The 144179-nt window shown below is 39.8% G+C and overlaps 3 protein-coding genes and 1 pseudogene across 3 annotated transcripts; 2 read left to right on the top strand and 2 right to left on the bottom strand.

Moving 5' to 3' along the window:
• Positions 1-3925: 3925 nt before the first annotated feature.
• On the top strand, positions 3926-5806 carry LOC139463494 (uncharacterized; annotated as a pseudogene).
• A 9905-nt stretch (positions 5807-15711) lies between these two features.
• Positions 15712-21444, bottom strand: LOC139463493 (EGF-like domain-containing protein 2). Its single transcript, XM_071244764.1, has 10 exons — positions 21378-21444; positions 20674-20778; positions 20011-20130; positions 18435-18637; positions 18110-18252; positions 16999-17150; positions 16722-16797; positions 16467-16617; positions 15990-16119; positions 15712-15875 (listed from the first exon to the last, which is right to left on the bottom strand). The coding sequence occupies exons 1-10, from the start codon at positions 21442-21444 to the stop codon at positions 15712-15714; spliced, it is 1311 nt and encodes a 436-aa protein (XP_071100865.1).
• A 22162-nt stretch (positions 21445-43606) lies between these two features.
• On the top strand, positions 43607-86651 carry LOC139463630 (cadherin-23-like). The gene is made up of 23 exons (XM_071244902.1): positions 43607-43625; positions 43967-44149; positions 48218-48283; positions 48524-49782; positions 50769-50876; positions 52794-52916; positions 53299-54765; positions 55158-55347; positions 55672-55760; positions 56966-57106; positions 57797-57917; positions 59429-59767; positions 60273-60418; positions 60851-61022; positions 61363-61592; positions 61893-62072; positions 62923-63061; positions 63261-63385; positions 63870-63994; positions 67059-67235; positions 68069-68225; positions 83146-83213; positions 85323-86651. Exons 1-23 carry the CDS (start codon positions 43607-43609, stop codon positions 85441-85443), a joined length of 5745 nt encoding a protein of 1914 aa, XP_071101003.1. The 3' UTR covers positions 85444-86651.
• A 14671-nt stretch (positions 86652-101322) lies between these two features.
• On the bottom strand, positions 101323-139171 carry LOC139463629 (protocadherin Fat 4-like). The gene is given in 43 exon segments (XM_071244901.1): positions 101323-102162; positions 102436-102479; positions 103779-103935; positions 104082-104258; positions 104536-104660; positions 105095-105219; positions 105530-105656; positions 106378-106539; positions 106864-107087; positions 107343-107508; positions 108112-108257; positions 108653-108958; positions 109331-109442; positions 110909-111046; positions 111196-111284; positions 111610-111796; positions 112170-113618; positions 113877-113999; positions 114220-114327; positions 114517-115766; positions 115861-115929; positions 116171-116239; positions 116354-116591; positions 126023-126179; positions 126461-126507; positions 129236-129397; positions 130081-130304; positions 130574-130739; positions 130936-131081; positions 131465-131770; positions 132211-132331; positions 133701-133838; positions 133986-134074; positions 134446-134632; positions 135024-136466; positions 136677-136799; positions 137082-137183; positions 137380-137421; positions 137423-138537; positions 138540-138577; positions 138579-138621; positions 138735-138800; positions 138919-139171. Coding segments are annotated over 43 exon segments (10626 nt in total). The 3' UTR covers positions 101323-102095.
• Positions 139172-144179: the final 5008 nt, after the last annotated feature.

Raw genomic sequence — 144179 nt, 5'->3', positions numbered from 1 at the left:
TAATATACGTATCTTGTTAACCCAATAGTCTTTTTTAAGTAAGAGCAACATGTATATCGAGAGTATATGTTTGGTGCGTGACTTATCACACAGTACTTTCAGAAAGTGTGCATATTCTGTTTATCGGCAATAAATAACATAGACGATTCATACGGGCAAATACTAGTATAGATTACTTAAGGTTAGGGGGAAATGTATGTAATTAACAGAACTTTGGCCGGGTTTAAAGGATTTGGGTCCTGGCTTGGGCTTTGCGTTGGACGTGTAGACGGCATTTCCAGGTTTGACGTATCAATGACCAAAATGATGTCTAATGCAATTCTCTGCCTTTTCGGGTGAACAATTGGCTTGCCTTTGCATGTGTGTGTGGCGGGTGCCACTAGTGGATCGGAATGAGCTCGCGTTTTTGCGAGCACCAAGTGTCATCATTTATTATGATGAATCATGAAACATGCTCCTGATGTTGTCGTAATCGTGCAGTTGGCGCTACTGTTGGCAAGGGTTTCTCATGATAATGGAAATGCTAATGTCGCTTTTGTTGACTGATAAACATGAAAAGATATAATGTTAGTGTATATGGTCAGGTAATTAAGAAACAAACGACGAGTGAGAGTTGTTTATTGTACGATAAACAACGACCACGACTCGTTTATGTCTATGTGAGATATCAATATTACTTACAGCCTCTTTGACGGTATTAAATTAGGAAAAAATATACGCTTAAAAATATTTACCCGTACTTAAATAATGATGACTCCTTGAATAGAATCCGACAGCGGCCATGCTAGATAAATCCATTTTAGGATTTGAGTTTGGTCTTTCCCGCATATTCTCACAATTTTCTCGTCGATTATCTGTACCTTTTCTCCCAAAACCGATTGTCATATCACTCTCACTTTTGGATTCGATTGTTCGGGCACTGCGTTTATCTACCTTCTCCAGCAACATTTATTGGGAACAGCTCACTAGACACATACCTCTCAACAATAAGGTCACATTTACGACGTTTTCAAGTTGCGAATGCATGTTCGAATCTCCATAAATGACGTCATGATAAAACAATGTTTTTTATCGTGAAATAAATATCGCTTCCTTCTTTGTTCTTTGAGATTTATCGCGTAGCTATCTTGTATCATCAAATGTCAATTGCTTTATCATGACGTATCCGTGTCATAACCAATCATGTAGCAATAACATACACAAATATCGATGACTTCGACGTAGAATAGTGTCATGAAATATGATTATCCTTTGGTATGCAATATTTGTGGTTGAATAAATCTAACATATTCTTACTTTTAAGAATAGCGACTATACATTATTATATTCCTTATCAGGTCTCTGTAACATTTGCAAAATGATACAAATTTTAAAATACAACTGAACCTAAATGTATGTATGTTGTAATATCCTTACTCTGCTGAGTGCGGCATTAAACAACAAGCAAACAAAACATAACATCTTTAAGAATTATGTTAACAATTCCGATGCTAAGAATAATCTCACAATCTCCATACCTCCTCTTATCCTCAAGTGAAGTAGTCCTCCACACTATACATTCAGTGAAGACGCCCATGAACATATTAACTGTGTAACATACATTAATGGAAATTAGATGAACAGTTGAAGTTAGCAAATGATATTATTCGGTCGAACGTCTATCAGCCATCTATTCTATTCATGAAGGGACCAACAGAGGGAATTATGACTATCGACTTGCTAATTATTTTTTTATATTCATGCTGGCTCAAACAATCTATTGGTTTGATTTATTGTTATGGTATCCACAAAATAAGTAGGATCCGATTTTTTCTGTTTTTGTATTTCCAACATATTGTGCTAGGCACAGTATAACTGGACTGAGGGAGTGCGGTATTCCTCCTTGTGGGTCACCTGCTTGGCAATCAGTGTGCAAACTCAGCCTATGTTACCGCTTATAGATGAAAACCAAGCCTCGCTTTCACAGAGGTTGTAAATAGATTCAATGCTAAAGGCCCCATAGTGACGTCACAACCCCCGTCACAGGAAGTTAAAAATCCTGGGCTTTACACCTACCTCATATATACCTTTTATTACAAATCCTATATGAACATGTAATGTTTTCATATATTTCCCATTTCCACATATATCTATTTAACAATATAATACCTAAATATAACCCATCCATGCACTGTAGAGGCTGTGAGAACATGTTTATTGAAGTCACATGATCTCAAAATATTCTCTCACAGGGTAGAAGTCATTCACAAAACTATGGGTTCCATCTATCTTAAAGGGAGGAGGGGCCAATTCCTATGTTTCCTGCAATCACTGATCACTAAGCTTACTATATCCAACTTAAAATAGGAGGAGCTACAACTGTGAACATGTTTTTAATTGGATAAAAGACAGTCCCCAGTTTCCCCCTCGAAAAAGTCCCACACAGAGCGGCCAGAAACATAATAGCATTTAGTGATTAGAACTAAATGCCTTTATGTTAGGCTTGGCACAGTTGCTAATATTATTACAGCGAAATACCTTCATTCCGCGCGGCTACGTGCCGTTTTGCGTGGTGCCATCGTCTCTGGCCTAGATCCGCTCTTGGCACGTCCGGGAAAGGAGCGTTTGTTTATATTTTCTATGACCTGTTGTAGCGTGACATCAGCTCATGCAGCACTTGCTCTCCAGCTTTCAGCCGTACAACACATAGTTATATTCGCGCATTCATCTATAGTTTGTTGCAATTACCATTAAGAATGCCACCCAAAAGACGGGCCGCCTTAAATCACCGCCTCGTAAGGAGCGGGAAAATAGCCAGGAGGGAACCAAGTGTCCGGCAAGCGACATCGGCTACTGGTAAGTCACGGAGATCAGCTAGATCTCCATTGCACGGACCCCCCTTGCCAAGTGTACAAATAGCTGCTAACTTGCTAGTTGAAGCAGATGATTCGGACAATTCAAACGTTCTCCCGCGAGTCGATCACGGAGACATCGAAGAGCCCCAACAAGTGGTGTCGCCCGTTCCGTCGATGCTAGCTATATCGAGCCAACTCAACAGCATACTGGATATGCTAGGCAAACGGATGGCCCAAGATACTTCTCGGAGCTTTACTGGCATGCGAGGGGTAAGTACAAATGATCTGGGGGTAACGGGGTCGGTGGTGTCAAGAAATCCCGATGTGTTGTCACTTAGCAGTGCACACTCGGGCGAGCCGGGAGTTTCCCGTGACGTCACACCACGTGCAGTGTCAGGAGCGGGGTCAACCAATCAGGGAACAGGGGATTCCCTGACCTTCCAGGCGGATGCTATCAGCGCTCACGTCCGTCAAGTTGTACGGGAGAGAGTATGGAGAGGGGAGTTTGTGGAGTTGACTACATTGTTGCCACGCGCACAGTCGCATGACGATGACGATGCATATAAGATGCAGATGGATTCGTCGGGTAATCTGCGATTCTCGCCGGCTAACGCCAGGGCATTAAGCATAGGCCAATGGACGTCAGCTTTCCACATATATATGAGCATTTACGTGGTGAAACATTTTTGTCAGTCCACCATACAGGGCATGTTGGCATACATGGAAACAATCCGTAATGCCGCAGTCCGCTCCGGGGGTTTTGGCTGGTCAAACTACGACCAGCAATTCCGACACCGTATGGCGCGAGACCCAATTCGGGAGTGGGGCAAGATAGACGGTGAATTGTGGTTGAAGCACATGACACCGACTATGTCCCGTGTTCAAGAAAATAAGACTGAACGCTTTACAGTGCCTTTCAGCAGGGGCCGTGACTTTACAGTCAACGCATGCTGGGACTACAACAGGTCAAGGTGCGCCAGGCCAGAATGCAAGTTTATTCATAAATGCTCCAATTGTGGCGAGCAACATCCCGCCTATTCTTGCTTTCGCGCAAAGGGGGGTCGTAGACCCTCCAAACACCTTAACTCCACACAGGCAACCCATGCTAAAGGCACTGGCCCCAACTCCACTCATACTCACTAGATTAAAGCGACATTTGCAACTGTACAAGCATTCTAACCATGCCCATGCCATTTATTTATTACAAGGTTTGGAATCAGGTTTTCAACTGGAATATAGTGGGGCACGCCTAAGTCGTTGGTCTGAGAATCTACGCTCAGCCAGGGATCCCATTTTACAAGAGATAGTAGCTGCCAAATTGAAAAAGGAAGTAAAATTAGGTAGGGTGGCAGGTCCTTTTGAAACGCCGCCCCTGCTGAACCTACAAGTTTCACCCATCGGTCTCGTACCCAAACAGCAAACGGGTAAGAGTCAGTCCTTGCTGGGGACAGACGATTTTCGTTTAATACACCACCTTTCTTATCCTCAAGGCAGATCAATCAACGACAACATAGACAGCGAAGCATGCTCCGTGTCATATGCACGGTTCGACGAGGCTGTCAGTATGGTACAGCAACTTGGTCCAAATGCTCTACTTGCAAAATTTGATGTGAAATCGGCTTTCAGGATTATGCCGGTACACCCTCAGGACTTTGAGTTGCTAGGCTTGTGCTTTCAAGGTAAATACTACTTTGATAAATGCTTGCCGTTTGGCTGTTCCACATCATGCTCAGTGTTTGAAAAATTCAGCACCTTTTTGCAATGGTGTGTCCAGCAAAAGTTGCCTAACGGCCAACTCATGCATTACCTTGATGATTTTCTCACAGGCGGAACTGCAGGAACGAAAGACTGTGGTGACAACCTTGATACATGTCTCAGTACTTTCCAGGAGCTGGGCGTACCCGTAGCACATGAGAAGACAGTAGGTCCTGCATCCTGCTTAACATTCCTAGGTCTTGAAATCGACACAGTCAGGATGCAGGTTAGAATACCACAGGAAAAGATTGTAAATATCAACGCCATTATACACGATATGCTGGCCTCAGGTAAGCACAAAGTGACCCGTAAAGCTTTGCAGTCTCTGGTGGGTAAGCTAAATTTCATGTGCTGGGCAATACCCATGGGTAGACCGTTTTGCCGCAGACTGATTGACGCCTATACAAAGGTAAGTCATCAAGCACACCGTGTTCGCATCACGCGGGGAGTTCGGGAGGACCTAGAGGTTTGGATCGGGTTCTTGGGGGAATTTAACGGTGTGTCGGTTTTTCAGAATAAAGAGTGGGCTGACAATACATGTCTGCAGCTGTTTACTGACGCAGCCAGCACTGTGGGGTTCGGCGCATACTATAACGGGAACTGGGCAAACGGGCTCTGGCCCCGTTAGTGGGTGGAGGACGGTTCGACTCGTGACATGACACTGCTGGAGTTGTTTCCGATTGTGCTGTCAGTTTGTCTGTGGGGGACAGCCTTTTCTAACAGGAAAGTACTTTTCTTTTGTGATAACCAAGCTGTAGTGTCAATAATAAATAAACAGTCTTCAAAGGCACCCAGAATCATGTCACTGATTAGGCAGCTAGTGCTGCAGTGCCTCAAACACAACATTTTGTTCAAGGCCAGATATATAACAACACACGACAATATTATCGCAGATGCACTGTCGAGATTTCAGTGGGAACGATTCCGCAATGCAGCTCCATCAGCCAATCTGCATCCCACACCACTTCCAGACAATCTCTGGCAGGGCTAACAATCGAGGCAGAGAGGCTCCTTCAGCGATCATTGGCGGCAAACACGTGGGCAACTTACCAGGCAGGAACCCAAGCATTGCAAGCATTCAGGGCATCACAAAACCTGGGAGATGTCTGGCCGGTTCCAATAACTCATCTGGTACATTTCATTGCTCACCTGTCAGTGTCAGGACATGCACCGAGTACGGTAAGAACGAATATGGCCGGTATCTCAACGTACCATAGGCTACACAGCATGGAAGACCGCACCGGCCACTTTGTTATTACTAAATTGATTACGGGGATGCAAAAGTGTCAGGGGAGGCAGGATCACAGAAAACCAATAACAATAGACCTGCTCAAAGTAATTGTAAACAACCTGCAATTTGTCTGCTCTTCTACCTATGAAGTAAGATTGTTCAAAGCAGTATATTGCTTGGCCTTCTTTGGTTTCTTTCGGGTGAGTGAACTCGTGCAAACCAAACTTTCTCAGCCAGGGTGCGCTTTCTTGGACCTAGTCCAAGACACGACTAAGACAGTAACAGTCGCTCTAAGGCATTCAAAAACGGACAGGCACTCACATGGCATAGTTGTTTCCATTTCCGCCATACCTGGCCACAATCTGTGTCCACTGGCTGCAGTTAAAGCATACCTAACAGTTCGATCACAGGGTCAGACTCAAGCTTTCGTACACTTTGATAAATCTCCCCTGACCAGGTATCAATTTCAGGTCGTGCTAAAAAGAGCACTGGCGCATAGCGGCATCTGCACAGCAGCATACTCTTCGCATTCCTTCAGGATTGGCGCAGCAACGACAGCAGCCGGTAACGGAGTGAGTTCAGATTTGATACAGCACTTTGGTAGGTGGGGGTCAGAATGTTATAAAAGCTATATACGCATACCTGCAAACATTTAAATCGCCAACCATACAAGAACAGTTTTCTTCCTATTGATTCATGTTTTCAGTATGGTTGATTGGGTCCAGCTTCCTGACCCGGGCGAGAGAGCACCTACAGGACAGTGACTTCGGTATTCCAGGGGGATGTCTCTGGTTGGCAAGGGGCGGCATGAGGTGGGAGGAGCTGACCGAGCTGATAGATGCCCAGGTCAAAGCAATGCAGACACCACCAAAGGCTGTGGTGATTCACCTTGGTTCGAACGACCTTGGTAAGGTAACCACGTGTCAGCTATATCATGAGATCAAGCTGGCACTCCTGAGGATACACCTCCTCCTACCTGGTGCGGTCATTCTGTGGTCAGACATGCTGCCACGGAGGTACTGGCATGTAGCCAGCCGTGCCCGGGACCTGGACGGGGCCAGGCAGAAGCTGAACAGACGAGTGGGGAACAGGGCCCGTGAGCTTGGGGGGATACGGGTTCCCCACACAGTGTTCAACCGGCAGGAGCAGCAACTGTACCTGCGTGACGGGGTTCATTTGTCACCGGCCGGACTTGATCTTTTCACACAAAACATTGGCAGCTCCCTTTCCGCAGTATGCTTGTAGGAAACATTTTCAGTATAGGATAACACGGTGGGTGTACATGAGCGCGAATGGTCGTGGTTGTGGGGAAGCACCTTGGTGCTTGTGGCGGGGTGCTGGTGGACTGCATTACAAGTTACATTTGGCGTCTTGGGATACATCCCAAATTATAAATTATTTAGGATAGGGTTACCCGCTTTACAGCAGGAACCAATTTATCCATTCTGCTTTACAGCAGATGGCTTAGTGTCCGCTTTACAGCGGATGGTCAGCTTGGCAACAATAGTTGCCCTCGCTCATGGTTTGGCAATGGTACTTGCCTGGCAGCGATAGCTGCATAGCAACATGGGTTGCTTGGCAACGGTAGTTGCAGGGCAGCGGGCGCTGCATTGGTAAGCAACATGGGTTGCTTGGCAACGGTAGTTGCAGGGCAGCAGGCGCTGCATTGGTAAGCAACATGGGTTGCTTGGCAACGGTAGTTGCGGGGCAGCGGATGCTGCATCGGTAAGCAACATGGGTTGCTTGGCAACGGTTGTTGCAGGGCAGCGGTTGCTGCAGTTGGGGTTGCTTAACAGGGGTTAAGCTCATTGCCGTAGTCCACCAGTACCTCCACATCCGCGACCATTTCATCCAATAATATCTCTTGTCTTAATTTGAAGCTCCACTATCATGCATGATGGCGGACCCTGTCATAATGGAGCCATGTCCTTATATAATAGCATTTAGTGATTAGAACTAAATGCCTTTATGTTAGGCTTGGCACAGTTGCTAATATTATTACAGCGAAATACCTCCACACTATACATTCAGTGAAGACGCCCATGAACATATTAACTGTGTAACATACATTAATGGAAATTAGATGAACAGTTGAAGTTAGCAAATGATATTATTCGGTCGAACGTCTATCAGCCATCTATTCTATTCATGAAGGGACCAACAGAGGGAATTATGACTATCGACTTGCTAATTATTTTTTTATATTCATGCTGGCTCAAACAATCTATTGGTTTGATTTATTGTTATGGTATCCACAAAATAAGTAGGATCCGATTTTTTCTGTTTTTGTATTTCCAACATATTGTGCTAGGCACAGTATAACTGGACTGAGGGAGTGCGGTATTCCTCCTTGTGGGTCACCTGCTTGGCAATCAGTGTGCAAACTCAGCCTATGTTACCGCTTATAGATGAAAACCAAGCCTCGCTTTCACAGAGGTTGTAAATAGATTCAATGCTAAAGGCCCCATAGTGACGTCACAACCCCCGTCACAGGAAGTTAAAAATCCTGGGCTTTACACCTACCTCATATATACCTTTTATTACAAATCCTATATGAACATGTAATGTTTTCATATATTTCCCATTTCCACATATGTCTATTTAACAATATAATACCTAAATATAACCCATCCATGCACTGTAGAGGCTGTGAGAACATGTTTATTGAAGTCACATGATCTCAAAATATTCTCTCACAGGGTAGAAGTCATTCACAAAACTATGGGTTCCATCTATCTTAAAGGGAGGAGGGGCCAATTCCTATGTTTCCTGCAATCACTGATCACTAAGCTTACTATATCCAACTTAAAATAGGAGGAGCTACAACTGTGAACATGTTTTTAATTGGATAAAAGACAGTCCCCAGTTTCCCCCTCGAAAAAGTCCCACACAGAGCGGCCAGAAACATAATAGCATTTAGTGATTAGAACTAAATGCCTTTATGTTAGGCTTGGCACAGTTGCTAATATTATTACAGCGAAATACCTTCATTCCGCGCGGCTACGTGCCGTTTTGCGTGGTGCCATCGTCTCTGGCCTAGATCCGCTCTTGGCACGTCCGGTAAAGGAGCGTTTGTTTATATTTTCTATGACCTGTTGTAGCGTGACATCAGCTCATGCAGCACTTGCTCTCCAGCTTTCAGCCGTACAACACATAGTTATATTCGCGCATTCATCTATAGTTCGTTGCACCCACCCAGCGGGCGCTGCATTGGTAAGCAACATGGGTTGCTTGGCAACGGTAGTTGCAGGGCAGCAGGCGCTGCATTGGTAAGCAACATGGGTTGCTTGGCAACGGTAGTTGCAGGGCAGCGGATGCTGCATCGGTAAGCAACATGGGTTGCTTGGCAACGGTAGTTGCAGGGCAGCGGATGCTGCATGGGTAAGCAACTTGGGTTGCTTGGCAACGGTTGTTGCAGGGCAGCGGTTGCTGCAGATGGGGTTGCTTAACAGGGGTTAAGCTCATTGCCCCGTCCACCAGTACCTCCACATCCGCGACCATTTCATCCAATAATATCTCTTGTCTTAATTTGAAGCTCCGCTATCATGCATGATGGCGGAGCCTGTCATAATGGAGCCATGTCCTTATATAAATACATCTGGCACCTTACTGATAGCATCACATTCTATATATACTACTGTTACTGTTGTGGTGGACGATTACTTTTGGATTATACCTTGGTTATTGCATTTTTATGCTCAGTCATGGCTAAATCATGTGTTTCAACTGTTATTTTCTTGGAACTCACTTGGGATACTAGTCTCTTACTAACTATTTATCATGTTGCAACTTCCAAGTGAGACCACTGGAGATTTGTCAAGAAAGGTATGAACATATTGGAATTCTAGCGCCTCTAAAACTAATGAATTTTCAAGTGGAAAATATCAAGAGTACATTTGTACCAATAAGGTTTGTGTATGCATTACTATTATATAGAATTTTGCATCTCGTGAATGTATGTGCATTTATGCCATCCAAAAAGTCAGAAAAAATAGAAACAAAAGAAGTAATGGTATTCCTCCTGAGAAGAAATGTAAGACATCATATCATAATGGTAGCCCATGTCGTCCCTGTCAGTTATACATACAGTTGGGACAATTTTAAAAAAGATGATCCTCATAATGAAATGAATAAACCTTATCATCCAGGGGAAAAGCATTAATATCCAGTGAATATATTTCTTAAAACTAATATGGAAACTAATAAAAGTACAAAAAAATTGTTTTAGTAGAAACATCTGTTTAAAAACTCCAGTTGACAGAGACTATAGAGTGAATATGTCATCTGCTAGCAAATTGTATTTACTGTTTGTAGGTCGCACTTGAAAACGAGGCTTGGTTTTTACGGGGAAAAGATATCAATTACAAAATTGAGGCTAAGCTCGCACACTGAATATGGGACGGGAAAACTGCAGGGGGTGAGGGCAGTTAAGTTGATGGTATGGACAGATAAGAGAGATCGTGTTACAAATTTGAAATCTCATTCCACAAAGGAAGAGGCGAAAGCTGAAACTGGGTGAGGTTTACAGAACAAAGGCAGTTATTTCTAGTTTCATACTGACTCTCGAGGATACATTTAATGGGGTATTCGCAGGACGACGACCCCTCGAATTTTTCCATTCGAAGGACGACGACCCCTCGAATTTTTCCATTCGAAGGACGACGACCCGCCGGTACACCTTTGATTGTTTTAGGAGGGGATTAACTCCTTGGTTAGTGTCAAAAACTGAAATATGTACACGAAAACTGAAATGTGTTCACTGAATTGGTGAACTCTGATTTTGATAATCTAGTGAGTACCATTTACTCAACTGATTGACTCAACAGTTACTCTGTTATAAATCTCCGAAACATGGTAGTCTAACACATCGAACCGCATTACAAACCACCCTCAATCTTAACAAGGCTGTCATTGTAGAAGCAATACTAAACCCACAAAATAAACTAGAAAACTTCAAGGCCTTAGGCGTATTCTTAATCAAAACGGAACTAATAAAACGCATCTAAAAACACAATAACCTACAAATCAACACTACACCTACACTATAAGTGAGTCAGACCTCAGTACAGGCACACCCAGTCCCCCAACCCAAAGTCTGCATGTATCAATACTCATATCTGCCACATCCTCAACCACTTAACTTACTCACAACCCTCGTATCAAAACGCATGCACGCATGCACGCACGCACACACACATCACATTCTTCTTTCCCCACCATTATGTCTACGTCAGCCATCATGGATCCATGCGCATGCTTTCATACATAATCCATCCTCCCACCATTCCCCAACATCCATCGAACTGTAACTATATCCGCCCTCATGTATCGGTATTCGTGCTTACACACATACACCCTCCTACCATTCCCCTACATCCATCGCACTTTAACTATGACTATACCCGCCTTCGTGCATCCGCACTTTTGTTCACATTGCATTGCATATGCATCGAATTACACGTTTAAAATTTCGTAAATATTTTACAACATGTACATATTAAATATCAGCAAACAGAAATTATTATAACGCAATAGATTTCATCTGTCAAAACATCACAGAAAGAGGGGCAGCCTGGAATTTTACAATGGCATCAGAATGCACTAAGAAGGTCAACTGGTCAGGAGGTGAGAGTTGCGGAAGATTACGATAAACTTCACTTACAGATCTCCATTACGAATGTCTAAAGTATGAATAAAGACCACAGCTTGCTATGGCGTGTACTGCATTCCTGCAGAATTAGCAATGTCCTTAGCTCAAAATTTTATGTCTAAATGCTCTTGTAGACAAAGACCCAAATGTATATAGGCATGACCATATTATATTCTACGCAAATATCACCACATTTAAAAACAAAGCTAGATTTGAGGTCTTGAAGGGCATTCTGATACACATAAGGAAAAATATTTATGGATGTCAACGGAGGAACACAGCGTTTCGGAGTATATACTTACTCCTTCATCAGGTGAATATTATTAAATGCTATGAGGCAGAGAACGTATATATGTACCTGTAAGAACAACAAAAGTAAAAAGATAGCAAAGAAGGAAACGTAACAAGGGAAGCCAACAGATAACTGGCGCTGATTACCACGCCTCCCGTTTGCCCATTGTCGATTTCCCATTACCAATCATTCATAATTTAAGTTTTGGCTTTAATTTGTCCATCGATAATCAACCATCAACGTCTATTATCTCAACCCTTAAAAGTACGAGAATATGTAGTTTACTGAGAAAGTGTTATGCAAATATAATATGTGTTACTGTTGACCACTTTCTTAATGGCATTGTGGCTTTCAAAGCTTTCGGCCATAGAAGCTGTGCCATTTTTCACTTGCCAGAGGAGTACACAAAGTATGTCATCTGGACTAACATTTTTGGTTCGTTGGCTGGGTTAGATCGCTGACTTTGTGTGCTGGCGATTGGGTGCCTCACTCACAGTGTGGGTTCAAATCCCGGACGGGACTCAACCCAAAAAAGTACGAGAATCTGTACTTTACTCAGAAAGTGTTATCCCAATTATAACATTTGTTGTCAAGAAAGCACAATAAATGTATATTCGGCTTTGGATGGGTAATAATATCACAGACATTTACGGATATTGTTGATGACTTGGAGGAGTTTCGTAACGCATGTCTTCTCAATTCAGGGATTGGTAAATCTAAATGTGTGTGTGTGTGTGTGTGTGTGTGTGTGTGTGTGTGTGTGTGTGTGTGTGTGTGTGTGTGTGTGTGTGTGTGTGTCGGCCTGTTGGGTTTTACATAAAACATTCATCTTGAGCGGGATGGTAGTTCGAGTTGGATTAGCATGTTAACTATATGATCTTCTTGAGGTAGAGAATTCCGCGCATGAATGTATTAATGAGATTCCTAGGTACATGGGTCCTTATCGTTACCAGGAATACCCACAGTGGAGACTTCAATGGGGTTAGGGTGCACACAATGTGCTACCTGGTAGATTGTGTGTCATCAGACCGGACAATGTTGGTTTTTGACTGATTGTGGCGTAAAACACACTTATTCATTTACTTGTATCGGAAATTGAATGTTCATCTTAATTGTCATTGATGAACACGTAATGTATTTTTAAAGAAATAAAACAGTGACATAATAACTACAACTTTATATGAACACGAGTAGCTCCATTGGAATGAGAGGAATAAGTGTTATAAAGTTGTAAGCTTCTTCACAACCGTGTAACTATGAATTGACTTTATTGGGTAATCAAAAAAGAGACAGCGACCTAAAATAGCCAAATTTCATACGACTTCACTTGTCCACCATCTTGGATGCAAGGCGAAAACATTTCAGCGCGTTTCAAGCCACTGAGAATGCCCCATGCAGAGTTGGACGAACACTCATGCGGTAGCGCGGCTGAGTTGACCAGAGGCTATCAGCAATATTTCCTGTCCAGGTTATTTAGGTCCGTTGTTTGTGTGCGTGCGTGCGTGCGTGCGTGCTTGCGTGCGTGCGTGCGTGCGTGTGTAAATGTGGGCCTGTTGGATTTTACATAAAACATTCATCTTGAGCGGGATGGTTGTTCGAGTTGGATTAGCATGTTAACTATATGATCTTGAGGTAGAGAATTCCGCGCATGAATGTATTAATGAGATTCCTAGGTACATGGGTCCTTATCGTTACCAGGAATACCCACAGTGGAGACTTCAATGGGGTTAGGGTGCACACAATGTCCTACCTGGTAGATTGTGTGTCATCAGACCGGACAATGTTGGTTTTTGACTGATTGTGGCGTAAAACACACTTATTCATTTACTTGTATCGGAAATTGAATGTTCATAATAATTGTTATTGATGAACACGTAATATATTTTTAAAGATATAAACAGTGACATAATAACTACAACTTTATGTGAGCACGAGTAGCTCCATTGGAATGAGAGGAATAAGTGTTATAAAGTTGTAAGCTTCTTCACAACCGTGTAACTATGACTTGACTTTATTGGGTAATCAAATAAGGAGATAGCGACCTAAAATAGCCAAATTTCATACGATTTCACTTGTCCACCATCTTGGATGCAAGGCGAAAACATTTCAGCGCGTTTCAAACCACTGAGAATGCCCCCTGCAGAGTTGGACGAACACTCATGCGGTAGCGCGGCTGAGTTGACCAGAGGCTATCAGCAGTATTTCCTGTCCAGGTTATTTAGGTCCGTTGTTTGTGTGTGTGTGTGTGTGTGTGTGTGTGTGTGTGTGTGTGTGTGTGTGTGTGTGTGTGTGTGTGTGTGCGTGTGCGTGTGCGTGTGTGTGTACGTGTGCGTGTGTGTGCGTGTGGGGTGGGGCTGGGGGTCGTTGGGGGGGTCGTGGGGGTGAGAGTGGGGGGATAGATGATAGATTTAGCAACAAGTAAGGTCATCTTGAGTGGGACGGTATTCGCAGATGGTATAGCATATGAACTATGATTCTCTTTAGGTAGGAAATGCGAAATTGAAAACTGCCCCATTATTATGTAAGACATGCTTGTCGGGTATTGCAACATGTATATGTGAAAACAAAGTTATTAAAATGAAGAGCAAAACTAATGAAAGTTACCAATAAACGTATATACATGTAAGTGTTATATCGTCACTGCAAAAATAATGAGTGTTTGTCTTTAGTATTAACATTCAAATACGTCATATATGTAGTAGCGATAGTGTCTACGTTCCACCGGTGAGTAAGCGTTAGCTGTACTATCTCGTAGTATATATTATTGTATTTCTGAAGACATCACGATACTGTTTTTACGATGCATTACGTCTGCACTAGCGCTTGATAACAGCCTTGTGTTTGGGTGTTTCAGTAGTTTAAATCGCTGCTCTTGATATTGTTGATTAAACTTTGATACTATGAACAATATAATGTTATATGAGAGGATGACTCTAGAACGGTAACATACTATATATATAATTAAAATAATTAAATTCAGCAGCTCCCTTTTTAAGTCATTTTTCCTGACTTATAAGTAAATGCAAGAACACAATCGGCCGGAATACAATGTATAATTCTTGTCCACTTCCATACGATTATATAACATACAATAAGCTGGTCTCGTTTAGATAGGTTTGGGTGGCAGTCTAGATACCCACAGAATAGTTTCATCTCGGAATCTCCCATATCACAGGGGCTTCTCTTCAATTTAAATGGAGTTACTTGTTACGATTCCGAACCTTCACGAGACTGTGTTTATGAATCATTGTCAAATAGTGGTGACATTAAATCTAGGAAACAATACGCGAAATCGCGCATGCACAGAACGGTTGATTTCAGTACTTCCGCTAAGCGCTTCGAGTGCAGCGTCAAACGTGGGCCTGTAATCTAACACGCGAGGACTGACCAATGAAATCAGAGTAGGTAGAAATACCGGTAGACGCTGTTGCTTGATTGGCAATGTCAATCAAGAAAGGGAGGAGCTTTACGGTATCGTTCTCTCCCAGTAAATTCCGATGTCAAACGATCTTATTTGGACGGAAAAACGATGGTTTGAAAACGTCCAAATAACGTCGTTTTTGCGTCCAATGACCATATACGGGGAAAAACGACGTTTGCAGTGTTACATTTTCATACATTTATTAAATTCTTCGGCTGATATACATTCCATGTACATCCACAGAACCAAAACGCTAGTCACAAGAGAGTAACTTACATTACGTAACAAAGATAAATGATATAGATGTTAATCACATGTGCTTAGTAAGCGAACGAATGATTAAAATATATGAAAAAGTTCAGCTTTAAAATAATGCACTTAGCTCGGGGTCGTTTTAGCAATTTACGCAAAAGCGAAAATGAAAATATAAGAACTGCAATAATAGTTATCCTACAACATAAGGACATCATGGTAATTAATCATTTTTTTATTTGTATTTAACTGGCAAGAGAAACACAGGCCATCATTTTATCCTTTGGTGTCTGTAACAGGTGCCCGCCTGCTGATAAGACAAACGCCAAGGACAAGACAGGCTCCAAGGAGGACGAGGACAACGACAGCCAGGCCAATCACTGCGGCTGTTAGATTGATTGTACCAGTCCGCGCAACAGCGTCTTGAACAGCACTCTTTACTGGAAGGAGACAATTTCACAACAATAAAATGTATACATAAAAAAACGGTTTTTTTCTATTCACCTCAAAACAAAACACTGTAAATCCGCTCGTTTTGATCGATTATAATGTACCTTCGGATGCTGCAAATGGGTCGTTGACTCTGATAAATGTGACAAGCGTTTTTTGTTCAGTGGAGTTAGACGAGGGAACTATTTCTCTCTTCTTACGCCCGAAACCGTCAGATCCATCAGTACACGTTACCTACAAACAAGAATAAAAAAAATGTTATCCGTGAATCTGCAGTTACTCCGATACACTAGTCCTATATTTTTGTATTTGTCTGGGAGAATGTTAACGAATGTTAAGCTACCGATTTCTGCATAATGGTAAGAACTTCATTTTCGTTTAGTTGTATGTTTAGTTTAATTAAACTATCACATAACCGCCCTTTAATCACAAGTCTGTTCTGCTACGTTGCCCTAGAATCCCAAATGTTGAATTAACTGTATTGTTAAACTGCTAAACCTTTTATTATTCAGTTAAACAACAAACATTTATTGTAATTAGACAATAAAGCTCAATGAGAATTAAATATTATATACACTCACCGCTGCGCATTCGGCCATTTGTCTGCAGACAAGAACTTCACACTGGTAAGTGACGGTGTCATCTCCTGTGAACTTGATAGCTGTTGTTTCAATTGTTACAGGACTGCCATCTGTACTCGTGGTGCCTCTAACAAATGTCTTTGCGGGACAACTGCAGTTAAAGAATTCAAGTTTTAGTTCAGTTTCGAGTTATGGAAACTGTCGACAGTAAAGATTAATACAAAAATATTTTTACACTGACGATTAAAACCATACCTGTTCGTAATAAATTCAACTTTACTGCTATATCTATCTAGGGCTTCGCACGAAAGGACGCGTACTGCAGCAAAATCTGTTGAAGAAAATTTTAGAATCATGGAGTTATGTCAGATTCCTCAGATGACAATGTCATAAAAATTACTTTAAACGTAAAAGCTAATGACACATAAACATGTCCTCAAAGACTAAGCAGACAAAGTGAATATAAGATAGTGTCGCGATGATGCATGGAAAGGTATCTACTAAAACTTGAATGTAATAAAAAAATATATACCAGATTCAGAATCAAGTGTGAATTCCAGCTTAACCGTCGAACCGATATCAACTGCAGACCCACTGGTTATCATGGCGTCAGAATCGTCCTTCATCACCACCGTCACAATATCCCCTGGAGCGTCTGCATCAACGTCTGCTGGAATCAGTCCACTGAAATCAGTACATTTTAGCAACTACTAAATAATACTCAAACTGTTATTAAGATATTGATAATTAAATTTTCGTTGTCTTCATTGTAATTCCTGAATTTTGATTACCTGAATTTGTCATGTGTTATTGCATTCATTTCCAATATCTTCCCCTAGTTCTTCTCACCTCTTGCCTTGATTGACAGGTTCTTTGAATTTTGTTTTGATCCCACTCTCCGTTGATTGGCTACTGTCTTTGTGGGCGTGTCAAGTTATGTACATATATTAAACAATCATCAGATTCATGTCACAACACAGTATGTATTCCTACACCTGTAATGTTTATCAATCGCGTCATACAACTCTTTGGTTAAACAATTGTACATGTTTTCGTTGTCCAATTTAACTCATACAGTTTGCACATCGGTTTTTCTATTCCTATCTCAATGGAAAAAAAATCCATAGTCAATCCATGAGTGATTTGAAGCATATAAACTGGAGTATTATTATTAGAGTTCAACAAATGTTATGGCAGAAATAGTGACGAGTGAACACTGTAACAAAGCTATTTAGAGAATAGAGCACGGGACCATGGAGCAGTATGTCCAATGTTAATATGTGTCTATCAAGATAATGAGAACACATATAGCTGAAAGTGTCTTCTACATTATATCACGTTATTTATGACAAAGTAAAACCCTTAATTAGGCTTTTAATTTTATTATCGTGTAACCATTATCATACTTGATAGAATCGTCGCGAAAAGGTGTAAGATTGCTGATGCGGTGTTAAAAAATAATCACTCACTTACTCGCTCATATTTGTAAGAAAAAAGAAGATGTAGCCATTGCTTCGAGTTTGTCCGGTACTTTTTTTTCTAAAATCTTGACAAGCATGTTGCCATCACAATCTCGTAAACTTGTCAGGAGGGTTTTACCTTTCAAGTATGTTAATGAGACGAGGACACGGAAATATACTTACTTTTCTGACAAGGAGAAGGCATCGAAGGTAACCGTCTCCTGCGTATCACCGCAGCAGAAGGTGGCCTCAAAATCGAGCCCTGTGAGATACGAGGCTTCATACTGGCAAATCACTGTAAAGCACTTAGTTATTCCATCCCCGACCTGTAATTTAACATTACATACAATAAATCCTTTTGTTTATTGAGAAACACAATAATAATTTATTCACATGTCATGTGGATAGTACCGTGTATGCAGTTGCATTACTTCATGACCTTGTCATTCATTTATATGAATCTTACTTCTTTTATGTCAGCTTAATTGCTACAACAGTTGTTCCAAACCGTAGATTCTGTCGGCGATCCACAGTTTGTAGGATCTGTCAGGGATGCTTCCAGAAAGTTTCCCATCCAGCCCGTCGGTGTTCCGGTGGGTTGAGTTGTGGTAAAGCTGCAGCTGCTCTCAAAGCCCTTCACATAACACGTTGGGGTACCGGGTACGTTGACGTTCAGAATGTGCTTCCCAGGAACCGAACAACTCACATCCACTGCAATTCCACAGGAAAGGATTGCGTTAGCGTATTAGTGGTGGGTGTGACATGTCGTTAGTCATTATATCACTTTAACACAACGACCTGCGTCTTTCCTACCATATTAAGCTGTCACGTCTTTGTATGAATAAAATACTGATCAAAGCGTCAATAAAACTCAAAGACACTCGAGTATAGTGTAAATGAACAAACATTTGTGGCCTCTCATGTAATCATCAGACAAGCGTCTTCGCGGTTGGAACACAGAAGACTGTCTCCCAAGGCGGTAACCTGGTTAAATTCTTGTGAGTGAGTGAGTTAAACATTTAAGTCACATCGGCAATATTTAAGCCATATCGTGACTATTAAATCTGTTTTACCTCAGTGACCACATAATAGCTAATCTAGAATTATTTTCGCCTGGTTATGCTGTTGTATTCTACCTTGGAATCTCCATGGTATCAAGCGTGTCGTCGTTAATTTATCGTGCGTGTAATTTTAGGACTCAAATATTATCTTAACTCCTTAAGATGAAATAATGAATGTGAACACCTTCCACACCCTATTAAATGTAAAATATTAACGCCAGAAAATAACCAGTCTCGATTATTCACCGAAACAGTTTCAATCGGATCTTTGGAAATCGCATTCCTAAGCAGAAGGTGCACTTGTTTAACTTAATAAATAGGTAATGATGAACTTTTATGTGACCTTAACACATGCATGTTAAGACTTAGAAAGCCGTTTTATTATTTTAGTTAGCCCTTCCATACATACATATTTCCGTTATTTGAAAGAAGGAGAACCACAACACATTTTGTTTCCGAACATCCGTGTTCAATTTACGCATCTCTTATGCTAAATCCGAGGACAAATATTTATTTCCAGCATTTTCGGGACCCCCTGCAACCCAACCCTCTACACAGCTAGCGATTAATCAAATATTTCATATTAATGATAAAATTGTAATGTAATACAATGTTATTGTAACTTTATTTAATCTTGTACATCGGAAGTCTAAGGACTAATTTATTTCAATAATCAAAACAATGACTTACCAAGAAGCAAATTGATGAAATTGCCTGACGAGGATATATGGATAAATATGGATATAAGCAGAAGGTGCACTTGTATAACTTAATATAAAAGTAAAGATGAACTATCATTTGACATTAACACATTCATGTTAAGACTTGTAACAGTGACCTTTTTGAAAAAAACTGATATGTTAAAGGTTGTTCTTGTTCTGTTGTGGAAAAGGGCACATTGGGATGTAAACATACTGTGACAACATCGATATGATCATCGATATGAACACCATACAGTAGAGGTTAACTAGTAAAGATGTTTCCTTCTCAAATGTGAAATACAAAAGCGGAAGATGTACTTACATGTTTTGTACTGGCATTTGGGTCCGTAGAATTTCTCTGAGCAAACACATGTGGTATCATCTGATAGGCATATAGACCCGGTGTTTTCACAAGCACAAGCAGTGCCAACGGATGTAGTATCTGAAAGAAATCGGTTAAAGCGAAAACTTCATGTTTAAATGTACATCTTTCATGGTAAACATATTTCTGAAAAGTTCAAAAACACACATTTCTTGAATTACGTTTCAGTGATGAGAATTGAGAAGAACAAATTAAGATTTGCGCACAACTTTACCTCGTACACGAACGCCTAGATCACAATCTCACAAACCATCCTACATAAGATCAGAGCAATTAGAGTGTGGCATACAGTTGTTTGTTTGTATGTTGTTGTTTGTTTGTTTGTACAATGTGACTGAGTTGGGCATCCAGGTTAAACTGCGTTATGGTATCTCAGTGGCCTAGCAGTCTATAATTATAAGTCAGGAGCACAAGCACACCCAAAGACAGACAGACAGACAGACAGACAGACAGACACACACACACAAGCACGCATAGGAATGCACATCACTACACACTTGCCTATAATCTTGAACACGATGTTAAACCCCATTTCACCTCACCCCAACCAGTGTATGACCTATTTTTGCGGAGGACTTTCACAGGACTTTTATGACCACCTACCTGTTCCACAGTCATAGTTGGAATTAGGAGATACACACGCACAGTCTCCGTTGCTATCGCATGTGTCAGCTGCACAAGTGTCACTCGTCCTTAAGCAATTGAATTCTGAAATTATCAGCATCATGCAACGATTATTGATAAATAACATTCACCCAAATAGCGCCGTTCACATTAATGGTAGGGGAAATTACAATGTAACTCATCCTCTGCTTGTGAACAACATGGCCAGAAACTGGCATATATAACCTACATGACGGCGTCATAAAAGTAATTTTGGTGGACATACATATCGTGTCTTCAGAATTGCTTAAATGTCATGTTTCAGTGCAGATATATTTGAAACGAACTTTCTACGTCATTCTATCATTCATAGTCAAATTTACATTATAAGCCCAATTAAGATATGCTTTTCATGATAAATATCAATCTTCTGGATCTATTTAACAGACATCTCATTTAATGCTCGACTGAAGATAATATAGGCATGAAGCTCAGGAAAAGAATCAAACATGTTTGTCATTCCAATAACGTCTGAAGATATAGATGTATGTGAACTTCAAATCCATGTATACAATGGACATCGTACAAGTAATTAACATGGTGTAAGAAACAACCTCTTTACAGATGTTTCGCTAGCTAGTACTGATTGCTACAGTATTTGCTTAGACTGTAGTATATATACAAAGCACTGCTGAAAGACCTACCTGCCGAGGATTGTACTTGCACAAAAGCAATTCCAATGATTCCTAAAAGTTGCAGCAGTCTTTGCATCGTGTTATGATGGTGTCTACATAAATAGAATGGAATAGAACTGACAGTTTGACATAAATACTGCTGACAACGATATCATGCAGGTTTAAAACAATGCAGTTGTTATGTTGCAAATGAAAGGCCAACGGTTCGGCAATTCGGAGGGGGGAACATAGGAAATGTATCTCAACTGTTAGCATCTTCCCGTGACAAAGGAGTTAACTTACTATTAAAGTCCAGTTTCCATCCTTGCCGAATTCATGGGTTATATTTTGGCTGGACTAATGAGTTTATGCATAGTCCAATCAAAATTGCGTAACGAAATGGACTTCCTGTTTGTAAACAACATTTCGGTCGATTGCAGGATTTGCAAAGCAAGTGTACCTTCAACTAGGCGTTAACAGATATTGTCCAAACCATTCATGTTTTTAATCTACCTGTTTTGGTGTTGTGCGACAATCCACACGCACTGGACTTCTGTAGGACAGGGAATGTGAAACGTCTCTTCGAGTAATTTAATCAGATCGTCTTGAGTGGGCGACGCCAATTTGAATGAAGCAAATGCAAGTGATATGAGAGGTGGAATCTGAGTACTGAATAGGAGGGACATAGAAGGGACACAACTCGTAATAGACACCGGCGCTGGTACGATGGAGCCTTGACATTCCAGACTAGTTCGACAAGGGTGGAAACTTGACTTTTATAGTCAGTTCCCTTGCCTCGGGAAAATGGTTGGCGGGATACATTGGACATAATAGAATGGGTCACAGCCAATCAAGAGCGGTCGGGTAGCCTAGTGGTTAAATCGTTCGCACGTCACGCCGATGACCCGGGTTCGAATCCCGACATGGGTACAATTAGTGAAGCCCATTTCTGGTGTCCCCCGTCGTGATATTGCTGGAATATTGCTAAAGGCGTCGTAAAATCAAAATCACTCACTCATAATCACAGCCAATCAAAATCCGACATTCATGCGTAAGGTAATCCATTTATGGAATATTTCTCCTCATGTACTGGGTATGAATCGACTCATCTCAGAAGTGGTTATTCGGTGGTCCATATTAATGAGGATGTCCGATGATGCTTAAAGAGGGATATATAACAGTTTTTCCTGAGGTATATTTTTATTCTTGAGCAATATAGTACCACCTAACATTACCAATATCTTTTGTATATACCATGTCGATAAACATTATATATGGTTCAGTGCCTTGAGAACTAGTGTGGCCGCCTCGGTGGTCTAGTGGTAGAGTGTCCACCCGGAGAGCGGAAATTCGGGGGATCGATCCCCTGCCGCGTCATACGAAAAGACGTGAAAAGATAGTACTTGTTGTTACCTGTCTGGCGCTCGGCAATATGGGGTCGGCTCGGAGACAGTATTTTGTATCTGAGTGGGGTATTCATGCTAAACTGCGGCATGGTATCCCGGTTGGCTTGCACTAAAAATTGGCATTAGTCTGGACTAGTGCAAACAGCCACAATCACACACGTGCGTGCACGTCGCTATATAAGTGCAATAATCTTGAAAGCGACGTTAAAGCCTATTTCACCTCATCTCACCTGAGACCAAGTGTGCCAACGCTAATGTATTTTCACCCATTGATACTTGGATTTTTGTTTGAAATCTATGACGTTTCTTGTCATTTGCTAACCCAGCATAGCATATTACTGACCAAACATGAAATTTTATATTAACCCGAATAAATCACAACTACCAACACGACCGTTGAATGCCTCCCTTATCACATAAGTAGTTCCCTTTAAACCGTTTCAGCCCCATTGGGATTCCGGAGACGGATACATTTCCAGAACTCCATGTATATTGTGAGAGCCGACGAAAGAAGATTGGATAATCAGACACGGAAACTGGTTTGTCTGGTCTAGGATTCGATCATTTACAGGCCACTGTGAAATTAACTGGCATTTTGCTGAATCCTGCCATCACCATTCACTCATACATTCTATTTTTACTATTTGTAGTAAAAAGCGAAGTTCAGTAGCAATTGCTTTTAGCTGAACATTTTGAATGAAGGTTATCATGCATGTGTACGGCAAATCACTCGTCAGTGCGAACCTTATCCGTACAAGTGAAGACTTCATTGGTTCCCCGTTAAATGTTTATAGTGAAGCGTCACATGGTCGTATTCAGCTAGAATGTGGTTGAATGTCCAAGTGCAAATAAGCATAAAACGGGCAACTAACTATCGCAATGAAAAAACAGAATACGCCGTTTTTAAACACCTATCCTATAGTATCCTCCTTTAATAAATTTATGTAGACTTCAACGCGAAGCTACATCACCCCATTGACATGTCTAACATGGGTATTTGTATGTTCGACATTAATTATTCAACGGATGGAACCGAACAAGCATGGACATAAGATCAGGTGAGATGTAAATATACAGTTCAATGATGAAAAGCCAACATGTTTAAAAAGTGCGTTACAGTGCGTTTGAATATCGCCGACAGAGGCGTAAAACAAGAAAGAAAAAATATAGATGGAGAGGATCGGCAGGTACAGGCGCATAAAGAAACATATCATGGAACCCATGAACCAAAACACTAAGTGAATGACATAAATACTGATTCATATAATGATAAGAGATTATGGTTCAGTAGCCACACGAATGTGAATTCCCCAACACAACCGTGAATATGGACCAGCACATCAACCGTTAAATTCACGGTTGCTCATAAACTATATGCTTTAAAACGGAAAGAAGTGGTTCGATGTGTATACAGCATGATCGTGTCTATCTGTAGAGCAATATAAATAAATCTATATGATTACAGTAACATTTTGCATTCGAATGCATTTTCTTTTCTCGTCTTTCTATGTGATATATACTCGAGGTACTTTAAGCAAACCGTGCATGTATGTTGAAAGTTGCATTTCATTTTTTTCTGCCTCAAACTGAATTAACTGATCGCGTTATCTTATTGCAATCAGTGGAAGAAAACAATGCTTAAATAAAGTACGGGTTGGCAGCTCATTCTTTCAAAATATGTTCTTAAACAATGTATCGTTCTAAGACTGACACAGCGATGGAAAGACCATATATTTTGTGGTAAAAAAAGAAAGCAATGTTACGCTGTGTCCTTCATCGAACTTCATGCGTATCTTCAACTTGTGTTGGGTTAGTGTTGTAGGGCACTATTATTCCATGCGCGCATCAGAGTGTATGTTGTGAATAATGGGGAGAGAATATTATAAACTGGCGGGCAAAACATGAACAAAACATTACAAACGTCATCAAAACGTTATAAGACTGAAAACAATCGCCAAGACACTGAAAACTTCTTGTCCAAAACACAACTTTGACACCGTTTGAAATACATCACCATCGAATAACCATTTTTTGTTTGTATAATTTATTTTTTAGGGATGTATACTTAGACGTTATTACCATTACATGTGTCTTATACATAATGATTTCCTCATTCAAACCGTATAAAGTGGGTCTGATTAATGATTTCTCTGTCCGCTTGGATACAGCAACGCAAAACGAGAACTGATCTTCCTAAAGGGGAGGTAGCTCGTCATTCATCTAGTTTACGGAGCCGTCCATAAAATCAAACACTTCACCTTAACTCACCAACAAAAACACACATGACGAAGTAAAGTATGCTTATTTCAGAATTATTGGACATGGAGGAAACGTCCAGTAAGAAACAATTGTATCAGTTGTTACTGCGCCTTCCACCAGCATGACATAACCTTTATCTGGTAAAAACATGAAGAAGGAAACCTGTTTAATTATTTCATTGCAGTAGGATAGGATAAGTTTTATTCCATACTGAAAGGCCTCAGGCCCATAGTACAATTCTGTTTTCGGGAGTGGTTACAGATCCGTTTAACAGGTCATATTCTAATTAACATAGCATGATAAATGAACATTGATAGATTTTTTTAGAGTATCTTTATCAGTCGTTGACATGATCGTTGTAAATCTTTGTATAGTGGGATGTACATAACCAGGCAGATCAATATATTTTCTTCTAAGGTGGTCGTATTTTGGAAAAACTAATAGAAAATGAAACTCATCTTCAATCACATTTAAATCACATTGCTCACATATTCTCAATTCTCTGTCTGTTTCTATGCCTGCCTACTTCGATCCTAAGTCTATGAGAGCTGCATCTAAATTGTGCTTAACTTATTCTAAACCTTTTAAAGTTGATGTCAAACAAATAGTATTCTGGGGAAATTGTTGTCTTGAAAAGCTTGTAATAATTGCATTTTTCTGAACTTAAAACATGTGATGCCCATTTTTGCAAGTATGTATCCTTAAGTCTTTGGCGTAAAGATACTAAAAATGAATCTGGATTGTTTGGTACACATTGATTACGCCAAACACACCCATAGCCGCAATCATTTAATAACGACTTTACATCATATACCCAATTGCGGCGTCCATGTTTTTCATACAATAACATCATATTGTAACATTTTCTAGGTAATCTATCAATAGGCATTTTAAGAATCTTGAACCAATACTTGAGAATTCTAATATGTTAAAATATGTAAAGTGGTACACGTCCACATTCACCATATACCATAACACTCGATGTAGAGTTTTTTACGCCAAGGAATCGTTTACAAGCATATAGATGGACCAGTTCAATAGTTCTGTATTCAGTATGCCCCCAGACCTCTGCTCTATATAAAAGAATTGGAGTAATTTTTGTATCAAATATTTTAAAAAAGGTTTGATATGAGAGATCAGTGAAGGTTTTCAAACTATGTAAGATTCCCATTAGTATCTTTTTTGCCTGCATTGCTACATTACTGGTGTGGTAATTCCACGTTAATCTGCCTGTGAAGGTTACTCCCAGATGTTTATAAGAAGTGACAATTTTAACGGTTGTGAGTTGAAGAACCATTTTTCCCTACTTGATAGTTTATTTCCCTTTTTGAAAACTAACACTTTCGTTTTCTCAGTGTTCACTTTGAGTTTACAATTAGAACAGTACAGCTCCAGTTGATCTATCAAATTCTGTAAACCTTTTATCGTTCTAGAGAACAGGACTATATCATCAGCAAAAAGCAACAGAAATATCTTCACAATATCTGGATGCAGCTGTATACCTGTATGCAGTACTCTACATTTATGTTTTAAAATAACCTTCATATATGATATCCACATGTTGTTTTAATGTATGTAAATACGTGTAGATACGTGAAAACATACGTGACATATTTTCGAATTCTACTTATACATGTACACTACTGCCTAAAAGTTCATTCCCCTAACACGCGTTGAGAACGCGTGTAACACGCATGTGACACGGGTGCTCAACGGGTTGCACACGGGGTGAGCACCCGTTGGACACGGGTGTGCAACGGGTGTGCGTCGCGTGTGCAACCCGTTGCACACGCGTGTGCCACGCGTGTAACACGGGACCGGGTTCCAGTTGAAGTTGACAAATTTATCAAATGAATAGTGAGATAAAACAAAACAGTGAGATGTGAAATTTGAGTTAATGAGCGGCCATTGAGCTGTGCTCACCAGACCGTAAATACAAGGTCGGCCCATCTTAATTAGTGTTCGGTTGCTAGACTTTTATGGCATGAACCATTCCACTAGGGTCCAGTCTAGCCATTGTGGCTAGCCTACAGTAGAACAGTAGTGAATTTAGATGCGAGTTTATTGCTAGGGGAACCCCCGTGTTGACACGATTTTCGCGGGTTGGTAAATGTTCGCCATTAATAAAATTATTGTTTGTGGATTGCGAACATATTCATTTGCCCACACGAGTCATTCCATTTGATTGCAAATATAACGTTTTTCGTTCGCCAAATTTATGCTTTAGACAGTACAATTATGATATAGCCGTCACCACTACTAATGTCTCATTATTTCACGTAGGAACATGTCCCATTTCCCCACACCCCACTTTCTGTGTTGTATTTTGAAAGAATAAATAAAAGAAGGTTTTGTGTGGGACACTTTTATACTAATTATAAGAGGATGTTGTAAATGAATATGAACAGCCATGCTGTCTGACAGTTGATAGAATTTGAGATCTTCACAATCACCGGGTGTGACCATGTTGACAGAATCTCGTTAGGGTTTGTGATTTTTACATTTGCCCAATGACCATGGTGAGTATTGCTGGGGATACCAAACGTAACAGTTTATTATTAGAGGTTGTGAGTACCTATACCACGTAGATAGGATATCTTTAGGATTTTAATCCTTCTTTGAGAGGCATTTAGAAGTTGGAGTACTACGTTAGGAGAAGATTTATGGGTGATTTCAATCCTTTCTTTCTCTGTGGGTAATCCTTTCATGTTGATTGGAGGAAGTCACTCAACCAGGTCATGACAGGTCGTGAGTTTACTCACTAACTACTGTGAGCGTTTTTGGCATGACATCTTTTCTTGTATAAACATAGAAACGATGCTCACTCACTCACTGTTAATCTTCTGCAGTTTGCTGGCAAAGTGGGGATAAACCTCAGTGTCAAAGACGATCAAATTTAGTTCGAATCCTTGTTTATATGTGACATCTCCCAAATGGGGACATTTTCATAAACTTGGCAAGTGATGATGAATTTTAATATTAATATTATTATAGTTTATGAAATTGTTAATAAAACTTTAATAAAATTGTGCTTCACTCTCACGAAAAATATATTGTCTGTGAGTAAATTTATATGTCACGTTACATCGGCATTTTTCAGTGATATTGGGACTAAATGAAACATGGCTGGTTTTACATTTCTGATACAGGTGCTTGACTGACTGAGTAGTTCATGATCAATAAGATATGTTTAAATCAGTCAAGTTTGCAACAATAGATGAATAAGTTGATACATTTGGACCGCAGTTACCGATTAACAACTTAAGACATAGAGACAGGGAGGAGATATATAACCAAACCTATGATCCTGTTGAGACAGTTGACAGTTAGAACGTTGGATTAAATGACAGTAACTAATTTGAACATTCCCCAGTTATATCATAAAATACATCATAACTCATAACAGTCCGAGAGACAGCTTCCAGACTTATACTAGTATTGAAGGGACAATAGCTTTTGACAGTTTAAAAGTAAACTCACCTTAAGGTGCTTGGCAAGTCAAAACTTACCTCCCTGTATATGTTTTTTAGGTTTGACAGCAACTATGCTTGTAGATTTCATAGATAGACATGATTGGTTAGCTAGATGTTATTACAATAAGCGAAAATGTCTTAAAAGTCCACAGTTTGTTTAAAAGTACAAAAAGTGTGTTATAGATCTATCAACGTTTTCTTTTATTGAACATAATATTTGCACTATATTGCTGTAAGCTGTAAATAATCTAGCCTCCCCATGTACGTAACTTACATATATTTATGTATGACCAGAACAGCAAATAAAGTTCTGGTAGATAGGTACCTCGGAGATTTAACGTGCGCTTTCCGACTTTAGCCTATCTCGCACACGGGGAAGCACTTATACTATTAGGGTAAAAAAGCGTAATGATTAAATAAAGAAGTGCAAACATCCTGATCGTCGTTTACTACTATAAGGTGTATGGTTGGAGGCAAGATCAAAGGCGCCGCACAGCATTTATTAGATAACAGACGGGGTCGTCCGTTTCGCTTTGAACAACCACCCCACCTGTCTGTAGGAGTTATATAATCAGTGCGCAAATAACTGTGTCAAGTCCACTGCCGGGCTGATGCGGTGTCAGTGTCAGCGATGAACATGAATGCCCAAATCATAGACCTGTAGCACTCACAAGTTGCTTAGCCAAAATATTTGAAAAGTGTATATTCAATTCTCTGATAACAGCAAATATAACCTTAGAAAAAGATTCAACATACAAACAATCAAATGTAGAACACAGACCTATGCTTATTATCATTTCTTCTGGATATGATCAACCTGCGGAACCCTCTATCCGATGAAGTAACTAATGCTTGCTCATTAAAAGAAATCAATCCTTAATTAATCGTTCTGATGCAATTATTAATAATTTTGACTTCAAATATTTTCATAGATCATGCCAAATTGTCCACTGTCGCCTTAGGCTCGGCTGCAGTGACTTAAACGCTGATAAGTTTAGACGACATGTATCAGACATACCAGACTGCACTTGTGGATATCACCTTGAAGATGCAATTCACTTTTTCTATAACTGTTAAAAAATACGATAATATCAGAAACACTGTGTATTTCTACACACATGGGTATGGTCTAAACATGATATTACATGGCAGTAGTGAAGCAGTTCTACAAACATGACTCTTCTTAAATCAGTTCATGACATCATTGTCAAAAGCAAAAGGTTTGAGTAGCTTAATTTTATGGATGTAGTAAAGGAAAACTGCATTACCTTATTTCACAGACACCACTTGCTTCAGTGTACTGGCTTCGTGTATTTCATTTGTGCATTTTGTATGTTTATATTCATCACTCTCTTATATATATATATCCAGCTGTTGTTAAGTTGTTACCTGGAGAGGTATTACATAAGCAAGTTTGCTTGTTTACCGATCCAGATTTCTTTTGAAATAAAAATACGTTTAAGCCAACACAGCTAACCCTAAAACACATGATTGTAAACTATTCAAAAAGGAGCTCTAATCTCTGGCTTCTTCTCGGGTGTCGAACTCAAACTCAAACTCATTTATTCTTAGAATAACATGACATACAATTATCTACAATTTTTATTATGTACAATTTAACAAAAATAATAAAAATAGGATACGTGGATACTAATACAATTTACCAATTGTATTGTACACATTGTTAAGGGATTTAGATAGGCCTTTTAGATTTCTTACACTGTTAGTGGTCATAATTTTCTTAAATGTTTGGAAACTAAAGATATTGCTTATTTAAGAATTCATATCGCCGTTGGTGTAAAGCTTCACATCGGAATGAATAATGCAATTCATTTCCCACAGCGATAGAATCACAGAGTGGACACTGGCTGTCTTCCCTGGGAATGTTCAGCGATCGACCAGTTTCAACTGGTAATCCTTGGTTAGAAAGTTCTGAATTTTAGTATTGGGAGAAATATTGATTTTAAGAGCAGTAGATATTTCGTAAATGAAGGTTGATTCTTCAGGTAATACGACCTTTGGATTTCCGCTTGGGCTTACTAGCTGCCGTGAGTCAATTTGCTCGTTAACGCAACCGAGCGTGACAAGAGACTGGGCTACCAGTCTGCAAGGACAGCTAAATAAACTTACGCATTTTTGAAAACTGATTGGTTACCCGTGATCTATGAAGATTTCAACAAAGGGCGCATGGTAATTAATTTCTTCAGCCTAAACAAACAGACAAATAACGGCGAAAGCTCATCGGATGTCGTTATTTGGAAATACCCCTGATTGTTACAGTTTGATAATAAAAAAAGTATCCCTGAGTGAAAGCATTTGCGGATTTCGGATTGCGTGGATGATACAATTACTACTCCCTTGTTGTCATCCACATTTTCTGGTATAACCCTACACTTCTGTATTTGTCGTAATTCACATGCTGCTAAGTTAATGAATTTATATTATGTATACTCAGTTGTAGCACCACTCAGATTACCGGATAAAGGTTCAAATTTGGTCTTTCTTGTACCTGGGGTAATTATTTAATTTAAATCCAGGTTTGAAGTGAGGTGGAATGTGAATTATGCACGTGGCAGCCCAGCAAGAGATGTATGATCAGTTTATTTACTTTTTTTGTAAATCAACTGATCATTCCCAGACATCAAAGGATCAACAGGAAATACGTTGATTGATTAATTACTGTTATCTTGCACAGTGGATATGTCAAAAGTAAGTGTTTACATGTGAAGGTAGGGTTACTAAACCTAGGGAATACACTCATATCATGGCGTGAAGTACAGATGTAAAAACAACATACTTTGTTCAAAGGGTAACCGATAATACACTGACTGGTTGTTCATTGTTATCTAACTCAATGTATGTTTTTAAGAACCGTGGACATTATAAAAATAGTTGTCACGTGGGCTTTCTCAGCTAACTTGGCACCTATGTGAAACAATTGAAACAAACTAAGTGATCAGTTAAGAAACAGACACGGGTTATAATATTCGATACATTTAAATAACGTTTAAAAACGATATATTTAAATATTTTAATATATTTCATATATATTCCAAATATTGTTTCCAAATAATTATTATTAAAGTATTTGATTCTCACATAGACATTTGACATCGAATAAGTATTTTTGTACAGCTGCAGACGCAATGGATATTGTTCCTTTAAGTTGATATTCCCGGATACATTATAACTTTGGTAGGTTGTAATAATGATATTTGCATTTTGTTTTCATTCATTCGCTGCAGCTTTGAACAGAATCATTCTTGTTCCTTTCCGTTTGGTTGGGAAGTTTTTCGATGCGCGATAGACGTTGTTTTCACAAGTATTTTCTTTTGTAAGCGTGTATATGTTACAGTCAATGTGTAAAATATGATTCACTCAGGCAATTTATTAAATATCTAAATATTTCAGTCATTTTACAAATTGACTGAATAATCCATTCATTTATTTAACCGACTGACTAAAAATGATAAAGACGACCAAAAGAGCTTAAACACATCACAATATATTAATTATGCTAAGAAAAGAAGCCAAACAATACAGAACTGTACTTGGTGATGATATTAAACATAAACAAATATTTGGAATTCGTTATCATATTAATAAAGATGGACATATTTTTCAGTTAATTTGTAAAATAAACTGAATATTTAGGCGTTTAATACATTTCCTTAGTGAAATCTGTTTACAGTTTGAATGTAAACATATACACACGGTAAAATGAGCAATGTGCAGATGAAATATTTACTTTGTGTTGCAAGTCAAAATAGTGTACACGAAGATCGCACAATTACCAAGCAAGTGACTTATCAAAACTGCATCACCATTACCGATGCTCCCCACAAATATACCTACATTTCAAAAACTGTATTTCATTTTTGTTGATCAGTGTGACCATATGTCCTTCTACTTTCAATAAAAATGCGCTTACGAATGGCGAGCACAGGTCGCGAACAAGTCTAGATTTCTGCTATATCATCCGGGTACTCACTGAGAAAATACAGTAATGCACAGGTAACAACTACTCCCGCGGAATTGCTTTAGATCAGTGCTCTTTTGTACGTTGAAATACTATATATTGTGAATGCCAAAATGATGTATCAAGGATCAAGTAGAAGATACATTGACCTTTGCACTGGGAGTTTATTCAACAGACCGTGAAAATAACACTGCTGTATCTTATTATTTATTTTAGATGACGCAGTCAAAGCTCACTTCTCCTGGCGGCCATTATCGAACGGCCAGCTAAAACACAACCCCGCGCTTACGTCTACAGGTCTCTTCCTGTAGTACGGTAATTAGTATTCTCTCCCTCAAGTGTATCCTCAATGATATAACCCACCCTCATTAATTACATGCTGCTCTTTTCCAGCCTCACTATGGAGCTGTGATAAAGAGTCCAAGTCATCATAAAGTAATTAGGGTCCAATAAAAACAATGCGCCGCCAAACCTCATACATATTATCACTGAAAGTCGTACTACAGACGGTTAATGTCAAATCACAATAAAAGCATTTCAATTGCAATAACATGTTCCAGGACCATGTATTCTCTTAACACCATCGGATTTAGAAGCAATGGTCGTATAAAACAAAACACATCTATTTGATCACAACAGTATTCATGTTATTCCCACAAAATCACATAAAGAAAGGAGACATTAGGAAATACATGTGCATTATCATTTTTCGTCAAGATAACAAAATTTTCTCTCCTTGTTACCACCTCCAGGTTCAGCTTAAGACGGGTCCTCCTTTGGTCAAAAGTTTGTTCCCCCTCTAATGAGTGTGTCACGCGTTGCACACGAGTGGCGGACGGGGTGCACACCCGTGTGCAACGCGTTGCACACGGGTGTCACACGCGTGACCAACCCGATGCACACTGGTTGCGTAACGCGTTGCCCATGCGTGTAAGGGGAATGAACTTCTAGGCAGTAGTGTATATCGATGTTCAATTTGTTACAAATTCTGAAGGCAACTCGTTCAAGCCCAAAATAACATGAAGCGATGGATAAACACACACCAAAAGTTTGGATAGGTTATTTATGACACCAGATGTCCATGAAACGGGTGAGTTTGTCCTGTCCTACATCTAGTCATAGCATGCGTTGGCCACGGGTATGCAAGGGACTACATTAATATATTTGACCCAAAGAATTATACGCAGTAAATAACATATTTTGTTTGCATCAATACATCGAACACACAATAGTAGAAATGGTTATTGTCAGAGAACACAGCGCTACTTAAATCCCCTATGATTTCTTTAAATAAGATTTTCAAGTGGTATATCTCAGTACATCAATGAGAACACGCCTGCACAACCATAATCGTAAAAACAAACTGCATATTAAGTAAGTGAATGCACATCAAGATGCACTAGTGCCACTTTTCTACAACCATGTGTCTCTAACCTACCCTGCTGAAACATAACCAGCACTACGCTAGACTTTCACATTACCGTGCAACCTGTTATTCTGTACAAAAGATTACTTAAACAAAGATTTACAGTTTGTGTACAAGTCGTTTATAGAGCACGAATAGGGGCAAAGCCAACATTTACGTATTTGCAGCATTGTATTTAAAAACAAAACACATTGGCAGTGATAGATGGAACATATATCTCATAGCAACACATATATCTTACATGTTATGTTTTGTTATTGGTTATACTTTAAAAATACTTAATATATTAGAAATAAGTATTGCCATTCAAAAGGATTTTGTTTATTGAGAAGAATAAAATGCAAACACGAATAACAGTAAAGTGTATAGAAAAATGTACGTAGAAACTAATACCTACCTGAAACTTCCAACTTAGATGTAATTTATATCGTCTTCAACTTTACCCTGGACCGAGGAACTCTGACCGTCAACCAAACCCCTACCCATTTATAAAAAACCAACAAGAATAAACACGCCCCCAGGTTCGTTAAAAACAACCCATGCTGTTCTTCTTGTCTGCCTGTCATGAATGCCCCTCAAGACTATTGGTGCATCCAATGGCGGAGACGTATCTCTTTAGTATAATGTATTATCCTTGCATCAACCAATTGTGTACTCCACTGGAACAAAGAGTTATATTTGGAATCCTATAAAAAGAAAAACACGATACCATTTAGATTCAGAAAGTTATGTTGATTTCTACAGAAAGTGTACTGCTATGTTTGATGGTGGTTTTACTAAAACAAACAAGAAATGTGTGTTCGATGGTGATGTATGTGATACGGGTATTATAGTTGTGGTGTGGACCCTAAGTTTGCAGTGTTTGCCCACTGTTTTCAGGGTTCTCAGCCTTGTTGCGTTTGATAACGTTTGTAATCGTTTGATCAAATCCAAGATTGGCGTGTACACTTTCTTATGCCCGACATTTTAGATGCATTGCTAAGAACGAATCATTCATTAATTCAGATTTTTATTAGTCCTGGCTATTGCATGGAGACTGATACTGTCAGGTTGAATAAATGCTCATTGTAAAGGTTTCACTGCGTTTTTATCAAGGCATCCCTTAGGGTTACTGTTACGTTACCCTATTGTTCAGGTACGAAACTCTCACACACTACCCTAGCGTTCAGGTACTAAACTCTCACACACTACCCTAGCGTTCAGGTACCAAACTCTCACTCACTACCCTAGTGTACAGTGACTAATATCTCAACCACTGCCCTTGTGTACAGGTACTATACTCTCACCCACTACCCTAGCGTACGGTGGTTTAACTCTCACCTACTGCCCTAGTCTTCAGGTACTAAACTCTCACCCACTGACCTAGTATACAGTGACGAAACTCTCACCCACTGACCTAGTGTACATGTACTAAACTAAAGTGTATACGTAATGAACTCTCACCCACATTTCGAGATTGTTCAGGTACTAAGTCCTCACCCGCTACGCCAGTGTTCAGGTACTAAACTCTCACCCACTACCCTAGTGTACAGGTACTAAAGTGTCACCCACTAACCTAGTGTTCAGGAACTAAACTCTTACCCACTAACCTAGTGTTCAGGAACTAAACTCTTACCCACTGCCCATGTGTACATGTACTAAACTCTCATACACTACCCTAGTGTATAGGTAATGAACTCTCACCCACTACCCTAGTGTACAGGTACTAAACCCTCACCCACTACGCCAGTATTCAGGTGCTAAACTCTCACCCACTACCCTAATGTCCAGGTACTAAACTCTCACCCACTGCCCTAGTGTTCAGGTACTCATCTCTCACCCACTACCCTATGGTTCAGGTGCTAAACTCTCACACACTACCCTAGTGTTCAGGTACTAAACTCTCACTCACTACCCTAGTGTACAGGTACTAAACTCTCACCCACTACCCTAGTCTTCAGGTATTAAACTCTCACCCACTAACCTAGTGTTCAGGTACTAAACTCTCACCCACTGCCCTAATGTTCAGGTACTAAACTCTCACACACTACCCTATTGTTCAGGTACTAAACTCTCACTCACTACCCTAATGTCCAGGTACTAAACTCTCACCCACTGCCCTAGTGTTCAGGTACTCATCTCTCACCCACTACCCTATGGTTCAGGTGCTAAACTCTCACACACTACCCTAGTGTTCAGGTACCAAACTCTCACTCACTACCCTAGTGTACAGGTACTAAACTCTCACCCACTACCCTAGTCTTCAGGTATTAAACTCTCACCCACTAACCTAGTGTTCAGGTACTAAACTCTCACCCACTGCCCTAATGTTCAGGTACTAAACTCTCACACACTACCCTATTGTTCAGGTACCAAACTCTCACTCACTACCCTAGTGTTAAGGTACTAAACTCTCACCCACTGCCATATTGCTCAGGTACCAAACTCTCACACACTACCCTAGTGTACAGGTACTAAACTCTCACCCACTAACCTAGTGTTCAGGTACTAAACTCTCATCCACTGCCCTTATGTACCGGTACTAAACCCTCACCCACTGTCCTAGTGTACAGGTGCTATACTCTCACCCACTACCCTAGTGTATGGGTAATGAACTCTCAACCACTACCCTATTGTACAGGTACTAAACACTCACCCACTACCCATGTGTTCAGGTACTAAACACTCACCCCTAGTGTACATGTACTCAACTCTCACCCAATGCCCCATTTTTTAGGTACCAAACTCTCACACACTACCCTAGCGTTCAGGTACTAAACTCTGAGTGAGTGAGTGAGTGAGTGAGTTGGGTTTAACGCCGCTTTTAACAGTATTCCAGTCATATCACTTCGTGTCAGCTTGATGTGGGAGGAAACCCCGAAGTGATGCAGGTCTCGGACGTTTACCACTTCGGTGAAACCTACGAGCACGGATATGGTGCTGACACACCTAGAAACATAATCTGACTTACTAACCTAGAGTTAAGGTATTAAACATTCACCCACTACCCGAGGATACAGTACTATACTCTCACCCACTGCCCCTGTGTGCATGTACTCAACTCTCACTCACTGCCTTATTGTTCAGGTACTAAACTCTCACACACTACCCTAGTGTTCAGGTACTAAACTGTCACTTACTAACCTAGTGTTAAGGTATTAAACACTCACCCACTACCCTAGTGTACAGTGACTAATATCGCAACCACTACCCGAGCGTACAGGTACTAAACTCTCACACACTACCCTAGTGTTCAGGTACTAAACTCTCACTTACTAACCTAGTGTTAAGGTATTAAACACTCACCCACTATCCGATGGTACAGTGACTAATATCTCAACCACTATCCGAGCTTACAGGTACTAAACTCTCACCCACTGTCCTTGTGTTCAGATATTAAACTCTCACCCACTACCCTGGCGTACGGTGACTAAACTTTCACCCACTGCCCATGTCTCCAGGTACTAAACCCTCATCCACTGCCCATGTGTTCAGGTATTAAACTCTCACCCACTGCCCTAGTGTTCAAGTACTTAAACCACACCCACTAACCTAGCGTCCCGGTACTAAACTCTCACCCACTGACCTAGTGTTCAGGTACTAAACTGTCACCCACTGCCTATCTGTTCAGGTACTTAACCCACACCCATTGACCTAGTGTTTCGGTACTTAACCCACACCCACTGACCTAGTGTTCCAGTACTTAACCCTCACACACTACCCTAGTGTTTCGGTACTTAACCCTCACCCACTGCCCTTGTGTTCAGGTACTAAACTCTAACCCACTGCCCTTGTGTTCAGGTACTAAACTCTAACCCACTGCCCTAGTGTACAGGTACTAAACTCTAACCCACTGCCCTAGTGTACAGGTACTAAACTCTCACCCACTGCCCTTGTGTTCAGGTACTAAACTCTCACCCACTGCCCTAGTGCACAGGTACTATACTCTCACCCACTGCCCTAGTGTACAGGTACTAAACTCTCACCTACTGCCCTAGTGTTCAGGTACTAAACTCTCACCCACTGCCTAGTGCACAGGTACTATACTCCTACCCACTACCCTAGTGTACAGGTACTAAACTATCACCCACTGCCCTAGTGTTCAGGTACTAAACTTTCACCAACTACCCTAGTGTACAGGTACTCAACTCTCACTCACTACCCTAGTGTTCAGGTACTAAACTCTCACCCACTGACCTTGTGTACAGGTACTCAACTCTCACCTAATGCCCTTGTGTACAGTTACTAAACTCTCACCCACTGCCCTTGTCTACATATACTAAACCCTCACCATCTACCCTAGTGTACATGTATTAAACTCTCACACACTACCCTAGTGTTCAGGTACTAAACTCTCGTCCACTGCCCCAGTGTACATGTACTCAACTTTCCCCCACTGCCCTAGTGTTCAAGTACTAAACACTCACACACTACCCTAGTGTTCAGGTACTAAACACTCACACACTACCCTTGTGTACAGGTACTCAACTCTCACCTAATGCCCTTGCGTACAGGTGCTCAACCCTCACCCACTACCCTAGAGTACATGTACTAAACTCTCACACACTACCGTAGTGTTCAGGTAGTCAACCCTCACCCACTACCCTTGTGTACATGTACTAAACTCTCACACACTACCCTAGTGTTCAGGTAGTCAACTCTCGTCCACTGCCCTAGTGTTCAGGTACCAAACTCTCACTCACTACCCTAGTGTTCAGGTACTAAACCCTCACCCACTACACTAGTGTAGATGTACTAAACTCTCACACACTACCCTTGTGTTCAGGTACTAAACCCTCAGCCAATGCCCTTGTGTACAGGTACTAAACTCTCACCCACTACCCTAGTGTACAGGTACTAAACTCTCACCCACTGACCTAGTGTTCAGGTACTAAACACTCACACACTACCCTAGTGTTCAGGTACTAAACTCTCACTTACTAACCTAGTGTTAAGGTACTTAACCTGTCTGATGATGGTGTAGTTTTATTACCTTCTTTGCCATGCTTGTGGTTTTGACACAAAGGTATATCCCTGGTACGACCCAGAATATGTAGAGGGCGTCATGGAAAATGATCAATTCAAAATTCTTTGGAATCGGCCCATTTACTTACTCAGGCCAACAAACCTGATCTTGTCCTTTTTGATAAATAAAATGAAATCATTTATATTGAATTTTCTGTCCCTTCTGACACCAATGTCATTGACAAAACATGGCAAATATGCGGTCCTCGCTATCGAAATGTCACGTTTGCATCCCAAGTAGCAAGTTGTCCGACGCCCCATTGTTGTCTCGGTGCCGCAAGTGTGTGTGTAGGCCCTATACTTGCTTCATCATGCCTGCTATGTAGGTCCTATGCTTGCTTTATGAGCCCGAGTGTGTAGGCACCATACTTGCTTCATTACCCCGAGTGGGTAGGCCATATACTTGCTTCATTACCCCGAGTGGGTAGGCCATATACTTGCTCCATTACCCCGAGTGGGTAGGCCATATACTTGCTCCATTACCCCGAGTGGGTAGGTCCTATTCTTCATTGATGACCCCTACTGTGTAGGTCCTATACTTGCTTGATAACCATAGTGTGTAGGTCCCATGCTTGCTTAATGACCCATAGTGTGTAGGTCCTATATTTGCTTGATGAGCCCAAGTGTGTAGGTCCTATACATGCTTCATTATCCCGAGTGTGAAGGTCCTATACTTGCTTTAAGACCAATAGTGTGTAGGGCATATACTTGCATGATGACCCCTACTGTGTAGGTCCTATACTTGCTTGATAACCATAGTGTGTAGGTCCCATGCTTGCTTAATGACCCATAGTGTGTAGGTCCTATATTTGCTTGATGAGCCCAAGTGTGTAGGTCCTATACATGCTTCATTATCCCGAGTGTGAAGGTCCTATACTTGCTTTAAGACCAATAGTGTGTAGGGCATATACTTGCATGATGACCCCGAGTGTGTAGGCTCTACACTTGCTTGATGACTACATGTGTGTAGGTCCTATACTTACCCATTATTCCTAGCCTGTAAGTCCTATACTCTCGTCATTACCCGAAGCATGTAAGCCATATACTCGCTTCGCTTTTTCGGGTATGTAAGTCCTATATTTACTTTCTATGCTCCTAGTGTGTACGTCATATAATTGCTGAATTACCCCAAGTGAGTAGGTCCAATACTCGCTGCCCTTCCCCTACTGTGTAGCTTCTGTACTCGCTTTTAAGCCCCTAATATGTATAAGTCCTGAACTTTAGCCGCAGTATTACCCGTAGTGTGTAGGCCCTATATTTGCGGATAGGTTCTATACTTGCTTCAATACCCGAAGTGTGTTGGTACTATACTGGCTTCGCTTCCCATAAGATGCATGTCCAATCCTCACTTCATTACCCCTAGTGTTGAGGTCCTGTATTGGCTTCGCTTTCCCTGATGTGTAAGTCCTATACTACTTAAATACCACTCGTGTGTGAGTCCAGTACTGGCTTCGTTTACCATAATGTGTAGGTCCTCCACTTGCTTCATAAACTCTATCCTGTCAGTCACATTCGCATGTTAGCGTGTGGGCCCTGTAGTCGATTTGCTTGCCCTTGTGTGGAGGTGCTCCACTCGCGTCACGTCCCACTGCATGTAGTTACTATTCGTGTACCCGTTTAGTAATATCAATTACTGTCTCTTGACAAGATTCAAAGTGAAGGATTTACCTGAACGAATTGACGACAGCATCTTAGATATTGACGATTGTAGTATTTCTTCTAAAGGCTTTACCTGTAGCTGGTGACTTTTACTTTTGCCATTGTGACAGATCTACCACAGCGGTCTGTACAAGACTGTGTACTGGCAAGGGAAACCAAGGTTTGATAGTATGAACTACGACCCACACCGAAAAGCGATGTGCGAAAATAATACAACAAAATCAAACAAATCTTCAATTCTAAGTTTTAAAGTAAACGATGTGTACACAAAAAGACGTATTGTGGTTTTACTCCGCTTTTAGCCATTTTCCAGCAATATCGAGAGGGGGGGCCAAAAACGGGTTTGGCAAGCGACGAGTGAACGATTTAACCACTAGGATATCCTACCTCACTGTTTGTAATGTGCACATGTAGTTTAAGCACTTTGAGTGAGTAATAAGGTTGTGTTTAACACCGCTTTAAACAATAAATTGGTATATAACACGGCGTAAAATCAATACGATATGTCCTCTCCACATAAAGATAAATGTATGCATGCTATCTTTATCATAAACATTACCGTGCTGTTATGACTCATATTAATCAGTTTTCCTCCCTCCTTAGTCAATAGCGGGCATGAAACTGTCATGCAGAGTTTATCAGAACCTTGATCCTGCAGACCGACCCCACGCGGTCTGGCATATAGTCAAATACAGCACGATCATTTGCAAAGGTGTGTAGCGACACACCACGTGATGAGTGGCGTCATATTTTTTCCTGGTTTAAACAATGTTATACCACACGCTTCTCTGCAGAAACAGCAACTAGAATCAGCTGCATTCACTGAGGTAAGATACTTTCATTACAGCTGCTAAATGAAAGAAAGTGACATGATTCAAATACACATGAAATTTTGATTAGGGTAGAGTATCTATATATTCCTTGCTTAGAGTAATAAATCTATGTGTTAAATATGTAGAATGACTGTTGGTTGTACGTGTTGACCAACATACTGTGGGCTAGAATATGTCAAACATTAACGATACATATACACATGTACCCCCATGCTATATCTGACACTTAAGTTTAATACCCTTCTGTAAATACAAATAGTGTTAAATATATGCTCCCACAAGTGATTTCTCAATATAATGTTTTAGACAGATATTTAACAGATAATGAGAGACGACATTTACAGAAATACTGGTGAACATTATACATTTGATCATGTAAGATGCAGTGGCAGACCAATGCTCCCCGCCTTGTTCCCCCACCACACACAATGCAAATAATGTACGAACAGAAAAATAATATCTTAGTATTAGTGAAATAATGAAGAATTTATCAGAGCCAACAGCCATCCTTGTCTGATTTCAACTCTATCACTTACAAGAACACATACACACACGCACACACGCACACACGGAGAACAGTGGGACCCCTTTGCGTCCCGTACCTTTTAAATTGTAAGGGTTGAAACTCGGATCGACATATCGAATGCAAATCCCTCACAACTGCCAATCAATGTTTACCCAGACTGTCAACTTCGTTTGCTTTTGTTGATTTAAAGCCTTAGCGTCTAAGATATGTCTCGTATAATGCTAACCGAGAAGCCTATGTCAGCATGTCCTTCCTTGTCTTGTGATAAGACAGATTACGATCAGAATTTGTAAGCCATATGAAACGAAAAGATGACATATTGAGTGGTGGTGGTGGTGGTGTGTGTGTGTTGTGTGTGCTGTGTATGTGTGTGTGTGTGGGGGGGGGGGGGGGACTGGTGGGGGTGGGGGTGGGGGTATTGTGTTATTATGTGTGTATATGTGTGTGGGGTGGGGTGGGGTGGTGGGGGGGGCATGATTGTGTGTTCGCCCCGATTATGTTTCTAGGTTTGTCAGCACCCTACCCGTGCTCGTGGTAAACGTCTGAGGCCTGCATCACTTCGGACTTTCCTCCCACATTAAGCTGACACGCCGTGATATCACTGGACTAATGTTCAACGCGGCGTTAAACCAAACCTTCTTAACGAAAGGTATCTTCCATTGTGTCTGCCATCTCTCAACGACAGTAAGGCATTCGTACAGAGATGCCTATACATGACACAGTGACTATCTGGCTTCCAACTAAAATATAATTAAACTATTGTATCCAACAAAACCATACACCACTAAAATATTTTCTGCTCTTCAACTTGTGTAAATTCCGTTTCAACATTTAGATTACAATTAGTTATCAACACAATGCGAGATTACAGTAATCGCAATGGTTAGCTCAATAATATCCATATCATCCTTATCTAATTAGTCTATTGATAAGCTATTTTCAACCTTTTAATAATGTTCAGTTAATTGGTCAAATGGACAGAGTTTCAATGAAATTGTAAAATGACTGAAATGTGTAGGCATTCTGTAACCTGGAATACTTGAATCAGGCAGTTAACAATCAGTCCGAAAAATTCAGGCAATTTACAAACTGACTGACACATTGACAGCAACACATCAATATCATCTGTGCGTATCAATTTTGGTACCGAGTCTGGTCCAGGCGCACGCACGCACGCACGCACGCTTGCACGCTCGCACGCACGCACGCACGCACGCACGCTCGCACGCTCGCACGCACGCACGCACGCACGCACGCTCGCACACACGCACACTCACACACACTCACTATGATTTAACACAAATCTCAAGTATGTTTCATTTAAAAATATGTTTTAAATAGCATTGCATTTCAAACAATTATCTTCTTTGCAGATAGCTCCTGTGCCTCCCGATGTGGCGATCCATCAGCACAAGTTCCTTAATGTCGGTATCGTTTGTTTGTAGCTCGCTTTGCGTCTAATTAATGTTTACACAACGTGCATAGCACCAAATGTCTTGGCGGGCCCACCCGCAACGCGCCGTGGTCGGACGAGAGGGGAGCGAGCATCGGTTCGCGGTTTTGCGTCGTCGCAGAAGGCGCATCGCGTTCGTGGCCCACGTGGTATAAGTCAGTGAGCTCCTTCTCACAGGAGGAAGCTCTAACCTGTAAGCAACATGTAAGCATAGTCTTTACCAGTTTTGATTCCTGTAAAAATGGTCAGTCAAGCTGAAGGTAAGTGAACGAGATCTGAGTCTTGGCATCTATCAGTTGAATACAGGTAAGAAAGAATGAATGGCAAAGTGCGAAGTATGAATGCAAGAATGGTAAATGGTCTGCAAAGCATTTTGGTGAACTTTGGTTGCAACGATAACCCCAAGGAGGGGGGTTGATCTCACCCAAGCGATATCTCTCGTTGTAGATAACTTTAAACTATAAATTACAGATGTGATAAGAAAGAGGCATTCTGTTTGTTTACACACCTGAATTACTTTTTATGAATACTTTATTTAGCGGTGTTACAAACAGTTGTCTCTTCTAGTTGTATGAAGAATAAAGCAAGGTCCATATTCCAGCAACCACGACCCCTGCGCCCACACCTCCTTCCGGTCCTCTCCCGGAAGTGAACCTAGGACAAAGCTGCAATTACGCCCACTGCGCTCAGGTCAACAGCGCATGCCTTACGAAGGCGGACGGCATCAGAACCTGCGAGTGTGTGAATAAATATCTACAAACGAATTCGACTTTCTGCAAAAGAGGTACACATTATTATTATCATTATTTACAGATTAAAATTAAAAATGCAGCAAAGAGGGTTTGGGTGATCCTGGCACAGTCAGGCTGATTAGGCTCATCATAAGCTCAGGGCACTTGGCCCCTCTACACAATGCTCAGACAGAGAATGGGACTTCTCCCAGGAAGCATTGCCTAGTCAATCCCACGTAGAACTTTTCGAAGAATGTGAAGACTCCCCAACACTGCAGCCTTCTGCATTACCCAGATTGTCAGAAGGGCTGTATTCCTAGTCGCAAACCCGGGTACTCTCCCAATGTCAGTCAACAGATTGGGAGATACCAAACCTAAGGCACCGAGAAAAATGGGCAGTCGGACAACTTGGTACTTGGGATTCAAGTGTGACATTTCGAAAGCGAGGTCTGCATATTTGCCATGCTTTTCCTCAATCTTGTCAATCACATTACTGTCAAAAGGGACAGAAAATTCAATGATATAAATGATTTCATTGAATTTATCAAAAAGGACAAGATCAGGTTTGTCTGAGGATATGTCTCAGGCTGTACATGGGCCTATTCCAAAGGATTTTGTATTTATCATTTTCCATGACGTCCTCTATATATTCAGGGTCGTACCATGGATGGACCTCTGTGTCAAAACCACAAGCATGGCGAAGACGGTAATAAAATGATCGAACCACTCCATCATGTCGCTTAAGATACTGTGTTTTTTGCCAAAGCGGGGCATCCACTGACAATGTTTTTGACAGTCTCATCAAAATCATTACATAATCTACATTTCATATTTACATTTTGATGCAAAATCACACATTGACGGACGGTTTCGAGAGGGGAGTGACTGGTCCTGAGCAGCAAAGGAAAGCCTTCTGTTTCACTTTTCAGGCCAGCCGACTTCATCCAAGCGAAGGACTCTGTAGGGTTGCTGACCCTCTCAACGCTGTGCACATAAAGCCTCTACTTGAGTCTGAGTCCAGCAGTACATAACCATCAACAAAATCGACATTGACATTGAGATTGTGTCCCACATCCTTGGCTCTTTCAATATTATACATTAGCGTTTCGTATAAATTACGGGTAATAATTGGGGACAACACTTTCATCATTTATATTACACTATACTCTGCAATAAAAAGAAACGCAAAAGTAGTAAAATCGTAAATATCTGACAAAGAGTTGCCGAAATTGATACCGAAAATGAACTGTCATTCCTGCATGGATTGGGATTGATTTGTGTGGAAGGAATGAGGTACTGCCGAAATTTGGCTGAAAGATAGAAAAATATCAAAAACACAACCACGTGAGAACCTGATGTCAAAACACACCAACATGACATGTACGTGCACCATCATTTGTTGGGCTATGAAAGCGCTGGGTTTTCATTTGCATACCATCACAATCTTACAGCAAGTGAACAGCGAAAACATGCCACGACTGACAAACCCAACTCAACAGTACCATCGGCCGACTGGATACAGGAGAATAATCTTCATCTGTTGCCAGGTTTTCCATGTAGTACAAAGCATCATTTCAAGACTGGAACCGTTATCAGACACACGGGACAACACGTGATCTTCCAAGATCCAACCGGCCATGTATGACTACTAGAGTTCAGGACAGCTTCATACTTACATGAAAGAACCAGCAGAGCTCCTCCACAACTGCGACAATACCAGGAATACGTCTAGGATATCACCCGAGACAGTGAAGATTGTATTCGCGCTACACAACTGAATGCGAAGCGTCATTTTGACCAATCTCATTAAGTCTTGCTATCACTAAACAAAGGACATCCCATTCCGGGTCACGTCAGAACGACCTTTTATCCGACCAATCAAAGCGTCGCTTACCAAATAATAAAAGTGACTGTCGGAATGTGTTTTCTAATCATTCAACCTCGAAAACGTTAACACGGTGTATTCAGAACGACAGTTACGGCCCGTACGACTGATTCCGTCAACATTATCGTCTACCTCTCGCTTCTGTGGTATAAGCACTTGAACGGAGGAGGTGTTGTACAGTACGCGGGAAGCGCTGCCATACAATCTCAACCATATATTAGACATTCCGGAATGTTCGTTTGTTCAGTTTTAAAAATTTTAATCGAGAACTGCGTCAAAATATTTTTCAAGCGTAGTCGCCAGGTTGAAAAGTTCGAGAAAGCTGCTTTCTAATTGGCTGATATCGACCTAGTCATTTCAATGGTCGGTCAAAGTTCGCGAAAGGTCGTTCTGACGTGACCCGTAATGGGATGTCCCCAGATCTTTGTTTAGCGGCAGCGAGAACTTAGATCTGATTTTAATGAGATTGCATTTTGACGGAGCTGCATCGTCGGCTGCGACGTCAATGGTCTCAAGGTCACTGGATATGACCACAACTCGTTTGGTTTAGTCACGTTTTATGTTTCGCCGTGCGGATGGTAGACGTCGTGTTTACAGGCGTCGCTTGGAACGTTATGCATGAAACTACATACAGTAGGCCACAATTTAGGATCTGATTGCTTCCATGGGACGACGATGCCAGTCAGTTCTGGTCTCTAATGCTGGCCATATAGGATATTGAGAACAGATGACCAACACCTTGAAAATCTACTGTTCAATGTGTGGCCATATGGCACCTGGGCCAATGGCAATGATGTATTCCAATTTCTAACAATCGATTACCATCTGTAATGATACATAAAATATCCATCTTTAATTACTTTTGCGTTTACTTTTTGGCAGGGTATATTATTGTTTTATTCGCGGAATTTCAGACCTCCCAAGAAATACTTCTTATTACCGACAACCTAACGATAGACCCGCCAATTGAACTGACAGAAATCCCCTTATCATACATACAAGAAGACTAATACATGGATGATTGTAGACTTATCTCGACCTTCGCCTCACGGCGGATGTTATCGATAGGGCCGGTCATGCCCAGCCGTTTCGAGAACCCCTGCTGTTAGCATTGTCATTTTTACTATGACGCGATAGTTGCCTTCATTTCGCGTTAACACTGTGAGTGTGATTGGTTTAACGCAGATTTGAACAACACTTCGGTTATGTATGGCTGTGTCGGTTCAATGTTGGAGCTCAGCGAGGATCCAACTTAGAGTAAATCCCCAGCACTCTATTAGGGTAAACTGATTACGTGTCATCACTCCCTCTCATATATGAAGTATATAACTGCATGCCATAGCATCTATAGTTCATGTACATGGTCATGAGTTATGATTCAATAGTAATTAAATAGCTGACAAGCTTGCATTAGCCTTGAAGTTCATTGCTACTTTCCTGTTATTGATGAAGGACTTAATATTCACAGAAAGTATTTGAGACAAGTGGAATTGCTATCTCCGAAAAGTTCAATTGCGTTTAAAAAGACTTTTTAAATTTACAATTTGTAACACCCAAAATTGATTTTTTAACTTTGTAGCCACGTCCCCACGCGAGCTTTATTTCTTTATCCAGAAGGTATTTGTCAGTAAATGTGGTGATCATTCATATACTTACATCGCCCTCTTTAATGGTTGAGGACCGTTTGTCACAAATGAAAGTATATGTAAATATCGTTTTGCCTTTGCTTGGAAAGCATTTTGTGAAATCCTGGAGACATCTGTGTGGGGTTTGGGGATGGGACGTTTGGGTAGGAGGTACCCATTGACACCAAGTGTGCTCCCCTCCTTAACAATGGTTCTTTGCATACGGGTCTGTTTGGATTGGCAAAATCAAAGCAAGGTAATTTGGCCAAGAAGTGTAACTTCCGCTTCAGGTGACCCGGCAAAGCTAAGGGACGCAACCCTTTACATGGAATTACCGCGTTTTAAATGGACATTCCATTTCCTTTTTCCTAACAAAGTATTAATGTCCAAAGCATATGCACCTCATTCACTTATATCGCGTTGCGACCTAAAGAACAAAAGCAAGAGCATCTTGAACTTCAAGCTGTGTTTGCAACTTAAGCTTGTTGCACCCAGATAAGTTGTGGATTGTTCTGTGCATCATGACCATTTCATAATACATACGTTACGCATGGGTAAGTACGACGTCAGTATCACCTTAAATACTATCAGTATAAACTTTTTTTCTTCAGCTCCTGACCTAGTAACCAAGACATCGTCATTCAACTTTAATGTGTCCACAGACTTCACTGGCAAAGGTACCTACTTATTAAAAAAACTGGTGAAACGGGTTAAAACGTGTTCGGATGTTAACGGTCCACATATTTCTTTGTTTCTCATAAATATCTACCTTATTTTGTGTCCAGACAGTGTATAGATTATAAAGATTCTGTTACTAGACTGAAAACGTGGACCTTAATGTTACTTCGTTAAAGAAGGCCTGTGGTTTTCTACCGAGCTGATATACTGAAATAAATTTCACACTTTTTTCTATCTAGTGGGAAGTATACCTTTCGATGGCCTCCTGGAATTCGAACAGAACTTCTTCACCCTGAAGGTTGATATAATACCAAGAGACGTACATCTTAAACTGACTACATCATCTGATAATGTAACACTTGAAATCACAGTTCCCTTGGTAAAGTCAACACTATATGCTCTGACTATGGCTGCTTCCACTCCGAGGCATACCGTGACGGATACAGACACAGTCAGCATAATGGTAAACAAAGCACTAATACCAAATGTACGAAACATTTCGACGTTCGTGGTCCAGGGCACCAGAAGAAACACGTTGGTCGCTGATGTCAGGGAGCAGGGCTTCGAGTTTGAAAAGGGACAATATACTTTCTCTATTGAATCTACCGATAGCGCAAAACTGCTTTTCAGTGTGGAGGAACACACTGGCAGAGTCGTATGCCGACAAGATATCATTATACAATCAGAACAGGTAGTTGCACGGGAGTACATATTTAAGGTTATAGCTACATCCGAAAGTTCATCCATGGCCCTCATCAGGGCAAATATATTGGTGCTCAAACCTCAGTTTGAGATAGCTGTCAGCGAGAATGAGGAAGCAATTTTCATGCAGTATGAACTCCGAAGTGATAGTTTTACGATAACCCCACATGGTTTGCCATCTGACATCAGCAATACCAATGGCTTATTTCAACTGATGACATCTAGAGACTATGAAGGAGAATTTAAAAGCAGTACCTTTTCACTTGTTGTCCAGACAAGCCAAACTATAGTCAGGCAAACATATATTTCTGTTACTTTGAACATCAATGATTTGAACGATGAAGCACCTCAGTTTCATCAACTTACCTATGTGTTCGATATCTTTGCTGGGTCATACAATGCCACTGTTATCGGCATAATAAGCAGCACTGACCCTGACACTGTAGGCCAGACGTATTATACCATAGAAGGCATGTACAAAGATTGGTTTAGTGTTGATCCATCGGGTACCATAAAATCGAGGGTGGATCTGAAAAAGGAACAATTTGGAGAAGGGTTCAGTATGAGCATTACAGCGAGCGATGGACAGCAACCCTCGCGCTCTAAAGCTGTTGTCAATGTCAACCTGATCACTATTTATCCGGACTCTGAAAATCTGCATAACAACTTTACGGTTAAAATTCCGGAAGAGGAACCAGCTGGACATTGGGTAACCGATATTAAAATTGCCAATTACAGCAACTATCGTTTCAACAGTATGCATGCTGAGCAACTATTCAACCTTAATTCAACAACGGTGAGCCATTTACATGTTAATATGAGGTTAGGTGAAATAGGGTTTAACGTCACGTTTAAGATAATTGCAATTATATAGCCACGTGCATTCACGTGTGTGTGTGTGGCTGCTTGTACTAGTCCGGACTAGTCGATTTTATAGTGCTAGCCCACTGAGAAATCATGCCACAGTTTAGCATGAATACGCCAGTATATTGACTCCAAGGCGACCAGTCCTTGTTTTAGCCCTTTAATACTTAGCGCCAGGCAGGTAATGTTAATGTGTCATAGCTATGTTATTCTTTGCATTAATAATGGAGGCTGTTGTGCCTGCGCTTTTCAGGACATTCATTGTGCAAACGGTATAAACCCTTCCACATTCCAATGTTAGGTTAGACGTGAAAAAACAATCTTTGTAGGTAAACCGTCCCTTTACCATTGTGTAGTTGGTAGTCACATAACGCATTAATTGAAGAGAGACTCCCCTCGCCCACATTTGGAGTCCATGTAAGTTTGAATCAGTCACTCCATCATTGCTATGCGTGTCTGTTTATTCAACTTGTATCAAGTATATGGAATCAGGTATTGATTACGCTAATTAGGCATTGTCTAATTTATACTCAGTGTGTATCTAATGTCATCTAAGTTGCTGCATTTCGATGCCTGTGATTTTAAGTTGGAATCCCAGATTCGGCCTGATTATGTTTCTAGGTTTGTGAACTCCATACGGGTGCTCTTTAGTTTGACGAAAGCAGCAAACGTCTAAGACAGTCTTAGCATCACTTCGAGCTTTTCTCGCACATCAAGCAATGATCTGTATAACTGCTATACTGGTCAAAACGGCGTTAACTCTAAATCACTCATTCACTTAACCAATCTTCGCACTAATTACAATTCCTAGACATATACGGGGATTGGGCTGGAGACCATATGAGCGTGTAGTCCTCCTTTAATGACAGAGTACTTTTATTCCACTTATAAATTAGAACATGTCTTCATTTTGCACAGGGACAGATAACAACAAAAAGACCTCTCGACAGGGAGAGCCTTGATGCTACGTTTACCTTCTTTGATGTCCAGGCTAGAAAGAACAACGAGGATCAGTGTACTACCGTGGTAAGGACACACCTTTGCTTCCATGGCTAGTTAAATGGACAGTTATGGCTGTCCCAGGCAAGTTAAGACGCACTTCTGATCATTATATACCTTAAACGGTTAATGATGCCCCTACATACACAGATACAATGTCTCAGTTTCACACATGACACTATTTATTTGCCAGCGATTATAATTTAAGCTAGTTTTGTTAACTAAACAAGAGCAAATTTGAATTGTTTCTCAGTTACCTGTTTTTGGAATTTTTAAAGGAACACACAAATGGGTTAATTGTAGTTTCAGAAGAGCATCCATAACTTTCTGTTGTTAAACCTCAATTAAGAATCTTGCAGTTCCATTTGTTTATCCGTACCACGTGATGACGAAACAATACATGTCAATGAGGACCCCCCAAATCATGTGACCCTTGTTTTCGTATATTGACCTCGCTAAGAGTAATTCATCGTTTTGTAATTCCGATATACACAGGTTTATGGAGTCTTTTAACCGTCCCATGTTTCATTACAGTAACTTAGCTGTGAATATTCATCACATGACAGGTCAATACTGATCATGTGACGAGTCAATATTCGAGGTACGTGTCAGTCACATGATTACGGGGTCTACATTGAAATGCATTGTTTCGTTGCGTGGTACGGATTATCCAATGAAAATGCAAGATTCGTAACAGAGGTATAACAACATGTTTTATTGACCCAGGAATCTGGCACTGACCGAGGCCAGCGGCCGATGTTAATATCAATTTCTTGGGTCAATAAAACATGATACTGCCCGAATTTTGGTCAATAATTGTTTCATATCATGATAATAAAAAAAACAAGAATAATATAAATTGAATCAGATGTCACAGAATTGATACACAACAAGCCTTGGGTTTTGCGCTCTCTGATTGGTCGAAAATATTTCTCTCCTATGAATCCAGTGGTTTAATCACGCAGAGCAATACCACATATGATTGCTGCACGACAGGGTGGGCCTCAGGGCAAATACCGCGCTTTAAGGAAGGTCATTTGACATTTTCTCAATCATTCAAAATATAGATTAATATGTAAATGTACTAAGAAGTTTAAGATGAAAGCCACACAAAAAATTTCATCAATTAGAGATTTCCAAAATGGCTAGATGACCAGGCTTTTGTTTGTTTTCAACCAATTTTTGGGAACATGATCTCGTTTTTTAACAGCTAATGAAAGAAGACAAGCAGATATACACTGTAGGAGTGTATATTTTATGCTAACAAATACCGATAATTCTACTTTAAACTAAAATCTAAAACGCGGAAAACTTGGGATGGGTGAATTCGGAACCGGTAAAGGTATAAAATGACCTGCACGAGGTCATGCAACCTGAAACACACTGAGGTATTTGAACATAAAATAATCCATTATAAAAGTGAAACATCACAAAACATATTCTTATTAAGTGTCCCTACCATACACTAAACTCAGTGGATAGTTATATTGATAAAAGCTACAAAAACATTCCAAATCTCAACCAAAAGCAGAATCCATTGTACGATTCCGTGTGTTAATGAATCACTATCAAATAGTGCTGATACCAGGTGTTCGCCAAAAGGTGCGCGTATACTTCACACCTTTGGCAGCCGTCACAAAGACATGCAAGGCAAGTCAATTATTCACACAAAAAACACGGGAACATAAGGTACACGTCAAAATATAGAATTGCATCGAGTGCGTCTTATCACTGATGCGTCAAATTTGAAAATGTCCTCCATATTTTTGAAATCTTTACCGAGGCCTTGAATGTTGTAATCCTGATCAAACAACAATTGAACAACATTCGTATGACGCTTTATTAAGTATGTCCTTTACAATGTCATACTCATGCCTCTCATATTACTGCCAGTGACTTTTAAGTATGCATTTATGCAGCAGACTGCTACTTCTCTCGTTGCAGACACTTGGACGACTAATCTACGAACTGCAAGATATCAACGACAATTATCCTATCTTCAGTCGCACGATATACCATGGTCAAGTTCCAGAAAACTCGCCACCTAACACCGATGTTTCCGGTTTGGTAAGGAGATGGCTTGTGAGACACAAAAATAAATTTGATTGGGTTATTTGTTTATTGTAAAAATTAAATACTGCAGCCATAATCGAGTCTGGATCAGACAATTCAGTGGTTAACATTATGAGAATAGATCTATTAACGCAACATGCATCAACCAAGTCAGCGAGTCTGACCACCCGATCCCGTTAGTCGCCTCTTGCGACAATTATAGTCGACATTTACGGCAAGCATGGGTTGCTGAAGACCTATAATTCTACGCCAGAACTTCAGGGGTCGTTTAAATATATGAGTGTTAACTTGCGTGTATTCTTGTATCCGTGTATGCGTAATTTTGAACATATGAATAAATATAATGAAGAAACACACGGTTCAATTTTCTTTTCAGATAAACATCCACGCATCTGACGCTGATATCGGTGAAAACGCAATACTCTCTTTTACACTTACGGGCAACGGAAGCGATAATTTCGAAGTTGTTAAGTATTCGGATAATAATGTAAAAGTCAAAGTGAAAAGAGCTCGTCTAGATAGAGAGTTATTTTCCTCTTATCTACTTAATCTTACTGCAACTGACAATCCAGTCGATCCGAAAGCCAGGAACAGTAATTCTACTCTCCTTAACATTACAATTTTGGATGAAAACGACAATGATCCCGTTTGTAATGACTGGCCTTCAACATTCTACGTTCTTGAAAACGTTGGTTCCGAGTTACTTACGAAGCTAACTGCCACAGACATTGACGAAGGACCTAACGCAGAAATTATGTATAGTGTACATGGGGGAGGGTGGTTTTTTTCGGTTGATCGACAAGACGGCAAAGTCTACATAAACCACCCAATTGATCGAGAAACTTACGATGTAATAGAATTAACTTTTGAGGCAAGGGACAAGGGCTCCCCCTCCAGAGCCTGTGAAAAGAACGCTACAATATACATTAATGATACCAATGACAACTCACCGATGTTTGAAAATGGCATCACTTATATGGTATTCAACAGAGCCGAGGATCAGGACTGTTCGAAGTTAAGTATTGCGGTTACAGCAACAGACCCTGACAAAGGAATAAATGGAACGGTTGAATATTCGCTCAAGAGCAGCAACTTTTCTATTGACAAAGTTAGTGGATATGTCACATGTAATTCTCCCCTTGACTATGAGCTCGAGAACATCCACGAGTTTGCAGTTATAGCTAGGGATAAAGGTGATGAGCCAATGAGCGCTTCTCTGACCGTTAAGATTCAGGTTTTGGATATCAATGATAATGCCCCTGCTTTCTCCAAACAGTTCTACAATACCAGCGTCCTACGCGGCGAATGGGTTGATGGCAAACCGATTCTTGTTCTGAAGGTATCGGATGAGGATTCTGGATCAAACGCGGACATTGCTTTGAGCCTTAACAATTACAGCCATGTCTTTGACATAACGTCTGGCACCACCACTGGCGTACTAAGAATTAAGGGTAGTGCACCAGCTGCGGGAACAGTGTACATCTTTAACATAACTGCGACCGATAAGGGTCACCCCCCAAATTCCAATAAGACTCTCGTACAGGTTCGCGTGGGACAAAAGGAAGGCGATAACCCCATACTGTTCAATACTACAGATTTCCAATTTGATATTGTTGAGGAAACAAATTATACAGGTGCCATTATTGGACAAGTACAAGCTGAAGTAACTGTAGGAGTTGCAAAATACTCATTTATAGAAGGATATGAAGAGCTGTTTTGGATCAATTCTAGCACTGGAGAAATATTTTGCAACGTCATTTTGGATAGAGAGGAAATCAATCGATACAAGCTGGTGGTACGGGCATTACCACAGTCAGATGCCGATGGTGGCGACGTGGCAGTTGTAAGAAGTAGCTTTACTCATCTATTAGATGACAATATGTACTGAAGAATTCCCTTTCTTTTGTGAGGAAATTGAGTGAGTGTATGTAGCTTCAGTCAGCAAAAGTCCAGCCGAATTATAGATTGCCCATGGCCGGGCGAGCCAAGGCCAGTGATAGGTATCATGAGCCACGATCCACTCAATAGGCAATGGATGACACACGTACATCATGTCAAAGTAGAATCACACATTATAACCACAGTATCATTGTTAATCTTACAGGTGTGGGAAGTATCATATGAAATGTTGAGGTTTAAAACGGTCTATATCCCCTGAGTAATCAATATCTAAAACTGACTCAGAAATGGCTCTTATTCATAAATTTAATTGGAATTCCTTTTTATTCTTTTGAGGTTACTGTAAATGTCCGTGACATCAACGACCACAATCCAGTGTTTGAGGCTCGGTCAGAACAATTGTTGTTCTCGCTATCTGAAGACGCCGGCATCGGCAGTGACATATCCTCCATAGCAGCCAGTGACCCTGACAAAGGCATCAATGGAACGATAACATACAGTATCTTGAACAAGAACGAACAGACCCGTAAGTTATCTCCAAACTTTAATGCGTAAGTACAATCGATGTCATGGACGAAAGCCTTATTGATCTTCTGCAAGCGTCAATATAAAGGATCTTACTGTTTGAATTATAACAGAGATGAGTATACAATTTGGCTTCAGGTTCTGAACTCTTAGTTCATTGATAAATATGGACCAAAGAATTGTTTTAAAGTTCAGATAAAATACTGTTGTTTTTTTTCGAAGTACATCTATGTCTCGCGTACGCTTGACAGTGATAAACTCCTGATTGTCATCAAATTCGAACATTCCCTAAAGTGAATATTTCATCGTTCATTTTACATTGCAGCATTCGAAATTGATGAACAGTCTGGTCAATTGAAGACGAGTGGCAACTTAAACAGAGAAAGGACACCGAGTTACACTTTAACTATTCAAGTACGTTCCACGGGATGGCATAGACATTACGTCTGTAATCATTCTTCTTGCATTCATTCGGAATGTCTCATGTATAGATGTACTACGTGAAGAGGACTATATACACAGTTATAACTTGTATGTACATTATAGCTAACACACTGTATTGAAGGGGGCCCAGGAGAGCTGTGTACCTGCACCGTGTCAGTATCCTCTGGTGGTGAGTTCAATTCCAGATTCTTGGTTGTCAGAACCATACCAGAGCTCTTGGTGTTTCACCAAAGTGATAGATAGACGTCTGACCTACGTCACGTCAGGCTTTCGCTCCATATAAGCGGAATAGGTCAAATCTGACAGAAGTAATTTTCATAGTCTTCAAATATAAGCGACAAACCTTTTCCATATTCATAAGAAATCGCTTCTAAAAGCAGTCCATTGTACCTTTCCGACTATGTCATAAGCATGTGTAATGAATCACTATCAAATTGTGATACCATGTGTCCGCGAAACGGTGGGCGTATCCTGCCACCACTATGACATCTGTCACAAACACATGCAAAGGCAGGTCAAAGGTATTTGCATTTTTGTTACTGACGCGTCCAATTTGAAATTTCCTCCACATTTCTACCATACAACGTTTTGAAAGTTTTCCCGAGACATTGAATGCCGTTGTTGAAATCTTTGTAGAAAAAACATGTTCACTTGTACCTCAAAATTTGTGAAATGTAAACACCAAAGGCTCGATCTGCTGGAATATTGCTTGACGTAAATGGAAAGTTTTTATACAGTCTTGTGGAGATGCAAAGCTCTAAATATGATACAGATGAGGCAGTGTCAATGGTCTCGTTTATGTCTAGTTCATGTGGGGAAATCAGTGGAAGGGAATTGGCAATTTGACCGTTATTGAACAATATCCGATCATCGATATATTTGAAACTCAAGTTAAACTTCTTGACCAAATTCACTTTTTTTTATCTGTCAATCTGATCAGAAATTCCCATTCATGTGCATAAACAAACAGATCAGCAAGAAACTCAATTCACTTCCACTCTCTACTGTAACGTAAACTGCGTGGGAGAAGAAAGTATACACTTGAAAGTTATAAACGTTATCCAAACGTTACTAGGCCATTAAATTACAATTTCTTGTTTGTTTTATCTACCATCAAACATGGGAATATACATACTTTTGCCAGGCAGTTTAGTTACTCTCATCTCATACTTCAGGCAAAGGACGGCGGAAATCCGTCCCGGTCTGCTGTTACCAATGTCACAATCCTCGTACTGGACGTTAACGACAACGCTCCAATATTCAGCCCAGAATCGTACACCAAAACCATAAAGGAAAACGCTCTTCACAGTACTTTGGTAAGGCACCCTATAGTATTAGTATTAGTTTAATGGGAAAGGGGTGTAGCCCAGAGGACCGGCTTCGATTCAACACATGGGTACAATGTGTGTAGCACATTTCTGATGCCAATTGCTATAATATTGCTCAAGTATTGAAACCTAATTCCTCATTGACACGTTAATGGTCGACGTCCATGTACAGCTTTTACCCACAGTAACACAGGGTAATTGTTTTTATGTGTCTTGGAATTTGAACTTTAAGGGGCAAACTTCAGCATAAAATGTTTCTAACACGAGAAATGGAAATTGGGAGCTGTAGATGAAGTAGTGACATTTATGCAGGTATTCTGGCGGCGATCAAACATCGCTCCTTTCAAAGGGCGATAATTTGTCATGAGCTGAATCTGAAACATAACTATGGAACAATGAATCAAACTTTCACAATTATTCAATATAATTTGTCACATCCGCTAAAGAAAACGAAATTTCGGAACTATATTTTCTTCTGATTTTTTTTTCTACATTGTTTGATTGGCATTGTTTAAGTCAACTATTTCCAATAAGATGCAATGTTAATTACCTTTAAATCTCAGTTGTTAGAAACAAGCCTTAATGGCATTATCCTTCAAAATGAAAAATGTGGCTATCCCATGGTATTTGAACATTTCGTGAAGTTTTGTTTTGACGGGAATCATCATGATGTTGCAGCTTAACCTAACTGTGTTCGCAACTGATCTCGATGACTCCGACAACGGCACAGTTACATACGTCAGAGAAACTACAAATGCCAGTGACCCAACGAACAGCTGTCCTTTCAGTCTAACAGATAGTAGGTGTAATAATACTACTTATAATAATCATGTCAGACAATACATCCCACCACCCTCGCTCTTTCCTCAATCGCTTACATTCACCAGTTATAGTGGGAGGACGTGGTTTGATTAACGTGGAGGTTCATCATGATAGAATTCTATTGTGCATTTTTGCACACATTTATTTGTCTAATGAACTCTTGTGAAGCATGTCAAGATTCGTGATGAAAACCAGGCATTTAACAGTTTTCATCTCAATGTCAATGTTGATTTTGTTGATGGTTCTGTATGGTACAGAAATGAGTGTCAACCAAGCGAAATGCCATATCAAATCGGACCAGACTCAAGGAGAGGCTTTCTGAATGGCCACTGTATCGAGTTTATGTGCAGTGTGTTGAGAAGTTCAGCAACCCTGCAGTGTCCTTCGCTTGGATGACGTCGGCTGGCCAGAAAGCTTTCTGTTTGCTGCTCAGCACCTGTCACTTCCCACTCGAAACCGCCAATGTGTGATTTTGCATCAAAATGTAAATATGAAATGTAGATTATGCAAAGAATTTAATGAGACAATTTGTCAGTGGATGCCCAGCACAAATGCGGTATCTTAAGCGACATGATGGAGTGACTCGATCCTTTTATTACCGTCATCGCCATACTTTTGGTTTCAACTCAGAGATCCACCCTTGTACGAATGTAGAGGGCGTCATGGAAAATGATAAATATAAAAATCTTTGGAATAGACCTGTTTGAAGCCTCAATCCAGGCCAACAAACCCTTCCTTTTCGATACATCTAATGAAATCATTTATATCTCTGTCCCTTTTGACACTAATGTGATTGACATAACATGGCAAATATGCGGACCTCGCTTACGAAATGTCACGCTTGCATCCCAAGTTCAAAGTTGTCCGACTCTCCATTGTTCTTCGTGCCTTTTGGTTTGTCACCTCCCAATTTGCTGTCTGACATTGGGAGAGTATCCGGATTTGCTGGCAGGAATACAGCCCTTCTGACAATCTGGGTAATGCAGAAGACTCCAGCGATGCGGAGTCTTCACATTCTCCGAAAAGTTCTGGGTGGGTTCGACTAAACAGTGCTTCCTAGGAGAAGTCCTAGTCGCTGCCTGTGTTGCATGTAAAGGGGGCAAGGGCCCTGAGATGTCGATGAGCCTAACCAGCCTGACAGTGCAGGGGAACCCCAACCCTCTTTGCTGCATTTCTTTATTTTAATCTGTAACATATAATAACAATAATGCCTATGTTGATTTGTAGCAATACATCCACACCACCCAGGCTTATAACTGGGGCTATTATTACCCCTGGAAACGGATCAGTTTACATTCAGTTACCATTTACAGTTTAGAGAGCGTTACGGCTCACGTTGACAGGACGCCTTCTGAAAAGATAGATGCCAAATTGTTACTGAACATATTTATTAATAGCGTGTGTGATGTTGTATGCTTTACAGTACTAACTCTTTGAAAAAATGTATTTTATGATATTTCTGTGTAAACGAACATGTTTGTTTCAAAGAATTTAACCAAACAACGATGGAAGTAGTGGGTGTGATGTCTGTTGGCGGCTCCATTGACTACGAGACGACGCATGTGTATGAGTGTTACGTTACCGCGGTGGACATGAGTCGCTGCTCTGGTGATAAGTGCAAGGGTCGCTTGACGGGAACTGCAACCGTTAGAATCAACGTCCAAGATGTAAACGACAACGCACCCGTTTTCCAAGCAGCGCCCTACAACACCAACGTCACACGGGACAGCCCAGTCCCAACTCTTATTACTGACGTCATCAAAGCTACAGATGCAGATTCAGAGGACGGCAATGGCATCATCACCTACAACATCACAGATGGTATTGGTGAGTAGAGACTATGAGCATAGGAGATCATCGGGATAGTGTACACAATGTATTGTGTAATAATTACATAGCATGTGTTATATATTCTAATTAATCGTCAAAGAAGTCAATGATGGAGCATGAAGACAAATATAAAATTAAAATTGGTGAGTCGAATGATTGATAATGAAATGGTTGGTTGGTTGGTTGGTTGTTTAACGCTGCACTCAGCTGCACAAGACACCTTTACAGTGGTATATGCAGGGGCGGTCGGGTAGCCTAGTGGTTAAAGCGTTCGCTCGTCACGCCGAAGACCCGGATTCGATTCCCGACATGGATACAATGTGTGAAGCCCATTTCTGGTGTCCCCCGCCGTAATATTGCTAAAAGCGGCGTAAAACCAAACTCACTCACTGGTATATGCAAATATTTATCTCGGTTGACCTATCTAAGATGACCTTGGGCGATCACATGTACGATGGCAATTTATTTCAGTCACCTCTTCGCTTATAACAATTTCTTGCAGGGTCCAATTTCTTCAGGATAGATGACACAAGCGGTAATATCTCTATCTGGTCTAAATTGTCTGGACTTGACCACGACAAAGTCACTCTTACAATTGAAGCTAGCGACAATCCTAGTCATGACGAACAACTCCAGACAACAACAACGGTACTGCAGTTTGAGAAGTATCTGTTCAGTGTGTCGTACCTATTACAGATACATGTATATATAAAGCGACAAAACCCTTTCCATATTAAATAGATATCTGCATAAAGCAGAGTCGATTGTACGATTCCGACTATATCATGCGCATTTGCTTTTGAATCACTATCAAATAATGATGATACCAGGTGTTCGCGAAAAGTAACTCACTAGTCTCCTTAATTTCTAGTTCCGGTGGGTAAATCAGTGGAAGGGAATTGGCGATTTAATTGTCATTGAGCGATATCAGATCATCAATATACCTGAAGCAAAGTTAAACCTTTTTGGCCAAATTACAGATCTACATATTTGACAGAATGGAGCTTAGTTTATAGAAATAATGAAATATACCGTAATAAAATCTTAGACTTAGGGATAATGCATAATTATTTTCCATAGATAACAATAGAAATACTAGACGACAATCCTAGACCGTGGTTTCCGAAGACCCAGACCATGCAGATCCTGGAAGAGGAGGACCCTGACGGAACCAGCCTCAACATGACGGCTCTAGATCGAAAAGACGGGATGGTTACTATTTGCAACTGCACATACGAGCTTAAGACATCAGGTACCATTTCTAAATCTCTTACAGAGCCTGTAATTGCTTTTTTCTGAGACAAAGTAAGTGAGTCGAAGTTATCCCTGCAATTATCAGTGTACCAGTTATATCACAGCAACCGTTTCTGGGTTAGTCAACCATTGGTTGACAGAACTATCAACGATCCACGCCGAGTACGAGAGGAAACAATCAGGTGGCACATTGGTAAAATCCGATCCTCATACGCTGGCTCTTAAGACACGCATGGGTTACCATGGACCTATCTAGTCCATGGAATCCCCACGATTTCGACCGAATTAAACCTTTCATCGTGGTGTAATATTTTCTCTTCATAACCTGTACTTTTCAGAATTCTCCAGCATGTTTACTATCAACAAGAGAACCGGAGATTTTAGGCAGACACAAAAAATAAACAGAGAATCTACCGGAAACACATTGAAAATAGAGATCGAAGCTTCTGATGATGGTGATCCAGCCAAGAGCGAGACTGTATTCGTTACCATCAACGTAACTGACATCAACGATAACAGGCCATATTTTAACACATCATTACAAAAGCAGACGTTTTCTACTGTCCAGGTAATTTACACAAAACAAACTAGTACTTGTTTTTTCACTACTGCTAACAACCTTTTGAGAATATTTCTGAACAAACTCCTACTATTCATTCTTAGTTTCACACAAGTCATTGTTCAGTGTGTCTAAATTTTATTCTGTCACTAATGTCACAAAAAACTCTGGACAAGGACAGGTTAGAACGTCCACCGAAACGTTGCATCAATTGTAATAAAGTTTGTTATCCAAAAGGACATGTCTTTGTTCAATACACCAACGTCTACATGTCATCCAGTTGGTTAAAACAAAAGACACTGTTTTCAGACTGCTCCAGTGGGTAGCGTGATTGGCCACGTCGTGAGTATTGATGACGACGAAGATCACTACTCCCACACCTCCTATAACGTCGTCCAAATTGATGAAAGGTTATTGATTCATGTAAATGGTACCATTGTCATCAACAAACCCCTCATCGATCTCGAGAAAGAGTTTTATAAGATCGAGGTAGGTACACATGCTTATATGACATGGGTTGGTCAAGCCCAATATTTATTATCTTAGTCATGAGGAATAATTACCCCTGCCATGGATGAATGGTATTGGAAAACGGCATTGTCCATCCATCAACCAGTCAATCCATCTTTCCGTCATGTCAACCACCATAGTCATAGAGGTAAAAATGCGTATTTACCTCGTATGTTTTTGCATCAAAACAAATCACGTTGTTTGACTCTGAGTCATGTTATCTACAAATATAGATCTACCATCTACAGGCCATGACATGGCATCTTGATGCCCATGTTTGTGTGAAACCAACCGAGCACAGCCTCATTCCCAGGTTCTCGGAATAATATGACAGAAACAAGTAGTTTAGAGTGTCAAATTGTATGCGAGTGAGTGAGAGAGTTGGGTTTAACTCCGCTTTTAACAGTATTTCACTTATATCACGGCGTGTGAGGATATTGTGGAAAGAAAACCCGAAGTGATGCAGGTCTCAGACGTTTACCACTTCGGTGAAACCCATGAGCACTGGTATGGTACTGACAAACCTAGAAACATAATCGGGGCGAACCGGGATTCGAAACCATTATCATAGGTTTCTGGCGTGCCCAAGGGACGCAACTCTGCACAGCGAATCGCGGCGCCTTAGACGACTGGGCCACCCGTGCCCCCCAAATTGTACGATAAAATGATAGGGCAAGAGTATTGTTTTCTTTACTTTCCCTCGTTGTATCATCAACATTTATTGGTATTCGTCTTCGAAAAATAGGGATTGAAACATCCATGTTAAAAACACCATTGCCAGATCAATACATAATATATAATGTTGAACTTAAACCCTTTAATTGTGCAGTTTGGAGTTAGCGTGAAGGACAACCTTCCTCTGCATTGGTCATCAGTTACAGAAAAAGAGAACACATCTGCCAATGCACTGGTATCGATATCCGTTCACTACAGTGAGCCGAATGAATTCCCTCCTAAATTTACCAAAGGTATTCTTCTTTATAATTAACCATGGCAACCATTTGTCTTATACATTTAATTAACATTCGTTTTGAACATTATAATGATGTAATGTACCATCAAAAGAAATGTGTTAAGTGATGTTTGTGTAACGTTCCAATGCATATTAATATGATATGATAACTTATTGATATGAATTATATAATCATGAATATAATCTTTTGCCAGCTCAATACAGTACACAATTGGACTTTACAAGTCGTAAAGGCACCGAAATAAAACCACCTGACTTCAAAGCTATTGATAAAGATGGGGACAACATAACCTATGTAATAATACACGGAAACGTAAGGGTAAGTTGTTTATGCAAATTGTGAGTGGCAGGTGCTACCGGTAGATTTGCAGTGATCTATTCAAATATTGAATCTTCATAAGATATCCATAAGAAGTATCTATTGTACAATTCTGTCAATATATGCATGCAATTATTACCCATTTTCAAATAGTGAAGATTCCCGGTGTTCGCGAAAAGGTGAGCCTATTCTGCCCCAAGGGTGGCAGCTGTCAGAAACGGGGAAATAAACCCGGGAGCACAAGTTAAAATAAGGACTTACAACGGATATCATTTCTGTCACTGATGCTTCAAATTTGGAAATATGGGTCCTCCTAAGAATCAGATTTGCAGAACACCGTATACTCATTGCATTCATGGAGGCATTGTGAATTGTTCCATCTTTGATTCATAAACTACACCAATACTCGCAAAACTAGAGTAAAAAGGGAAAGCAATGTATCCAATAGTATATCATTACTATATCTATTTCAATACGGTTTCAGGATATCCTCGTGATGTCCGCGGATTCCGGATTGATGACACTCCACTATGATCTGGACAGCACTATCGATGCCCTCATTAATTTGACTATTACAGCAACAGACGATGCCCTTTATCCGAAAACAGGGTAGTTATTTTTGCCCATTGCTGTGTCTACTCTTTTACCTGTCAGTGCTAATTACCCCCCGGCCTCACGTTTGCCAATTGTCCATTGACTATTACTAATCTATGGCTTCCATACTATCAGCGCTATAACTGTAAAGTGTTGGCTTCCATTGTCGATTGATAATCACCTATCAGCGCCAATCATCTGTTCGCTTCCCTTGTTAGTTTTCTACCTTTTGTTATCTTCCACCTTTTGTTATCTTATTAATATTGTTGTCCTTACATGTACATATACATGCTCTCTGCCTCATGGCATTGGGGGTTCCAAATAAACACTAAAATAACAATAGGAATTCTCTTCAAAAAATTACACATGCAAAATTATTCACCCAAACTCTATCTCAACAATGAAGAAATTACTTTCCAAAAACAAGCAAAATTCTTAAGTATTACATTTGACCAACACCTAACATGGGGTCCCCATATTTCAAATTTGGTCGCCTCTTGCGAAAAAGATTTAAATCTCATGAGATCAATTAAAGGTAATGGCTGGGGATCGGACAAGCAAACCCTCCTCAACATATACAAAACACTAATCCAACCAAAACTAGATTATGCCGCTCCGGTCCTTAGCGGCATCTCATCCCACAATTTCAATAAGTTAAAATCAATCCAATATAAAGCCCTTAAAATAGCCACGGGCACCAGGACTGGTACCCCTCACAATACACTCCTACTTATGACCAACACTCTCTCCATCACCCACAGAATACACCAAACTATCCTTAGCTACTGGGCTGGGGCCCAACACAACCCCATTCATCTCATCCACCATCTCTCTACACAAAACAAACAAATACATCTACTATGGTCCCCGGGACACTCAAACATTCCAGGAAACCAACTAGCACACACACTAGCAAACACAGCCACTACAAACCCGTCCCTAGAAATCCACTTTCACACATCGAAATCAGAAATTAAAACCCTCTTAAAAAAATCCATCAGTTCCCTTAACCACAGTCAACTGCTCCAAAACTCCCAATGGATAAAAACACTTTACACCATGCCAAATATTAAAAGTCGCAACTACAGCATTCATCCTCAAATGGACAAAATATTAACCAGAATCACTAGCGGGACTTATAACCTAAATTACAACCTTTTCAGACAAAACAGGCATGCAAACGGGAACTGTAACCACTGCAACACACCCGAGGACCTTACCCATATCTTCAGCAACTGCCCTAAATACACCACACAGCGCACTCAACTCTATACCATTACACCCCCCCCCCCCCCCCCCCCCCCTCCCCTCTCTCTTCAAACAAACATAGCTAAACTCTTTTCCCCGGATAACCCACAAACCATATTCAATGCCATTGCCACATTCATCACTAGCACCGACTTTACAAATCGCTTCTAATATAACCCCATCCGTTAGCAACTAAGGCAACTTCCAAATCCTAACATCCATACTATATCAACAGGATTGAGATCCAAATCTACCAACTAAATTTACCTCTCCGACGACCGCGCCCTCAGCCCGTTTAACCACCCCAAGCCCACCATCCACGTTACAACACACGAGTAACCAAGATCACCTCTCACCCCCCCCCCCCCCCCCCCCCCCCCCCCCAGCCAATAGCCCTACAACTTAAACAGCCTTTTAACCCTTTTTTCTTTCTGTACCAATATGGTCCCGCTTCAATAGCAGCTTAACTGCTACACTACTTTACCCCCTTATCACCCCCCACACCACCTTTGAGTAGGTTATTCCCACCCCACCCCCACTTACAGTTTTTTGGGTACGGTGCTTATTTATTCATATCTTATTTATCTTCATCTAACACCACCTACCCCGTCCGCGAAATGCAGTAAATGCGAAGCGGACGCTAAACCACTAAAAATCCATCCATCCATGGCATTTATTCACCGGATGAAGGAGTAAGCATATACTCCGAAAGGTTGTGTTCCTCGTAATAAAGAAGGTGACATTCATAGATTCTCTTCCTGAGGGTAATTATAAATGGTGGTGGCACGGACAATACACTTTGAATGCGTGTGAGTGCTATTAAAGTAATGGCATAATGTGTATATATATGTTTGAATGATATTGAGACTAAAATATCCAACTACCTAACTATCAATTGAATATAATTAGGAACTGATAATGGTGAAATATACATTAATCAATCAATTGAAGGGAGAGTTCAGAAAAGTCGGCTAATTCCATTGGTGGTGTAATTTGGTAATGGGACAATGATTAAAGCGTCCGATTGTCGCGGAAAAGAGTGGAGTGCTTCCTACAAGTGTACGGTGTGGGAAGCCAATTACAAGCCGACGTATGGTTAGAATCATGTTATAAAACGGTTTCAAACCATACGCACCTACCGGAACTATGTAAAGTTCTGTGCAGTTGACGTCTTCAGACTTCTGTTCCACAGGCGTGCCAGATATGATGATCGTGGGTTCGAATCCAATATACGCTCTGATTATGTTTCTTAATTTGTCAGCTTGTGGGTTTCAAGTGGAAAAGACCTGCACCACTTTGAGCTTTCCTCCCACATCCAGACATATAATATGTGAGTGAGTGAGTTTGGTTTAGCGGCACTTTGGACATTATCCCAGGTATATCACGGCGTGTCAGCATATTGTAGGAGGTGATGCAAGTCTCAGACGTGATGTGTTCCAGACCTTCCTGAAGCCAACGAGAACGGGTATGATACAGACAAACCTCATAATCGGGGCGAACCGGGATTCGAAACCACAATCATAGATTTCTGGCATGCCCAAGTGACGCAACTCTTCACAGCGATTGCGTCGCCTTAGACGACTGGGACATAATATGACGTGATATATGTAACTGAAATCAGTGTTTCATCCCCTTAATGCAAAGTGCCAGACAGGGTAACAGCAAGTACCATCTTTTCGCGTATTTTGGTATGAGGCGGCCGGGGATCGAACCCCCGACCTTTCGCTCTCCGGGGGGACGCTCTACCACGATACCACGGAGTCGGACCAATGTGTCATGAACTATTACCATTGCTATAATAACTATTTCACGCATTAACTGTTTGTTTCAGTACATGTCAAGTGTTGATCACACTGAAAGACATGGAAGACACACAGTGTATCCCACAGAGGGAATACAGTCGTTTGGGGGAGGACAGTGAGCAGAAAGCAACGTTCATGACTCTGTTTGGCGTCATCACTGCACTTCTGGTCCTTGCTGTAATTGCAGTCCTGGTCAGCTGTTACAAGTACGTCATCCTGTGTATTCAACGACGGTATATCTTCCTATAGCCCTTATTAGTGGCGAATGAGTACATGAGATTATATTTAATGTTGCATCCGCATTATTTCTGCAAGGCATTCTTCCCTTGATTCTATTCCTCTTCAAGCATCTCCATTTCTACAGAAGACATTTCTTTTCGACAAATGTAAAAGTCCAGAACGGTCCATCCTTACACACTAAGGTATCGATTGAATCTAGGTCATCAGTATCAGTTTCTTCTTTGCGAACACATTTTGAGAGAATTTATCGAGATGTGCTTTGTGCTTTGCGTCCACCAGCACTTTGAGAATGTCGTCGTTCTTCAGCGATCTGTATGTTACCTTGATTGTTATTCACGACAGGTACAAGAGATGTTTAGGGCACTCACAAGCGTTTCGGGAACATCTGGTATCATTGTCATATCACTGTTGGGATTAGTTTCCAGTTTTTCATTTTATTTTGTCTGAGTGTGAGGCAGGCTAATACACTGTTGTTTTATTACGCCGTTGTTTTGTTACACGCACTGACGTTTCATGCTGACTTGGTGCAAAGCAATTACCCCGAGTTTTCGTTGTACGCACTGCTGTTCTGTTACACACACTGCTGTGTTGTTACTTGCTTTGCTGTTTTATTACGCGAACAACAGGTTTGTGACACGTACTTATGTTTTGATACAGGCATTGACGTGTTCTTGCATGCACTACTGTGCCAACATTACGCACTGACTTCTACTTCTGATACATGTGTAATTACATGCATTAAAACGTTTTAGGACACATGCACAGGAATGTGTTAACGCACAATATCCGTCCTCACTAGGTGGCGTGTTTCAAGAAAGGAAGTGGAACTGCACAGGAAGAACTACAGTTTAGGCGACAAAGATAGACAAACAAAACGTGGAGAAGAATACGATGGATTGCGAGCATATGTCCAAGAACCAGAACACGCTTACCAACGCCATGAAACGAGAGACTTTGTAAGTTCGAAACTGTATCACAAGCACTTTATTTCACCCTTCCCGTTTGCATTTTCAATCGTTTGTTTGGTATTCAGTTCAATTTGTTTAAAACGGACTTATTTTCTGTCTAATACGTACGTACCAGTATACCTAATATGTTCTAGCAAATGTTATGCTCGTGGTAACACACACGATATGGATACAGGAGATCGACGATACATGTTTACCATTTAATCAAAACTGTTCCAAGCGTGACCGTTCGTGAAATACTGTTAGTAAGAAACGGTGTTATGTCAAACTCCCCACTCAAAAGTAAGAATATCGTTATTGATATCAAAATAAACACTTCAGCAATAACACAAATACGATACTCGTATAAAATTTATCACTATCGAATAACGATTTCATATCAGCCACCATCAAAAATGGATATATACTTTCTATTGTACGGCTGTTTAGGTAATCAGAATGACTCGTTTTATCACCACTTCTGAGTAGTGTTCGAAAAAGTCGCTTGCCCGCTAGCCCGTGGCTGGCAAAATATCGGTCGAGCTAAATATTATGAAATGCACCAGGCCGACCGACTACTGAAAATCAAACTGTGAATCAAAGTCGAAACGGTCCTCTCGCTTCTAAAAAATCAATACGACCATCATAGACCAAATTAATACCCGTAACGAATCGAGGTTGCTAGATCAGACTTACCCCTTCATAACATTTGACTCATGTAAGGATAAGAATTTATGGATGAATAACTTCTTTATTACAATTGAGAGCGACGTTCAGTGCAGGTTCTAACACCGTTATCAAGCAAGTGATTTACAGACTGAGTGACTGATATAGAAGATTTAACGTGCGCTTTCCGACTACAGCGTATTTCGCACACGGGCCTGGCCGGACCATTTAGTGTATTCCGAAAAGGGTGAAAGTTGTGTGTGCAACCCAAGAGGGGGCTTTTAGGGGTTGCTTAATTATATTGAATTTTTGGAATTTAAAATTTGGAATAAATGCCGAGGTGGGTGGAGGAGGGAACTAAGGGAGCCGGGTGAGGTGGGTGTTTGTATGTTTATTGGGTTTTGGATTGGTAGATTAATTAGTTTTTAGATGCGCTTAATTAGGTCTGTTTTGATTAGGAATACGCCTAGGGCCTTGAAGTTTTCTAGTTTATTTTGAGGGTTTAGTATTTCATCTAGAGTAGGAACCTTATTTAGATTGAGGGTGGTTTGTAGTGTGGTTCTGTGTGTTTGATAGTGGGTGCAGTGGATGAGTGCGTGTTCTGTGGTTTCGGGTTGTTTGCAGTGGGGGCAGTTGCCTGTGGTGTGCCTTTTAAGTTTTTTTAGGTGGTTATTTAGGTTAGTGTGTCCTGTTTGGAGTTTTGTAATTGATCTGTCAATTTTTTTTGAGGGGTGTAGGATTTTAGGTTTGGCTGGTGGTTTTCTGAGCACTTTTTTTATTTGGCTATTTGTGTTTTGATATTGATTATGCCACTTTTGGGTTATTTTTTGTTTGTTAACACTTTTAATTTCTGATTTTGAGATGGGTAGGTTTAGGCTTATTTCTGGTATTTTGAGAGATAATTTAGCTGCTTTATCGGCGCTTTCGTTGCCGTAAATTCCTACGTGGGCGGGGATCCACAAGAAGGTTATTTGTTTGCCTGCTTTTGTTAGGTCGTTGGAGCTTTTAAGTATTTGGTTTATTAATTTAGGTCGTTTTTTGGTGTTTTTGTTTTGGAGGGCTTGTAGTCCAGTAAGGGAGTCGGTGAGAATTAGGATTTTATTGTTGTTTTTAGATTGTTGGTTATGCAGGGCTGAGGCCATGCCCATACGTTCGGCCGTGAATATAGATTGGTTGTTAGGGAGTCGGTAAGATTGTGTGGATATAACTGGTTGTGTGGTATGGACTCCGAAGCCTGTGTGGTTGGAGATCGGGTCTGAAGATCCGTCAGTGTATATGTGACACCAATTTGGCCAATTTTCGTGTATGTATGCGAGTGTGGTGGTTTTAGCTATGTTTGGGTCGTTTTGTTTATTTATTTGGTTTGCTAGCGTTGTGTCTATTTTGGGTATTTTGAGTTGAGGGGTGAAGATATTTGATTTTTTGCAGTTTTGTTTAAGATTTTGAATTTGGTGTTCATTGAGGTAGTTAGTTATTCTTTGGGATATTGGGGTGAGTAAGGGGTGTTTGCGAGCTAGAGCTTGGTTTCTTGGGCTAATGTTTTGGTTAATTAAGTTTTGGATGAGAGGGTTTGTTTGGGACGCGGCCCAGAAATTAAGGCTTAGATGTTCCCTGCGTAGATTTAGTGGCATTTCCCCTGTAAGTGCCTGAAGTGAGGTGTAGGAGGTGCCATGTTGGGTGCCTGTAATTAGTTTAAGGGCTTGGTATTGTATTGAGTCAAGTTTTTTAGATAGAGAGTTGTTTAGGGTGTTGTATATGGCGCAGCCGTAGTCTAGTTTTGATCTAATTAGTGCGGTATAGAGTGAGAGGAGGGTATCTTTGGAGGCTCCCCAGTTAGAGCCGGTGAGACATCTTAGTGTGTTAAGGTCTTTGCTGCATTTAGTTTTTAGGTTTTGGACATGAGCCTCCCAGGTGAGGTGTTGATCGAAAATGAGTCCTAAGAATTTGGTTTGTTTTTGGAATTTGATTGTTTGGTTGTTTAGCTGAAGGATTGGGAAGGCAGGTTTCATGTTTTTATGTTTGAATACTACTCCTGTTGTTTTATCTGAGTTAAGGGAGAAGCCCCATTTGTCTGCCCATTGTTGTATTTTATTTAGAGATTTTTGGATTAAGTTTTCTGCCATTTTAATGCTTTTAGTGCGGATCCATAGGGCTCCGTCATCCGCGAATTTTGAAGTGTTTAGTTTAGGGGATAATCCCTCGAATAGATCGTTTCTCATTATATTGAAGTGGGTTGGGCTGAGGATGCTGCACTGGGGAGTGCCATTTTCTAGGGGACACTCGTCCGATAGCGTGTGGTCTATACCCACGGTTATTTTGCGATTGTTTAGGAAATCTTGGATGAAGTTTATTATTTGGCCTTTTAGTCCTATTTTTTTAAGTTTTTGTATTAGCCCGTGGTGCCATACCATATCGAAAGCTTTAGAGAAGTCGAGGAATATGCCTATGGTGTATTGCTTGTTTAGCTGTCCTGTTTTTATATCCTGTTCTAGTCGGGCGAGGTTATAGAGAGTTGATCGGCCAGGAGTGAAGCCGCTTTGGTCGGGGTTTAGGATGTTGTTTTGGTCTAGGTAGTGCTGTAGCTTATTTTTAATCATAAGTTCCATTATTTTGCAGAGATTTGAGGTTAGAGAGATGGGCCTATAGGAGTTAGCCTGATCTGCTGGTTTATTTGGTTTAGGTATTGGGATTACTAGAGCTTCCTTCCATGAGGATGGGACCTGTCCGTTTAGGTAGACTAGGTTGTATAGTTTAAGTAAAGTTTGGAGTAGTTTGGTAGGTAAGTGTTTGATTATTTGGTAAGAGGTGAGGTTTAGGCCAGGGGCTGTTCCTTTTTTCTATTGTTTAGTACGTGATTTAGTTCTTCTAGGGTGTAAGGCTGGTTTATTTCTAGGTTGTCTTGTCTGTTTTCTTTGGAGAATTTGGTTTCTTTTTTTAGTTTATCTTGGAATTTCTTGCTGAAGTTACTGTTGCTACTAACTTTAGAGAAGTGTTTGGCTAGGTTGTTGGCCTTTTGGGTGGGGTTAGTTGAATTGTTTATATTGGGGCTTTTTTGTGCCGTTTGATGCCTCTGATGGCGTGAATTTTGCGCCACACCTTCCTAGCGTCAGTGTGGTGGTTTAGCTCCTCACAGAAGTTTTTCCAGTTTTTGGTTTTAGCAGTTTTAACTAGGTTTTTGACTTGGTGGTTAAGTTCATGGGCTGTTTTGAGATGAGCGGTGTCTCGTTTAGCTCTGTTGAAGGCCGATTTGCGTTTTAGTCTAGTTAGCTCTATTTCCTCATTCCACCAAGGGACAGTGGGTTTTCCTGGGTTGGATGATTTGAAGGGGATTGCGGATTTGACTGCGTTGATTATGAAGTTAGTTAGGTTTTAACAGAATATTTCGGGGTCTTTTGTTTCTAAATCGTTTAGATTAGCTTGGTTGCATAATTCTTGGAATTTGTCCAAGTTGGCGTTTTTGTACTGAAATTTGGGTTCCTGTTTAGGATTTCTTAGGGTTATATTTATGGGAAAGTGGTCGCTGCCTAGAGGTACTGGGTGGACGTCCCACATCAGACTTTGTGCTAAGTCTGGCGTACATATTGTTAAGTCGATAGCCGACATGGTGTGGTGGATTTTGTCGTATCTAGTTGGTTGTTTATTGATTTACAGAGTGTGGTTGGCAAGTATATACACACGTAGGAGGCAATGTTTATACAGTAGAGTAGAATTGTTATACTGGAGTAGAGAAGCCTGTTTCTTTAAGAATCTCTGGATTTTGTGGATAACTGTTCCAAAGTAGGGGAGGCTGATCACAAAAGGTGCAGACTGTTGACGTGAGGATTTCTGAGATTTCTTGGTGATGTTCTTTATCGTCTGTTGTACTAGTTGCTCAGGATAGAGGTTATACTGTGTAAATACTTGTTTGTGGTGGCTTAGTTCAGTAGTTAAATGTTGCTTCGTGGAACAGATGTTGTGAGCTCGTCTTGCTAGGGTTGAGACAATTCCTTTCTTGAACAGTTAGCCACAAAATCCAGAGACTCCTAGGTCCCTCAAACCCGCATAAAAGAACATCAAAGCTCTGTCTCCAAAGATGACTCTAAATCAGCTCTATCAGACCACATCCGTGACAACCCTAGCCACAGCATTCAGTGGGAGAGAGTCACAACCCTCGCCACCAACCTCAAAGACTTCAAGATCAGGAAACTACAAGAAGCCATTAACATCAAAAGACTCCAGTCGTCAATCAACCGTGACCAAGGCTATTACATACCCCCGGCGTACCATCAACTCATCAAAGACCCCAATCAACCATAATCCCGTTGTTTATATTACTGGATTCATCCTTTGTTTATGTCACTGACTTCACCGATGATTGTCATCACAACCCTTGTGTGTACATAACAGGCTTCTCTACTCCAGTATAACAATTCTACTCTACTGTATAAACATTGCCTCCTACTACTTGTATATATACTTGCCAACTACACTCTGTAAATCACCCCAATATCCCAAAGAATAACTAACTACCTCAATGAACACCAAACTCAAAATCTTAAACAAAACTGCAAAAAATCAAATATCTTCACCCCTAAACTCAAAATACCCCAAATAGACACAACGCTAGCTAACCAAATAAATAAACAAACCGACCCAAACATAGCTAAAACCACCACACTTGCATACATACACGAAAATTGGCCAAATTGGTGTCACATATACACTGACGGATCTTCAGACCCGATCTCCAACCACACAGGCTTCGGAGTCTGACTGACTGATATAAAAGATTTAACGTGCGCTTTCCGACTACAGCGTATTTCGCACACGGGCCTGGTCGGACCATTTAGTGTATTCCGAGAAGGGTGAAAGTGGTGTGGGCAACCCAAGAGGGGGCTTTTAGGGGTTGCTTATATTGATTTTTTGAAATTTTTAAATTTGGAATAAATGCCGAGGTGGGTGGAGGAGGGAACTAAGGGAGCCGGGTGAGGTGGGTGTTTGTATGTTTATTGGATTTTGAATTGGTAGATTAATTAATTTTTAGATGCGCTTAATTAGGTCTGTTTTGATTAGGAATACGCCTAGGGCCTTGAAATTTTCTAGTTTATTTTGAGGGTTTAGTATTTCATCTAGAGTAGGAACTTTATTTAGATTGAGGGCGGTTTGTAGTGTGGTTCTGTGTGTTTGATAGTGGGTGCAGTGAATGAGTGCGTGTTCTGTGGTTTCGGGCTGTTTGCAGTGTGGGCAGTTGCCTGTGGTGTGTCTTTTAAGTTGTTTTAGGTGGTTATTTAGGTTGGTGTGTCCTGTTTGGAGTTTTGTAATTAATCTGTCAATTTTTTTAGAGGGGTGTAGGATTTTAGGTTTGGCTAGTGGTTTTCTGAGCACTTTTTTGATTTGGCTATTTGAGTTTTGATATTGATTATGCCATTTTTTGGTTATTTTTTGTTTGTTTACACTTTTAATTTCTGATTTTGAGATGGGTAGGTTTAGGCTTATTTCTGGTATTTTGAGAGATAATTTAGCTGCTTTATCGGCGCTTTCATTGCCGTAAATTCCTACGTGGGCGGGGATCCACAAGAAGGTTATTTGTTTGCCTGCTTTTGTTAGGTCGTTGGAGCATTTAAGTATTTGGTTTATTAATTTAGGTCGTTTTTTGGTATTTTTGTTTTGGAGGGCTTGTAGTCCACTAAGGGAGTCAGTGAGAATTAGGATTTTTTTGTTGTTTTTAGATTGTTGGTTATGCAGGGCTGAGGCCATGCCCATAAGTTCGGCCGTGAATATAGATTGGTTGTTAGGGAGTCGGTAAGATTGTGTGGATATAACTGGTTGTGTGGTATGGACTCCGAAGCCTGTGTGGTTGGAGATCGGGTCTGAAGATCCGTCAGTGTATATGTGACACCAATTTGGCCAATTTTCGTGTATGTATGCAAGTGTGGTGGTTTTAGCTATGTTTGGGTCGGTTTGTTTATTTATTTGGTTAGCTAGCGTTGTGTCTATTTGGGGTATTTTGAGTTGAGGGGTGAAGATATTTGATTTTTTGCAGTTTTGTTTAAGATTTTGAGTTTGGTGTTCATTGAGGTAGTTAGTTATTCTTTGGGATATTGGGGTGAGTAAGGGGTGTTTGCGAGCTAGAGCTTGGTTTCTTGGGCTAATGTTTTGGTTAATTAAGTTTTGGATGAGAGGGTTTGTTTGGGACGCGGCCCAGAAATTAAGGCTTAGATGTTCCCTGCGTAGATTTAGTGGCATTTCCCCTGTAAGTGCCTGAAGTGAGGTGTAGGAGGTGCCATGTTGGGTGCCTGTAATTAGTTTAAGGGCTTGGTATTGTATTGAGTCAAGTTTTTTAGATAGAGAGTTGTTTAGGGTGTTGTATATGGCGCAGCCGTAGTCTAGTTTTGATCTAATTAGTGCGGTATAGAGTGAGAGGAGGGTATCTTTGGAGGCTCCCCAGTTAGAGCCGGTGAGACATCTTAGTGTGTTAAGGTCTTTGCTGCATTTAGTTTTTAGGTTTTGGACATGAGCCTCCCAGGTGAGGTGTTGATCGAAAATGAGTCCTAAGAATTTGGTTTGTTTTTGGAATTTGATTGTTTGGTTGTTTAGCTGAAGGATTGGGAAGGCAGGTTTCATGTTTTTATGTTTGAATACTACTCCTGTTGTTTTATCTGAGTTAAGGGAGAAGCCCCATTTGTCTGCCCATTGTTGTATTTTATTTAGAGATTTTTGGATTAAGTTTTCTGCCATTTTAATGCTTTTAGTGCGGATCCATAGGGCTCCGTCATCCGCGAATTTTGAAGTGTTTAGTTTAGGGGATAATCCCTCGAATAGATCGTTTCTCATTATATTGAAGTGGGTTGGGCTGAGGATGCTGCACTGGGGAGTGCCATTTTCTAGGGGACACTCGTCCGATAGCGTGTGGTCTATACCCACGGTTATTTTGCGATTGTTTAGGAAATCTTGGATGAAGTTTATTATTTGGCCTTTTAGTCCTATTTTTTTAAGTTTTTGTATTAGCCCGTGGTGCCATACCATATCGAAAGCTTTAGAGAAGTCGAGGAATATGCCTATGGTGTATTGCTTGTTTAGCTGTCCTGTTTTTATATCCTGTTCTAGTCGGGCGAGGTTATAGAGAGTTGATCGGCCAGGAGTGAAGCCGCTTTGGTCGGGGTTTAGGATGTTGTTTTGGTCTAGGTAGTGCTGTAGCTTATTTTTAATCATAAGTTCCATTATTTTGCAGAGATTTGAGGTTAGAGAGATGGGCCTATAGGAGTTAGCCTGATCTGCTGGTTTATTTGGTTTAGGTATTGGGATTACTAGAGCTTCCTTCCATGAGGATGGGACCTGTCCGTTTAGGTAGACTAGGTTGTATAGTTTAAGTAAAGTTTGGAGTAGTTTGGTAGGTAAGTGTTTGATTATTTGGTAAGAGGTGAGGTTTAGGCCAGGGGCTGTTCCTTTTTTCTATTGTTTAGTACGTGATTTAGTTCTTCTAGGGTGTAAGGCTGGTTTATTTCTAGGTTGTCTTGTCTGTTTTCTTTGGAGAATTTGGTTTCTTTTTTTAGTTTATCTTGGAATTTCTTGCTGAAGTTACTGTTGCTACTAACTTTAGAGAAGTGTTTGGCTAGGTTGTTGGCCTTTTGGGTGGGGTTAGTTGAATTGTTTATATTGGGGCTTTTTTGTGCCGTTTGATGCCTCTGATGGCGTGAATTTTGCGCCACACCTTCCTAGCGTCAGTGTGGTGGTTTAGCTCCTCACAGAAGTTTTTCCAGTTTTTGGTTTTAGCAGTTTTAACTAGGTTTTTGACTTGGTGGTTAAGTTCATGGGCTGTTTTGAGATGAGCGGTGTCTCGTTTAGCTCTGTTGAAGGCCGATTTGCGTTTTAGTCTAGTTAGCTCTATTTCCTCATTCCACCAAGGGACAGTGGGTTTTCCTGGGTTGGATGATTTGAAGGGGATTGCGGATTTGACTGCGTTGATTATGAAGTTAGTTAGGTTTTAACAGAATATTTCGGGGTCTTTTGTTTCTAAATCGTTTAGATTAGCTTGGTTGCATAATTCTTGGAATTTGTCCAAGTTGGCGTTTTTGTACTGAAATTTGGGTTCCTGTTTAGGATTTCTTAGGGTTATATTTATGGGAAAGTGGTCGCTGCCTAGAGGTACTGGGTGGACGTCCCACATCAGACTTTGTGCTAAGTCTGGCGTACATATTGTTAAGTCGATAGCCGACATGGTGTGGTGGATTTTGTCGTATCTAGTTGGTTGTTTATTGATTTACAGAGTGTGGTTGGCAAGTATATACACACGTAGGAGGCAATGTTTATACAGTAGAGTAGAATTGTTATACTGGAGTAGAGAAGCCTGTTTCTTTAAGAATCTCTGGATTTTGTGGATAACTGTTCCAAAGTAGGGGAGGCTGATCACAAAAGGTGCAGACTGTTGACGTGAGGATTTCTGAGATTTCTTGGTGATGTTCTTTATCGTCTGTTGTACTAGTTGCTCAGGATAGAGGTTATACTGTGTAAATACTTGTTTGTGGTGGCTTAGTTCAGTAGTTAAATGTTGCTTCGTGGAACAGATGTTGTGAGCTCGTCTTGCTAGGGTTGAGACAATTCCTTTCTTGAACAGTTAGCCACAAAATCCAGAGACTCCTAGGTCCCTCAAACCCGCATAAAAGAACATCAAAGCTCTGTCTCCAAAGATGACTCTAAATCAGCTCTATCAGACCACATCCGTGACAACCCTAGCCACAGCATTCAGTGGGAGAGAGTCACAACCCTCGCCACCAACCTCAAAGACTTCAAGATCAGGAAACTACAAGAAGCCATTAACATCAAAAGACTCCAGTCGTCAATCAACCGTGACCAAGGCTATTACATACCCCCGGCGTACCATCAACTCATCAAAGACCCCAATCAACCATAATCCCGTTGTTTATATTACTGGATTCATCCTTTGTTTATGTCACTGACTTCACCGATGATTGTCATCACAACCCTTGTGTGTACATAACAGGCTTCTCTACTCCAGTATAACAATTCTACTCTACTGTATAAACATTGCCTCCTACTACTTGTATATATACTTGCCAACTACACTCTGTAAATCACCCCAATATCCCAAAGAATAACTAACTACCTCAATGAACACCAAACTCAAAATCTTAAACAAAACTGCAAAAAATCAAATATCTTCACCCCTAAACTCAAAATACCCCAAATAGACACAACGCTAGCTAACCAAATAAATAAACAAACCGACCCAAACATAGCTAAAACCACCACACTTGCATACATACACGAAAATTGGCCAAATTGGTGTCACATATACACTGACGGATCTTCAGACCCGATCTCCAACCACACAGGCTTCGGAGTCTGACTGACTGATATAAAAGATTTAACGTGCGCTTTCCGACTACAGCGTATTTCGCACACGGGCCTGGTCGGACCATTTAGTGTATTCCGAGAAGGGTGAAAGTGGTGTGGGCAACCCAAGAGGGGGCTTTTAGGGGTTGCTTATATTGATTTTTTGAAATTTTTAAATTTGGAATAAATGCCGAGGTGGGTGGAGGAGGGAACTAAGGGAGCCGGGTGAGGTGGGTGTTTGTATGTTTATTGGATTTTGAATTGGTAGATTAATTAATTTTTAGATGCGCTTAATTAGGTCTGTTTTGATTAGGAATACGCCTAGGGCCTTGAAATTTTCTAGTTTATTTTGAGGGTTTAGTATTTCATCTAGAGTAGGAACTTTATTTAGATTGAGGGCGGTTTGTAGTGTGGTTCTGTGTGTTTGATAGTGGGTGCAGTGAATGAGTGCGTGTTCTGTGGTTTCGGGCTGTTTGCAGTGTGGGCAGTTGCCTGTGGTGTGTCTTTTAAGTTGTTTTAGGTGGTTATTTAGGTTGGTGTGTCCTGTTTGGAGTTTTGTAATTAATCTGTCAATTTTTTTAGAGGGGTGTAGGATTTTAGGTTTGGCTAGTGGTTTTCTGAGCACTTTTTTGATTTGGCTATTTGAGTTTTGATATTGATTATGCCATTTTTTGGTTATTTTTTGTTTGTTTACACTTTTAATTTCTGATTTTGAGATGGGTAGGTTTAGGCTTATTTCTGGTATTTTGAGAGATAATTTAGCTGCTTTATCGGCGCTTTCATTGCCGTAAATTCCTACGTGGGCGGGGATCCACAAGAAGGTTATTTGTTTGCCTGCTTTTGTTAGGTCGTTGGAGCATTTAAGTATTTGGTTTATTAATTTAGGTCGTTTTTTGGTATTTTTGTTTTGGAGGGCTTGTAGTCCACTAAGGGAGTCAGTGAGAATTAGGATTTTTTTGTTGTTTTTAGATTGTTGGTTATGCAGGGCTGAGGCCATGCCCATAAGTTCGGCCGTGAATATAGATTGGTTGTTAGGGAGTCGGTAAGATTGTGTGGATATAACTGGTTGTGTGGTATGGACTCCGAAGCCTGTGTGGTTGGAGATCGGGTCTGAAGATCCGTCAGTGTATATGTGACACCAATTTGGCCAATTTTCGTGTATGTATGCAAGTGTGGTGGTTTTAGCTATGTTTGGGTCGGTTTGTTTATTTATTTGGTTAGCTAGCGTTGTGTCTATTTGGGGTATTTTGAGTTGAGGGGTGAAGATATTTGATTTTTTGCAGTTTTGTTTAAGATTTTGAGTTTGGTGTTCATTGAGGTAGTTAGTTATTCTTTGGGATATTGGGGTGAGTAAGGGGTGTTTGCGAGCTAGAGCTTGGTTTCTTGGGCTAATGTTTTGGTTAATTAGGTTTTGGATGAGAGGGTTTGTTTGGGACGCGGCCCAGAAGTTAAGGCTTAGATGTTCCCTGCGTAGATTTAGTGGCATTTCTCCTGTAAGGGCCTGAAGTGAGGTGTAGGAGGTGCCATGTTGAGTGCGTGTAATTAGTTTGAGAGCCTGATATTGTATTGAGTCAAGTTTTTTAGAAAGAGAGTTGTTTAGGGTATTGTATATGGCACAGCCGTAGTCTAGTTTTGATCTAATTAGTGTTGTATATAGTGAGAGGAGGGTATCTTTGGAGGCTCCCCAGTTAGAGCCGGTGAGACATCTTAATGTGTTAAGGTCTTTGCTGCATCTAGTTATTAGGTTTTGGACGTGAGGCTCCCAGGTGAGGTGTTGATCGAAAATAAGTCCTAAGAATTTTGTTTGTTTTTGGAATTTGATTGTTTGGTTGTTTAGCTGGAGGATTGGGAAGGCAGGTTTCATGTTTTTATGTTTGAATACTACTCCTGTTGTTTTATCTGAGTTAAGGGAGAAGCCCCATTTGTCTGCCCATTGTTGTATTTTATTTAGAGATTTTTGGATTAAGTTTTCTGCCATTTTAATGCTTTTAGTGCGGATCCATAGGGCTCCGTCATCCGCGAATTTTGAAGTGTTTAGTTTAGGGGATAATCCCTCGAATAGATCATTTATCATTATATTGAAGAGGGTTGGGCTGAGGATGCTGCCCTGGGGAGTGCCATTTTCTAGGGGACACTGGTCCGATAGTGTATGGTCTATACCCACGGTAATTTTGCGATTGTTTAGGAAATCTTGGATGAAGTTTATTATTTGACCTTTTAGTCCTATTTTTTTTAGTTTTTGTATTAGCCCGTGGTGCCCATACCACACAACCAGTTATATCCACACAATCTTACCGACTCCCTAACAACCAATCTATATTCACGGCCGAACTTATGGGCATGGCCTCAGCCCTGCATAACCAACAATCTAAAAACAACAAAAAAATCCTAATTCTCACTGACTCCCTTAGTGGACTACAAGCCCTCCAAAACAAAAATACCAAAAAACGACCTAAATTAATAAACCAAATACTTAAATGCTCCAACGACCTAACAAAAGCAGGCAAACAAATAACCTTCTTGTGGATCCCCGCCCACGTAGGAATTTACGGCAACGAAAGCGCCGATAAAGCAGCTAAATTATCTCTCAAAATACCAGAAATAAGCCTAAACCTACCCATCTCAAAATCAGAAATTAAAAGTGTAAACAAACAAAAAATAACCAAAAAATGGCATAATCAATATCAAAACTCAAATAGCCAAATCAAAAAAGTGCTCAGAAAACCACTAGCCAAACCTAAAATCCTACACCCCTCTAAAAAAATTGACAGATTAATTACAAAACTCCAAACAGGACACACTAACCTAAATAACCACCTAAAACAACTTAAAAGACACACCACAGGCAACTGCCCCCACTGCAAACAACCCGAAACCACAGAACACGCACTCATTCACTGCTCCCACTATCAAACACACAGAACCACACTACAAACCACCCTCAATCTAAATAAGGTTCCTACTCTAGATGAAATACTAAACCCTCAAAATAAACTAGAAAACTTCAAGGCCCTAGGCGTATTCCTAATCAAAACAGACCTAATTAAGCGCATCTAAAAATTAATTAATCTACCAATCCAAAATCCAATAAACATACAAACACCCACCTCACCCGGCTCCCTTAGTTCCCTCCTACACCCACCTCGGCATTTATTCAAAATTTCAAAATTTCAAAAAATCAATATAAGCAACCCCTAAAAGCCCCCTCTTTGGTTGCCCACACCACTTTCACCCTTCTCGGAATACACTAAATGGTCCGGCCAGGCCCGTGTGCGAAATACGCTGTAGTCGGAAAGCGCACGTTAAATCTTCTATATCAGTCAGTCAGTCAGACTCTGTAAATAACTTGCTTGTTAACGGTGTTAGAACCTAAACTGCAACGACGCTCTGAATTGTAATAAAGAAGTTGTTCATCCATAAATTCTTATCCTTACTTAGTACTCCAACTTCTAAATGGCTATCAAAGAAGTGATTTGACTCATGAATTGCAACTTTGGTTTACTTTGTTGATACCTTTGCAGATTCAAATTTCTGGAAAAATATATTGTCGCATAATTAAGCTTGTGAAACTTGATACTCGCTAGTTACTTGAAGGCTAGCTTGCCCGCATGGGCAGGAATATATTGAGACTATTTCACACCCTGCTTTTAATAAACATATAATAAAACCTCGCACTAAAAAAACCATTGACACCAGCGTGTTTGGAGTGTCTACAATCACTTGACTTGTGAATCCACTGTAAATAAATATCCTTAACACACACACACAACCACACACTCACATCCACCTACTTACTTACTGAGACCAAATTTATTCAATGACATAGATCGTTGGCGCGACTATTGTGCGAGGCAACACGGAGTTCAGCTTCACGTGTCATTAAGTAAGCCGGGAATATATGTCAGCTTCCATATGTCGGCGATTAGTTTTTGTCAGTCTCATGTAGCATATTACATCGAGTAAATCGTTGTCCAGTCTCATATCGAACAGTAACACTACTTTATCATTACTAACGTAACCTACACTACAATTGTAACAATATGGATATCGTCTTTGAAACGTAGTATGAAAGAATAGGTGACTACATTACATTACTAATATCTCATAACGTTGGGTTTTCGGAAATTCACGTAGTAGTTGTCTTCGCGGCGGATAATACAACTCGAACATGTTTCCAGGTCCCCGACGCAACGAGGTTCGACTGTATATAATATTACTACAACTCAACCGTTTTTTGAGTATCAAATAGCATAAAATTCGAAAGCTTAATCGTTGTTCAGTTTCATATAGACTCTGTTATCGTTTCATCCAAGTATGGCATATGAACTCTGTATTTCTAATACACTGTACATTATATTGTACTAGTCTCATGAATGTATTACACAAGCTATTGTTGTACCAGTCTACTACAACATAGTATGATGGCCACATTGTTATTTCAGTATTCTATACCTTACATGATGACCATATTGTTGCTTCAGTTTTCAACAATATAATAATAACCGTATTATTGTTTCAGTATTCTACATATTATATGATAATAGTATAGTTGTTTCAGTATTCTACATCTTATATAACCATGTTGTTGTTTCAGTATTCTACATCTTATATAACCATGTTGTTGTTTCAGTATTCTTCATCTTATATAACCATGTTGTTTCATTTTGCTACATTTTATATGATAACCGTGATGTTGTTTCAGTATGCTATATCTTATATGATAACCGTGATGTTGTTTCAGTATGCTATATCTTATATGATAACCGTGATGTTGTTTCAGTATTCTACATCTTATATAAGCATGTTGTTGTTTCAGTATTCTACATCTTATATGATACCCGTATTGCTGTTTCAGTATTCTACTTTCTATATTGTAACCTTGTTGTTGTTTCAGTATTCTACATCTTATATGATAACCGTGTTGTTTCAGTCTTCGCCAGATGGCGTGGTAAATCCTGCATACGCCCGAGCTCCAACTGGAAGGAACTTACGCGAACGGTATGTTTTGGTAATTTAGTTTGCGATGAGTTGTGGCTTATTCCCAATACCCAACACTTGTAGTGACGGAGGCAGTCATGTTTGTCGCCATCGTGAGAAGAGCGACAATACGTCAGGTATCCCAGCTGGTATCGAACACCTTTATGTGAGTGACGGGTTTCACGCCAAGTATTTCACGTATACCACTGGGTGTCTGATTAACGTAGGAGTGATGGTCATTGTGACGTATGACGTTTAATATTTTGGTGAAACCCACGAGCACGATATGGTCCCAGCTACTTATAAATGTCAAAATCCGGGCGAATCTGTGATTCGAGTCCGCAATCAGCGTATCCAAACACGGCTAGGGCGTCGTTGTAGATCACCATGAAAACCTCCACATCATTTGGTTTACAAACTGGTACTGACAAACATGTTGGCGTTACAAAATGAAGCCCTTTATTCAGTCTTATTGTGCGTATTAGTCTGTCTTGAAATAACACTCTAATTTGAAAACAATATCACCTTAATGTTTGATATGCAACATATCGCTTTCACTGCACATCTGAACACTGATGAGGATCAGTGATTACGTGACATGGCTAAACGTGTCCAATAGGAATACATTACATAGAAAATAACAAAGGAGAACTCAATGTTTCCCGTGTCCACCATTGGCGCAACGTACTGCCTGGCACCTCTTTCCCATGGACGATAGGAGTGTACGGATGACACCATGAGGAGTGCCTCCTGTGCAAGATGTGACAGCTGTCGTAGACGGCGCTCCAAGTAATCGCGCTCGTGTTCTATCCGGTTCAAATGTGACGATTTGGACACGTGAACCTGTACATAGGAATGCTGCCTTTACATTTGATGCATGCTGTCTAGCATGTTCGAAACATGATGTAAGAATGGTTCTCAACGTGCAACTGCAGAACCTCGCAGTTAGCGTTGGAACATTTAGTTGCCTTGCACTTGCACAAGGTTTGTTCTACCAGAAATTTCCGCCTACATCATTTGACACCGCCAAATCTGTCGACCTCTTGTCAGCAGATGGCTGCGAAAAGTTCCTGCCGACGTCAGTACACGGTTAAATAAACTCGATATTGCATCGTGGATGAACTGGCAATTGAAGGTGTTGTTGCATCAAGGCTACGTCTCTTGAAGGTCGCATAGCTCTGAGGGCAGACTCAAGATGGCGGTCATATATCTGTCACAATCCGGGAACTGTTGCAGTTGTAGATGATGCTGTTGTCCTTGGCACTGGTTGCACTACGGGTTCTGTCGGAGCTGTGCGACGCATGACGCCTAGTGATGCTGTTCTTGGACATAATTGAATGCCCTGACCGCCCTGCTTCCGACGACGTAGTTCCGTTGTGCTTCAGTCAGTCGTGGCAGCTCAGCGGATGCTAACAGACAACGTTTTAACAAACAAAACGTTCTCACTTTCATTGCCATATTCATATTTCATATGCACAACATGCATGTACATCAATTACATGTTCCAATGTAACTTTCCTGTATTGTTAAATATTTGTTAGGTACGTTGTGGTTGATGCGATTCAAATTCCAAACAATGACATATTTAGTGTCGTTCCATATATATGATATAATATTCATGATACACAAATCGTTTATGTGCTAATGTCTTAATTCAAAATTAACATATCGTTTTTATTAGTTTCAACAAAATCAGTACTGGTGCTATCGTGTCAATGGGTTTCTGGTTCATCGATCAATTGATTGTCTTGTTTACAGACTGACGTCGCATGGCAGGAGTACGAAATAAATACTTACTTTTTTATGCAAATTGTATGAATGGCTGGTGTTACCTGTAGGGCAGAACATGCTTATCCTTTTCGCGAACACCTGGTGTCATCACTTATTTTCAGTTTTCCATTCGTAAAATGTCCACATCTATTTTCCACAGCCCCTTGCGCCAAATTGAGTCTGCTGCGGCAGAAAATCTAGGCTAGTTATTCTCTTCTATCGACAATTTATATTTACATATATGTAAATCAGTATCACCTGTGCGATATATATATATGGGTCAACTTTCCAGGCCTAATCCCGATTTTCTTTATAGCCTGATGTGTGCCAATACTTATCAAGGCCTATTGTATCTTTCAGCCCAGGATGCAAGCCTCCCACAGAGCCTGTGCCGGATTATGACTTTGATATGCTGGTGGTCGATTCAGGCAATATTCAACTTCAAGAGATACCTCCACAACGCAGGGAACACAATAGTTGAGCAGGAACACCAAGCCGGGCACGGTAGCCGAACAGGCACACAGGACGAACATAAAATATGGAAGCCAGGAAGACACAATAGTTGAGAACGAACATCAAGAGAACACAATGTTTGAAAAGGAACAGGGAGAGGAACACCATACAGTTGAACTAATTCAGCATATTAACTTTAACTGTGTAATCCTTGCAATGTACATAATAATCATCAGTGCATAACAGGCGAAGATGTCGCAATCTAATTATTTATACCTCGTGATACAATAAACAATACTCACACTTGACAAGAAATATGGAAACACCACTCACTCCGCTGATTTATTTTACATTCTTTTACTAATTTCAATAGTTTTAAATGAATAGGCTCGACTGTCATAGATATGTATCCCCTAAGTTTTAAATAAGCAAGCTGTGATAAATTTTATATTTCCATGTTTTCCCTATAAATAAATCGATCAACCTAGTCCACGATTAATAACGATTTCGATAAAACATGTGCAACGTATTTATTTGATTTTAGGCACTTGGATATACTGTACAGAACATGAACTCTTATAATTTAGAAGTTTATGAAACATGAAGGAATTATTTCGTTTAGTAATAACTTCCTCATCTTTTTCTAACGCCATTTCATGGATCCTTTCATCGGTTGGTAAAGCCTTGAAACCGCTGAAACAATAAGGAATATTGTTATCCATAAAACGAATTAATTTAAACCTTAATATTGAATGGAACTGTAGCCACGCATTGAGACTCATGGTAATTTCTCCGTTCTATTTTTGCAAGATCATGTATATTCTATGTATATTATGATACTCTTTGTACTAGCATGTTGCGTTCACAGTTCACACCTGTACTTATAATATGTATTGATTTGGAACTGATATTCATAAAGAATGTAACAGCAATCTGATACCATTAAAGCAATGACTGTGGTAGATAAGAAAATGGTTATTGTTATCTCGGATGCCAATGGACTGTTTATGCAGTTTATGTACATCGCTGTTTGATAGTTAGTCATAAACACTTGTTTATGATATGGTCGTAATCGTACAAGGAACTTTGCTTTCAGCAGAGATTTCTCATTGCAGGAGTAGTGATGCACAGCGTCAGGCAACAAAGAAACATTTGTCCTCAATGATTTTCAGTGATCCATACATACAATTCACCGCTATTTTACCATTTACACGCAATTGAATCTGTTTGGATGGATAATCGAGATTGATTATCCTCTTGCGTTGACGTTTTATATTTATGATTATGAAAATGTGCTTGCCGCATTTTTTTAGTAATTGTTTGGTGTTTATTGTCAGATATTTAGATTATACCATACATATTTCTTTTATGATATTTGTAGGAATTCTCATGCAGATTTTCATCTTTAAAAACCTATTACTTTTATGATAGTCAGTAACATGCATGTATGTTTTCATAAAAACAATAAACAATAATGCTCTACGAATTTGTTATATATTTTTAAATGCAAGCAGCTATCAATGAATATATGTAACTGTTTGTAAAATAGCTCGTTCTTAAAACAAACTGCAGTAATTATCAGTAACTGAACAAGTCCTGAAGTCCAAGTGAGGTTATGGTGTGAGTTGTCCGTCGCACGTATCAACACACTGAGACACAAATTTATTACAGACATAAAACAAACAGACATATTAAATAATTAAGTAGCATATTTGTAAATATGTAATAATATTACCTGATTGGAGCATGGGTGGCTTATTCTTTGGAGTTGCTCCCTTCGACGTGCAAAAATAGTATGATCACGTGTTTTAATGCCATATTTGCCCTGATCTTTGTTCATGGTTTGTCCGTGCTCGTGGGTTTCACCGAAGTGGTAAATGTCTGAGACCTACGTCACTTGGGCTTTCCTCCCACATTAAACTGACACGCCATGATAAGACTGGAATACGGTTCAAAGCGACGTTAAACCCAACTCACTCATCCACTCCTATCTGAAACCACAAGGCCTATAAAGCGGAATATACACAATTAGATGTATCCTTGACTTTATCATGTGATTAATTCTTTTGTTTAATTAATAGTTCTTCAAATAGGGGATAATGCCATATTCTCAGAAACAAACAGGCTTATATTTCAGAAGTATGTTAAACACTTAATATATTTTATGGCGTTTTTTAAATGAAAGTTGAAATAGCTTACATCTGCGGCATCGTTGTTCCAGGTGTGGTGATACTTTACATACATACTTGAAGCAACAATATTGTTTTTCGACCAATCGAGACCTAAACGTTTGAGATCAGATTGTCACAAGAAACAGGCCATATCGCATATCCAATGAAAATGAAAAGAATGAATAAAACATGGATCTATCTCTTCTTCCACGTTTTATCTAGCTCAGCATTTGGGGACATCTTGGCAACAACCTATTTCTTACATTTTATATAATGATCGAGAAATTTGATTCCAGCGGAATTCAAGACCCATACTAAGTCTGTAGTCTTCCACACATGGAGGACAATGAATATATATATACATATATATCTAACATTATGTCTAATAGTTGATGCGTAAGCTTAAACATACTTTATTCTCATGAAAATGATTGGGTACAAATGATCTCTTTCTGAATTATCTGTATTTGTTCAATATTATAAGTTATGTTATTCGAACGAACGTGAAGATGTCTGAGGCACTGCAATTTGCTGTGGGGAGTTGCGTCCCTTGGGCACGCCAGAAACCTATGATCGTGGGTTCGAATCCCGGTTCGCACTGATTATATTTCTAGGTTTGTCAGCACCATACCCGTGCTCGTGGGTACCACGTGGTTCCACTCACATGTACTGTGTTTTCAGAGTTGTACAAAGAGTTCAATACTTTTATACGTTCCAATATCAAAACATTATCATTTGAACTTTTCAGGTGCTGAAGTTTTATGTTTCCATAGATGACATATTTTAGAGCGCCTGGATTTCTAATCGTCTTAGCCCTTTCACATACATTTAACAGCCCGACCTTCGAATTCCTGACTTGAACGTTAATGAAGTAAAAAAAGATAACCATTAGTTTACAAGGAATAGTGTCACATGGATTGTTTCGATTTGTTTTATTATTGTCACCGTATACGATAAACACTGTGCACATTGTATCTTTCACAATATCACTTCTTTCAAATACATTAATAAAAAAATAAGGTGACACCATGCTGTTAACATTTTCGCTCCGTTAAAGATTCGTTAAATTTCTCAAAATGGTGTCACTGGTCGCACACTGTGACTGATAAGTAGAATAGATTACTTACTTTCTGATGCATTCAAAGAATAGATCATCCCTTTTACATTTTAATTTGTGGAAGTCATTTACACTGTGATATTATGTGATTCTTTGGATGCCGTGTACAGTAACAACACAACCACAACCATTCTGACACAACCATCCTTTCCGAACAAAGCTATCCTTATTCTGTCGCTCTGCGACTACGCCCATACTTATTTTCTATTACTCTTTTATTGTTATCATCTTAAAGGCTCCTGCTTGGCTGTCAAAACTCAGGTCCGGGTTTTTTACAAAAGAAGATCCGTGTAGCCCGCATAGCAAAGGGGGGGGGTATGCTTCAATAAATCATGTGCACAGTATCTTCCGTCACTGAAGTATCTGACCCCATGACATCAACTTGACGTTAATGGAAAAATACAAGTAAAGACCATGACGAAATATTCAAGTAGGTCACGGCTAACCGATTTACCTTTCTCCTGAATACCACGTTCAGCTCAATTAATTGTCAAAAGCTCTTAGAATAATATTCCCTTGCAGACCCAAACACATTATCCAGTTTAAAAAAAGATGCAACTGCGCGCACACTGGCTCATATATATATTAGGAAAATTGGTGTACATTGAAATCCACCTCCTTTTCCCAACCCCTCACCCGTTAAGACACTGACATTGTTGGCAAATACATACAGAGTTGTGCAACCCCGAATGTTACCCTCCTCCGCAATAAAGTATGTGATCTGGCCCTTGGTGTTCCGATCTATACGGGTAGACACAAATCAAGGACTACTTGTAGTCATACACGTCATACTATTCACATATATGCTGGTAAGTCTTCTACATTGAGACTTATGTTAACTGGAACGCTCCTAGACCAGCAGTGTCCTTCAATTTCACGATCTGTTTCTCATCAGTAAATGATTCATTACCGTGTATAAAGGAGGGACGTGCTAACTTGAGCTCAAATGAGATCAGAGTGTCATGAGACAGATAATAACTGTACATATTCAGCGAGTCAAGTATAATCATGTGAGTTTTCATGGCACATCTGACCGTCATCCATGCTTGTAAGAGCTTACAGTTTCCTTCATCCAAATAAGTAAAAGAAATCCTTAAATTCTATATCTTTCTTAACGATGTCCTTGCTGCTATTGGTCGAATAAACCCACCAGAATAACCCGTTAACCTCCTTTTCACTCCAAACAGGATGTATTCCCCTAGGGGCCCTTGTGAACAACAGAGCATGAAATACTCCCATTTCTGACTTTGTCTCTCGTTTACCTCAGAAGTAATCCCAATTAATAGTTATAGGTAGCCCTGAGAAATTCTCTTCTCAGATGACATTTTATAACTGGTAAGTTATTTATTATAATTGAAACCTAAACCGGGCTTAAGGAAGACCAAAGAGGGTGTGATGTCTAGCACAATACAAAGAAGGGTTGTTATAGGCGACTCCACAGGTGTCTATTGGTGTGTGAAAGACCTTAACAGGACACTCAAATTGGTTTAACCAACGTAACGGAAAGTTGAGCCTGGCACTTACAAACTCCGTGTACTTGTTAACACAAGTTCAAAATTCATTTTGAAGTTCACAATAATAATCTTTTACCTTCTTCTTCTTCTTCTTGAGTTTGGTTTAACGCCGCTTTTAACAGTATTCCAGTTATATCTCGGCGTGTCAGCTTAATGTGGGAGCAAAGCCCGAAGTGATGCAGGTCTCAGACGTTTACCACTTCGGTGAAACCCACGAGCACGGGTATGGTACTGATAAACCTAGAAACATACTCGGGGCGAACCGGGATTCGAACCCACAATCATAGATTTTTGACGTGCCCAAGGGACGCAACTCTGCACAGCGAATCGCGGCGCCTTAAGACGACTGGGTCACCCGTGCCCCCAATCTTTTACCACTGATTGAAATATATGCAATTAAACATTGTACACTTCATGAAGTTGGAAGAAAGAATATGACTGTAAACATATCTCAACATAAAGGTATAAACACATCCTCGACTATCCAGGGTATATCACCAGTCGCAACCAAAGCTTCGTATCGGAAGTAACGTCACAATTTCAATCTCTCGTATCATCAACTAAGTACAGAATTTATCTTGCTCGTGCATGGGATTTGTAGCGGCATGCAATTAGAAGCTGGCTAAAGCTATCATTATAATAGGGTAAAGATATAATACATTGGATAATGTTTGGGAAATGTTCAGCGCATTACATTACAGAATGTATGAAAGCGCATTAAAACCATCGTTATTCGCTCCGTCACAATTGTATAACCTTATTCCATGTCTGTGGGCGGTGGGGTAACTTCTTGGTTAAAACATTAGTTGGTCATGCCGAAGGCCCGGGTTCGATTACCCACGTGAGAACAATGTATTCTTGTGTTAGTGAGTGAGTGAGTGAGTGAGTTGGGTTTAACGCCGCTTTTAACAGTATTCCAGTTATATCGTGGCGTGTCAGCTTAATGTGGGAGGAAAGCCCGAAGTGATGCAGGTCTCAGACGTTTACCACTTCGGTGAAACCCACGAGCACGGGTATGGTGCTGACAAACCTAGAAACATAATCGGGGCGATTCGAACCCACAATCATAGGTTTCTGGCGTGTCCAAGTGACGCAACTCTGCACAGCGAATCGCGGCGCCTTAGACGACTGGGCCACCCGTGCCCCCTATTCTTGTGTTACCTCCATATTAGTGCCATATAGTAAAACTATACTCGGTCATCCATTTTTCGTGTATATAAAATAATGTAAATGTCCCCATCTCTAATAGTATCAAGAACACATAAAATAGAAATAATTATGTATTATGTGGTATATAGTCGTAGATGTTGCGCTTTTGATAAAATACCAAAATGCCTGATGTTTTCATTTTTATGAGAATAAAGATATAAAAATATGCGGCATTTGAACGTTTTACGTTTATGGACCAATTCGTCGAAACATGCTAAACCCTATCAAACAAGGATGACTTGTTAAAATTCTCAAATTGCCTTAATAAAACATAAAAAGCGAAAAAGACTCGTAATATTTGCACCCTGTGGTGACATTTATTTGTTAATGTAAGAAGTACCATCGGGCTACTGAGCATAGGGTAAATGCTTCGTCAAGGTCACGGGGTAGGCCAGAGACTATGTCGCCTTAACGTCATTTCTTAATTGGGTTCCGCGTTAAGATATTGCTTCTGGCTATGAAATGCATATCTGGAATATCTTTAACCTTATGTTCTGTGTTCCTTTCCAATACACGTGTTTGCATTAATGTACAATGTGATAATGATGACGTTGAGTAAAGTATTGTGTCTAATTAAATGTCATTCTGATTTTCATTGATCCATTCACATACATTTTAACGCTGTATTGCTTTTTCAGGAGAGATTGCTTATGGTTATGGACATGTGCTATACATACCCTGTATTACGACTGGCATTACAAACTATCTGTACTACAAAGTACTTATATAACAAACCTATCTGTATTAATGAAAACCCTTTCCATATTCAATAGAAATCTCTGATAAAAAGCACAGTCGATTGTACGATTCCGACTATATCATGATAATCTGTTTATGAATCACTATCAAATTGTGATGACACCGGGTGTTCGCGAAAGGTGAGCGTATCCTGCACCAAAGGTCACCAAAACACTGCAAATACAAGTCAAGTGTTCACCTGAAAAAAACACAGGAACATATGGTACAAGTGAAAATAGGTAATTGCATCGGACATAATTTTGTCACTGATGCGTCAAGTTTGGAAATATCCTTCACATGTCTTCCATAACACTTTTTGCAAGCTTTACTGAGGCCTTGAATGGGGTAACCTTGATTAAACAACTTCAAGAGTCGTATGACGCTCTTTGAAGTCTTGGTAGAAAGAGCTTGTTCGATTGTATCTCCAAAGTTGTGAAATGTGGAGACCAAATGCCGGAGCTGCTGGAATATTGCGCGACATGAAGGGAAAGTTGACTTTTGGGAAAGTTGAAGTCAACCCTCTTGTCATACAGTCTTGTGGGAGTGTTTTGTCACTCTGAATCTTTAAAACATGTGTGTCGCAAAATTTGCGCACTACAAACTATCTGTACTATAACTATTCTGTATTACAAAGTGCCTGTGCCCGTAACATGCTACCTGCATTATAAACTATTTGTGCTACAAATCAATCTTAATTACAAACTGTCCTACAAACAACATGTACGACAAAGTGTCTGTATTAAAAAATGCCTGTCCTTCAAACTAGTTGTACTACAAGCCGTCTGTACAAAACGCCATCAAAACTTCAAAATACCTGAACGGATTAATTAAAAGCTAGGGAGTCATCACAAATAATCTCTGGCTATCGGCTTTATTGTGAATATGCAAATACTAAAATGGGCATATAAGGTACAATGGACTCTGTTATTTTCAGAGATTGCTTATGAATTAAAGAGGGTTTTGTTGCTTTCATTTTCAAAGATAGAAACATGTAACTAATCTTTCTTTCACAGATTTACAGTTTAACATGTCAAGATAACCGCCAGTTATGTGTGATATTTGAAGCTGCATAGGATGCAAGATAAAAGAAAGCATCACCTTTGACTCATAAAGGTGGCTCCACTTAAATACATGTATGGACACACATGGCGCAAATCCTCTAGGATTCGCAAAGTAGTTTCGCAGGTAAAATACTACTCACTCACAACGTAGATGTTTAAGGTTGATAGACCAACAAGAAGTTATTAGACGTATAGTCAACACATTTTAAATTCACACATTAAGAGTGAGTGAGTGAGTGAGTATGGTTTTACGCCGCTTTTAGCAATATTCCAGCAATATCACGGCGGGGGACACCAGAAATGGGCTTCACACATTGTACCCATGTCGGGAATCGAACCCGGGTCTTCGGCGTGACGAGCGAACGCTTTAACCACTAGGGTACCCGACTGCCCCACACATTACGACTAACGAAAGATACAAACATTAATTTTTTATTTTTTTAACATGCAAAATAATATAGATCTGATGAAAACATCGTTTCAATATTCACAAGACAGAGTCAATTGTTTGATTCCAACTGTATAATTAGCGTGTCTTTATAAATCACTATCAAATAGTGATGATACCAGGTGTTTGTGAATATGTCAGCGTATTGTGTCGTTTTGTCCATAAACCTATTTCCAAGCAGATTGAAGAAGAGGTATGTAACTGTCACCCGGGTTCTCGGGTTATTTATTTTTATAATTCGCTAATCTGCACTCTGAGGAACACATAATTGTTATTTTTTTATGTAGTTCTGTAACCTTCCGAAAATAATATATTCGTACCACGCATCAACGTCCATGTTGTTAAAACCAGTGAACCAAGATTATCTGTTCATAGAAAGTCGTATACCCGAAATTACAGAGTAACTCTGTATAATAATGTTGTCTGAAACAGCGAGACCCATGTCAGCAATACACATACGGAGGTGATAAAAGCCCAGGCCTTATTCGTTACTTCCGTGGCTTAAACAAGGAATGCCGTGTCGGTTAATCGTAACAAAACAATCTACGGTCCTCTATCTGTGACACTGATGAAGATACAACATCTTTTATAACAGTCTTTTCGAAGTACACAACCGATAATGAAAAGGAAGACAGCAACAGAGGTTAATCCATCCTTAAGGCAGCTTTGCTGACCGGGGCATTGAACGGGATTTATTCCATTTATGGATGTTTTGGAGCGAGGGTAAATTTCCCATTAGATTAGGATCAACTGTAAACTGTGCCCTATTTCAACATTATAGGATATTTCAAATTCACGGTGTGGTTAAACTAGATCTCGTTATTTTTTTTGCTGTCTGAGTTTGTTACATCCGTCACATGAAAGAAACTATATGACCTTGATATTGAAATAAAACGTTATGACTGAGGCGTTGAGTAAAGGCAACATATTTCGCCTTTGTGGAGTATTATTGTGGTCTACACCCATACATAACTATTACGCCCTGGGCTCCAGTGTTTAATGTAGTTTGTTATCGACACAACCATTACCGTTAAAAAAGAAAACCCTTTTCATTACACAAGCCCCCTGTGGGGAATTTGGGTTAGATAGGGGCGACCGAATAGATCGGGTTGTCAAGCACGGATTGATCGTACCCGTTCAGTTTCTCATAATATCAATCCCTGGATAGTCTTGTCCAAGTATGTTTGTTTTTCAAGCCACCGTCTTATGGCTGGACTATTGCTGAGTGTGGCGTTAACAACAAACATAGAAACAAATCATAATGCAATATTAGACGTATTTCGGGTTTATCCTGTCAACCCAAATAAATAAAACCCTTCCCATTATCATAAATATATTTATAAAACGTCAATTATCAATAAACAGTCTCCCTTGTCTGCCTAAACAGATTCAGCTTGGCGTAAAATGCAAAAGAGCGGTGAAAATCATATGAATGGACCATTGAAAATCAGTGATGACACCAGGTGTTCCCAAAAAGGATAAGCATGTCCTGGCCGCAGCACCCACCAGTCACTTGTATACAAAAGTAAGTGTTTGGTTCATTCGCAGGACAGTGACCAACTTATTTACTCTTATACCCTACTGGGACGTCGTGCGAAGTTTGCTCGCAATCGGTCATGTGGGTGTCTTGCTTAATCCGGATTAAAAAGTGAGGTCGCCTCCAACGCAAAGGGTAAATCCTTTTGGATTCACCAAACTCGAGTTTCTTGGGGCTAACTCAAATTGCAACTGAATAATGATACAACTATGATATATATGATTGTTCTCCTACATGTTTAGTTTTATAATCAGGGAGAAATGTATAACATGTAATATAACTACTTAATGTAAATTATTGATATATACAGAACGATAATACCGTTGTTATCTGATGTCTTTTGATAACATAAAAAGACCTTGGTTGGCACACTCGTCTTTTTGTTGGTACATATGTTGCTTGATGGGAGAAGAAAGCACAGAGGAGAAAGGCAATACTGACGTTGAGGGCATAGAAGAGATGTGGTTTTATCTTCATAGACGGTGTAGGTTGGGTGGACATACGGGAGATTGGCTGTTCCCGTGAATTCCAAAATGCGACCGATGACCCCGTCGTTAATGGTGAGAAACTGTACACCGCCCTCCGTTTACTAGGCGAGCACGTGATTATGTTCCCGGGAGGGTCTTTTGTCTGGCATTGAAGGTCTCCAGTCCCCTCAGTCAATTCTTTTATTATGTTATCCCGCATCACGAAATTGTACACTGCACAGTAGTATTCATGCCATGAGATATTTTTGCTAAAAGCAGAGTTCATTGTACAATTCTGACTATGTCATAAGCATGTATTTATGAATCACTATCAAGTAGTGTCCATTTCTTTTGTTAGATAACAAATATAATAGTTTGTAAGCACTGGCCATATTCATATAAAAGTGTGTGTCCTGCTTTATAACATGTTAACATCATAAGTATCGCAATTAACCAAAAATCCAAGGTTTTTCGGAAATGCAAATTGAAACACGATATATATTGACTGGTGATTGTGAAAGTTGACATAACCACTTTCTCCAATCACCAGACGGAGCAACATGTTACTGCACAAAACTAAATGAATATTCTTTTTTATTGTAAACATTTTCGATAGGAAGCGACACACAGAATACCACAACGCCATCTTCTTAAGACAGGTACTGCTATAATCCCACCACAACGTCATTCAACAGCCTGTCCAAGAGTGTCATTTACATGCGCTATTTCCCTGACAATACTGGGTACTTCAGTGCTGATTATAGATTTCAGTAATGACATGAACTTATAGCACGCAAAAAAATGGCTTACCCGCAATGCACAGTTGAAATATGTAGCTATATTTATCACCTAATGGCGTAGCGGAGTCCCGAACGCGGGTACTGAAGTAGAACAAACCCCACATCATGCTTTTGTCCGTCTTTCATCACATTCGCTACAGGTACCACATGAGACTACACCCAATGTCATTTCTGTTCTGACCTATTTTCTTTTCAGTGAGTGAGTGAGTGAGTTGGGTTTAACAGTATTCCAGTTATATCGCGGCGTGTCAGCTTAATGTGGGAGGAAAGCCCGAAATGATGCAGGTCTCAGGCGTTTACCACTTCGGTAAACCCCGCGAGCACGGGAATGGTGCTGACAAACCTAGAAACATAATCGGGGCGAACAGGGATTCGAACTCACAATCATAGGTTTCTGGCGTGCCCAAGGGACGCAACTCTGCACAGCGAATCGCGGCGCCTTAAACGACTGGACCACCCGTGCCCCTCTTTCTTTTCAAGTCATTTTACATAATTATAACAATATGACCAAGCCATAATTTGTTATGAAGATTTGCGTTTCTTAATTCGCGCTGATTATGATCCTTGGAGGTCAGGATCATACCCGCGCACGTGGGTTTCCAAATGTACGATCTCACTATTAGCTTTCCATCCACATTATGTAATCTACAATGTAAATACGCCATTATGTATCTGAAAACTGTTCTTGTACTCACGGGGCGGTCGGGTAGCCTAGTGGTTAAAGCGTTCGCTCGTCACACCGAACACCCGGGTTCGATTCCCGACATGGGTACAATGTGTGAAGCCCATTTCTGGTGTCCACCGCCGTGATATTGCTGGAATAAAGCGGCGTAAAACCAAACTCACTCACTCTTGTACTCAGACAAACACACGCCACTCTGTGGGTATAAAATATTGTGCTACCATTTTCCCATATAAGTGTATATTAGATAAGAGTATTTTAGTCATTAAATATATATTTCATCGTTTCACATGTGACATTGGTGCTTTCTTGTAAGTGTTACTTAAGTCAGATATAATTACTTGCTCGAGAGATGTGCATTATTTCAAGACATTTTACCATATGATGACTTGTACCATAATATTATGTTCCCTTGGGGTTTTTTTCAGGTGAACAGTTGACTTGCCTTTGCATGTGTTTGTGATGTTGCCACCGGTGGGGCAGGAAACGCTCACCTTTCGCGAAGACCATGTATTATCACTATTTGATATTGATTCATTAACACATTCTCATGATATGATCGGAATCGTACCATCGACCTTGTTTTTTGCAGATATTTCTTATGAATATGGAAAGGGCTGTGTGGCTTTTATTTATATAAATGTGTAAGATACTACAAATATTTATGTCAGTCATCCCGTCTGTCAGGTGGAAGGACGTATTTGATCGAGAAAACTGATTAAGCTCAAACCACCTCGCACATTTATACGACCTGACAGATAACTTCCTTGTTGAGAGATGTAAAGAAAATAATATCTGAATTTGAAAGGGCTCAGGACTAGCTCTTCAACATATCACGGCAACTACCACGTATATCACTTTTCACATCAACACACATAAGTAGTCATCCGTGTTCATCACTATCGATAAGCGGCTTTCCATCCTCATTCATTATATCGCGAAATAACTGATGCGAGTTTCTTTTAACTATGCTCACAATTCACCCCATGATACCAGTTGCCGTTGATGTAAATAAGGTTAGTAGGTCAGTAGGGTTTCACATATATTCAGTGAACCGTTGTGGTCCCCACCGCAGTTAATATACTGAGGGCGTCTGGTACTTGTGTATAATAATATAATAAAAAGGTCAGACGGGTCTACACTATAAATAGCACGACAGGCCACTCGTTGTCTAATCGCATAGATATTGACCAATCTCCACTGCTACCGGTTATTACAGGTGGTCTTTCGATATTCCGAAGAAATATCTGATAAAATTAGTGTCCATGTCAGCGTAAGATTCTGACTATATCCTAAGTGTTTATGTATAGGTATCAATTAAGATTTGAACGTCAGTTTGGATGGGTACATTGATGTGTGAACGATTGAAAAGCGATGGTTAAACTGTGTGAACCTCCGGCGAAGAGGTTCACACGAAAGTTTAACCATCGGGATCGGGTGGTCAGGCTTACTTAGTTGATGCATGTCATCGTATCCCAATGCGTAGATCGATGCTCATGATGTCAATCACTGGATTGTCTTTTCAAGACATTATTATTTACAGACCGAAGTCATATAGCTGGACTATTGCTAAGTGCGGCGTTAAACAACAAACAAACTAAGCGGCGCGAGACTCTTTCGATGGGGGTTTGAGCGATCACACCTTCTTACATAATTCAGATGGACGTTGATGCTGAATATGTTACCACAATGAGAGCCTGCATCCAGTTGCATCTCCCTCGTTATATGCACGGTGCTGTCAGATATCCTTTATAATCCTGGAAGTGCTACCGTTGTAGAGGTTGCTGTAGATGCACCGTAACCTGCAAATGACGTAGCGGTGTGAGCCGATCCTGTAAGGCGTTGTTACAAGGGGCAGGTCACGTGGCATTGTGCTGTTGGCATCGATACCAAAGTCTAAAAATGGTTCTGTGGGTCACATTGAATACCCTGGGTAAAGCCGACTGTAGTTTTTCTACTAACAATCGTCTGGCGATTGATGGCTCTAGCTGTGACATGATTAATGAGGTTATCATGTTAATGCTGCACATGTCGTTTATGTGCTCATTTTTATGTAGCGGAGTATATTATAAGTCTATTTTTGGACACTTGTGAGTAGCAGAATGAAGCGCTGGTAAATTAGAGTGACCCGCTGCAGTTGTTTACAGTCCAAGGATGCGTCACCTTGACACCTTCGTTATCATCCTGGTATAGAGAGTTCCTCTGTGATGAGCTTGTTTCCCGAGGTTGATTCCCTTCCGGGACATACTTCCTCATTCGTGAAGATTGTAGAGGTAAGAGTTTCTAGAAGACTGTACATATAAACAAGGGAGACGAGGGCGATTTGAGGCATTCTTCTTCACTTGCGACCTATCTACTTGCCAAGTGCAGACAGGATACCTATCGTAGAGGGCCGACTCTGCCTGCTTCCAACACTATTTTCTGAAGTCTAGAACGGAGCTCGTGTCTCTTTAAAGACATTCAATTGTGACCCTCGTGGGTGTACTGACTACTTATGTTTGTGAGTAAGTTTGACCTTTATTGAAGGGATATGTTCATATTCCACTTACTAAGAGGATACATCAGGATTCTGCTTTTGCTAAACCCGATGGTTTTTATCAGGACAAGTTTTACCATTGGGTTTAACAATCTCAATTTACTTACTTGAAATCTACTTAATGTTATTGTTGCACTGATTTATCTAGTCGTATTCAGAATGATAGATTCCAGAGACATTAAGAGTTCATCATTAGTTAACATGGCTGAATGCATAGCAGTCTTCAAGATCTTCAGAGAGTCACTACAGATGTTTAGTATTGCGGCTTTTATACAAATTCTTATCAACGCGAAATGGGCCCTTGCGTTTTGTCACAACACATAGCAACTTACATCAGCTTTGACGGTATAACAGATTTTATGTGCGCATCCTAGACACTGCCAATCTTTGAAAAGATATGAGCTTTCGCAAACCATGTAAACACTGATTGTGTATAAAAGAACTCCCTGTGTGAGATTTTATGTAAGCACCCTCGACGCTTAAATTATTTTTACACACGGGATAGAGAGACCGACCACTCAATGTTCTGTACTTTTTGTTAGAGACGGATTATGTCTTCTGCCACTACTTCAAGAAATACATTTCTTTTTTTTGTAAGGAGGAGCCGAACAAGTTTGGTTGCACAACGCGTTCGACAAGATCTCCAGCTTTGCCTGTAGCACAATTATTTCACCAGTATTTGCAGGACTCTGCTTTTGGCAGAGATTTCTAATGAATATGAAAAGGGTTTTATCGCTTATATTATATTTTTAAATATTTCTTGACCCGGCTGTATTAAGTATATTAACTATTTTCAATGTCTAAAGTTAATCAACTTAAGTTAATTTGAACCTTATTGACAAAGTGAGTGATTTGGGTTAAACACCGCGTTCAACAGTTTTGGTTTGGTTTTGGTTTGTTTTGTTGTTTAACGCCGCACTCAGCAATATTCCAGCTATATGACGGCGGTCTGTAAATAATCAAATATGGACCAGACATTCCAGTGATTGATATCATGAGCATCGATCCACGCAATTGGGATCGATGACATGTATCAACCAAGTCAGCGAGCCTGATCACCCGATCCAGTTAGTCGCCTTTTACGACAAGCATAGTCACCTTTTATGGCAAGCATGGGTTGCTGAAGGCCTATTCTACACCGGAATCTTCACGGGTCTCGCGTTCAACAGTATTCCAGTTAAATCACGACCTTTCAGCTTAATGTGGGAGGAAAACCCGAAGTCCATATTGACAAAGACAGATAGCGTCACTCTATATATGTTCTTCGTTGTTATACCCCAATGTCAGAAATACTGATTCAAGTATGTTATATTAATCGACAGATACTTATTCTAAATACAGTAAACCTCGGTTACAACGAACTCAAAGGGACTTCTAATTTTAGTTCGTTATAACCGTAGTTCGTTATAAGCCTATATACAGCATAACTACAGCAAATAGTCGGGACCAAAAAGTAAGTTCGTTATATCCGTCAGTTCGTTATAACCGTAGTTGACTGTATTACATTCTAGGCCAGGAAAAGTTGTGGGTGATGATTAACGCCACAATGTTCAACAGAAGGATGTTAAACGAAAATGTTTTATTCAATATCAAACAACATGAACTAAAACTGATACACATTCCATGTTTAAAAGATAACTGAAGTCATACTGTATGCAGTTGGCAATGGTACTTAAAACAGTTCAAATGTAAAGAGCGATGAACATATGATCAATGAATATAACCTGAAAATTTTGTGAAAAAATCAAATATCATATAAAATATACTTGTAAGAGTCAAACAGATGAAACGTTTTTATCTCGACGGTTCTGTTTTCAAAACGCTACGAAAGTCGGTTCCAGCATCGAGGAGACGATGTCTCAATATTTCTATTAAGATTACAGTTGTCACGACGAAGAAATTCCAAGAGTGATGAATACACTATTATGAAGCTATTTACTGTAAACAGAAAAAAAACACTTGAAAACACTACAATGCATTACTATATATAAACAGAACAATACACATTCACGTTTAAAACAGTTGTTCATTGGAGATTATAACAAGTATAGGCATTACTCCTTTCCTTTGAGGAAAACAATGTTTCTCATATGCTAAAACCGGCTATTGTTTAGGGAACACCATAACAAGTATCACTGCTTTGAAACGTGTTGTTCGGTGATTCATTCATGTTTAAGTCTTTGAATGGCATTTAGAAGTGATACACATAAGAGAGAGAGGATTTTATGGATATCAGCTTTTTTATTATGAAGAACACAACGTTTCAGAATATATGCTAACTCCTTTTTCAGGTGAATAAATAATAGGATTCAGAGCCAGCATAGATGTCATCTCTTCCAACAGCAATACCATCAAGACCAACCTTTGAGCCAATCGCTCCAGAGGGAATAAAGGTATATTTTATATCTGAATGTCTTCAGCACCATCATAGTCAGGAACGGGCTCTGCTGGGGGCGTGCAAATAGGCCTGAAACATGGGAAACATATACATTCTTAACACGTGATAAATATATGATGAGATTATGCTATTTTTAAAAAATATGATGACATTACCACATAATGTCTCGTCGATCAAAACTTGGTATCAAAATATAACTCAGAAGTTTAAACTAAACACTCGTAATGTCAAATGAAATTAAATATTGTTGAAATGTATAATTCTTCTTGATGCGTTCTTATTGCTTGAGAAATATGTTTGTGACAAATAGTAATAGACAAATGTATATTTTGTTTAGTTTACCTTGGACCTGACGACACATATGCTGGGTTTGAAACACCGGATGACTGCAAATACGAGAAAGTGATACATTTACATTTGGACAGCCGTTTGTCATAATAACCAACTCATTTTGAAAGATTTGTTGGCTGGTTGGTTTGTTGTTTTACGCTGCACTCAGCAATAGTCCAGCTATATGAAGGCGGTCAGTAAATAATCGAGTCTGGACTAGACAATCCTGTGATTAATATCATGAGCATGGATCCACGCAATTAGGGTCGATGACATGCATCAACCAAATCAGCGAGCCTGACCACCCGATCCCGTTAATAGCCTCTTACGACACGCATTCTACACCGGATCTTCAAGGGTCCGTTTTGAAAGAATACCATCTGAATATCACCATTCATAATCACTTTGGGCGGTCTGGTAGCCTAGTGGTTGAAGGTTCACTCGATACACCGAAGGCCCGGGTTTGGTTCCCGACATCGGTACAATGTGTGAAGTCCATTACTGGTGTTCCCTGCCGTGATATTGCTTGAACATTGCTAAAAGCGGCATAAAACAATACTCACTCACCCAATCAATCACTCATAATCACTTATGAATCAAATATGCTTCAACTCAGTCATTATTGTTTTTAAGATATTCAATAAATCTAAATCACAATCTTCACAGCACGACTGTGATATAATGAAATGTGAAATAATAATTCTTCACTGTCATGCAAACCGCCACTGTGGTCTAGTGGTAGAGCGTTCGCCCGGAGAGCGGAAGGTCCGGGGTTTGATCCCCGGCCGCGTCATACAAAAAGACGTTAAAAGATAACACTTGTTGTTACCCTGTCTGGCGCTCGGCATTAAGGGGCTAAAACAAGGACTGGTCGGCTTGGAGTCAGTATAGTGTGTCTGAGTGGGGTATTCATGTTAAACTGCGGCACACACATACACGTGTGCATGCACGTCGCTATATAAGTGCAATATATCTTGGACGCGACGTTAAATCCAATTTCACCTCACCTCACCTCATTGTCATGCACCCTCGGCACCCACATTTTTATGAAAGGATTTGTGGAAAGTATAATCTTATGAAATCTTATGATCTATATTTTTCACACGTCTAGACATGAAACAGACGGACTCTCAGTCATTTTGATTAATTGTTATTTTAAAACTCAGTGTCAGTTGACTATCGTCTGAAGATGGTAAGAGAGTCGTACATGCAGTCCAACATTCTGTGAACGCCATGTGCCCAAAACTAACGTGGTAAATATATGATACCAGCATCCCTCCATACAGTTACACATGATCAAAACTGCCCGACAGCTTACAAAATGGTGTGTCAAGAATAATATGCTGTAGACTTACGAAATCTCTGTCTTTGAGTTTGTTGTATGCTGTTTCTTCATCTTTGCTGCCCGCAGCTAGTGAATCATATCCAGATTGGTCTGATGCTTTTGCTGTTTTGCCATGAGCCATATTGATATTTTCCTGATACAGTGTTCTACGTTTTACTGTCCTCCACCTGAAAGAAACAATGTTGAAAAAGCAATTGGAAACTAGGTGCATTTCCCTTTTTGAACATAATGAAAATGCACGGCAGTGTTTGTTATTGATGTTAATCGGTCTCATCCTCTTTAATTGAAAGACTTGAGTCATTTGTGTACTTACTTGTATATAGCAAAAACTGCACTAATGCTGACCACTGCAAGTAGGATTGCCATAGCAATGAATAACCCAAGGAACACCTTTCTCTGATCTGAGTCCTGTTCTAGACGTGAATATTCGTGTTTAGCTACACATTCTGTTTCTGTATATCCATGTAGGGTTATCATAACTGTACACGATCTGAAACAAATATTACAGACCATTCGATCGCTGCTTCAAGAAATGCATTTGTTCACTTTGTTCAAGGAGCCAAAATTTCAGCTTGACAAATTTGTTCGGAAAAGTTAATGTAACAGACATACTAGGAATGTTACGATACATTTGTTCTACTGGGTTTTTTTTCATGTACGGTATGTGTAACCTATAAATCATGCCATCGATGTGAAACATACATACATACATATGTCAGTATCATCCTATTTTTAAAAAATGGCTATGCAGATATGTACAAACTTACCCAGTCTTTGGGTGAAGACTTCTGTCGATGGCGATTACAACTAGTTCTAAGACTCGGGGCACTGTGTCGTCAAGTTTAATGTGAACAGATATTTTCCCGGTCTGACTGTCGATCTTGAGGTTATTCTGTAACATAATTTATAAATCTAGTATGTATCATAGTCATACCACTGTCAGTTAATATAATAAGAAGAAAACTTGGAACATAAATGAATTTTTGGTCCATTGCTAATCACCTTTCAGCGCCAATTAATTGTTGGCTTCCCTTGTTAAATTTCAACCTTTGTTATCTTATTTCTTTTGTTGATTGAGCAAGTATATCCCCAGAAACGCCGTGTTCCTCATAATAAGAACGTTTACATCCATAACTTTTCTTCCTGAGGATGAATATTAACTGGAATGTGGGAGGAATGAAGGTTTCCAGTTTAAATTGACATAAGACCATCTGCAAGCGTGGATAATGGGGAAAACATTCCCACAAACGTAGGAGGCCATTAGATCCGAGGTGATGGAATAATGTAAAATGACTTCAAGTCAAGTGAATAGCTTAAAGTGCGCACCCTATCATTTCTTGTTTGTATGGCATATGTTACATTGTGGCCGTCGGCGTCCGTTGCCCGGAAGTTGGTAATCTTAACTTCTGTTCCAGTTTCCGATGAAAACTCCATTGATGCTTCATAAGCATCTGAAACATTTGAAATCGTATTAGTTACTTATACAACACTGATTTATGATATAAATATCCTTAACAAAGCAACTTTACCAGATGAATAATATGTATAAGAATGAATAATATATATAAGAAGGTGAACATGCATCAAACTGCATATATCTAATGATTTGCATTACTTATAACAGATTCAAAATATTAAATACATATTGGACAATACCGACACGTTTCAAGTAGAAAATGGTAGCATTATGGTGAATGTATCTTACACATAAGATTGTCGGGATAATAGTGTCTTCCACGCACTAAACTCAAACTGGTTTACCGTTTCCAAATACGGGAGTATGTTCGTTATGATCGTCTGGTTGCACTTTTATGTGGACCTTGGTTGTAGTTGCTGGCAATTTGCTGATTGATCCTCTGAAGTTCTCCTCTGTGACACTGGCAAACATCTGGTAAGAAGACAAAGTTAATTGACTTCATGGTAATTCACTGAAAATAATTAACTGTAGGCGATACACTTGATGCATTTACTACTTGCCGTTTATGGTAATAAGGTCATATCAAACGCCACGACTAATTATGTCTCTTTAGAATGTTCTCATGTTCCTTTGGGAAGGCTACATAAACTATCCTATTTCTCGTCACCTCTCGAAAACAAATTGGATAGGTTGGTCGAAATAGAATTTTGATGTTCAACTACTCCGACTTAAATTCATCATTGTTCTTAATCAAAGCGCCGTTGTAAAGAAGTTCTTAGTTGTTAAATCACGAATTGCTTCGTTAATTAAAACGGACTTGAACACAAAATGCAACTTTGTTAGATTTAGGGTCTGACCTATTACTGTTGTCAGTCGGTGATGAGAATTGTTTTCTTTTATCCTATTTTATGTGGCCAAATGAATTTCTCATTTTAAACCAGTTCATTATGTATAGGTACTCAAATACCTTCCTTGCCAAAATAGATTCTCGGCGATACCAACGTCTCTTCAGATGATCATCAGCAACAACAAAAAAAACATCTTTTTCATTTTATCCTGTTTTTGTATGTTGCCAAAAGAAAATATTCATCAGTATCACCAAAAATCAATTTAAGAACAGGTATGGATGTAATTTTACTGAAATCTGAAAAAACAACAATTCACAATGTGCTGTGTCAAGTTATCCACTTACGTCAACCACGGTGTGGTTCGACAGAGAAGCCCTCACTACCAGAGTTCCATCACCCATCAGTTCGATTACCTCAACATCAGTAAAGGCTGTGTATATGGGGTGACTGAGTTCATCAGCGTCTACCGATATCACTCTCCCGATCACATGGCCAACCGAAACATTCTGAAATGAAAAATATGCTCCATTTAAACACACTCTGATAATCGTTATACAAAGTTCATGGTTCGAATGATTTAAGTTATCTGTTTGTCGTTTTAACGATTGAGCTTTCTCAATCGTCTCCTAATTTAGAGGAAAGGGTATAGTTCTTAATAATGTATGAGCAGTTTTAACGTCAGTGCGAAGTGATCTTCGTTTCTGCAGTTACCACATAAGCTTTGAAATAAATAGCGTATAATGAATTCGAGGAAGGAATTAAAGTGAATCAGGCCAGTTGGCGAACCAAAGTCTGAGTTCAAATATGATGCACATGCAATACATACATACCTGATTTACAATGAAGTTCATCTTGGTGTTGTTGAAGTACGGTACATTGTCGTTAACATCTTTAACGTTCACTTCAACATCTGTTGTTTTATAAAGAAGGCTGCGTCGGTCTGTCGCCTTCACTCTCACATAAAAGCGACTGCCTGTTTTTTCGCGGTCTATTGGGTCCTTTTGTCTTAAGTCTCCAGTCATACTGTCTATGTAAAAGTTCGAATTATCTGAACCTGAAAAGATCGGATAAAACATAATTAAAATCGTAAAACCTATTGCTATATGGAAAGTGAATTTTTCGATTGATTTGCATGAATTGAATGTAAGGCCTATTAACTATTGTTTTGAAAATGAATCCAACTTAAAACAGCAACTGGTTGAGTTGAAACGTTATAAGAGTACTATAAAATCTCCAGAAACGACGTCCTTAAGTGCAGCAGCATGTAAACCTTGAAGACATTTCCATACAGGAACTAAGCAAGGTGTACCTATTAAATCATAGGTGCAGTTACACTCTTCTTCACTCGCCCTTCGCACAAAAGCTCTAATGGACACTGGTTTATCCTCATCAGGCTTCTCATTCTCCGTCAGCAGGAAGGTGTATGTTTTTTTGAAGAATGGTCGTGGCTGCTCAGTCAGGATGGAAATAGTAATCTGTTGGCAACAGAACCGTTACAATATATAAATACTTGTACCATGAATAAACTCAAACCCAACCAATTGGTAACTTGACAATCATAAAGCGTTTGGTCAAAGAAGCTGGCAGCAAGTCCCTTGTGGGTATGTCAGGTGCCCCATTATATCAGATACGTTCCAAGGACTAAATGAACAAGATGAAAAACAAGGTATCATTTAACTACTGCAGTACATATAACAGCTGCATAGAGAATCTCACCCGAGTGTCTTTTGATATCAAATATATCAACACGAGTTGATAAAAGTGGATTTTTTCCACTTTAATCAACGAGTTTTGACATATTTAGTCCTGGGAAAAGACTTTATTTATCATCCAACATCATTCTTCCAACTTTTTAAATTTGTAGACAGTAATTAGCAGTGTCTTCAGAGTAAAAAGAACTGCTAACAGCTTCAGTAGCAGAGCCATAAGTGATGTCATTTGATTGTGACGTCATGGTAACCAGTAACGTCACAATGGTCTGCATGTAATTTCATTGCAGCGATATATACAGTGTAGATATCGCTTGATCTAATCCAAGTGATATCTCTTGTTGGAGCCAGTTTTGGATGATAAATTACGTTTGTGATTGCTTCCATCGCAGGGTCTTTTTGGGGTAGATCTGTCGCCTTGATCCTCAGAGTTACCACATCATCATTCACTGTGTCTAGGGTTGAAGCCACGTATATACTTCCTGAATCACGATCAATTCTGAAGTAATCTGTGCCTAGAAAAGATGAAAAAAAAATACATTTGCATGTTACTGAAATTCGACACATTGATTCATCAGATCTATGCGTTGCTTCAGTGTTTTGTAGCTTTCTTTCCATATTAACTGCAAAGACGTGAATCAACACAAAATCGCTTTCCTTGTATGTTCTATGAGGTTTGCTGTGAAAATTGTTTTCCTATTCAACATGGTTTGCACTCGGCATTTCTATTCACCGGGCTTTGAAATGTCATCAAGGATATTTGTGCAGTGTCGGGACCATAACACTGAATAGATAATACATCATTGTGCAAAACATACCGTCTATCCTGTCATGTAACCTCCCGTTTAAGTGTTACAATGCATGTGTGTTTGCTTTGAATATCTTCTGATAATATATGTACACTACATACTTGATAAAATATGGTATTTAACGACTCCATTGCCGTCCTTGGTGTCGTCCCTGTCAGTTGCAGTGATGACGTCAGTGACGGGATCGTTGATGTCAGCGTCTCTTGTTACATTAGCTCGGTACGGGGCCCCCTGAAACACCGGCGGGTTGTCGTTGAAATCCAGGATGGTGACGGACATAGTCGCCGATCCAGTGAGACGCCCTGTGCAATTGCTGCATCCCTTCATGTCCACCGCAGTCACAATGCATTCATATGTTGAAGTCGTCTCATAGTCGAGGTCGCCGCTCACTTTCACGACTCCAGTCTCTAAAGAAGAAGAATTATACCACACTTAGTAATGAATATTGAAGATTGTATGTCCTTAAGGTTAGTTCAAGTGAATTTTATACACTGACTTATCTTTTGCGAACATGCTATTTATGAAACATCCAATACATGTTTATGTTTTTCAAAGAAGATCAATGAGTCTTCTTTGGAGTAAACATTATTCACTTTTCGATGTGTATGATATTTGTAAACATAGAAACAGACAGTCAACAACCCTTGTCAAAGGGTAGCACTTACACTATAGTAAAACAGTGAAAATTACTACCATGATGGCTACACTGAAGGCTTATTGACTTTACTACGATAAACGTTTACTTGTAATGTTCAAAGTATACGTCAGAAGACACTCACCAACTGACACTTTGAATGGACAGAGAGTTCCGTTCACTATTACGGTGTCAGTGAAATAGGTAACTGCACCATAGTCCGTCAGGTCCCTGTCAGTCGCACTCACTGTCGCCACCTGAAGTAGACGCAATATGTTTTTGTCAAAGTGCAAACAATATGCTGTAAATGAAAGATACATTGGAAAAAGAAGCACTGCAAAGTAGATATCATTGTCGCCACTTATATATGTCATCATTGATTATCAATCAAGTGTTTAACATTTCTTTAACATGCACCATGATTCTTATCGATCCCAATATTATCTCCCTTGGATGCCACCGTGTCTGTGCTTTGCCGTATCATAAGGTGGTTCGTCTAATGAAGTGCTTTCTTCCCTCCCATAGACGCCATGATATAACTGAAAAAATGTTCAAACACCACCAACTCATTCTTAAATTACTTGTGATAAATACATGTATCATATCATGTGTAGGTTTCTCGGAAGGCTAAAACCGACGGATATAAACGGTATCCCTTGTGGTAATTTACGGAAAAAAATATGAATATTAAAAAGGTCAGGGATATCAAGTAAAGTGATTACAAACAAGCCAGGTGTCGACCTTGACCGTCGGGCATATGGACATGTTCTCGAAAAATTATTAAAAAAATACCTAAAAATATCTAACGGGAGTGTAGTTTAGACCTTTTAAAGTTTAGGCAGCATTGAGAGATAATAATTGCGAAGCTGTGCTAATAGGCCTGTGCCACTTGGGGTCTTTTCCCGTTTTCAGAACACTTGGATTTGGCTTCGATGTGGCCAAACTTTAATATTGTTTATTTTGTCGCTGCTTTGGACATGTGACTGCATTTCTTAAAATGATTATAATTTAGTGACTAAGCAAAGCAGACAGATTCTAAACAAATGTGACGTATCAAAGATTAGAGCAGCTCCTTCTGACAAAGGGAAGTTACTCTAGCGGGCAGACAAATGAACTGCCACAAAGGGCCAAGAATGACAAAGTTATTTTTGTGCTTTAAAAATAACTGGAAATTTTTTTCTGTTGCCAATTCGCCTTTTGTTCATGTGGTAGTTTCGTCACTGAGAGTTATGCCAACGTTGGAAATATATTGATTTTGGTCGCTGTCTGACCGACCAATCACCGACCTTCAGACCTTGTAACATATTAATGCGCACATTCCAGGTTCCGTTCAGGTACCGTTTGAGAGAGATAAAAATATATTTTCGACAATATATTTCAAGAATGACATTACATGATAAAGAGGTTTTGACGCATGTGTGTTTCACAAAAAAAAATCTTAAAAATCTCCTATATTATGAATAAACACTGAAATACAATGTTTATTCCAAATACAGGATATATACCATATCCAAACACTCTCACGTGATAACCTCTATATAACTACATCGCAAAGTATCGGTCAATACAATGTTTATTCCATATACAGGATATTTACCATCCCTAAACATACTCGCGTGCTACGTTCTATGGATACTGCTGCAGACATTGATTGCGTTCAATGTCCCAATCTTTACCGTAGTGTATTAATCAGATAACTAGGCTTATTGTTTTATGTACATACCGATGCGGAAATGACACTATCTTCCTTTACTGTCACTGCATGCGGTGTTTGGAATGTCGGGGGATTGTCGTTGATATCCAGGACAAGGATCGTCGCACTTGTTGTTGCAGTTCTTGGAGCATCGCCATTGTCTGTCGCCTTGAAATTAAGCACGGAATGTTTGATGTATATTTCAGTCGCTATAAAAAAACATTCATGAAACGGTGAAACAAATCACCAATATTTTGAATACGTTGGTGTTGCGTTGTGTTGTCAAGCCATATTTTAGTGTTTAGTTGTTGTGTTACCTTGATGATTAAGTTGTATGTATCAAAAGCTTCTCTGTCTAGATCTCCCGAAACAGTGACCCTGCAGTTTTCAGGATTTATCGAGAAATCTGCAAATCGTAAAATACATTCAATACTGTAAATACGAAATGAAACATTGAATTGAATAAGGTAAAACGAAAAAGTACAACAAACACAGTGAACATGAATAGGACTAGTTATATAATAACACCCGAAAATGCTAAAACTGAACACAATAAGTATAAGTTTTGTATATATTATTTGTTTAAAAAACTTGAAACCCTGGAAAACAATCCTAATTGATTTGCACAATATACTGAATTGAAAGTATTACTAGTATATTCATGTTAAGACAAACAAAGACGTTTGGCATCAATATCTGCACCTTCCCTAAACGCAGTGTCAACAACTTACGTGTACGAGGTGTCTGCGATTCAATGCTGTACGTTATTCTTCCATTTTCATCTGCATCCCCATCTTTGGCAATGATGCGTCCGATCACGTTGCCAGTAGAATTTTCCTCAACTTGAAAGACGAGCTGTCCAGAAGATGCCAGAAATATTGGTCCATTGTCGTTTACATCCAAAATTTGAACTGTGACCTGAAACAATCACATCAAATCTTTAAAATGTTACAACGGCTCACATACTGTTTTCATGTCAATCCATATCTCTATTACATGTCCAAACCGAGCAAACAATAACACCGCATAAATGCAAATACTTTCACTCTTAAGTCCTTGTCATTGCTTTATCACTTCTCTGTCTTGTTGTGTGTTCCCTATGTCATCTATCCCTCCTTCAAAAGTTTATATTCAAGTGCATTTTCCTGTTCTGTAGAAAATAGAGAATCGGGGAATAAGTCGAAACCTACATGACGCCAAAAAGAAAGTATCGTTTAGAGCAAGACAACTTTTCGAAATTCGTTCTATACGAGCTATACGAGATTGATATATGGGAGAAACCCGCACTTACAACAGCCACGTCCGAGGCGTTAGTGGTGGGATCCCTGGCACGAACGACCATTGTATGATTTGCTGCTGTCTCTCGATCCAGTGCTTTACTGCAAGTCAACCCTCCACTACTTGGATCAATACGGAAATCCCCGCCATGGATTAAGGTATAGTAAACTGACACGTTGGCGTCATGAGCAGCATTTGCTCTTCCGAAAGATGTGGTATTTAATCGGTTCTCTTCAATTGAAAACCTAAAGTCTTTAGAACTGAACCGTACAGTCCTAGTGCCTTGTATTTTCTTCACATCAACTGATACTGGGACTGTGACACTTTGCGACGGAGAACCTTTATCTGTAGCTGTAACGTCAAAGTTGTATGTTGTGGAAGCAACGGGTTGACTTGCGCCCTCTTTGATGCGTAACACACCTACAGTGTCTCCATCAATGTAGAATTTGTCCGTCTCCCCACTCATGGAGAGTATAAATAGGCCATTCGTTCCAGAATCATCGTCCGTGACGTCAAAAACATCGACAGGGTTGTTGGTTACCCACTCAAAAGTTGTTATCTCAGGCTGATAGTTGGGTTTATCAAAACGTGGAGTGTTGTCATTTTCGTCTTCAACGTTTATCTCAACTATTACTGTGTCGCTCATTGTGGGAAACCCTGGGTTCTCTGCTTTTATTTCTATCAGATGTTGCTGCATTTCTTCATGGTCAAGAGGAATCATACATGTAATGGCGCCAGATATTGGATCGACTCTAAAGTTGGAACTTGTTGTTGAGAACGTGATGTTGGCATTGCTTCCTTCGTCCTTGTCTGTTGCCGTCACTGTTAGGATGCTTCTGTCACATGGGCTATTTTCCGTATAAGAACCCTTGTAGTATTTCTTCTTAAATGCAGGCTTTTCATCGTTGACATCACGAGTATTGACGGTAATTTTCAATTCTGATTCTAGAGAAGGCGACCCTTGGTCCTTTGCTTCGATGGTCAGGTTGAAGACTTTCCTGCTTTCTCTGTCAATAGCCTTGATTGTCGATACTTCGCCAGTACTTTCGTTAACTTGGAAGAAACCAAATCCCCCATCTTTCAATGAGTATGATACCTTTTCATTGAGGCCTTCATCCTTGTCTGTGGCTGTTAAGGTTGTGATAATCTTTGGTCCAAAGTTTTCTTCCAACCAAAATACGGTCGTCCCTTGGTTGAACTGTGGTGCATTGTCGTTGACGTCCATGATTGTGATGTTGAGTGTAGTTGTGCCTGTGTTAGGATTAGATGGATTGTCTGTTCCAATTAATGTCAGGACTATGTATGGAGTTACTTCTCTATCAATCGGAGTTCCGCTGGTTTTAATGGTGAATTTGTTGTGATTCAATTTCTCAACATCAAAATAGATTTTCCCAGGTCCTGTCAAAGCGAAGTTTACAGAACCATTCACCCCAAAGTCTTGGTCGGTAACAACTATGTCCACCTGCTCAATAGAATTTAAACATATTTTTGTTAGATTAAATTTGCAATTTTTTATTGAAAGTTCATGAAGTCCGCATATGCAGTGAACATTAGTCAGACCTATGCATAGATGTTTACATATGTATAGTTATATCGGTATATTTGTATGATTATAACAACTCACTCTCTCTCTCTCTCTCTCTCTCTCTCTCTGTCTCTCTCTCTCTCTCTCTCTCTCTCTCTCTCTCTCGTAACTCAAGACCTCGATTAACACACTCACCAAATCATCAACCAGTGTTCCTGAAGTGGAGTTTTCTTTTACCCTTCCTGTATAAAAGGGTCTGGAAAATTGTGGCGCATTGTCGTTCTCGTCGGTTACATTCGTTATCAATTGACCAATCGTCTGTGGGATAGAATATTAATATTATTAATGTATTAATATTATTACAATTACAATACCACAAATCATCACATTTATTAAAATATAATCTTTAAGTTAGGGATAATTGTCATAGAGAAATGTCGTCAGTTCAATTTTCTTTGGTTACATTCCTTTGGCTATCTGAAAATTTAAATTTTCCAACAAACATACCTCAAAAAAGCTTCCTTAAATTGCCACTTACCACAGGGGAGCACTGGTCACCACTATCCATGTAAGCCTGAATGGTGAATTCAGTGTATGCCTGGTCGTCGTTCTCTCGGTCTAGACCAATAGCTGTTGTGACGATCCCCTTGATAGAAATATATTTTTTAATAAGTAATTTACACACTGAAGTAATTCAAACACTCTTTACTCAGATAGTACATCGATAACAGTTCTGGCCATAGACAAATAAAGCAACAAATATATTAGCTTGCATATATTTGGGTATGCCATACGGGTCAGGAAATGTGAGAATCTACAGTTCAATGGTACTTACAGATGCTGGATTGAGGTTGAAGAATCCTTGAGCCCGAGGGTTTGCAAATTTGAAATCTGTATAGTTTGACACCGTGACGTTAGCAGCATATGTTCCATTGGGGCTGTTTTCACTGACTCTGCCAAGGAAGGTCTTGTTGAGGTTGATTCCATAAATGGTGTAAGAGATGAGATAGACAGTGATGGTGCTTTCATCAGAGTAGGTTACTCCATCATAAGCCTTGACACGTAGAGTGATTGTGGAGGGGAACTTACCTCTTGTTAAATCCACCTTTGATGTCAAAATACCATCGTCGTTTATGCTGAAGTAGCCTTTATTTTCGCCTTCCAAAACGAAAGTTGTCCGTCCAACTGTATCTCTATCAGTGACATCAACAACGCCGACTATACTATTCCTCTTAGATCCAGCAAAAAGCGAAAATTCGTAAACTGCTTTTTTAAGTTTCGGAGGTTCGTCATTTAGATCTTCAATTTTAATGTGGACATCAACTGTAGTTGACTTTGTACTGTTCGTCGTGACCAGGTCAAGTTTAAAATCAATATTTCTGACACCAGTATCATAGTCAATTGCCTTCTCCAGCCTAACGCCTGTCAGGTCTTTTGCTAGTCCATCTGGAAGCGTGTCATTTATGGCTACCTCGAACTTAGGGCTTGTTATGGTATAGCTCAAGATATTGCCTATCCAATTTTCTCTTAACGTTGTTGTAAAAGTACTCTTGAATAACAAGATGTAAAATGTTGCCATTGTAGCTCTCTGACCTCCATTTGTCGTTGTTACAATGACAATATATTCTTTGGCTAATATGTCCTTATTGGCAAAGTCACTCAAAATCATATCCTGTCCACAGAGAACCTGCCCCGATGTTGTCACATTGAACAGGGCCCTTGCTGTATCATCTGTGGTCTCAATTTCGAAGTTGCTGTACCCTCCCAAACTACCAATAGTCCTTACGTCAGCTATCAGCGTGCCTTTCCTGGTACCCTCCACTAGCATTACTGTGAAGTCCTCTGGTGTGAAGGAGGAGGATGTGATCCTGACGGTCACAACCTGCTGCACAGTGAACTGACCGGAGGTTGCATGTAACGCTACCACAAATGTTTTAGCACTGCTTATATCTTTGACCAGTGCCACATTAATGTGCCGCGAGTTTCTCTTTAGGTTCAGAATCCCCTCGTCGGGATATACTTTACCTTCTATTGAGAAACTAACTGTTGGGAATTTACTCAGCTCGTCCAGAAGGATTTGTCCCACTGCCAAAGAAAATATTACACATAAGGACAGCACAACGTTTCAGCCTAGATCGCATATCTTTAAAACTTACTATTGTTAGAAAGAAAGACTCACCCATTATTGGTTTTCTGAACATATCTGTAGGGAAGACGTTGGTTTCTTTAGTTGATAGAAACATTGGTCCTGAAACATAGACATGAAAGAAACATGTTCCCTCATGGAGATAAACTTCATCTATGAAGACGTTATTTGGTGAGAATGTACGAAGCGAATCCAGAATGATTGATCCCACTGAAGAAAACAAGGATGTCATTCGACTGAACTGTGTTATAAACGAATGGAAATCTCGACGATAATGCAAGGATTGAATGGTGTATTTAATGTTGGATTTCAAACATGATGATTGCTTCAAAGAGAGACTTACCAGTGTCTGACATTCTAGATAGATTGGTGGAGAAGACGTAGTCTTTTGTACTTGAGAGAACACCTGGTCCTGAAACACAAGAAACATCAAATAAGATTGTTGTCTGTACTATGCACCGTTGCTAAGGTTGCAAACGTGTTTTTTTATTCCATTCCTACAATGCAAACCATCAAAGATACCTACCCAATGAGCATTCTGTAGCAGATATCTGCACGTCCTTATTAACACAGGCACATCTGCGGCTTCCCGCTGATGTCGTCACACACGAGCTGTTGACGGCCACACATCGCTTGTTGGAGCAGTCCTCGTCCAGAGAGGCATCTGTCATGGGGCCACACGTTGGTGGCGTTGGCGTGGCTGTTGCTAAATGTAATCTTTTTACTAAAATATCAGGCGTAGACATGACTTTTATAAAACATATTTATCGATAATAATTAACATCGCATGCCTTAATCACAAGGCAAATCCTTTCATTTTACAGTGCATTGCTGCATCTATTTGGGAAGTTTTACCCTACAGTTTTGTGGACAAGACCAGGCATCATGACATATTCACGTCCTTGCACACATCACTCCCGATTCACACAATGGATGGAAACATAAAAGAGCATGTTTGTTCCAGCAGCTGCCCTATACTTACCTAATCCTTATCCGTAGTGCCCAAGAAGTGCAGACGAAAAAGAGACAGAAGAAGGAGCAATGCATAGGTTAAGTAATTAAATATTTGAAAGTAAGATTATTTTTTTGTTAAAAGCAATCTTGCATGAATTCAATATCCTTTGAGCTTGAACAATAAATATTTATCATTAATATACATAAGTGAAAACAATACCGACATTGGCAAGCTCTTTTCTCCATTGGTGTCTTCTTATGCTAAAACGAAAACAGAATAATAGTACAAATGTCGGTGATATGCTGAGCTCCTGCCAAGTTCACAAAAAACCCGACCTTTTAACGTCTTTAGGTTTGACGGGACCGAGGATCGAACTACCGACCTTCCGCACTCCTGGCAAATGCTCTATTGGCAAGACCACAGAGGCCGTCAACAATCAGTTTATATTCGGATTGAGATGATTTGATTCACGCAAAGTAAATACATTTCTGAGAAGCACTTTTGTAAAGCATTGCATCACAGCATTGTCAACTGTAGTTTGTGCGTAAAGAACAGAACAATGTTTTTAGCATTTATTTACAAGTACATGAAGTATGACATAACTGCATGCTAATCAAGTGATCCCCTAGATTGTGACAAGTCATTAAAGTTGTTGGGTATCTTATATTCCATCTGAAAACAGTAAAACGTACATGTTGTCACATTGTTATATATGGCTATTGACCAAGGCATGAACATGCACTAGGACACTAAATGAAAATAACTCACCCTGATCAATCAGTCCATCCACTGAGATTCCCAGTCCTCCGTTTTAGTCGACTTCTACAACAACAACACCATGTTCCGGATAAAACTACTTAGTTGCCTACTTCAGGCATTTACACATACATGCTAACACTGTATGGTGTGCCGTTGTTCAAATTGTGCAAGTGGCGGGTGCTAAGGGTGGAGCAGGACATGCTTAACCTTTCCGCGACATGATTTTGTCAGTGGAACCTGTTTCGGTAGGTAATGAATTGAGACTGAGTATTCACTGGCGTGTTATATGTCTTCATAAATAGTAGTAGAAACACTTTAGTAGTTCAGCTCCATACAAAGAAATACCTCTATATCAACCATTATCAAACGGCAAATCCAACTTGAATTACATTAACACTTTAATAGCTGCTTGAACGCCTAGGCCTGCTATAGTGTTTCTTGGTATCCTCGCTTTGCCACATTGATCGCATTGAATACCAGTCCATTCTTGCCACCCGTTAACCTAAAGCATATGCTTTTTAAAGGATCAAAGTCTGTTAGTATCGTAAGCAGTGATATTCTATCGATATGAATCTTCAATACTTTTCGCTGGTGTCTATTATCTGCATTTATAATAGTCACCCGAGACCACACATATACCTGGAGTCAGTGTGCAAGGAACATGAATAGGTCTTTTGAACAGTAACATAGCTCCCTGTAAGTATGTAACTCTACATTATGTCAACATTATGTCTTCACAAGGAAGTACTAGTGTCACTTTAGCCATTTCGGATACGTTTAGATCGACATGTGACGTTTGTTCAGATTGTTCCATACGGTAATGTATCCTGATCACAAAACGTCCAATTTAATTTCAGGATAGACTTGGTAAGCAGATGATTCGACTAAATGAGACATTGCTCATTATATACACCTGGAAATAAATTAAGCATCACCCATATTTTCACGAATGAGTCGATTTACTTGCGGCCTTGTACAAACTGCGTTCGAAATAACAGCACCCAATGATAGTTAATGCTTACCCGAGTCATCAGTCATGAAAGAAAACAAGGGTTTACATTGGACATTTACTCTGAAGTGTGGACATTTTGAAGACTGACGTTATAATCACCAAAACCAAAGTGGAAATCACTGGTGTCGCACAATAAATACCGAACTGCTTCAAACCTGTCTGTATCAGTGGAATCCTAAGCCAATGTCATTTTGATACCAGATACATAGTTCTCGTCAATACTTGGTGTGACCACTTCACACAAACGACTGCCGCTTAACGTTCCTCATTCCTTGAATCTAACGTTGCAGTTGACATTGAGGGACAGCGACAGGATCCTGTAAATTTTGGACAGGTGGGTATCTCTGTCATAAATGACGGCATAAAATGTACCACAGATGATCCATTGGATTAAGATCTGGACGTCTTGCTTTCCAAGGAAGTGTTTTGATGACAGTGGTATTAGCAATGGTAAGGTTTGGGAAAAGGGCCATATGGGTAGAGCTTATTCATTTCAAAACTTATTTTTCTGTCGTCAAATATTAACTTCGATTATTTCAATGGCGCCGTGATAAAGTTGGCCATCAACAAACGCGACTCCTCAGTCACCTCAGGATTCATGAAGAAAACCGACAGCAGGTGTTCAAAAGTGTAACAGTAGTCAGTGATGCAATTTATTAAGATGAAAATGAATTATCTCCCATTTAATCTGAACCAGAATATTAGTGAGGGCCTCGTGAAATTACAAACAAACATAGTAGACCCTTCTGTAATGTCAATGTTCCTGCAGTACACTGTCTAGTGGTTGAGCGTCCACCTGGAGAGCGGCAGGATTCGATCCACGGCCGAGTCATACCAAAGATGTTAAAACATGGTATTTGTGGTAACCTTGCCTGGCGCTAGGCATTAAGGAGCTAAAACAAGGACCGGTACGCTCTGAGTCCGTATAATGTGTCAGAGTGGGGTAATTCATGTTTAACTGCGGCATGGTATCTCAGTGGGCTAGCATTAGTCCGGAATAGTAGAAGCACACACACACACACACACACACACACACACACACACACACACACACACACACACACACACACACACTCACTCACTCACTCACTCACTCACTCACTCACACTCACTCACTCACTCACTCACTCACACTCACTCACTCACTCACTCACACACACATGAGCCCGCACGTCGCTATATAAGTGCAATAATCTTGAACGCGGCGTCAAACCCATTTCACCTCACCGTCATATATTTTGCCATCGATAATTTGGCTATGGATAATTATTGCCTGTCTAGTCCAGTATCATACATGTTAATTAGTAAGTTCGTCCAACGTCGCAATTTCTGTAGCAGTGGAATTCAAGGGAAACCGTCCGGTGTATTGGTTATGTCTTCTTCCCGCTGACGATGTGATTCCGAGTTATATGAAACGAAACTTTTTGAAGCGTGTCAGTAAATGTCACATAATCTGTTCCTTATTATGTCTCGGACGTCGTCCAAAATAAAAAGGATGTCTGTAAATTTGTCACACCCTTGTCCTCGATCTAACACTCTTATGACGTTAATACCATAACGATTTCAGTCTTTAGAGTCAGATATTGTTTGGAAAAATTCAGATAATACCTGTGTTCAAAGTCTACATCTCCATGTACATTGCCCGTTCCGTTGCAAACAACGTACACGTATGCAAGTGTAAAATATACACATATTAATTTATAAAAAAAATTAATTTGAAGTTTAAACGATATACGGCTTTCCTCGATCAGACCCTAGGCTGACTTTGGCCGTCTCCAGCAATCTATGAATTTACCTTAGTGTCTGTTTGACGCATCTTTATTCACCTTTCAAAGATCGGCCAGTTGATCAATGATGACTAACACATGTAACCGCCACAGGTTCATTAACAACTTCGGAAATCTCTCCTGTCACGTTTATCGTGTTGGCCATTTTGACGTCTGGTACTTGATGTAAATGTATTACGACGCGCTGTCATTGTGACTGACTTAATGAGGTAGTTCTTTACAGACCTTTCTCATCTAATGAGGATATGATTTGAACACATGTGCTGCGTAAGATGTTTCTGAAGAGCAAGTTGTGCACCCAATACGCTCATGTCACCTCTCTTTTTGAAGAACTATTTTACTCCGCGATATGGGGGCACGGGTGGCCCAGTCGTCTAAGGCGCCGCGTTTCGCTGTGCAGATTTTCGTCCCTTGGGCACGCCAGAAACCTATGATTGTGGGTTTGAATCCCGGTTCGCCCCGATTATGTTTCTTGGTTTGTCAGCACCATACCCGTGCTCGTGGGTTTCACCGAAATGGTAAACGTCTGAGACCTGCATCACTTCGGGCTTTCCTCCCACATTAAGCTGACACGCCATGATATAACTGTTAAAAGCGGCGTAAAACCCAACTCACTCACTATTTACGTACTCACGTTTTGGGGCTGTCTGTTTCCGTACATAAATGCTCTGCACTTTTAACAGTCAGTATTTGTTTCATTTGAAGTCTAAAATAACTAAATAAAGTTTTGAGACCAGCCAAATGTAGATAAATTCTTGCTCAATAGACAACATACAAAAGTGATACAATGAAAATATACTATATGATGATTATTTTAATAATGTTGGATGATATACAAGTTTCTTATTTAATCAAACGTATCCCATATACAATTATACGTTTGAGGCGCATTTATAGTTACGGTGTTGCTGCAGATTACAGATTAAAATGTTCAGATTACTCCTTTACACCCTTCAATACCCAATACTCAGTGCAACTCGGCAAGATTTAGACGAAAATCACCAATGTCTGGTCAACAGCGAGTTTTAAATGGATTTTTCATCTATTTCTCCTCGTATAAAAATGGTTGGAGACTTACCTTTTCATTGACAATAACATGCCATTTGCACATATATTCACGAACTGATAGTAACCAATGGCAATGGAAAGTACAAATGTAAGAATGTTGGCATGAACATACCATTCTGGGGCACACCATTAGCAATTGGGGTCCCTTCGTCTCTCCCGACGTTTCACGCGGACAACAGATACACCTGATCCAGACAGCGAGTGCAGCGCGGAGAAAAAGCTTCAGATTTTGTATGGCAAGAACGAGGAAGTAAATATCATTGGCTCACGTGTCTCCCCATATTAGGAATGGCTTTGGTCTTATATTGTACAATACAAAAGAGCACAGAGTAAGCAATATTGTTATGCTATCCGGGACAGCTTTAATGTTTACCCAAGTCGGGGTTCGTGCCACTTGTAGCAGAGCTACAGGCTTTCAGATCTTACAGCCATGACTGCCCCACAATATAGGGTGCAGTCAGGTCAAAGCCCAGCAAAGTTCTCCATACGCCATGGACGTATCGCAGTGTCATAACATTCCAGAAAATATTAAAGGCTAGCTATGCAAACGTTTCTTTTGGGGTTCACGCAGAAGGCTGCCTACAGCAAATCATGAACATTTCAAACTGCATGTATATTGAGGGGCATCTACATTCAATATTCATGTACAGAGACTGTACATATTTAATGTGTGTTTCTGCGTGTGTGCGTGTTCGGGGCTGCGGGAGTGTCTGTGTGTTTGGGGCTGTATGTGTGAACAAAACGCCTAGAGTTTCTAGTTGACAGACTATCATATGCAAATGCACACCATAATTTGTTACATACACTACAGAGCTCAAATCAAAGTACGTCTAGACGATTGACCATTGAATGATTTACCCTTGTAATCCAGCATGTGAACATACAACGTCAAGAGCCAGAGAATAACAAATTCCATTGGGAATAAAAGGCAAAATAACGGTAAAAATTATATGAATGGATCACTGAAAGTCACTGAATATAACTTGGTGATTACCAATGAGCATATAATAATGATTCCACCAGGACTTTGGAAAACAATCCAGTTTCCTTGTCTAAATGTTCTCTCTCCAAATTTGACAACGACATAGTCAATCATGATTCGTAAGGACTGAGTAGATACACTACACGTCAAAAGTTCCTTCCCCTGTTTCGCGATACGTTCGCGAAAGTGCCGTGAAAGTATTGCGAAAGTGACTCGAAAATGGCGCAATAGTTTCGCGTTAATGCCTTAAATTAACGCGTTAGTGCCGCAATAGTGGCGGGAAAGTTTCACGAAAATAGGGGAAGTTACTTATGAAATGTAGTGTATTTTGCCCATGTTAGTTAGTGTCAGATTTCGTTGTGTGCATAGCCTGAAGCACACTGTGGTTTCTTTTTGTAAGCTGTCATGTGACATATTAAATCTACGCTTCTATAGTCTAACACCATAATATTTATTACACTCATTGTACGTATGTTTTAAACAATATGCAGTTATGAAGCTAACAAAGGTATGAAGATGGAACTCCAGGCATTCAAAGACACAAGGTGGATGGTTATTATATTTTACATTGGTAGACCAGATTCACATAGATGTTATACGGGGTGAAACATTTCATACTACCTGTATTCTCATTTGCCCATTCCTAATAATAATAAATTATGTTCTGTATTAGACAAGTAAGAATTGTCATGTCCACCGATTACAATAGACATCAAAATATTTGAGTATATCCAAAAATCCTGAACATCCGGAAACCACATTTGGGCTGATGGTTTTGGAAGATTTGTAATTGAAAAATATGTACCATTGACAATGGATAAAAAGTAGAAGGAATGTTTATTTTCTGGCACAACATCTGAAGCACCTCACCAGTAGAGAGTGTTACCAATATTTTCTCTCTCCCGATCCTCTTGTACCCATAACTGTTACTACTACTCCCCGAGAGGCGAATTGAAACTTTTGTGCAGCTAGTTTCAGGAAGTTCACACCGAGTACATAATGTTGCCTTGAATCTGTCAGCGACAGCCTTCTCCCGGCTTAAATATAGAGCCTGAGAAACGTTATTGTAGGGTGTTCATAGATTCAATGCTTCCAATTATTTCCAAAAGGTCTATTGAAATGTAACCTATAGTGATGTTATAAACAACTTAAGTCCAGACGTGAATGATTGTTTAGTATTTATGATACGCTTAGCTTAGCGACGCGAGACTGTTTCGATAAGGGCGGGAGCGATCACCAGTTGTTTATCCAGCGTAACGGCACTTTGCCATAGCCTCATCATATTTTTATGTTCTTTAAAGTATTATTGAAGAGGATATGAAGTTCGTGAATTTAGCGTCAAGTTCTGCCTGGCACTGTTGTCGATGGTCGAAATTAGAGTACGGATCACATGTTGGGTAAAGTTAGGCCACTCGGCCTGTAGTGCAAGTTGATATCATCCTTTTTTTCATTAAACTGGCCAGGCCGAAAACGCATCCCTGATTAAACACTCCAATTTGTGTCTTCGATATCTTCAAAGAGTATCTACAGATGTAATGTACTGCTGTTTTCGTGTATGCTTAAAGCGACCCATAAAAGTAAAATTTGGTTCCTCACGTTTCGGCCATCCGTCATCAAAAATATATCGCAACTTACTTCAGCTTTGACGACATGACAGATTTCATGTGCGCACCCTAGACACAGAAAATCATCCCTGCGAACTTTCGCAAAGCATTTAATACACTGACTGTATAATATAACTCTCTCAGTAAGATTTTATGTCAGTACTCTCGACGCTGAGGGTTAAAATACTTTCAGCCGAAATAACTCCAGGGTGTCTGTTTGAGTGGCGTTCTAGAAGTTTGTGAATAAATAACAAAATATGCAACCTGGTTTAATGTATTTAGCGACAGAATATCCCTCCAGAATATCAAATGGTCGACCCCTAATGCTTCAAAACAGGCTATTTTTTAAATCTATCATATTATTACCTAGGATGTGTGAAGAGTTTGTCTTCTACCATATGCTTAGTCGATACAACGACACTTCTTATGAATATGGAAAGGCATTTGTCACTTTCAGGTAGAGTGATTTTCATATTTGCTTTATTGTTACACCGCAAGTCAACAATATAAATATATCAAATGTTATTGTGATTGACATATACTAGTTCTAAATAGGAGAATCCGGTCCAGTCGAAACAGTATATTTTATTCAGTGTCAAACAATATGAACTAAACGTGATACATGTTTCAAGGTTTAAAAGTTGACATAATTTACTCTATATACAGTTGACAATGATGCTTGAAACAGGTGAATGTGCAGAGCAATGGAAACAGAATCCTTGAGCATATAATCTTTGGGTATCAAACATACATATAAGAGTCAAACATCTGAAACGTGTTTATTCGGACAGTTGTATTCAAACTGCTACGAGAATCAGTTCCAGCACTGAGGAGACGATGACTAAATACATCGATTATGATTACAGGCGTCTTGACTAAGAAGTTGTTAAACTATTATGAAACTACTAGTAACGCATGCAATTATTACAAAGCATTGTATCAACGCTGCTATATAAAATACAAATAACTGGTGTATATTACAAATATACTCATTATTACTTTCATTTAAGAGACATAGTGTTTCTCATATGCAAAACCGGTTATTGTTTAGGAATGATCTAAAGCACTATCACTGCTTTGGCACGTATAGTTCGTTGATACAACCATTCACCGCACATCTTGCGAATGATTATATTTTCATCCCCGTAGCCGAGAGTAGGTGAAGGCGTTTTTCACATCCTATTGGCGTCTCCACCATCATAGTCAGGAAGGGGGTCTGTGGGAGGTGTGCATGTAGGCCTGGAACATGGTAAGTATTTTAAATTGCAACGAATTTGATAAATAGATCATGATATAAAACTACTGTCGAAGATCGAGACATTATCAAATAATGATATTTCAAAACTTGGTCATTAAATGAAAATCAGTATTTTAAAATATAAGTCACAATAGAAGTGTTTTCATTCCAACACTCACAATGTTAAATAAAATATTGATGACATTATGTTCCACTTGTGTGAGAAAAATCAACGGCCAAATGTGTATTCATATTTAGTTTACCTTGGACCTGTAGACACATATGCTGGGTTTGGAACACCGGATGACTGCAAAGACGAGAGAGTTTACATTTAGAAAGCTGTTAGTCATTATTACCAGCTCATTTTAAAAAAATACTGTAATATAAATACTGCATACAGAAAAATCACTTGTCATAATCAGTTAGGTGTAAACGTGTGTACCATTCATAAGATCAGTTATGTTGTCAACACTTGTCACGTTTGGATTTCAGACACTTAATAAATCCAAATGAAAACACTTCACAGAACGAGTGTGGTCCGATAGAAAAAGGGAAGTAACTCTTCAACATCATGCAGACAGCTAGCAGGTACCTACATTTTGGTGAAGAGGCTTATGTGAGTTAAAGTGAATGTTTTGTAACAGTCAGTGATCTAATGTCTGATGTTGGTACGAGAAGAGAGTTCAACATGCAGTTCAGTAGTCTGTGAATGTTATTTTCAGTCCCACATGATCACAACTAGCCGACAGCTTATAAAATGGTGTGTCAAGAATGATATACTTTAGACTTACGAAATCTCTGTCTTTGAGTTTGTTGTATGCTGTTTCTTCATCTTTGCTGCCCGCAGCTAGTGAGTCGTATCCACCTTGTTCTGATGATTTTGTTGTTTTACCATGAGCGGTGTTGATATTTTCCTGATATTGTGTTCTTCGTCTTACAGTGCTCCACCTAAACGAAACAATGTTTGAAAAAGTAATTGGAAACTGAAACTCCAAAACTCTGCGCATTTACCTTTAAAGACATAATGAAATTACACGGGACATTTTGTTATTAATGTTAAGGAGTCTCATCCTCGATACATGAAGGCTGGAGTCACTTGAGTACTTACTTGTATATAGCAAATACTGCAGCAATGCTGATCACTGCAAGTAGGGCTGCCATAGCTATGAACAACCCAAGGAATAATTCTCTCTGTTGTTGTAGCTGTGAATATGCGTTTTCAGCTACACATTTTGTTTGTGTATATCCCTGTAGGGTTATGGTAACTGTACACGATCTGAAACAAGTATCACAAATCATTCGACCGCTGCTTCAAGAAATGCTTTGTTTTACGGCAAAGGGAAGCCAAACAGTGATTCGGAAGTAGACCACATAGTTTCGACATTGCCTTGTAACAGGCATACCAAACCATTGATCAACTGCCTTGTTCCTGCACCGTATGTGTTGCCAATAAATCATGCCATTGGTTTCAAACATATACTCTATCAGTAGCAGTATCAACTTTATCAATATCAGCCTAAATCAAAAGTGGTCATGCCAGTATGATAAAAACTTACCCAGACTTTCGTCGGTGGCGATTATTACTAATTTTATCACTTCGGGCACTGTGTCGTCAAATTTAATGTGAACATATATTTTCCCAGTCTGGCCGTCGATCTTGAGATTTTCCTGAAGAGTAATGGTCAACTCGAGCATGTATATATTTACTCACATACAACGTCAGTTAAGTAGATGATAAGATAAGGAGAAACAAAATCTGAGGCAACTGGGACCAGGGTAAATAGTAACTGGAATGTGGGGGAAATAAAGGCTTCCAGCTTAAACTGACATAAGGCTATCTACAAGAACCTTTTTAAACTATGACTAATGAGGAAACACTATACATTCACACAGATGTAGGAAGCCATTAGATCCGGGGTGATGGAATAATGTGAATAGTTTAATTGCGCACCCTATAATTTCTTGTGTGTATGGCGTATGTAACATTTTGGCCGTCGGCGTCCGTTGCCCAGAAGCTGGTAATCTTAACTTCTGTACCAATTTCAGATGGAAATTACAATGACGCTTCATAAGCATCTGAAACATTTGAATACGTATTCGTCAATTTATAGAACATTGATTTATGTCAGTATTAACTATTGTACCAGTTTCAGATTTAAACCCCAATATGAATCCATAAGCCTCTGAAACATATGTGAACGTCGCTATATAAGTGCAATAATCTTGGACGCGACGTTAAACCACATTTCACCTCACCTCACCTGAAACATATGTATACATATTCGTCACATTAAGGTAAAACATAACCAAACAATGATAAAAAGTCAAAAGTCTTCTGTAATTATAATATCATTTATCATAAAATCGTACGTCTCTAAAACGCCTGAATTATCAGTACAAACCCATTGAAGTGCATTTTTCTGATGAATCGACGTTGCATTACTTATTTAAGGTTCAACATATTCGATTTGTCATTATACAGGCAAACGTCCTGTAAAATGTAATGTTATGACTGCAGAGTATAGCGTGTGCAAGATAACGTTGTCAGGATAACAGAATCTGATGTATGTTCCACTGGTCTCAAACCAGTTTACCTTTTCCAAATACGGGAGCATGTTCATTATAATCGTCTGGTCGCACTTCTATAGAGGCCTTTGTTGTAGTTACTGCCAATATATTGATTTAACACTCACTATCATCTGGTAAAGAGACAGCATATTTCCCTTGAGGATAAGCAAATTGAAGCCGGTACACTTGTTGTATATACTACTTGATGCTGATGGTAATGTGGCCAAAACAAATTGAATCTAGGTTCTTTAGAATATGTTCATATTTCTTTGGTAAGGTTACATAAACAATAATATCTCTCGTCACCTTTGAAAACAAAAAGGGAAAGTATATTGAATTTTATTTTTATTTTAACCCACTCCGACCAAAATTCATCAATGTTCTAAATGAAAGCAATTTCACATTTAGGAAATCTCTACCAAACTTAGAGTACCATGGCGACTGTATCATATGCATGCCGATACACTTGTTGTGTTTATTACTTTAGCTTATAGTCATTAGCCACAAATAATTAAGCCTGTGTTTTTTTTTAATACAGTCAAACACCGTTTCGCGAACTTTGACGTGTCGAACTTACGGTTGTATCAGAGTTCAAGCTTGGACTGCATATTCCTTTTATATTTATCATTTTCGGTTGTGCCGAACCTCGGATAACTCGGAGTGCTTACGTAAGTCCCTTCAACTTCGACACGATGGTGTGTGACTCTATTTCATATACCTTTGGTAATGCCACATAAACAATACTATTTCTCGTCACATTTTGAAAATAAATGCGTAGGTATGTCATATTTTAATTTTGATTTCAATTTTCAACCACTCTAGACTAAATTTACTATTGTTCTAAATGATAGCCATGATATAAATCAAAAAGCGACAAAAGCGTTTCTGTAATCGTAAGAGATCTGTAGTAAAAGTAGATTCCGACCGTATTATAAACATGTGTTTACGAATTACTATCAAAATGAGATACCAGGTGTTCTCAAAAAACGTGAACTCAAAAAAGAAAACTACTTTATTGTAAAATCACCAACTACATAACTAGCTTCAAAACAAATTGTTTTATATAGATCTTTAGATCTAGGGTCGGAACGACGTTTTTTAGAATTTGTTTTTATGTGGCTGATGAATTATTATAACCAACCTATTCACCATGTTTCTGTTCTAAAATACCTTTTGCCAAAATAGTGTTTCGGCCATAATAACTTATTTCATCGCGTTTGGATATATTGCCTAAGAAAATATTCGTCAGTCAATTTAAGATTATTTATCAAAATAATAATATGCAATTATATTATCTGGCATAGTTTGATTACTTTGTGTCGTAAGCCTCAATATCTCTCTAAATGAACTACATGATCTATTGAACTGAACTTAAGGCAACATATTGATTACCGCACATGGTGCAATAACGGTCCTTTTCCAAAATCTCTGCTTACATCAACCGCTGTGTAGTTCGACAGAGAAGCCCTCACTACTAGAGTTCCATCACCCCGCAATTCGATTTCATCAACATCAGTAAAGGCTGTGTATATTGGGTGACTGAGTTCATCAGCGTCTACCGACATCACTCTCCCGATCACATGCCCAACTGGAGCACTCTGAAATGTGAATATTTAAACATACTTTGATATTCCTTTACGTTTATTGCTTGAATTGTTTATTCTAGTATTTACTTACGATAACATTTACCTCAGTTGGTAATATATTCATTATAGACAAACGAAGGAACAGAAAGAGTTCAAGTGACATAACTTTGCAGGGTATCTCTCATCTAATTTTATGGTGGCGTTAAATTGCTTCTCAATAGGACATAGAGAGGACATGAGATTGATGCAGTCCTTTATTTATATGTTACCTCCTTACCCAGTAATATATTATTCTTGGACGTTGACAGACAAGTTTAGCGACTGATAACTACCTTCAGAAGAGTACAAATATGTATACTTACGACCCTACTACTACTACTAATACTACTACTATCACTACTACGACTATTGCTACTACTGCTACTACAACTACTACTACTACTACTAGTAGTACTACTATCATGACAACTACTACTATTTCTACTTCTACTGATCATAAAAAAATAATCATGATAATAATGATAATAACAATGCTCCTATTATATTATTTTGGAATTATATGTTAGATTTTCAATGAGTGTGGTTTTACGTCCGTTTTAACTATACATTACGGCAGGAGACAAATATGATACTGATCATAATGATTGTCATCAAGTGAATCAGTCCTGTGAGCTTTTAACCCAATAAATACATACCTGATTTACTGTGAAGTTCTGCTGGGTGTTCTTGAAGAAAGGTAAGTTGTCGTTAACATCTTTAACGTTCACTTCAACATCTGTTGTCCTATAAAGGAGGCTGCGTCGGTCTGTCGCCTTCACTTTCACATAAAAACGACTGCCTGTTTTTTCGCGGTCTATTGGGACCTTTTGTCTTAAGTCTCCAGTCATACTGTCTATGTAAAAGCTCGAATTATCTGAACCTGAAAATATCCGTTAGTACATAATTAAAATCTAAAACCTATTTCCATTCTGAAAGAGGATTGATTTTTTTCAATGGATTTGTATGGATTCAATTTAAAGCCTATAAAATTATGTTTTGAAGAGTAACACTTATGAGGATATCAACGGGTTAAGTCTAACACATTATACAGAACACTATAAAATGTCCAGAAGCTAGGATCTTAAGCATAACAGCATGTAAACTTTGAAGACATTTGCACACATGAACAAAGAACAAAGCAAGGTATACCTATTATATCATAGGTGCAGTTACACTCTTCTTCACTCGACCTTCGCACATAGGCTCTAATGGACACTGGTTTATCCTCATCAGGCTTCTCATTCTTCGTCAGCATGAAGGTGTATGTTTTATTGAAGAATGGTCGTGGCTGATCAGTCAGGATTGAAATAGTAATCTGTTGGCAGCAAAACCGTAACAATATATAAATACTAGTCATAATGCGTTTGGTCAAATGCGAGAAGCTGGGAACAATTGTCCTTGTGTGTCTTTCGGTTGCCCCTTATATCAGTCCCGATGGACTGAAGGAACATCATGGACAAACGTTTTTTGGTATGATCTTAATACTACAGTATATATAACAGCTACATTACGTTTGTGATTGCTTCCTTAGCAGGGTCTTTTGGGGATAGATCTGTCGCCTTGATTCTCAGAGTGACCTCATCACCATTCACTTTGTCTAGGGTTGAAGCCACGAATATTCTTCCTGAATCGCGATCAATCCTGAAGTAGCTGATGTCTAGAAAACATGGAGAAATATTTTCACTTGCATGGTAGTGAAATTCGACACACTGATTGATCAGGTCTATATGGTGCTTCGAAAGGTGAAAAGATGTGAATCAACAGAAACTTCCATTCCCTGAATATTGTATTAGGTTTGTTTCGAAAATTGTTTTCCTGTTCAAAATTGTTTCCACTCAGCATCCCTATTCACTGGGCCTTGATATGTCATCCTATTTATGCAGTATCAAGACAATAACACTGGACAATTTATAGATACTCTCTATCACGTCAGGTAACCTCCCCTTCTAAGTGTAACAATGATACAATGCATGCATGTTGACAATCATACAATGCTTGTAAATAATAAATAATTTCTAATATTTCACGTACACAACATACGTGATAAAATATGGCATTTAACGACTCCATTGCCGTCCCTGGTGCCGTCCCTGTCAGTTGCGGTGATGACGTCAGTGACGAGAGTGTTGATGTTAGCGTCTCTTGATATGTTGGCTCGGTACGGGGCCCCCTGAAACACCGGCGGGTTGTCGTTGAAATCCAGGATGGTGACGGACATTGTTGTCGATCCAGTGAGACGTTCAGTGCAACTGCTGCATCCCTTCATGTCCACCGCAGTCACAATGCATTCATAAGTTGAAGTCGTCTCATAGTCGAGGTCGCCGCTCATTTTCACGACTCCAGTCTCTAAAGAATAGGGATTATATCACATGGAATTATATGTTGTACAAAGGAAAAATGAATCGCTGCCTTAAGTATATTCACTTTTTGATGTGTTTGATATGTGTGCACAGAGAAACAGAGAGTCAACTACCCTTGTCAAAGGTCATTTCATTTTTTGTAGTACTTATACTGTGGTGAACCAGTGACAATCACTACCAAGATAGCTACACTGAAGGCTATTGACTATAAGGTGTTACACGTTTACTTATAATGCTTAAAGTATAGGGGCGGTCGGGTAGCCTAGTGGTTAAAGCGTTAGCTAGTCATGCCGAAGACCCGGGTTCGATTCCCGACATGGGTACAATGTGTGAAGCCCATTTCTGGTGTCCCCCGCCGTGATATTGCTGGAATATTGCTAAAAGCGGCGTAAAACCATACTCACTCACTTAAAGTATACGTCAGACTATTCTTTCCCACTAACACATTGAATGGACAGAAAGTTCCGTTCACCATCACGGTGTTAGAAGAATATGCAATTGCACCATGCTGCGCCAAGTCCCTGTCAGTTGCACTCACTGTCTCCACCTGAAATTAGAAGTAACATTATTGGTCAGTGTACAAACGATATGCTGCAAATAACATCAGGTACATTGGATAAGAGTTAGTGTGTGAGTATGGTAGTGATTAACACTTCTGGAACAACCACTATGATTCTTATCGATCCCAGCCTTATCTCCCAGATTGGCACGCTCTGATGTTTCATGAGGTGGTTCGCGTTATTCAGTGCTTTCTTCAATCCAACAGACCCCATGATATAACTGAAATAATCATCAAACCCTACTTACTCCTTCTTTAATTACTGGTCATAAATTCATGTATCATATAATGTGTAGGATTCTCGGAAGGATAAACCAAACGGATATAAATGTTAGTCATTTACGGATAAATATGCAAATCATAAGGTCAGGTGGGTATCACTTTCAGCGATTACAAACAAACGTGGCGTCGATCGGCAATCGATTCAAAATATTGACTATCGGGAATCAGGACAAATTGTACGGATACTTATCATCATTATCAAAATAATAGTCTAAGATACTTACAGATGTTTCACAGGGGTGTAGCTGAGGTCTTTTAAAGTTTAGGCACCATTAAGAGATACAATTTGCGAAGCTGTGCTTGTGGACCACTTCGGCTTGGGTTTTTTCCCGAATTTAGAAATAGTTGGATTGGCCGAAATATGGCAAAACATTTACTTTGTTTCATTTTGTCGCTGTTTTGGACATCTGACTGCATATCTTATCGTCATGATAATGTAATGACTAAGCAAACCAGACAAATTCTAAACAAACGTGACGTATCAAAGATAAGAGTAGCTCCTTTTGACAAAGGAAAGTTACTCTAGCGGACAAACAGATTTACTGCCACGAAGGGCTTGGACTGACAAAATTATTTTTGTGCTTTAAAATTACCTTGGAAATTTTGTGTTGCCAATTGTCTTTTTACCTGTGTCGCCGTGACACCACTGATGCCACAGTTATGCCACGATTGGAACAATATTGCTTGCTGTCGTTTTCCAACTAACTTATCACCGACCTTGTTTGTGACCTTATAATATATTAATACTTACATTCCTGGCTCCGTTCAGGTACCATTTGTGAGAGAAAAGAATATTCTTTTCCAATAGAATTCAAGAATGGCATTACATGATTAAGAGGTTGTGATGCTTGTGTGATTTGGGATCGTAAATGTTCTGTATTAGGAAGAGACAATATGTATTTAGCGCAAAGGCTCTCAAATACAATGTTTATTCCATAAACGGGGATATTTACCATCACCAAACACATTCGCGTGATACCTTCGATATATAAAACTGGACACATTGATTGGTGTCAATGTCCCAATCCCTATCCCTATTCATTAGTTAACTATGTATATTATTTTATGTACATACCGATGCGGAAATGGCACTATCTTCCTTTACTGTCACTGCATACGTTGTCTGGAATGTCGGGGGATTGTCGTTGACATCCAGGACAAGGATCGTCGCACTTCTTGTTGCAGTTCTCGGAGCATCGCCATTGTCTGTCGCCTTGAAATTAAGCAGGGAATGTGAGATGCATATTTCAGTCGCCATAAAATCAATCAAGAAACTGTGAAATAAATCACCAATCATTTGAATACGTTGGTGTTTCGTTGTGTAGTCAAGCCATAGTTTAGTGTTCAGGTTTTGTGTTACCTTGATGATTAAGTTGTATGCAACAAAAGCTTCTCTGTCTAGATCTCCCGAAACAGTGATAGTGCCGGTTCCAGGATTTATCGAGAAATCTGCAAATCGTACATTACATTCAAATACGAAATGACACATTGAATTGAAAAAGGTAAAACGAAAAAGTACAACAAACACAGTAAACATGAATAGGACAAGTTATATAAGAACACCCGAAAATGCTAACACTGAGCATAATAAGTGTATGTTTTGTAAATTATATATATATATATATTTGTTTAAAAGTCTTGAAACCCCGGAAAACAATCCTAATTAATTTGCACAAGGCACTACTTGCTCCAGTTATGTTCACAATTAACTGAATTGAAGATATTACTAGCATATTCATGTTAAGACAAACAGCAACGTTTGGCATCAATATCTGCACCTTCTTTAGACGCAGAGTCATCAATAACATTTAACAACTTACGTGCACGAGGTGTCTGCGATTCAATGATGTACGTTATTCTTCCATTTTCATCTGCATCCCCATCTTTGGCAATGATGCGTCCGATCACCTCGCCAGGAGAATTTTCCTCAACTTGAAAGACGAGCTGTCCAGAAGAAGCCAGAAATATTGGTCCATTGTCATTTTCATCGAAAATTTGAACTGTTACCTGAAACAATCACATCAAATCTTTAAAATGTTACAACGGCTCACATACTGTTTTCATGTTAATCCTTAAAAATATAAACGTTTTAGATGTAGCTTCATTGAATGTCCAGACCAGAGGAAACAATAATACCGCAAACATGCAAACACTTTCACTCTTAAGTCCTTGTCATTGCTTTATCACTTCTCTGTCTCATTGTGTGTTCACAATGTAATCTATCCCTCCTTCAAAAGTTTATATTCAAGTGCAGTTTCCCGTTCTGTAGAAAAATAGAGAATCAGGGAATAAGTCGAAGCCTACATGACGCCAAATAAAAAGTATCGTTTGGAGCGAGACAACTTTTCGAAATTCGTTCTATAAGAAGTGTTTGATCTATGGAGAAACCCGCACTTACAACAGCCACGTCCAAAGCGTTAGTGGTGGGATCCCTGGCACGAACGACGATGGTATGCTTTGCTGCTGCCTCTCGATCCAGTGCTTTACTGCAAGTCAACACTCCACTGCTTGGATCAATACGGAAATCCCCGCCATGGTTTAAGGTATAGCGAACTGACACGTTGGCGTTAAGAGCAGCATTTGCTTTTCCAAAAGATGTGGTATATAATCGGTTCTCAATTGAAAACCTAAAGTCAGAACTGAACCGTACAGTCCTGGTGCCTTGTATTTTCTTCACATCAACTGATACTGGGACTGGGACACTTAACGATTGAGAACCTTTATCTGTGGCTGTAACGTCAAAGTTATATGTTGTGGAAGCAACGGGTTGACTTGCGCCTTCTTTGATGCGTAACACACCTACAGTGTCTCCATCAATGTAGAATGTGTCCGTCTCCCCACTCATGGAGAGTATAATTAGGCCATTCGTTCCAGAGTCATCGTCCGTGACTTCAAAAGCATCAACAGGGTTGTTAGTTACCCACTCCAATGTTGTTATTTCAGACTGATAGTTGGGTTTATCAAAACGTGGACTGTTGTCATTTAAGTCTTCAACGTTTATCTCAACTATTACTGTGTCGCTCATTGTGGGAAACCCTGGGTTCTCTGCTTTTATTTCTATCAGATGTTGCTGCATTTCTTCATGGTCAAGAGGAATCATACATGTAATGGCGCCAGATATTGGACCGACTGTAAAGTTGGAACTTGTTGTTGAGAACGTGATGTTGGCATTGCTTCCTTCGTCCTGATCTGTTGCTGTCACTGTTAGGATGCTTCTGTTACATGGGCTATTTTCCGTATAAGAACCCTTGTAGTAATTCTTCGTAAATGCAGGCTTTTCATCGTTTACATCACGAGTATTGACGGTAATTTTCAATTCTGATTCTAGAGAAGGCGACCCTTGGTCCTTTGCTTCGATGGTCAGGTTGAAGACTTTCCTGTTTTCTCTGTCAATTGCCTTGATTGTCGATACTTCGCCAGTGCTTTCGTCAACTTGGAATAAACCAAATCCCCCATCTTTCAATGAGTATGATACATTTGCATTGAGCCTTTCATCCTTGTCTGTGGCTGTTAACGTTGTGATAGCCGTTGGTCCAACGTTTTCTTCCACCCAAAATACGGTCGTCCCGGGTTTAAATTGTCTTGAATTGTCGTTGACGTCAATGATTGTTATATTGAGTGTAGTGGTGCCTGTCTTAGGATCTGATGGATTGTCTGTTCCAGTTAATGTCAGCACTACGTATGGAGTTACTTCTCTATCAATCGGGGATCCGCTGGTTTTAATGGTGAAATGGTTGTTATTTAAGTTCTCAACAGCAAAATAGGTCTTCCCAGTTCCCGTCAAAGCAAAGTTTACAGAACCATTCACTCCAACGTCTTCGTCGGTAACAGCTATGTCCACCTGCTCAATAGAACATGAACCTAATTACATATTTGATGAAGGAACTTAGGGCTGTTACAGTCCACATGACTTACCATTACACCACTGCCACAAGCTAATTTGCAATCCGGCCGAATGAATGCCTTTCAGTGCTATTTTGATATTTGTATGTATATATTTATAAACAGCTCTCTCTCTCGGTTAATTCAATATCTCGATTATCACACTCACCAAATCATCAACTAGAGTTCCTGAAATAGAGTTTTCTTTTACTCTGCCTGTGTAAGAACGTCTGGAAAATCTTGGCTTATTGTCGTTCAAGTCCGTTATATTCGTAATGAGTTGACCAATCGTCTGTGGGATAGAATGTTAAATAATATACGTATTCTTTAAATAAAGGTTAATTTAGAGGAGACATGTCTTCAGTTTAATCTTCTTTGATTACTTTTCATTTGAGCGTACGAAATCAATTTATTAATTATAACCTTCCACCAAACATATCTACATACGTAAGTATTATATGGGTCCTGACTCTTAAGAAATATAGAAATGAAATATCCATCTACCCGAACACTAAACACATATCTTTCAGGTAGTATGCTACGATCTTTGCTGTAAATCCTAACACATACATACATATATACAACTTCCTCTATCCATGTGAGCCTGAATGGTGAATGAAGTATATGCCTCATCGTCGTTCTCTCGATCTAGACCATTAACTGTTTTCACGAGTCCCTTGATAGAGTAGAGAGAGAGACATTATTTTAATATGTATTTTAAACACTGACTCGACTATTCGGATATTACAAGGGTAATAACTCTGTCCATAATAATTGAAGCCACAGACGAATAAATTAACAAATATTGTATCATGCATATATTTTAGTGGACAAGCTTGGGGGACTACACTGGTGCATGTTGTGGTACTTACAGATGTAGAATTTAGGCTGAAGAATTTGTCAGCCCGAGGATTTAGCAAATTTGTAACCGGTATAGTTTGACACTGCGATATTGGCCACAAATGCTCCGGGACTGTTTTCAAGGAATGTCTTGTTGAGGTTGACTGCATTAATGGTGTTGGAGATGAGATAGACAGTGATGTTGACTTCATCAGAGTAGGATACGCCATCATAAGCCTTGACCCGGAGTGGGATCGCGGAGGGGAAACGGCCTCTTGTTAAATCCACTTTTGAAATCAAAACACCATCGTCGTTTATGCTGAAGTCGTCTATATTTCTGCCTTCCAAACTAAATGTTGTCCGTCCAACTGTATCTCTATCAGTAACATCAACAACGCCGACTACACTATTCCTCTTAGATCCAGTAAGCAGCGAAAAATCGTAAACTGCTATTTTAAATTTGGGGCTTTCGTCATTTTGGTCTTCAATGTTTATGTGGACATCTACTGTAGTTGACTTTGTCCTAGCTGTCGTGGCAAGATCAAGTTTAAAATTTATATTTGTCATACCAGCATCGTAGTCAATTGCATTCACCAGACTAATTGTCATCAAGTCTTTTGATAATTTTAGTCTATCTGGGAGCGTGTCATTAATGGCGACCTGGAACTTCGAGCTTGATATGGTATAGCTCAAGATATTGCCTGTCCAATTTTATCTTAAAGTTATTATAAAAGTACTCTTGAATAACAAGATGTAAAATGTTTCAATCGTTGCTCTCTGTCCTCCCTTTGTCACTTTGACACTGAATATATATTCTTTAGCTACTGTGTCGTTATTGGTAAAGTCACTCAAAAACATATCTTGTCCACAAAGAACCTGCCCCGATGTGGTCAAATTGAACAGGGCCCTTGCTGTCTGATCTGTGGTCTCCATTTCGAAGTTGCTGTACCCTCCCAAACTACCAGTAGTCCTCACGTCAGCTATCAGCGTGTCTTTCCTGGTTCCCTCCACCAACATAACTGTAACGTCTTCAGGTGTGAAGGAGGAGGATGTGATCCTGACGGTCACAACCTGCTGCACAGTGAACTCACCAGAGGTTGCACGTAACGCCACCACAAATGTTTTAGCATTGCTTATTTCCTTGACCAGTGCCACATCAATGTGCCTCGAGTTTCTCTTCAGATTCAGATTCCCTCATCAGGATATACTTCGCCTTCTATGGAGAAGGTATGTGGGGAATGTACTAAGCCCATCAAACATGATTGATCCCACTGAAAAAAATAATAATATCATTCGAACACTTTTATAAACGAATGGACCACGACGATAATGTAACTATTGCATTTTTAAAGTTGCATAACGATGCCTTAGAAAGGCGACTTAACAGTTACTGGCGTTCTAGATAGATTTGTGGAGAAGACGTAGTTTGTTGTACTTGACAGAACACTTGGTACTGAAACACAAAGATTTAAATGAAGACTGATGACAGTACTATGCATCGTTACTTGGGTCGTAAACGTACTCCTTATTCCATTCTTACAATTATGATGTACACTATAACTCATATTTACCCATTGAGCATTGTGTAGCAGATATCTGGACGTTCTTGTTAACACAGGCACATCTGCGGCTTCCCGCTGACGTCGTCACACACGAGCTGTTGACGGCCACACATCGCGCGTTGGAGCAGTCCTCGCCCAGAGAGGCTTGTGTCATGGGGCCACACGTTGGTGGCGTTGGAGTGGTTGTTGCTAAATGTAAATAGTTCACTACAATATCAGGCGTGGGTATGAAAGGATTTCCCTTATGACTTTTATATTGCATATTAGTCGATGATAAATAACGATAAAGCACCCCGGTCTGTTTTAGTAAAAGTCACAAGGCAAGTCCTTTCATTTGTCAGGTCCACTAAGTGTATTGTTTCATACATTTGACACTTTACCCTACAGTTTTGATGACAAGTCCGGACATTATGACACATTCATTCCCTTGCACACCTCACTCCCGATTCACACAAAGCGTAAATACTTACCACAAAAGAGGATGTTAGTTCCAGCATTGCGCTTATACTTACTTCATCCTTAGACGACGTGCTCAAGAAGTGCAAATTAGAAAAGCACAGAAGAAAGAGCAATACATGGGTTAAGTTATTAAATATTTGATTATCAGATTACTTTAGAATAATCACAAGCAATCTTGGAAAATTGAAATAGTGGGGTTTTTTTAAGCTTGAACAATAAGTATTTATCATCAATATACAGAGGTGAAAACAATACCGACTTTGGCAAGTTCTATCCAGCAGTGGTATCTTCATATCCTAAAACGAAAACAGAACAATAGTGCAATTGTTTTGTGTGTTTCCTAGCCAATCAGTCAGGGTAACAATAAGTACCTTTTTGAATGTTTTGGGGTATAGCGGAGTCGAGGATCGAACCACCGACCGTCGGATCTCCGGGATGTAATCTACTTGTAATCAATATATTCACATCCGGAATTAGATGATTATATTAACTCAAAGTAAACATTAAAAAGTAAATTGTTCACCTGCACCTTTGTAAAGCATTGCACCAGAGCATTGTCAGCTGTAGTTATGTGCAAAGAACAGAACTACTCTTTCAGCATTTAACTGTGAGTACATGTAGTATGACATTACCAGCAGGCTATTCAAGTAATCCCCCTGGATTGTGACAAGTCATCAAGGCTGTTGGGTGTCTCAAGTTCCTTCTGCAAACATCAAAACGTACATCTTATCACATTTTCATATATAGCTATTGACCAAGGTGTAAACATAACTACTATTGACCAAGGTATAAACATAACTACTATTGACCAAAGTATAAACATAACTACCATTGACCAAAGTATAAACGTAACGACTATTGACCAAGGTATAAACATAACTACTATTGACAAAGGTATAAGCATAATTACTATTGACCAAGGTGTAAACATAACTACTAGGCACATTTAATAGAAAGTATGAAAGAAACTACTATACATCGTTTGAATCATAGCACATTTAGATTTGCCTTAGTCCGTGTTTTTTGAGAACTGAGGATATGGACTATCCGAACATTGACATAACAGATAAAGCTGCACCTTATAGATTAATATGTTCCGATTACACCCTCACTACAGGGAGTAGCAGAACGTCGTCAATGTGTCTATAACCGCAAATCAGTGTGACTGATGTTTATCTAACTTGCGCTTCCCGAAAAGACAAAATTTACGTTTATCCAACTGTTATATCAACAGCGGGTGTCAAATGATCATCTATTTTTCAACGTATGAAAATAGGTATCTATAGACATCCATTTTCAATGTCTAAAACATGATGGCCATATATATTTTACAGAAGTAACAATGTTTGTATGAACATACCATTCTGGGGCGCACCATCAGTAACTTGGGTCCCTTCGTCTCTCCCGATGTTTCACACGAAGTGTATATGCACCTTATCCAGTCAACGAGTGCTGCGCGGGGAGAGCTTCAGCTTTTGTACAGCTACAACGAGGAAGTAAATCTCATAGCTCATGTGTCTCTCCATATAAGGGATGGCTTTGGTGGTGTGTTGGGATATACAAACGTACACAGTGTAAATAACAGTTTTATGCTTTCAGAGACAGCTTTAACGCCTATCGAGGTCGCAGAGCATGGATAAGGCTAAATTGACGGGTGTTGAGCAGCTACAGGCTTTTAGTCCTTTCAACCATACTTGCCTGTCTGCATTTGAGTGTAGGGGGGAGGGGTGGGGGGGATAAACGTCCAGATAACGTCTATGGTATCTAGATATCAAAATAAGTCCCGTGCATTCCACGCTAGTCGCAAGAGCCGATTAAACGGAGCATCTTGACTGTCATCGTACCCTGATAGTATGGAACGTTACTCGAGCAAATCAACTGCCTTGTCTGACCCAAATTCGAGGATTGATAGATGTGGCTGGGATATTGATATTGCTCACTGCGACGTAAAGCAACAATCAATAACTCATTCTTTATATGAGTACAAGCATGCGATCTCCTTTTGTACCGTCTTCTACGAGGGGGCACGGGGGCCAAACCTAGGGGCGAAATCGGGGCGAACAGGGATTCGAACCCAATATCATAGGCGTACCCAAGGAACGCAACTCTGCACAGCGAATCGCGGCGCCTTAGACGACTGGGCCACCCGTGCCCCCTGTAGATTTGAGAATAAAGAATGTAAATAATTTCAGGTCCAACCCTGTACCCCTGGTAGAGATTAGCAATTGTATAGCTTCTCTTCGCACGAGTTATAAAACGCATCAAAAGCAACAACAATAAAAACATATTGGTCAAAGTAAATCGATACAATGACTACAACGATATTCTGACCATACAATGATAGACGTAAAGTGACAAGACTGAACTGCCCGGTTTAGTGGAGTATCAAATATTTTTTTCCAATGCCATCTGGATTTGCAAATATTTTTTTTTATAACGCCAATTTAAAAAGTGATGCCAGGACAACTGACTGATATAGAAGATTTAACGTGCGCTTTCCGACTGCAGCGTATTTCGCACACGGAGTGCCAGGACAAAGACAATACCGCTCCTTATCACTGGTGGGGTATCCTCCCAAAACGTAGACCTGCCAAAACGCAGACCCGTTAAAACAACACTCGTTATGGCTGGTTGCATCAGCAATAAGTACCCTGTGCCCTTGATTAAGTAAAATAGTGAATTAGCTAATTTTAACTGCTTTTTTCTGTTACTAGAATGTCAAGACCATGCCCCAGTCCGGGCTAGGTTAAAACAAGAAATGCAGTTAGATCCGCTATCTGTCATAGATCTCCTAAAGCCAAGAGATGCAATAGCGAAGGCCAAACTAACTCTATTTCTGAGAGCTGGACAGCTGCTCGAACGTATATAAACAGAGCAGCCAAGGATAAAAATGAAATCATATCAAAATAAGAAAATAGAAATCATATCAATGCAAAAACAGAAAATATGTGAACACCGAACTCACAATAGATATGTGAACCCATCTCACACACAGGAGTCCCAAAGAGGGACAGGTCAGCCGAAATTGCCTAGGCAGAAGGCGACCTCTTTAACACCTAATGCAACAACAACAACAACTGCTTTTTGGGAGGTCTGCATTTTGAAGGTCTACGTTATGGGAGGGAACCGTACGTACCGAGTCGGGCATTAGGGACGATACGCATGACGTCACACAATGTAATGTTGCATGTTAAAAGAACAGTATGTAAGTTGGTGAATATCTGTGGTGAAATACCCGGCACCTCACTTGTAACCCGAGTAGTAGGGCTTAATTGTAATTATGTAATTCCATTTTAGCCGTCTCAACCCATGGCGTAATCCAGGTAAATCTCAGCGTCACGTACCTGACTTCTTTAAGTGGATTATCAAAGTGGAGCGGTGGGTAAGAATATCTAATTATAACGACAAGGAAATCCCCTACGCCATAAGTTCCACCCGAGGGGATCTTTTCAAGATGTCACGTGACCCGAGGGTGCCCGAGACATTTGGTATATTCTTACACAAATCCCGCAACTTGTTTAAAGGTATGTTTGAATAAGATTTGTGATCTACCGGGAGCAGATTAAAGAAAGGAGGAGTTTTTTTAAGACAATGTTGTTGTTGTCCACTACTGCTCATTGTCTCAACATATTGATAATCCCTAATAGCAGGGGAGTAGACCAGTCCATTCATTAATTAGGTGTGACCAGCATGGCCCAATTAATTAGTGAGCTAATTTTAACTGCTTTTTGGGAGGTCTGCATTTTGGAGGTCTGCGTTATGGGAGGGAACCACTGGTGGTTATAACTTATTCTCTTAGTCTTTTTGCGATCTGTATCTTGTACAAACACAAAAATATATACATAATATTAGGTAGTCGCTTCTCATTATTTCAGTCAACCTATCTCGCTCGCTGACTTGGTTGTACAGACCGCCGTCATATAGTTTGAATATTGCTGAGTGCGGCGTTAAACAACAAACAAACAAATTCTACTGGGAAATGTTTCGGGATGTCTTGTACTTGAGGCACCCTTTCAATTACAGAAAATTCTAATTTATCAAAATTGCCTCTTTCATGTCTTTGAATGTCAGTCATATCAACCCTGTTGATGAAATATCAACATAAAGCCTTGGAGTAAAACCTCTCCCCGACCCGTGTTAATATCAATGGCCACATGTGCTACCCGTAACACTCATTAATGGGTAGTGCAACCTTGTTCTACATGTGTCCACAATAGCTATGTAGTTTCAATACAATGAAGGCCACAAACCCTTTCCATATTCACAGAAAAAATATCTGCCAAAAATAAGTGTCGGTTGTACGATCATGAGCATCAAACAGCGACGACACCAGGTGTTGGCGAATAGGCGAGCAAACAACTTCCTCAATGTTAGAACATACTCGTTACTAAGTATCATTATGCAAGATAGAGCTACAACATGCTGTTCCTGACAACACGTGATCCGACAGTCAGCAATGTAAACGCTTTGATAAAGATATCTGCTCATACAAGGAGATTGTATTCTCCTTTATCCAAATTACATTACATGACTAAACTTTCCTCATAGCAATGTTTGTACGGGTGTTATCAAATGTTGAAGCATGTACATACATAAACATGACTGAGAGTGGTCGCTTTGGAAACTAATTCAGTTGTGTCATGGTGTGTCAGCTACATATGAGAGGAAAGCCAAATGATGCATGTCATAGACGTTTACCACTTTGGTGGAACCCACAAGCTGACACACCTAGAAATATAGTCAGGGCGAACCGAGATTCGAAGCCACTAACATAGGAACGATTGCCAATAAAGTGCAAAATAGGTTGTATT

This window comes from Haliotis cracherodii, unplaced genomic scaffold (assembly GCF_022045235.1).
Source record: "Haliotis cracherodii isolate W230 unplaced genomic scaffold, xgHalCrac1.p SCAF_16, whole genome shotgun sequence".
Taxonomy (NCBI): domain Eukaryota; kingdom Metazoa; phylum Mollusca; class Gastropoda; order Lepetellida; family Haliotidae; genus Haliotis; species Haliotis cracherodii.
Note: the sequence above shows the minus strand (reverse complement) of the source record. Positions and strands in the feature narration are given on the sequence as shown.

Bases quoted from the DNA above. Each gene is read 5' to 3' on its own strand.
- LOC139463493 (XM_071244764.1), bottom strand. From the start codon at position 21,444: ATGCAAAGACTGCTGCAACTTTTAGGAATCATTGGAATTGCTTTTGTG. The intron at 20,779-21,377 runs GTAGGTCTTTCA...TGATAATTTCAG, and splicing joins GCAAGTACAATCCTCGGCAG to AATTCAATTGCTTAAGGACG. The intron at 16,120-16,466 runs GTGAGTGTATAT...TCTTGTTTGTAG, and splicing joins AAATGGCCGAATGCGCAGCG to GTAACGTGTACTGATGGATC.
- LOC139463630 (XM_071244902.1), top strand. The intron at 48,284-48,523 runs GTACCTACTTAT...TTTTCTATCTAG, and splicing joins CACAGACTTCACTGGCAAAG to TGGGAAGTATACCTTTCGAT. The intron at 59,768-60,272 runs GTGAGTAGAGAC...AATTTCTTGCAG, and splicing joins CAACATCACAGATGGTATTG to GGTCCAATTTCTTCAGGATA.